We start from the raw sequence: 128,457 nt of genomic DNA, 5'->3' as shown, positions 1-128,457 counted from the left end.
TTTATTTTTATTAACCTTATCGTCACTCATAACATGAGCTTGGACTCCTTGATTGGACCGTTGAAAACCATCCTCCAAATAGTACAATCCTCCACTTTGTTTACCACTGCCAATCCTCTCCTTGGTAAGGGTGTTCTGAAAAATACAGTGAGTAGGAAAGAACAAGGCAACACAATTATGAGATTTGGTTAATTGGCTAATAGAGAGAAGGTTACAATTTAATGATGGAACAAATAAAACATCATGGATAGATAAAGAAGGGGTACAGAGGTACAGTGCCAATACCAACAACTGGAGATGACACACCATTAGTATTAGTAATGACTGATTTGGAACAACTAGAGGAGAAATGGCTAAATTTATAACGATCGCAAGTCATATGATCAGTAGCACCCGTGTCAATTATCCAATCACTATTTCCAGTAAAAGCAATAAGAGCAGAGTTAGATATACCTGACTGGGCAACAAATCCGGTAGCATTGACTAAGTGACTCTTCGAGTTAGAAGACATGACAGCAGAATCGTTATTGGAATGCACAACAACGGAATCATTATTGGTAGGTAATTAGTCTGTCACTATTGGTAGATCAATAGACAAACAATGACCAGAAAAGAAGAAAAACAAAACACCAAAAAAAACTCCGATTCCTATAATAATGGGGTAATATAAAAGTAATCGGAGTTGGCTCTTGATACCATGTCAAAGATGTTTTAATGGATATTTCTGATAATGTTTATTGATGTTTCTAGTAGTATATATACATGAATACAGAGATCTTCCATATCCACACATCTAGAAAAAGATAATACAATTACTAAGATTACAAGATACTTGCTAATACTAAACATAGTAACAAATTGTTACTCTAACAATAAGAACAACACAATTACACGCCCAATCTTTAAACCAATTCACGATAACTACGAATCATTCAAACACAAAATTTGAATCTAAAAAAAAAAAAAAAACCTTCGATTTCAACTAGGAATCCTAAAAACCCAAAAAACCTCCGACTACTATTAACCAAAAACACCATTTTACTTCAAGCTACGAAACCTAAAAATCCAAAAGCCTTTTACAAGTTCCATATATTAAAACTTTTCATAATTAAACTTGTCACACCCTGAATTTTGACAGAATCCGGAAAAAACATTATTTGTTTCCGACTCTTCGATCTCCGAGGTGTGACGCACTCTCCACTTCCAAAAACCCATAAACAGTTTAAATGTGCGGATAATTAAAAACCAATAAAAATTTTAAACTTAAACAAAAGTCATCCTCATTACAAAAATTTACAAATGAAAATGCAAATAACCTTATCTCAACTGAAAATCTATATCACCTCAAAGGAAAACAAAGCCTATCTTGAAATGCGACGCTAACGCAAACCACAAGCAGCAACCAATCTTCTTCAACACTAAACCTGTCAAGACTTATCAACTATGTTCATTTAATTAACACACTCAATAAGCAAACATGCAAATCGGGTCAGCATTATAAAAATACTGGTGTGAGTAGCCATACAATACAAATCATACTAATACATATATGTACCCAATAAATAAGGCAGTTAGTTCCTCCACCGAGGCGCCTTAACTTACAATGACTAACACAACATCCTTACGTATCATAATTAAGGCAGGTAGTTTCTCCACTGAGGCGTCTTAGCTTCCAATAATAAAACAATCATATCGATATGTACATACCACATGTAAGGCAGTTAGTTCCTCCACTGAGGCGCCTTAACTTCCCACTAACCACACAACAAACCATACGCATAATAAATAAGGCATGTAGTTCCTCCATCGAGGCGCCTTAGGTTCTAACTAAACAAATAACCAACCAAGCATATTATATCCGTACCGCATTTTATGCTCAATTACAGAGTGGGTCGTCTCTGCCCAAGTAATTAGTTTGACCCACCCTTCTCCAAAACCATATGCAATCATCTATCTAAAGATATATCATTAACCAATATATTACTATAATTATATTAATTAAGGCTTTCTTTGTGTGTCCCTAAAATCATGTTGTATCTATGTCTTACCTAGTTTCCCTGGCTACTACAATCGCTTCCCAACGCCGAACATGTACATCCACATGCCTCCCTTTACATAATGAACCACTCCGTGTGTAACTACCCTGACTGGGATGTCGCACACCAGGTAACCCTCACACGGAAGCCATTATGTAAGTACTGCCATTATTCGGCATAAAATATCGCGCGTCTCGTTCTATTTTGCGAACGGAATAATCAAACCACTATTCGGCTACGCCAGAAGGGCCATTCAGATTTACTGAAACGCCAGAAGGGCCAATCACATTACTTACGCCCGAAGGTCATTCAGATTCACTGAAATACCAGAAGGGCCAAATCACATGAGTTGTGGTAGCTAGGTTCTAGGATTTTCGTTACGTAATTTATTCAAGTGTCATACATCTATGACTCATAATAATTCCACTATATCACGTGCAGGTCAAATACCTTATTGCACTAAGCCACAATATTTAGAAATATCTCAATATATCTCATAACCATTTTCATTCTTTCATGTGCCAATATATTATTGCACTACGCCATAATTCCATGGGAAATATCCACAAATACTCTACTAGCATCTCACAGATAAAATAATGAAGTGTTTATACATTATTTCTCCACAACTATTGCATTTAATATATATATATATCCCAACATATTATATAATGTCTCAATATCAACGTCAAATCTTAATTAGATAATGACAACCAAATTTATACAAACTTCCACAACATTTTAGCATTTGATTTGTCCATACAATTTACAACATAAAACGTAGCACAATTAAACAGTCCACAGTCCACAATCAAATCCCCAAAAAATATAAAGTCCATGAATCTAAGTCCGTATATAATTTAATACTCATAAAAACATATATATCTAAGTCTTGTTATCAGAATTCCCCTCTGGTTACGTGCCAATATTTATATGCTTTACACACTACTTACGTCAAATCTTAATTAGATAATGACAAACAAGGTTATACAATGTTCGACAATATTTTATTACTACATTTGTCCATATTCTTAAACATGTGAAAAAACTGGAAAAAGTCAATATTCCACAGTCAACGGTCAAAGTCAAAGGTCAACGGTCAAAGTCAAAGTCAACCCATCATGGTCGAAGTCAAACTGTCATTGTCAAAGTCAAACTGTCGTTTCTATGTTCAACAGGTTCATGGTCATAGCCATGGTTCATGGCTAAGGTCATGGTTCGGACCCACTAGCCAAACCCAATCCCCAAACTTTATAAAAAAGTCTAAATGTTGAAAGACCCATTTGGATCTCTATTAAGTCCTATGGACTGGCCCCGAACAATAGTAGAAACTGGCCCAAAAACTAATTGGAAAAGGCCCAAACAAAACAAACTAAAATCGGGCTCCAAAAACCAACTAAGGCCCAAGACCAAATAATAGAACTTTGGCCCAACCCAACTAAAACATTTCGCCCAAGCCCAAACCGACCTACTGTTCATCTTCTCCAACAGTTCTCTCCTCCACCACCACCAAAATCGACCACCACAAAATTCCAATCGCCACCCAAAAATAACCAACCGAAATGGGTTAGGGTGAAAAACCCCAAAACATTAATTAACCAAGAACTCCCAATTTCCAGTTTCGAAATCACTCCCCAAATTATGGATCCGACCGCCATTAATGGTTTCTTGGAGCTTTCAACAGCACTCACACCCCTCACACCCTACACTAGCTACCCATCATCCACAATCCATTCCAACCCAAACGACAACATTTCACCTAATCAAATCTAAAGGGGCGATTTCTCTGGCCGCCATTAACGATTTTACAGAGCTTCAGCCTAACTAGAACAGCCCACTCCTCAATCCCGACGTCCATTCTCTAAACTCCCGACCTCAACCAAAACAAAACAACAATAACACAACAAAACAAAACAACATAATATAAAGGCAGTAAGATTCATGGGCAGGCGCCTCCATGAACGCCTGTTCATAGCTTCAACAGTCCACCCAAATTCCATCCCGACGTCCAACCAACACACCACATACAAAACATAAGAACAGTTCCACTAGAATACAGAGACGACTTCTCTGTCTCGCGCCGCCATTGGCGACTTTTCCGAGTTCCAGTAATACGGACAGTTTCAATAATAACTAAAACAATATACTAATAACTATCCAGTTTAATAAATAACGTGACATGACGAATAATGATGAATAGTAAAACTGTTACCGTATACCGGTGAAGTAGAAAACTAACTACTCACCTGTACTAAAACCCGACGAATCCTTCTAGTCCGAATCGTCGTGCTCCACCCTCCAGCAAACGAGTTTCTAGCTCTGCCTCCATTTTTATTATTTTTTTATTCTCTAAAAACCCTATTCTCTATAACAATGTGATTATATACTTGGGTTTGAAACCCAAGCCCAACACAGACTCGGGCCCAGAAACCAGACCCACATATCCCAAATCCAATCCAACAGATTTTTAAATAAATTAATAAATTAATAACTAAATACATATTTTAAATACGGGCGTTACAGCTATACACATCTCAAAAGAATCTCGTCCTGAGATTCGGAAGTAAAGTTATACGAACAAATAATATTGGTTATTAACTTAGAATCTACACAAGAATGTACGTAGATTAAACTTAAACAAGATAACATTGATATTAATTATTTTTAAATAATTCCAGAATATATGTCCTCATGCCATTACAAAATCTATTATAGTTTAATTGTCCATATTAAAACACATTATTATTGTCACTTAAACGCAAGATAAATATATCATTTCTCATTAACATGCAGTTTCTTGACACGTAGCAATCTCTACGAAAAATAATATCCTACTTAAACTAATCAATAATGTGAGGTAAGTTAATCTCTGCATAAAACATTAGGGAGTTTTCATTATCATGCACCAAAGAAAAATCAGTTGCCTAATACACTTAAAATAAAAATCACTCATGTCATGAATACTACAATAAAATTTTATATTTACTTTAGTCATGCTATCAGAAATATTAAATTTAAAACAACCCTTGAATCCTAATTCAGGAATGCAATTAGGTCAAATACAACACGTATTAAAAAATAATTTTCCATATCCGTCCATCAAAATCATATAGACTGAAACAAAACAATTAAGAATAAATACTCGATATTCATTGCCATTATTATTATTACTAATTATTTTAAACGGTGAAAAGATTCCAAAAATTAATCTCCATATACAATTGACAATTAAAATAAGACTTGCTACAGTATAACACAAATTTAAAAAAAATATAGGATAATATAAACTCACTTTTAATGTATCAGCAACAACAATTTATATCGGCATGAACAAGGTTCAATATATTAATTAAGAACAATTAATCCAATTATGGTTTACGACTACCAATTATCACGACTAGTTTAATTAATCATTAATAACACAGTATTAAGAAAACAACCTACACATGCATGTCTTATTGGTGAAACCATATTATCATCGTATATACACAGTAATGGTTCATCTATATACAATAATATAAAAAATCGTGTATACGCAAGTATACACATCTCAAAAGGAATACACATATATTTTATTTATTATTCGGTCTATTTCTAACTAATCACCTCTAACAGATTAATCTCTTATACTTTAAAACATTATTCATCCATTACAATGTACGAGTGAGGCGAGATAGTTCCTCCAACATCGAGGCAATTAGTTCCTTACTTAGTGTGTCACAAAGTCATCCGTTAATGCAGCACATTCAATATAGATTAAAATATCTATTTGTTTCTTGAATAATAACATAACACTCCAATATAAAGTTCACAGACATGTTGTCGTACTTTATCCATACTCTGATACCAAACTGTCACACCTCGAAGATCGAAGAGTCGAGAACAAATATTGTTTTTTCGAATTCTGTCGAAATTCGGGGTGTGACAAAACTCTTGCAAAACCTTGAATAAGTTTTCATCAACTATCTTCTCTCTATCTCAATCAACACCCAATCTTATTTTTCACTATTCTTTCAAGAAATTGAGATCTATATTAAATTTTGAGTTATTCTTTTCGTATTTTTTGGTTGAGAGATTTCTCCTTGCACAGGGCTGGGAAATGAATTGGTATTGGAAACCATTGTTGAAACGGATGAGCAAATTGAACTCTTAGGAAAAGGTATACTATTCCCTTTGCATTCTTAATAGTCCTAATTTTGAAATTTCATCACCGCCCATTCTTTTGAGTGCACTGCAAACTGGGTGGTAATCTTCTTTATATTTGGCTACAGGTATTTGTAATTGATTAACTTCTTAAGTGGGATCCATAACACCAAATCAAAGTCTCTGCATTGGGTACTCTTTTTCTCCCTTCACCTTGATTAATCGAAACTTTGTTAACTTAAAGATGTCTTAGGGAATTAGAACCCACTTTTTTTTTTTTTTTTTTTTTTTTTGAACAAGCTTGATAAACATGTGATTCTTTTAACCCATTTTGGATTTGAATGATTTAAAATTTAAATATATGCATTTTGATATACTCATGGCTTTTTTTTATTAATCACCAGTTTTTCTTATTCTGTGATAGTCTTTGGGGTTTTGCCAAAAAAGGATCTAAATATTCGGTGTTTATATTGTTGGTCTCTAACTTTCCAACATGACAATGAGGATTCCCATAACATAGTAGATGCTGAAGTTTATACACTAGTTAAAAGAGAAGCTATGCCAAAAAAATATTGAGCTTCCACCAAATAGTTCGTAGAGAGTGAGCCTAGGTGTTTTAGATGTTAAAAATTAGACAATGACTGGAAACACGAGTTTACTTTTGGCTAATCTAATATTTGTTATGTATGCTCAGTTATGGTTCTTCATTTGTGGTTGTTATGTGTTCAATTTATTGTTTCATTGGGTTGGTGTAATCAGTACTTGATATTTGGTGGGTATTCAATTTGTTTTAGTTTTGGTACAAGTTGTGTGTATGATGGAATGGTTTGATGTAAAATACTGAGAACATCCCGAATTTGACAAGCCATCAACAATTTATCTTCTTAGACCCTCACCACGGGCACGTTAAAATATTATTTCAACTCAATGTGAACATTGTGGTTGAGTTAGACAAATATTTGTTAAAACTTTTCGGTTATTTACAAATTTTGGTTTGAAACATCCTCAAAATTATACGATATGGTAAAAGCATGCGAATAATCAATATGGTAAACACCCTCATTTTCAGTATTTTCTTCTCCTTTTTTGCTTCTTTTACTCAAATAAAATGTATTGCTACTGAATTATGTAATCATGGCAACAATTTGAGGATTTCTAACCAATCAATGAGTTCTATTCTGTTTTCTTAGAGTGTGTTTGTTATGATGGAAACACTATGGAAATGAAAGGAAAATAAAATAAGAGTGGTCCACCTTTTCTATAGTTTTTAAGGCTTTTGTTTACTCATGGAAAGGAAATTGACTTTTTCATATGGAAACAAAATCATGGAAATGGAAAAGGTTTTATGTCCTTAGCTAACCCCTGAAAATTTTGTGGAAATGAAAGAAAATAAATAGCTAGGGACTTACTACTAGCAGACCTAACAATACAATTATTAATTTCCATAGCTTTTGCAAACAAACGTGATTATTTCTTTCCCCAGTTTTTACTTTTCTTTCCTCAGTTTACCAAACACATACCATTTAAAATTATTTCCTTTCCATTCCATTCCATAGTGGACCATCCATTTTATTTCCTTTCCTTTCCATGAGTTAAAATTTAACAAACACACCCTTACTCTTCTTTTATTATTCATCTGAGTTATGTATTATGTCTTCATCTCTTGGCTATGCATGAAGTCTCAATTCACCATGCTTTCAACTCTCATTGAGGGTCCAAAGCAACCAGGTAATGATATTGACGTTTATTTGCAGCCGTTGGTTAAAGAACTCCAAGAATTGTGGCGTGATGGGGTGATGGTTAAAGATGCATTCAAAGGTGAAGAGTTCCATATGCGTGCCATTTTATTGTGGACAATCCATGATTTTCCAGCTTATGGGAATATCTCTGGCTGTAGAACTAAGGGAAAATTCACTTGCCCTCCTTGTGGTCCGAAAACTTATTCTATAAGACTTCACCATGGAAGTAAGCATGTGTATATGAGAAGTAGACAGTGGCTTCCATTGAGATCCGAGGCTAGAAATGATACAAGAGAAAGCACCTATGATAAGACAAAGGAAGAAGGTGAGCAATCAATAAGGTTGACTGGAGTTGAAGTTAAGAGAATGACTAAGAGTTTGAAAAATCATCAATTTGGGAAACTCGACAAGAATAAGGAAGGGAATAAAGGAAATTTGTGGTTTTCGAAGCGATCTATCTTCTTTAAGCTCAAGTATTGGAAACACATTCTCGTCCGTCATAACCTTGATGTCATGCATATTGAAAAAAATGTATGTGAAATTCTTCTTGCTTTGATGTTGAATACGAAAGGGAAAACTAAATATAATGTCAATGCACACAAAGATTTAAAGCGCATGAAGAATAAGAAGAAATATTGGGTGACTCAGCTTGGCGGGAAACAGGTTATGCCTCAAGGTATCTTTTGGCTTCGAAAAGAAGAGAAGAAGTTGTTCATCCAAACCTTGCACAATCTTAGTATACCTATTGGGTTTAGTGGTAACTGATCTAATATTGTCAAAAGAGATTCAATGGATTTGAGACAAATGAAGTCACATGACTATCATATTCTAATGCAACATTTGTTGCCGGTATTAATACAACATGCTTATAGAGATGGCAATAGAAAATAAGCTCGAACAATTATTACTACCATTTGTACTTTCTTTAGTGCTTTGTGTTCGAAGAAAGTAGAGATTGAAACACTTGATGTACTGGAAAGGGGGTATGGTCAAGGCATTGTGCGCGCTGGAGAGAATTTGCCCACCATCATTGTTTGTTACTATGATACATCTTCTTATTCACTTAGCTCATGAGGCTCGCCTTTGTGGGCCTATGTTTCTTTAGGTGGATGTATTGTTTTGAAAGGTACGTAGCCTGATTTTTGTTACTTATTTTATTTATTTATTTTCTCATTTTTAAGATTCTATTGCTTTTAAAATACTTTTTTAAGGCACATGAAATATTTCAAGGATTATGTTACCAACAAAGCGCGCCTGGAAGGGTGTATTGCAGAGCGTTACTTGAAGGAGGAGACACTAATGTATTGTGCTAGATATATAGGAGGAGGTGGTCTTTTAGATAAACTTGATAGGATGGCTGAAAATGAACCTGATGGTTTACCAGATTTTTTGGATATTGTAGACGACAACCACACTGCCAATGAGGGTGGGCCACTTGGCCCAAGTGCAAAGTATTTATTGGAAGGTGTGGAGTAAGAACAAGCACGACAATAGGTACTAAGAAGTCATCCCAGTTACGACAGATGGCACACGTAAGTATATCATGTCGTATTAAAGTTGTTAGAAACTCAACACAATCTAAATTATATACATGATCCTAACTGACTTTATTACCTCAAAAATCATTTAGGAAGTACACTAGCTTCATTGAGGACAATAGAACAAGTGCAAGGAGGAGGATTGGGCACACTAGGGTAGCATTGTGTTCTGATGATTTCATCACATGGTTGACAAAACAGCAGGAGTTCCTCGAATCCACTGATGATCACTTCAAGGATTTAGTTAGGGGACCTACACGCTTTGCTACAAAGTACCATAAGTATTGTGTCAATGGGTTTCTCTTCATCACCAAAGACTATTAGAAAAATAAAAGGAACCAAAACAATGGTGTTACCACAAGTTGCCCTACAACTTTCCATTATAGTTCTAAGGATAAAAATCCAATTGATGAAGATGCAGATTACTATGGCGTTCTAACAAACATTGTTCAACTAAATTATCGTGAAGGCTACAAGATTGTTTTGTTCAAGTGTGATTGGGCTAAGTGCACACAACTTGGTGTGAAAGTGGATAAGGAAGCAAAGTTGAGGTTGTTCAACTTATCCAATCAACTCAGTTCGGACCATATATGTGATAAACCATTTATTCTTGCAGAGAAGGCTACTTAGGTTTTCTATTCCCAAGATCCTAAGAATCTTGAATGGCATGTAGTGCTGGAGGTTCCAAGAAAAGTGTATTTTGATGAAGGTGGACCGTGTCTCTAAGAGGAAAGAGTGGTGAATGATTCAGATATAGGGCCTAACAACCTCGACATTTCTATGGTGGATGAACTGATATGCAACGACCCAGACAACATGTTTGAAGTTGTTGAGAGTAGCAGAAAAAGAAAGAGATCTAGAACATAGTCCATTTATATTTTGTGTTGACTTAGTGGTGTGAGTTTTGTGGTATTAAAATTTTGGTAGTTCTTTGATTAAGTGCAACTTTTTGTTTGAATAGGGTATGTCTGTACTTGAATCTTTTTCTTTTCCGGCTGTATTTTTCATGTGTGCATAATAGGCCTTTTATGGAATGCTTTCTCTTGCTACTTAAATAGAAATTTAAATTAAAAATTAACTGATCTTGATCTTTGCACCATGGACATGCATACTTGTTGTATTGTATTACAGCTCTTTGCACATGGACGAGGGACAAACACATAGCAGCTCACATTCACTAAATGATAGCCTTGGTGATGACTTTTAGTTTTCAGTTTTCCGTACCATTGTTTTGATCTTACTAACAAATTTGGTTGATATATGCAGGTGAGACACACATTTCTGGTGCATCAACTTCCTCTTCTAAGGAAACAAGAGGTCCTTCGATAGGTGTTTTGGAGGAGCTGCCCGTAGGCTATGAGAAGGTAATCATTAAGCTTAATGAGTGGGGTCAACCAGATGAGCCCAAAGAAGAGGTTGACCATGTCATCACCAAGCTTGGTCACATTGCTCGCCATGACATCCCAATTCGCTATGATAGCTGGAAACCAGTTCGTTTGCATGAGAGCATCATACCCAAAGCTATTAAAACTTTAGGAAGAATGTATGTGTTTGAAAACATCGATACTATTGACACGGATTGGACAATAAGCAAATTCCAGAAAGCATGGAAGGAGTACAAGCATGAGTTGTTCAAAAAATACGTCAAAGATCAACCTCCTTCCTTTGTGGGAACATCCCAAACAAGGAATTCCTCTGCAAGATTGGCGACAATTTGTGAATAATTGCAATTTCGAGAAATTCAAGGTTAATGGGTTTTCTATTTTATTTCATGGTGATTAGGTGTATGTGTTTTGATATAAATTAAAGTGCACTATTACTAACTTTAACATGTGCAGGCTTCTAGTTTGAGGAACACAAAAAATCGTAAGCAACAAAAAAACTCTTTGTGTCTTAGGAGGAAATCTGCAGCTGTAGCTAAAGTTAAAATGGCAAAGGAGAAAGGGGTCCCTGTGTCATCTATCACTAGATTGGACCAATATATTCACAATCATACAAGAAAGAATGGGGAACACCAAGACCCAGAGCTACCTGTTAGTGTACTGACTTAATAAGACTTGAGATACTAAATTATTTTTAAGATAGTAATTTGAGATATTTTTGTTTATCTGATTTACTAGAAAAAGCTTAATGGCTACACTGCTTTGCACCCGGAGTCACGAGAGACGTCGGTGAATGATGCCTTCACAAAGGTCTCATATTTAATCATAGTTGTTATAATTAATTATTGTTTGACATGATTCTAAGGGTACTAAATCGATTATCCATTAAGTACAGGTTCTTGGGCCAGATAGTAGGGGTTGTTTTCGAGGCTTGGGTGAAGGGGTATGCAAAACATCAGTGAAGAAGATGAAAGTTGTGGCGCAACAAAATTTAGCTTTGAAAGAGATGAACACGAACCTTGTGAAGAGGGTAGATGTGCTTCAGAATACAGTGTTGGAGAATTCAGCTTTGTTGAGAGAATTTATGAGCCAAGGAAGAATGCCTATGACAGATGTTGAATCGCCACGTTCTAGTCACACTTCCTCGGTAATTATTCGAGTTATTTTTTGAAAAACATCTCTTATAAGGAAAGAATGATAACACAATTTAATTTTGTAGGTTGTCAATGAATATATTGGTAAAGAATGTGATCTGCGTGGTGGTTGGCCACTTAGAGTCGTGGCAAGAGGTATCGTGCAAGATATTGATCCTAATACCGAGTTTGGTAACAGGAGATTGGAAGAGGAGAACTTCAAAGTTCATATAAGCGTGGTTTATGACGGAGGTGTTGTACTACCATTGCCTCATGATGATTGGAGATCAAAGCTTGGTGAGGTCACTCAAGGGAGTGTTATCTGGCCCAAAGAACTGCTAATGTTGTAATAATTGGGTCACCTTCTTGAAACACTGCTCATGTAATTAAATATTTTTATTGGCTTTTACCAATGCCAAGTACTAAGTAAACTACTGGCTTTTTGTTATTTCCTTTTGGGTTTTGTGGTTGTAATGTATATTTTTTATGATAAGTTTGCATTGCTGGTCCCAAGCCCAGATAAAGGAGGAGGGAGAAGGATGGCTTGCAGATGTTTTATTTTGCTGGATTCACCTACGTTAACTAAAGTTGCTGGTGCTATTATAGATGTAAGTAATTCTTTTTCTTTCTTCTACGATTTATGCTTGTTTCTATTCATGGCGAGAAACTCATATTTTACTCCATCCTTATAAGTATCCCTTGATTCATGATATAGTCCCATCATTTTCTTGACAACCTTAAGGCTGAGCGTGAACGTGGTATCACCGTTAACATTGCCTTGTGGAAGTTCGAGACAACTAAGTACTCCTGGACATTGTGACTTTATCCTGAGCATGATCAGTGGAACCTCTCAATCTGATTGCGCAGTCTTGAACATTGACTCAACTACTGGTGCTTTTGAAGCTGGATTCTCGAAGGATGGACAAACTCGTGAGCATGCCGAGCTTGCATTCACTTTGGGAGTGAAGCGGTGATCTCTTTGTAACTTTGTAACACGGTATTTTTTTTTTTTTTTTTTTATATTTCCTTTTGTTCATATTACTTTCTTTATACGCAGTTTGATACTTTATTTTAGCAAAATTTTCTGCAAATGCTATCGCAATCAATAAAGAGGCAGGAAACCTGCTAAACTAGTTTCATGATTTAGAACATTTGACCATCCTACTGGTGCTGGGAAGTCGATGTGTTATCAGTTACCGGCTCTTGTTTTGGAGGGAATAACTTTGGCTGTGAGTCCACTTTTAGCTTTGATGGTTGATTAGTTAAGGCAACTCCGATCCCTCCAATGATTCAAGGCACTGTTCTTAGTAGTAATCAGGTGGTTTGCAATTTCTTGTATGTTTTAGTTTCTCTATTTGTATGTGTACTGTCTTACTTTGGTTGTTAATTGTTTTTTTTTGTTTTCAGTCGAGTGAAGAGGCTTCAGAAACAATGAGGTTACTTCTAGAAGGAAATATAAAGGTAGACCAACATAAGATAAGTTTGATTGTTAATTTGTACCCACAGAGTAAGTAATATTGAATTTAAATTTCCTCATTCCCATACCTTTTGTAGTGTTTTCGTTTTCATTTTTTGTTTCTCATTTTTGGTTTTTGTCTACTTAGATACTTTTGCTGGATTCTCAACGATAAAACCCGCTGATTTGGATCAAAAGAGAATCAGTTTCTATTTTATCGATTCCCCCGTCTCACCTTTTCTGCCTTTTAGCTTCGTAATCTCCGTTCCTTTATTAATAAGAAAGATTAATTAGAGATCTTAACTAAACCAGCTGTATCTTCGTAATCTCGCTTATGTACACAGACAGTATCTTCCAATTGAAGGTTTGTCTGCCTTCAATAAAGTTACTGCTGAATTGCTATTAGAGTGACAATCCGTCCTGTTATACATAAGCGAGGTGCAATCATTTCGATATATAATTTTGATTCCTTATTTTCAGGTTGCTACCGTTCAAGGTCTTTCAAGGGCCGGTTCTCTCCGTCTTGCTGCCGCACTTATAGAAAGATACTTCCCTGGTTCCGAAGTGTTGATATCATCTCCAACTTTTCAGGTAATCACAAGAACATTTTCAATGATTCAAGAGTTCCGTGGTCTAAATATCGATATTATGATCCCAAGACAGTTGGTCTAGATTTTAATGGAATGATATCAGACATAAAGGTGATATGATGCAGGGAATGTGGAAAACCCCTACTGAGAGATTTTTCATGTGACTAGGGGGGTTCTGCTCATCTGAGCTTCTCAAGTACATGCATTGTCTTCTCCTTGTACCCATTAATATTCAGTGATCATGCAATAGCATGCACATGGATCAGAAGTAAGTTTTACTACGATATTACCTGATTTGTCATGTAGGAAATTTTCTTCAATTCCTTAATTTGTTATTTGTATGATATACCTGATTTGTCAGAATCATGAACTTAAAAGATCTATTTATCGGTCTTTCACTGCAGGAGGGGAGGGAATTTACAGCGGAGGCATCACACCTTCTTGACATAGGCCTTCTTCCAAATTCAAATTCTCAACTCAAGCAATTGGTTCTGAGACAAGTATGGAATATCTAGTCTATTTTTTTTATTGGTTTGCAAATTGGGGACATTGGGACATTAGACCTCTTGATAGGTGGGAAGGGCATTTTAGTTGCATCAATTGGAAGACTTTTTGGTGTTTCAATGATAGCAGCAATAGGAGTAGGCCTTCTGCTTGCACCTGGCGAGGAATTCACATTATATTTGTAGCTTTTGGAGAGGTTGTTAATCAGGTTTGTTTTTCATGCCTTAGGTACATTTCTTGTAAGTATTATTTCTTACAGTCTGAAAAGAAACGTAAATGCTCATTTGCTCTTTATGGATAATTTCTTCGATGCGAAATTCGTTCAAGTATTGAACGCAGACAAGAGAATGTTACATGCATATGTTTAACATGGCTTTGATTCTTTGCGGCTCACCTTTATAGGCCAGAGTAAGACCTTTATGGAATTTAAAATGGGAGATGAAGATGTTTTTAAGGATCCAAGACACCACTTTTAGTACTCTATTCTAATTGTTGGCTTTGAGTCAACCTCAAAATTGTTGGCGTTGTGTTTGCTATCTTCTTATAATGGGAGGACATGGAGTTTCTGAGATGGAGAGTCTTTCCTTTGCTTTCACTTGTCATATCTTTTTTGCTCTTCTACATCAAAACTTCCTCCAAGGTAACTTTTCTTCTTTATCTTGTGATGTTCCTTTTTTGTTGTTACTATATTGATACTTGTTTCTTAAAAGTTTCTTGCCGTGAATCTTTATGTATGTATGTAGGCCAAGTAGTTTATTTGGTAAAGTTTATTGGAATCATGTTACCACAAAATGAGGTTGAAGCCCGCTAGCACCCACCTGATGAATACCTTGTGTTACATGGGCACTGTGATCTTACGCTTAAAAAGACAATGTAAACAATAATAAAGAAATGCATGTCCTGGTAGCTCTATAACTACCCTCTAAACGCTTAATCAATTTTGTGGAAGATGTTATAATTCAATATTCTTATATTCATGTCATCATTAGTATTTATGTTCCCTAGCATAGAAAGCTCTATTATATAGTATCTCACACATTTTCTTAATTGTGGCATCTGTATGTTGTTTAGGTTACGAACCCAGCAATTGAACCTCTTAGAGAAGGCTTGGTCATGTCCCTTGAAGTTAATGTAGGAAAGCGTGGAAACATCTTGGAGGTTGGGCCTGAGAATGCCTTTCGTGTTTTGTGCAATACTTGTAAATGATAAAGATAGCTTCATATGTTCTATGCAAATCTTATCTACTTCCCTTTTTGTACCAAACTGAATTCTCCATATACTTATATCTGAATTTTACTAAATTAGGTAATCATGTCTGGTCCTATGTTAAATGAAAGGGAACTCGAGTCTTTGATGAAGGACCCCCGTTTGAATCCTCAAATATTGCCGACATTTTTTTATATTCGGAAAGGGGTTGATGGTTCACTGGAAAGAGCTCTACAAAAACTATGTGAATTGGCTGATGATGTTTGATCTTAAATGGTTCACAACTCCTTATCCTCTCCGACCGCCTCGAGGAGCCGGTAAGTGTTAGAAAAATGATTTGCTCAAATCCATTTAAATATGAATGAGTAGTTTGTCTCCCAAGTTACCCCAATTTTAAGATGAAATGAGTTTTTCTTGAAACAAGACATAATGTGAGAAAAACCTTTTCAAAATGATGCATTTGTTTGAAACAGTGTATTATGCGAAAAGGTCGACCTTTTCAAATATGCACCGGGTTTGAAACAAAGATTGTATCATGCCGAAAAGGTGCAACCTTTCAAATAGGCACCGGGTTCAAAACAGGTTATATGTCGAAATGGTGTGTCCTTTCAAACATGTGACTTTTCAAAGAGTTGCTTACTTTTTCCCAAGAGTCACTGTGTTGTTTCGAAAAGGCACCACTCACCTATAAATAGTGGATGAATTTGGAGAGAAAAAGACACCAGATCACACAGAGTTCTGACCTTTCTCTTCTCCCTATGTTCTTAGTCAAATACTATGTTGTATTCGCTGAGTCTATAGAATTGAAGTGCTAGCTTTCTATAGAAGGAAATCCGTTCTATCTTAGGAAATAGTTTCCCATCAACCTTCAAGCACCGTGAGGGGGAAAATCTGTCTTAAGGACATAGTGTATCTACACTAGGCTCGGATTTAATTAAGAAGTACAAGACACTTACAAAACAAAAGGTTTGTATAGTTTGGTAATTGGTAAAGAGTAAGTACAATTAAGTTGTATATTCCTAACAACTTAAGACAGATTTCTATAAAGAGTTCTTCTTCTTTACCGAACAGAATTTGTTTTTGTTTTTGTTTTCTTTTTTGGTTTAAGGAAATAACGAAGATGTGTTTCTATTTTAGAATAGAAATGACAACACCACCAGGTTCTCCTATTCATGCTGTTCCTATTTCATTTGTTAGACCTACTAGTTCGTTGAATGGTATGAACATTTTGGTCCCCGATGATGACATGTTCGTGTAGAAGTGGAACTCAATAACTACGGGTGTATACTAGCAATGGTAGATACTGGTTCAACTCATACGTTAATCTCTGAATATGTATACGAGGCTATTGGATTGAAACTAGCAGAATGTACAAGCTCTATGAGAGGCTTGAACCAAGAAGCTGAACCGGTGAAAGGACTCGCTTTGGAAGTTGACATTAAGATGCAATAACCGGCGAGGAAAGGTAGACGATGGTAGCTCGCTTAGACCATTTTCAAGTCATTCTTGGAATGGACTTCTTGAAAGCAAACAAGGTGGTGGTAATGCCACACTTGGGGGGAATTATGATCCAAGATTCCGAGAATCCTTGCTTCATTCCAGATGTTAGGAATGGAGGGTGCTAAAAGGGCTCTAAAAATATTGTATTATTTGTAAGATGTATGTGTTTTACTATTGCGCCAAAGAGTGTCAATGAAGAAGATTGCTTAAGATATTGTTTTATAAACATACTTGTAAGCAAAATTGAGGTCTTAGAAGTGTTTTCGACACTATATGAATGATATGTGACATTCTTTAAGAAGAAGCCTCACTTGAAAAACATATATCTACATGGTTTTCCAATTTATTGACTTTGTCATGAGAAATTGGAAAAATGTGGGGGATTATGTATCTTCTTGAATTAATCAATTCAAAATTGGAAATTTGTTGAAGCATTACTCAAAAGACATCAAATGTGGTGTTTTACTCTAAGAGAGATGCATAAATTTCTTGGAAATCCTCAAAGCAAACGCGTGCATAGCAAGGTCCACTATATATGGAATCAGAATTCATAGCGTTGGGCCGATCTGGTAGTAAGGCCGAAAGAGACTTCAAATTTCTTAGAGGATATTCCAAACTGGGCTAAACCTCAGCCCCAAGATTGTGTATACACCGTGATGACCAATTTGCTATTGGTAGAGCACGAGTAGCATGTATAACGGAAGTCTCGACATATACGTCGTAGACATAATACCTGGATTAGACAATTGCTCTCAAATGGAGTTATCTCAATCGACTATGTAAGGTCAAAGATAATATTGCGGATCCGCTTTACAAAAGGTTTAACAAGAGAGCAAGTAGAAAGATTATCAAGGGGAATGGGCTTAAAGCTTTTGAGATAATCAACCAAGAGTCATCATAATGGAAAAACCAACCTAGTTGACTAGAGATCCCAAGATCTAGGTTCAATGGGCCAACTGAATTATGTTTGTGACTCAGTTAGCACTGGGGAGTAATATTATACTCTAACCCATTCCTATATAAGACAGTGCATATCCGGCCCAGCGAGAACCGTGGATAAGTCGAAGCTTTTAATGATTTACTATATCTTGGAAAATTATGTTATCCAAGTGGAGTATTGCAGGATATTCTTTATAGAAATCACCTATGTTAGTCCTAGTATGAAATTTTAAAGACAAATGTCTCAAAATCACTATCTCGAAACCAAGAAGTGTTCAAGGCCAAAATGAACACAAACGCGTGAAACCAACAAGATTCGAGAGGCGATGCTGGCGTGAAGATGATTGTCTAGGTTTATACAAACGGTGACAGTTCAAGGACATTAATTGAAGTCTCTTCGATCGTCCATTAAATCCGATCGTCTTTCACTAAGGCAAGTTCAAGGCCTCCCATGCTACTTGACGACGCGGTATCTTTTCATTTGTAAAAGAACGAGAAATCCGATGTTTATGATAGAAGAAGCCAAATTTTCATTCATGTGGGGATTGTTAGAAAAATGATTTGCTCAAATCCATTTAAATATGAATGAATAGTTTGTCTCCCAAGTTACCCCACTTAAGATGAAATGGGTTTTCTTGAAAACAAAGACGCGTAATGTGAGAAAAACCTTTTCAAAATGATGCATTTGTTTGAAACGATGCATTATGCCGAAAAGGTGCGACCTTTCGAAATATGCACTTTGGTTTGAAACAAATGTATCATGCCGAAAAGGTGCAACCTTTTCGAAATAGGCACCGGTTTCAAAATGTATATATCTTAAAATGGTGTGTCCTTTCTCAAACATGTGATTTTTCAAAGAGTTGCTTACTTTTTCCCAAGAGTCACCGTGTTGTTTTGAAAAGGCACCACTCACCTATAAATAGTGGATGAATTTGGAGAGAAAAAAGACACCGGATCACACTGAGTTCCCTTTCCTTTCTCTTCTCCTTTCTTAGTCAAATACTATGTTGTGTTCGCTGAGTCTATAGAATTGAAGTGCTAGCTTTCTATAGAAGGAAATCCGTTCTATCTTGGGAGATAGTTTCCCATCAACCTTCAAACACCGTGAGGGGGAAAATCTGTCTTAAGGACATAGTGTATCTACACTAGGCTCGGATTTAATTAAGAAGTACAAGACAGTTACAAGACAAAAGGTTTGTATAGTTTGGTAATTGGTAAAGAGTAAGTACAATTAAGTTGTATATTCCTAACAGTAAACACCATTATGTCTCTGTATCTTCGGATATTCCACAGTATGTAAATGTTATTTTTACAGTTGATGAAGTATGTCCGTACCCCTCCCAACCACACAAACATTACTACTCATTTGACTATGAACCCTCATATAAAATGTGATTATTTTCTAAGCATCGTTATGGATTCCTAAGTTATCTTTAGTAAATAGTAATTTCATGAGCATTTCATTGAGCCGGTGATATAGCAGTAACATTCTCCTTGTTTTGTTTCAGGAACCAACTCGACCTGCTATCCTAATACTGCTTGCTGTCGGTGATGTTCACCAACATCCAATTCAAAACGGCTTGCGAATATCGGCTTCCATTGTAGCGGAATCTTGCTCGATCTTCAAAGACCCATCGGTTTGTTTGCCCCGATTGGATATGGTGCCGTGTCTTTCCTTCAATCTTTTAAAAGATGACCTAGTTTTAGTTTCTTCTAATATATCTCCATTCCACTTTATTCTCTAGATCTTTCAATTTCACTCACATATCAAAGAAAAGCATTATAATCGGCACCGTGTATCAACTTCATGATCATTCTTAAAAATATTTAATGAATTTATTTCTATGGTATTTTTTTTGTCTTTGTATGTCCACACTTGGCACTTGAAACATGTCGGCAGTGGCGATTAAGCAACAAAACTGTGAATCTAATGTGGAATGGAAAAATGCCTACGGTCACAATTGAACAAGCACAAAGGAACTTTTCTAAGGTCAAAGTGGCTACTGTGTAAGATTAGATGTATATGTTATTATTGATACTCTACTTCGAACAACCATTTGAGGTTTTCAGCAGAAATTCTTGCAAGATTAACTTCTACTATCCAATATAAGTTTCATGAAGATTGCTCTCTTTAAAGTCTTACGATTTGATACAATTTCAGGCGGTAAAATCTGCTCTTCTTAAAATACTTTCAAAAATGGGCATCTCATTACTTTCCAAGTTTGTCTTATGTGCCATTGCAGCTATTTTGACACCCTTCGATGTTCTTCTCTGACAAATTTGTTTTTATTAGTTATTGTGGAGCACAAATATTAGAGAGTTATAGTCTAGGAAGTGACATTGTTGATCTTGCATTCTGTGGAAGTGTATCCAAGATTGGTGGGCTAAGTCTTGATGAGGTACAAAACACAGGAAAGCTGCTCCTTTCAATATCTTATTTCGTGGCATTGTTTTTGTTTTTGGTCTTTACAAAACACCGAAATGTTTATTATCAATAGTTACATTGGCTTTCTTTAGCATGAGATTAGTCTTTTATCATACTAGATGAATTGTTTGTTGAAATTATAAATGTAAACTTGAGAAAAAGTTATTACAACCGTTATGCGAAAAGGTTTGGACAAAAGAAAATTTCCAAAAGAAAGTTGTTATTGACGAGTAATGCCATATAATTGGTCTTACATTATTTGTAACTATTTACTCAACCATTTAACAGATGATGACCCTCAGTAGCTTTACCCTTGACTTCTCAATACTATAACCGATCGAACCCTATCTTTCTTGCGGTTGGCAAGGGAAACCATGTCTTTTGGGTGAAAGCTTTCTCATAGGACACAAACAAAAGACGGAAAAACTTTGGGTTCATCAATTCAGACCTGGCGGTAGCATTTCAAGTTGTTAAGCGTGTTTAGACTTTGGATTTTCTATTGCCATCACACTTAAATCAGCATTCGCTAGAGTTTATGATGCATAGTTTTCCCCAATTGAAAATTTCTTGGCGACTTTACTAACTTTATTACATCCATTTTATGTGGAGTATCTCGGTGACTAATGATTCTTCTTATTTTCCATAGGTGAATACCATGGAAATAATCCCGAAATGTCAAAACTGCTCCATAAAGCAGTTCGCCAAAAGAATGAAAGTGCATTCACAGTTTATCAGCAGCACTTAATTGGCTAACCGACCTGTGAATGTGAGTTATCAAAGCTTCTTGTTTGACTGGCACATCATAGTATTGAGCTTGTTAAAATTCTCCTAAACTTAATTAAGGAATCTTGATAGATATATATATTATCCATTTTCTATGTAGGTTCTTCGAGACCTACTTGAGTTCAAAAGTGACCGGCCTTCAATTCCAGTAGGGAAGGTTGAATCTGCAGCTTCCATTGTTCAACGCTTCTGCACTGGAGGAATGTCACTTGGAGCAATTTCAAGAGAAAATTATGAAGCAATTGCTATTGCAATGAATAGACTAGGTGGAAAATCTAACTCTGGAGAACGTGGTGAGGTGTGTTATTCGTTGCCAGAGATGAGTGTATATTATGGCCAATTCTTAACTGCACTTCCTGCAGAATAGTGGTTAGCATAAATGTTATATCAAAATCTGAACTTCTTAAATCCAGGATCCAATTCGTTGGAGCCCACTTACAGACGTTGTTGACGGATACTCTTCAACACTTCCACATCTTAAGGGCCTTCAGAATGGGGATACCGCGACAAGCGCAATCAAAAAGGTGATGTCACCGAAAGCTGTCTAATGCATCTTCTAGTTCACATGACTCTTTGTCCCTTCTGCATGGATGTTTGTTTCAAATATAGTATTTTGCTTTATTTCTGTCAATCCCAACACATTTGAAGCATCTTATGTTTTTCATTTTTTGTATCAATTCATTGTCTGACCAAAACTTGAGGCATAGTTGTATCATTCAAATGTTAGGTGCCTTCCCTGTGATAAGTTAATTTGTTTTTCTGTTTTTTGGATTGGTACATATAGATATGTATTATATATATAAACAGAGGTTATAGAGCAGTAGGATGAGATATCCTAACATAAAAATACAACAACAAAACAGAGAAAAGAAAAACGCACTAATCATAGCCTAACAAGGATTCCCAAGTACCAACTCTTCTTAAGCCCAGTTATCAAATATATTGTTTTCTCAGGTTGCTTCAGGACGTTTTGGTGTTACCCCAACATTCTTGGTAAATGCCGATCAGTTAGAAATCAAAATCGCTCAAGGTGCAAAGCCTGGGGAAGGCGGCCAGCTTCATGGGAAAAAAGTCAGTGCATATATTGCAAGACTTAGAAATTCCAAACCTGGAGTTCCACTTATATCGCCACCTCCCCACCATGATATTTATTCAATTGAAGATCTTGCTCAATTAATTTATGATCTTCATCAGGTGAGAATTACTTATTCATCTATTTCTTTGTTTTTTCTCTGTGTGATTTTTGTTCATTTTCTTTTGTTCATCTCCTTATTACATTATTTCCCATCAGGGAGTTGTTCAGTTATCATTTCTTTGATGTTCTTTGTATTCTTTTACATGCTAGCTCAAATATATTATTAACTTGTTAACAGGTCAACCCTAGGGCGAAGGTATCTGTTAAGCTTGTAGCAGAAGCTGGAATAGGTATTGTTGCTTCTGGTGTTGCAAAGGGCAACGCGGATATAATACAGGTATTACACGTTGACAATTGTTGATTGGTTATGAGTAACTTTGTGAGTTCTTGCATCCAACTATTTAAGGGAATAATTTAGTCATATTTATGACTTGTGAGGCCTAGTTACCGCCCTAGGTGTTGTCAAGCATGTGCATGAACATCTGAGATTCTTTTTTCAATCGCTGATCCCTTTAATATACATAATCACATATTTATGAGTCTCTAGTAACTCTGGATTTTGCACACATATATTGTTTGTTAGCGTCTTGTTGTTGGTCAGTGACAGACTTTAAGTAATGGAAAACATGTGCAGACACTCATTGAAAATGGACTTATGGAAAGGGTTACTATTGGGTTATATGAGCTAATAGAATTGACCCTTCACATAAGTGGAAATGGCTTTAACATGGTATCGAAGCGGTGTTGATGTCCTAATGGCTTCAACTCAATGGGTGAAGATGAATATGGATTTCGGCTCAGTGGCAATATGATTGCTATATTAATGAATTGACCCTGATTTACACGGATTTGTCACACAAAATAACTGTCCAGTTGGTGTTGCTAGCCAGGTGCTTGAAAATTGCTTTTCTTATTATGTGTTCATGTATTATTTTATTCTTCCTAATATGTGTTCCCTTATTTTCTGCAGAGGGAAGAACTACGTGCCCGTTTCCTTGGGGTGCCTGGTGATCTTGTCAAGTTGTAATATTTTTTTCCAGCACTCCATTGAAGATTTGAAACCTTGATTTTTTTTTTTCATGTTAGATTCTAGATATCGAGAAGCTTCCTAGATTTCCAGTCTCTCATTCAGCACTCCATTGAAGATTTGAAACCTTGATTTTTTTTTTTCATGTTAGATTCTGGATATCGAGAAGCTTCCTAGATTTCCAGTCTCTCATTCTTGAGGGTGGAAGTATCCATGTAGATGGAGAAGGGTAGCTTATTGTTATGTGTAAAAGTACTTGACGTTACATACTTCTTTTTATTGGTATATCAAATTATGTTTCCCTCCATGATCAGTAGGTAGATTTCTATTAGAGGCATATCAAATACATCTCCTAGGAGACGTTACTAGTAATCTTGTGATAGTCAAGTGATCTAGTGGCCCATGTCAGAGATGCAAGCTGGTTAGACATTCAATGGTGGCGTTACTATGTGCTTTAGAGCTGACCAGTCCAAATTTTGAATTTCAGTAGGTTGCTAAACAATTGGTGCTTAGTCATTGCTAGGGTACTAGAGATTACTAGGACTGGTTGCTAGACAGATGGTGTGGTGCTGATTTTTGGTTTCTGAAGGAAGTAATATGTATACTTAGTGAACGACATGTCTTATTCTTGTTTTTTTTTATGAACACATTGTTTCTTTATGAATATATTGGCGTTTATAGCATTTGAGTGGGAACTTGCAAGAATGTAATGTTGGGATAGGGATACCTAAAACAATTATTATAAGAAATATTTTTTTAAAAATAAAGAACTAATACCCAACGGATAAAAACTGTATAGCAGCAAACTACCCGACGGCTAGCAGCTGGCATATCCGATGGCTGGTGACAACTGGTGTAACCGACGGTTCATAACAGCAGAACTATCCAACGGTTTTTAACAGTAGGAATATCTGACGGTTTTTAGCAACAGGAATATCTAACGGTTTTTAATAGCCGGCATATCCGACGGTTATTAACAGCAGGAATGTCCGTTGGCAAAGATCCTCAACCCCGACGGCCTGTTTTGACCAATAAAACCGTCGAAAACTTATGCCGACCGAGCATTTTCCGACGGTCGTGCGGCAATTTTGGTCTGTCGGGTAATACCTTTGGCGACAGTCACTGTCAGTCGGGTAAAGTGACTTCTTTTGTAGTGTAAGGTGAGTGCTCAAGTATTGTGTTAAATTCTAAGAGTCATGGAGAGTTTTGCAATATTGTTTTGTACCTCAGCTATGTTTGAAAAAGCACATGGATGAAAGGACTAGTGTAGAAGCACTCTTTATGCATGCTATCTCTATTTGATTGTAGGTCCTTGGGACCTTTTTCAGAGAGAATGATATAACAACCTTATCTTTTATCATTTTTGCTGTTTTAGGGATGAGTATGGATTATGCATTGGATTTAAGTAGAACAAATTTCTGCATTTTTCGTGTTCAATTGGGTGGAAAGGAATGGCGTGTTGTGGAACAAGAATTAGTGTCAATACCGGCCTCCTAAATTGATGGTTGGAACTTTGAAGTAGGAAGAACTTTAACTAAATACCAATTTCTTTAACCAGCATATTCTTACAAGACACCCGTAACTTTTGGATGTTATGGTTTTAGGGACTATTTGATTTTATTGCTGAAGAATTAGCAAAGTTTGTTGCTATAAAAGGTGACAATATTTTTCATGTTTCACTTGGTAGGCAGAGGGAACTAGATTACATTCAATTTATCCCAATTTCAAATATGAGGAATCAATTGATTTTTTTTTTTTTTTTTTTTTTTTTTTTTTTTTTATTTTTAAATTTTTAAAATTTTCTTATGATGACTATTTTGTATTTCAGGCAATGAAGATGCGAAGTACCTATGTGTGGAGAATACATTTGTTTCCAGGACACTAAATTTGTTTGGTAATTAACATAGCAATTATTATTTTTCTTGCTATAGATATGTTAAATTAAGTGGTAAATTATTATTTTATTGTACTTTTATAGGTTATGGAATGAAGATCTTGATAGCAACACTTATGTAATTACAAATTATATGTTACCTTTTCTATTTCCAATTAGTGATAGTTAACAATTTGTTTGTATTGAATTAAATTGGGTTCTAATTGTTTGTTACGATGTTGCACTTGAGTATGAGTTATGAGTATGTTTTCGTAGTGGTGATTGCAACAACTTGATATTCGTAGTGAACCGAAACGAAAGTGTGAAGCATTATTGAATTGGATTATTGCGCACTAAGACTATCGATATATGTCATGCAGTTCTCTTTCAAAAAAATATAAATATTCTTAGTTGTAGTTGCTTGCTTGCATCACATAAACCACGTACTATTTGTTTGTTTTGATCTTGAATGAAGAATTTTAACATTTGTAATAACTATTCGATGGTATTCATGATTAACCGTTAATAGTGTACTTCTAGAGTTTTCGCTCCCAAAAGCTCTAATAATGATCATAGATTTTACCGATTTCACAATTTTTGTATTTCCCACACGATTCCTCAATTCCGCTTGATGAGGTATTACCATTTAGCATTGTCATTCTTATACATGATTGATTCATTTATTTTAGTAGTTTGCATATTGTCAAGTTGGAACATTTCTCCTAAAGATGCATGTGCTAATGGTGGCAATCTGTTATATATACTATCATTAGTGCACGTGCTCTGCACGTGGATGTTAAAAAAGACTTTCTAAAGGGAATGTGATCATATATAGTTCAGTATTTAAAACTTAAGAAGACCTTTTTTTTATGATTACAAATGTTTTTGATTCCTGATAGGACTAATACTTACTTACACGTGTCCCATTAATGCATTTAATATGGAAATTGTAAAAAAGGGTTTTACGAAAGCTAAGTAGAGTTAGTTAGATAAAAGCCCTCTGTATATGCACGTAACTTATACTAAACCACAGGCTATAAATGGAAAGTAAAAAATAAATTACAATGTTGTCCCCTTGTTCGCCAACGTTTTTTGTTTTGTCTCAACATGTAGTAAGGGTTTTTTATAAATTTTTATTTATTAGAAAATTGATTAGACAATTGGATTATCATATTTTGCAGTGTAATAAACAATTACATTCTAACACTACTTCAAAGCTGATTTTTTTTTTAACAAACATCTACTCGGTAAAAAAAAATGATGGAAGATCACTAAGATATTGGTGTAGCTCAATAAAACTAACTACACCATTTTTTTCATATGATTTTATGGTATTTCTAGATAACCCAAACAAACTGTTTAGCTATATGTGTTCAAATAGTATGTAATAATATATAGATATGGGTACTATCACTATCTTAAATAGTACCTTTGTATAACTCCGAACAACAATCCATTTACCCAATGCCGTCAGATGAGTCTCAAGTTTTCTTCCTATCACAATCCGTTTTCTAAAGGGAATGTGATTATATATAACGTTCATTATTTAAAAGTTAAGAAGACCTTTTTTTTATGAGGATGCATTTTTTGGATTTACTGATAGTAGTAATAATTACTGACATGTGTTGCATTAATGTATTTAAAATGGAAATTAAGAGCAGTGTCTTCTGAGGAAGAAGTAAGTATTTCAATAACAAAACATATTGGCTAAAAATGTAATGACATGGTTTAATATCTTTACTGAATTTAAAACAGTGATATGTTAAACAGTAAATATACATTTGATTAGGTCTAGACACCTAAAGCCACTTTCCATAAAAAAGGAGTAGAACACAAATAATTACATTGCTTAACAGTAAAACTTTTATCTTGCATCTCCAATCTCGTTTTCCTCAATATCAAATCACATTTGGACATGGTTGTTCTTGTTGTTAAAGAAAAAAATAACAAAAGTTAAATAAATTAATCATACGTTAGTTTAATGCCAATTCCAACAATTATGAAGTATAACGAAATAGTATCTTTAAAAAAAAATGCAATAGTATTGTAAAGAATGTATAGAAAATCATACTTAGTTAAATATATATTTAAAAATGATATATATTGTGTGGGAAAAATGACTCAACATGGTAAAGATAACGACTGGGACAAATAAGTCATCTGATTTGTTATTGTTATAATAATTAGTATTATTATGGTTATTTATGAAAATTCTTATTTTCTAACTTACAATGTTTGTTTTTTTTTTTTTTTTTTTTTTTTGTTGTAGTTGGATCTTTTAAATCAGTTAACTATTAAGTAAAAAAAAATTCGAAGGTTATGATGATCTGAAATGGAAATCGTATGAAGAAGACAGTGTAACAGACGAATAATATATTTAAGGTAGAAACGGCATAAAATAAGCGAAAAAATTTTAAGAGAAGAATTACGAGGGGGTTGGTGGTTGGAATCCACGAGATCACGAGAGGTATAAATACTTTTGTGGTTGAGTCGTTTTCTTAAGAAATTAGAGAAGAAAGAGATAAGGTTAATATGTCAAAGTTAGTCCGTGAGTTGGAGAAAGAGGGGCCCATACTTTTTTGTGTAAGTCCGTTGGAAATTTTTAATATATCGTGGACAAAATGAATTTAATTTTTTTAAAGGAAACGCTTTAGATTAATGTGACTTACGTAAATCTGATGGGATGTTGGATAGTAAGGGTGGTCAACCTAATGTATGCTATATATCGACATAATATAATAATATAATTGGATTGTTCATATTCAACTATATTTAATGCGGCGTGTCAAAAATCTTCATTTTCATCCAATGGGCAAAAAAAAAAAATGTTTTTTTTAACAAATGTATTATAAAAAGGCTATCCGAACTTTTCATAGCAGTTATTTCTTTATATGGTTTTTGTGTTAAACTCTTTCTCTTAGGTTGATAAGTTTAACATAAATGGGTGGAGGCTGTTATTCAACATTTGTAGCAACGAAAGTATTTTTAGATAACTTAATTTAAAACTTCATTTGTACAACTCTTTTGTTATTAAATTAGGCACAAAGCTTAATTTAGCTAACAGCAGGAGTAAGTACATCAATAAAGACCACATCATGACATGAGTTAAATTATGTTATTTGTTTTTTAGGTTAATTTTTTTTTCTAGATTTGTCAACTTTGTGAGCAAGAAGGCCACACAGTTCAAATATGTCCTTACCTTAATCGAAGATGTAGGGAAGCAAGTTGCAGAGGTATTATGTATTTGGTTAAGTGTTGGGATCGGTCAGGTAAAGTTGTTGAAATGTGGCTTAAATGTGACTGGGTTGGATGTTTTAGTAAGGAGATGCAATTTACTGCTTCAAACCAACCAATGTTGCCAAATGAAAAGAAAATCACCCATGTTGTCAATTGTGATGTTTGTGGTAATGAGTGTTGTTGTCAGATTGATTATACTATTTAAGTTTTTTTGCGTGTCAGGTGTGATGTTAGTGCTATATGTGTTTTTTTAAGGGCAACGTAAACGTTTATTAAAAGTGTTTATTTGCTTCTGATATAATAATAGATATTACACACAGTATGCAAAGACATAAATTCACACAACGAAAATGTGCCATAACTTCAATATTACACAACTGATACAAATCTTAGAAAAGACAGTTGAGGACCTTTAATTTGAAGCATAATTAGATTACGCTGGCCCAGGCGGACGATTATAACGGGGAGGATGTGGAAGAAAAGTTGTGAAAATAGTGTGAAGTTGTTCTATATGTTGGAGAATTTGTTGTTGAAGGTCTCCTTGGTGCTCGAAAATTTGTCTTTGACTCTCCAAAATTTGTGAGTGGTTTTCTAAGAACTGCGAGTACCTTTCCAGAAATTGTTCCTATTCTTCATCAAAGACTATAATACGTCGCTGTAAATCTGTTAATTGTTCATGCATAAATCCTTGACGTGCATATATTGCCTTGATACACCCGTGAAGAATATGGATCCCTTCCATGGGATCAAGCGTGTTTCGGGGACATTTTCAGCGAAGTAATCTATTTGGATCGGAGGTGAGGGAGGGATTCTCTGACGGTTTGGAGTCATTGAGAAGTTAGGTTTATGATGAGGAGGACTAATGAGATTGGATGAGGAATATAATTATTGTATGAATCAAAATATAAGCGTGCGTGCTTTATAGTAGCAAAAAAATAATTAAATATTAAGACATAATTAAAAATGTGGGGACTCTATAATAATTTTAAGTTGATATGTAGAAGCATAGGTGGGCTCTAAAGAAAAAGTTGAAGTGTCAAGTAGGTAGAGAAGGTTACTTTCATAATCTAGTTTTAAGCCCGTCAAATGTGCGAGCAGGATACTAATTTCTGCGATGGCGTAAGTTATCTCAATCAAGCAATGTGCACATTTTTTTTTTTTTAATTCTAATGTAATGTATTTGCATGTTCAGTTGAGGAAATAACATGTAGATGTCTGCCCATAAATAAAAAAATAGCATTATAGAAAGCTTTAAAAACTAATAGAACGGCCATGATTTTGCTTAAATTACAAAACAAATTTACAGATGGATAAAAAAGTTTGGCCACTATCGATTTGAGCAATTGGCTGTCAAAGCCGCAGAATCGAATAGTAAACAAAACTAACTCTGCAAACTTGACAATAAGGCAAAGGTTTTGCAGCCTTTGGAAGCCATCAACGTTAAAAATCTGGCGGTATGGCCAGTTAGAAAATCTTGCTAAGCGTCTGTCATCGACAATGTTGGAATTATATATTGTGTAGCAGTTCCTGGCAGTAAGTTAATTAAAAAAAAAAACAAAATGCAATTAAAAAAAAACAGAACTAATTGTAAGTGCATTCTTCGTTTTATGTAAATATAATGCATGTGACATGTATCAAACAATTTGAGAACACCATGAGTTACATGTTTGAAGGCATAAAAAAAACAAATGCAAGGGTCTATTGACTTCGACCTTCTTTTAAAGCAGGGAGCTGTTATAGAAGAAAAGCTTGCAATAGTCTCATTGAGGTTGATTTCTTTGTTTTCATTTCTGCATCAAAACAAACATAGCGTATTATTATAATTATTGATAAAAGGGTGTTATACAAAAGATTAACTTATTTTGAAGTAGTAAACAATCCATTATCGAGTAAACTAACTTTAACTAAAGTTTCGAATGCGACCGCGATATAAAATTTTTAAGAAATGTTAAAAAAAATTTAAAAAAAAAAAATAACTTTTGACCAAGTGAAGTTTAAAAACTGTTATTGAATAAGGAGAAAAAGGGTGTTTATAAAAAAAACAATAAAACATAGAAGAAGGAGTTAAATCATGATAAGTTTGACAATACTAAAAAGAAAATTTAAGTATAAAGTGTTTACATCAAGCTAAGTACAATTAAGGCGGTTGTTAACATCCAATAATATATGATTTTCAAACAACTTCGATTGTAAATGTTTTCTTAATCGGTAAACTAAAAAAAAAAAAAACTTATGGAGTTAATGGTTAGGGTGGGATTTTGTTTTTGGAAAAAATTACATATCAAATAACTTTTTGATCGATTTGCAATATTTAGTATTGAAAAGTTTTTAAAAATATATACAACAAATAGACAAAATCAAAAGTTTTTAGTTTATTTTTTTTTTGTAGTAGTAGAGATCAACATAGTAGGTTAAATATTCATGTTGCAAGCAATAATAAGAGGTGTAGGGGTTGGTGTTAGTGTTGCTTCACCTTTTGCTTTTGTTATTATATAGCCACACTTTGAAAACATTTATCTTAATGCCATTTTTCAAACAAAACTGGCTAATGGCAACAACATCACTTTTTTTTGTTTTCCAAGCCAATCTGTTAGCAAACCGCGACCATCATTTTTTTACCAAACCACGTAAATTTTGTTCTAAATCGCTTACTCTTGACACTCCTAGAACCACCACTGATGCAAACTTCTTTGCTCATATGATTACCAGGTTCATCTAACAATCGTTTTTTTATCAACCTTACCCAGACTCAAGAACTTCTGCTGATGAAAATTCCGATGACACCCACAGGCGGCACATTTAAGTGATAAATATCCATTGACAACAGTGGTACTAAGTGAAGGCATATGCATATATTGGCAACAACCATCATTAGCATATCCACCAATTGAAGCAGCATGGTTTTTCATACACTCTTTATAACTCACAGCAGTATGCTTTGGATTTATGGAATTGTTTTTTTTGTTGGACTCGGTTTTTGTTTGCATAAATGAAAGAATTTTAAACTTATCAAATCCTTCCTGCATCATTTATAAAGGAAAAAAAAACTTGTTTTAGTACAGCGAAAAGCTCGTATGATAATGAAATGATATATGGCAAATTTTATAGTTTAGTTTGTATAGTATTTTAAAAGTTATCACATGTTCATACTTGTATGTCTCAATACATGTTTGATATTTTTTAAAAGTCAATCTGATGAAAATGCGTATGTTAGAATGAATTGTTATTGAGGGGCACATGCGTAATGTTTTCACTTATAATTAAAGTAGTTTTTTATTGACTATTTTGTAAACAGTGCTCCCTTTGCCAATGATGCAATCCTTGAGCCTATCGCCATGACTTTTGTATGGGGGTGGGGTTTTAAATGTGGCGGAACAACATTGGAATGCGGGTTTGAAAATGTGTCAGATGATAATTTAGCTAACAGAGGTGGGCCTTATATCATTAAATGTTTTGGTAGTTGGGCCTTATTCAAGATTCAAAGTTATTGTAGTTCGTTTATTGTACTCATTGGATTGAGTCACTTGGTTTGTAAAGGCGAACTACTTAACTCAATCAAGGCGTTTTAGTATATAAAGTTGATTTGTAGATTTTTATTTAATTTATTTAAAACATTATGGTTTGCTTTGTTTTTTTTAGTTTAAAAAATATAGATTCTTTAAAAAGTCCGAGTTTCCTTAGACATACATAAATTAAACTTCTTGTTCTTTAACGGTTTGTGATAGTTTTTTATTTTTTTTTTCTAATATATATATTTTTTTTTTTTATCCGAACAGTCAGTAAAATTTTATATGATGAAATACTATTTCACAATGATGAGTAAGGAGGAGCCAACAAAGAAGGGTCAAAGGAAAAATATAATGGGCCTGATTTTAACGTCAAGGTAATGGAAGGATATATCACGAAAAAAATAAGTTGTTAAAGAATCTTGTTTGTGATCATAATATCGAAAAGAAAGAAAGGGTTGAGTTGAAGGAGGTGTAAAAAGGCTAGGAGCAGGAGGTATGGCAAAACTATAGTTTAAAGCGTTATTTTTTTTATTACTTTTTTTGTTAAATATGCTATATTGGGCTATTTTAAGTTAGTCATGGTAATTGTCTCATGTAAGAGTTATGCAAGGCTTTGTATACATATGATTTTTAAAAGGCGTTTGAAATAACCCTCGGTAGAAAAAAACGTTTAAAAAAAGTAAGAGACAAAAGAGAGAGAGAGAGAGAGAGATGTAAAAACAACTATATAATAGTTTGATGCATTTGTTTTTTTTTTCTGTTATGAAAAAGGCAAAGGGAAAAGCTGCCGAGGAGCATATGAAGCGTAAGGCTATGGAAGAGTCTTCAACACGTTGAGCGATGTACATGCTACTTGGGCTGGGATTGTCTAAGCATTTCAAGTGTCGAAACTAAACAAAGTCGAGGAGCGTCGGTCACTTAGTTTTATAGATGGGGTTGTTTGGGATGAGAACAATGATGATGTCAGTTTGCGAATTACTAATGCTCAAAATGGATTGACTTCTGTAAGTTTTTTTTTTTTTTTTTTTTTTTTTTTTTTTTTAATTTATTGACTTTCTTGTTAGATTTATAAAGTAAAATGTTTTGTATAGGTTCAATTGCTGCTTGATGATGTCGTGCGTCGATTATCAAGAAAAATTTTAACGTCTGAAACGATCGGTTTATTAGTTTAGTGGTGACGATGAATGGTTTGGATTTTGGAACCCATATATGTTGTGAGGAGTGTTAAAAAAGAAACGGCCGGACAACCACAAAGAAGGTTGCAACCCGGTGGTTTGCCGAGGAGAAAAATCGTCATATAGTTGATAGATAGAGAGCTCTAAATAAGTATCATCAACATGTTGAAGAGCTAGAAGAAAATCAGATGGCGCTTAAAAGGTCGGTAGAGGCCCAAGAGTTTGATCTCCGATGGTCGATGGAAATGCGCCTGCGAAGTGAAGCACATATTGACATGTTGGAGACAACGATATGTAGTTTAAAGGAGGAAATTATGCGGCTGCAATTGAGCGCGAAGGATAAGGGGAAGGCGTAATTACATGGTGGTGTGTCGAATAAATCTAAAATTTGGAATTTCCTTGTAATATAATGGAATAAGTTGGGTAATTATGCTTTCTAAAATCGTAGACTTAGGAAGATTTTGAAATCTTTGAGTATGGTTGGCCCGATAAAATTTGGAACAAAAAAAAGATCGATGGAGGCATAATGTAGATAAGCTATATGTTTAATAATATTTAAATTAGTATATTTTATTGATAGGAAGCTCATGTACAAAGGTTGCTAGAGTTGATCCACAACAAAAAGTAAGTTAAAAATAAACATATGTACATAAATATTATTATAACATGCCGAGCTACATGACTTGAGCGAGTAAAATCAAGAGCATTTATTAGATGGACCCTAGCGGGATGGATGGAGGTAGTAGTAGCATTTCGTTCTCCATTTTACAGGCGAGTTGTGAGGAATTAAAGATAAAGACATAACATAGGTGACTCTTCATACATGGGTGTGGGCTGCAAAGGATACCAAAAAAAAGTAGATGTAGTTAAATCTTCTTGGTAACAAAGCGGAGGAAATGAATATTCAAATAATGTCACACAAATGTGTTTGTTGTTTATTTCCGAGTATTATGTGCTTTTCAATTTTTTTTGGCTACTTGTATTTGAGTTGTCCTTGTCGGTTTGAAGCATCTTTTGAACCATTTCGGAAGTTGTGAGCTTATAACCCTATGTTTGTTAAAAATGTAGCATGGTTAAAAGTATTGACAACAATTCTTGTTTAAGAAAAGAAATAATTAATAAATAAAAGCATAACCTCACCGTCTCAACAATGTGACTATCTAAGTCGGTTTCTTGAGGGTAAACTTTGTCGATGGTAAATGATTCAAAAGTGTCCTTAGCACTTTGAAGCCATTGATTTTAACTTGGAATATGAAAAGATCTTCCTTCAATTTTTTTGGGAGTTCTTTGGAAGTACGCCGGGACCATTTTTTGTATTTTGTATAAGACATGTTTCAACTTATAGTCAAAAGATGTATTAATAAATTGTGAATTAACTTGCCTTTTGTATTATGTCCAACTCTTCAACCGACTTCATTAGCAAGGTTTCAACATGTTTGTTGAAAGCGACAAAAGTGGTGATATCGGAAAAATCATTCACACACATTCGAAGTTTATACCTACTTTGAAATAAGAATGTGTTGAAGGATGTTGTCGGATACTTAAAGAGAAAACAGTTCAAAGACGTTAGTTTAATTTCACCCACCTTTTTTCCTGTTTCAATTTTACTTTTGGACCAGGGTTTATAGAGTTACTTTGTGAGATTGTTATCTTACAACGTTTGCAACAATTGTAGAACCAAATAACTTGTATACCTTGTCTACTATGGCAGCACAAGTATAAGCTTGATCCGTTTTGTGATTCATCTCTTCCAAGCTCCTTTAATTTAGCTATGGTAACTCTTCTATTTCTAAGTAGTTCTTCTTGGATAGATTTTCAAAGGGACTCTCAACTTCAAAAATATATGTACCTCGGAAGCTAGTTTGTACCCAAGAAAGAAAAGCGCAGATCATAATGGGAATAGAAAAAAAAAAATGAATTGCATTTGCATAAATATGCATAGTAATTGAAGTTAAAAAATTGCACCCAATGTAACACATATATTAATAGTTCTATATTATAATATAGTGTATGTTATTTTTTTTTCTAATTAATATATATATAATTCACATGTGCATGTATTCCGTAACAACGTCAATTTCCAGGTTGATATAGATTTTTGTTCCGCTAAAGAGATGAAAGTGTAATTTTGCCTACAAAAAATGTAGTAAAACACCTTTTTATTGGATGGAATTCAGTGTAAAATAAATTTGATATTAACCCCGATATTTGATACCAGCATAAATTGTCAATAATATAAATGTATATTTACCTTGATAATCTTTTGCATTCAGTGAAGTGGCTATAATGATCACATTATGCTTTGTAATAATGTCTTACGGAATTGATTTGCCGATATCACCCCCAAAGCAATTGTTATTTGAGTGCCACTAAAAATTTGGAAGAATTCATTAAGTTACAACAATACATTTGATTTGTTAACTAAAGATATCAATGTTTAACTCACTTCTTATCCATGATCATGATCTCTTGTAAAATTTGTTCCTGATTTTTCTTTTTTTGCTTGCCAACTTTTTTAATACACCAATAACATCTACGTGTTGGCGTCAAAGGAACATTAAAACTTCTAGCATTTAATTTCTCTTGTGAAAAGAATGTTTAATCTAATGTGAAAATATAAATTAGAAAAATATTTAAGTTTAAAAGCTGTAATATATTACGATAAAAGAGTTTTTAGTTTAGACCTTTCTTGAAGGTTTTGAAGTCGATGAAACTGAACTTGTGCCTTACAATTTCAGTCACTTCTTCATCAAGCTGCTTCTATTAATGTTTCTGGTTTAAAATGAATCACAAATGGATGAACTACGGACGATAGGTTGTTGCTAACATCACATCAAAGCGTTGAATGAGGTAGATTTTGCCTTCTTCTATCACTTTTCCTTTTGCAAATTTATCAAAGGCTTTAAAGTTTTCCGATGCCAATTTTGCATGTGCATTGAGTTCCTATGGATAAAGAAAAAAAAAAAATATTTCTTTAAAAAATTATCTTAAATCTAATGTGATTGATTACACAGGCATCTAATAGTAAAAGTCTGGCTTAAAACGTCGTTGTTATTCGATTGAATTGACTCCCACATTCTTGTTCACCTTGAACTTTAACTTCCCACTTGTATGTACTTGTGCGGAGATTAGCAAGAAATTGACATGCTTGGGATGCCATTTGATAATGGTTGGTTGGGGAATAAGTTTTCTGAAGTGGTTTTACGGGTTTTCCCTCTAAGAGAAGGTATAACTTTAATGGTGATAAGAACTTTAAAGATAGGGTTGACCAGTTATATAAGTTCTTTGAAGCAACAAAAGTAAGTTAATATTGTTTATATGTCAACGTAATACAACTTAGAGGATTATTAATTCTTAAAAGACAAAGGACATGTTTTTGTATAATGAATCATTGGCTACTTCACGTTAAGCTTTAAATAAGTGTTGTAGATATGCAAATTTAAAGGTTTGGTGGGTTAAGAATGTATTGAATACAGAAATGTTTGATCCCACCATTACTATGCAACCAACCAACTTGTTTTTCAGTTTTTTCTCATCTATACTATTATTGTTGGCTGTTACCATGAATGAGTGGGGGTTGTTGTGTAACTTGTGCATGATAGATTTGATTGACACTAATTTTGTTTGATACTGAGGCAAGCATTATGTAATGTGTGATTGACAGAGATGATGTCCCACAATGTGGCAACTTTTAACAATTCTTTTTGATGGTGACTTGGAAAATGAAGACATTAACTTCATATAATGTAAAATTTACTCCCGCCCGTGATAAGAATCGTGGCTCAAAGGCACTTGGGCCGATTGCTACGATGAAACCAATCTAGTTTTTTTTTTTTTTTTTTTTTTTTTTTTTTCATTTTTTCGTTATCCTCCTAGTCAATGACTCTAATCATAGTTTCATTAAGGGGTGGTTAGCTATCAACCCGATGATGTTTTTTTTTTAATAATAAATTTGTTCTCGAGTAAATGTCAACATCTACATATGGGCTGATGTAAATTTAGGTGTCGTCCGTAATAGCGATTAATGCGGCTAAGAGTTGAATGATCCCACTTGTCACTATACAACCAACCAATTTGATTTATGCAAAGTTTTTTTTCTCCCATACAATCTTTTTAGTTGTCTTTTGGCATGATTTAGCGGGGTTGGTTTGTATCAAGCATGGATGATATATATAGTCCACAATAATTGTGTTTGATATAAAATAACATTATTTAATGTGTTACGCTTAATATCATTTTACGTTGTAGCCATTTTTTATAGTAAGTTGTTTGTAGTTGTCATCAAAATTCAACTATTGTACATTATTGTTGTTATTTAATTTAAGTCCTAATTTAATCAATCAGTAAGGTCGGATTGAATTATCGAACTAATATTTTTTAAGTGACACTAAAAAATTAATAACTAACGGATATTTGTATCTCTTGGTTTTAACAATTAGTCAATTCTAATTTGGTGATGTTAAATTGTGAACATGTATGCGAAAGAAACCTACATTTGAATCACATTGACAAGAATAACATCCATTAAGAGCTATATTAGACTCGATTGGTATTTCAACTCGTAAAGCCGTACTATTTTTAAGACAAATATATAGTCAATATACATTATTGATTTTTTCTTACTTTAAGTCTAATTTAGTATACCGGTCAAAGCGGAGCTCAAATGTCTTAATAAAAATTAATCTTAAATAAAGAAAACAATTAAATGTATAATGGATCTATGTATTTTTTTTCTACCTCGTGTAAACTATTAGTCAATGCTCATTTGGCGATGACAAAAGTTGAACAACGCCGCGAAAAGAACAAATGTGTGCCCCATCAACAAAGCTACTTACGTTAAGATTTAAGTAAGTGTAGCAGATATACAAGTTTAAAGCGATGCCGTTCTAATAAGGTGTTGTCCCAAATTTATTCGATCCAACGATTACTATGCAACAAACCAATTTTATTTTTTCAGTGTTTTTGCTCATCTATACTATTATTGTTGGTTATTTACCATGAATGGCCAGCTCTTTGTGTAACTTATTTGCATGATAGATTTGATTGACACTAATTTTGTTTGATCTGACAAGCATTATGTAATGTGTTATTAGCCGGGGATAATGCCTTACAATGTGGCAACTTATTAACAATTTTTTGTTATCGAGTGGAAAAGTAAGAAATTTACTTCATGTATGTAAAATTGACTCACGCCCGTCGAGAAGAATATGTGGCTCGAGTCGCTGGGCTGTTCTTACGATGCAATCAACTAATTTTTATTTTTATTTTTTCTTTATCCCGCTAGTCAATGACTCTAATCATAGCTGATTAGGGTGGTTAGCTATCAACTGATAATGTTTTTTAATAATAAATTTATTTTCATGTGATGTCGACATCTACATATGGGCTGATGTAAATTTAGGTCTCATCCGTTACTAATCTATGTATGGAAGAGTTAAGTGAACCCATCATTCACTATACAACCAACCAATTTGGTTTTATTCTATTTTTTTTTTTTTTCCCTACAATCTTTTAGTTGTCTTTTGGAATGGGTTAGCGGTTTGGTTTGTATCAATTGTGTATGATATATATAGTTAGACAATAATTTCATTTTAATATAAAATAGCATTATTTAATGTGTTCACACTGATGTACATTTTATGTTGTAGCGACTTTTATAGTTTTTTTTTGTAGTTGGTGTCAAAATTCAACTATTGCACATTATTGTAGTTATTTAATTTAAGTATAATTTAGTCAATCTATAAAGGTCGACCAATTCATCCCGAAGCTACTAATTTTAAATTGATACTAAAAAAAATTTAATAACTAACGGAGCTTTGTATCTTTTAGGGCGTTTTAACTATTAGTAAATTCTAATTTGGTGATGTTAAGTTGTGAACATAACGGAAATAAATCTACATTTTAATCACATTAACAATAATAACATCCATTAAGAGCTATATACTACTACTTTCGACTGAAAGTATTTAACAAATGCCAAAGTCGGTACTATTTTTTAAAACAAATATATAGTCAATATACATTATTATTTTTTTAAAAAATTTAAAATCTAATTTGGTATACATCCAAAGTTAGAGCTTAAATGTCTTAATAAAAAGTAACCTTGAATAAAAAAACAATTGACAAGGAACATGAGTGGTTTGCCAATGATCCTTCAATGTTATGATATTTGGTCTATAAGCGATGGATTTAACCCGTTTGGAATATGGCGAAAAACCAATATAGTATGTGGCAGAATCGGGTTATGCCGTATAATTTACCACCATTGAAGAATGAAAGAACCATTCACCTTCATGTGCTTCATCGATCCCGGGCCTACATCGCACGGGAATGATATCGATGTCTATTTACGACCTTTGATTGATGAACTAAAAGAGTTATGGAATGATGGGGTGGAGGCGTATGATCAAAGGTAGAAAAAAACATTTGGTTGCATCTTTGCGAAAGTGTTATGGACTATAAATGATTTTCCAACACTAGGTAATTTTATGCAGGTTGGATACGCGAAAAAGGAAACTAGCTTGCCCTAATTGTAACAAGGATACGGTTCCATGTATTTAAAGAATGGCGAAAGTTGTGTTATATGGCCAATCGTCGTTTTTCTATGACAAAGGCATCCTTGAGAACTCGTGGCAAACACTTATTTGATGGAAATAGGAGAGCAGGTTGCCACCCTCTGAGTTGTCTAGGGATGAATTGTTATCCGCGGGTGAACTATGTAGAACCTCTTAAATTCGAAAGCCGCCCGCCCTAACAAGAAGAGTCTTGAGATGGAGTTGAATTGGACAAAGAAAACATATTTTTTGAGTTACCGTGTTAGGACACTCTTAAACTCACGACACAACTTGGATGTTATACATGTTGAGAGAAAGAACATCTGTGACAATATAATTGGGGACATTGTTAGATATAGATAGCAAAACAAAAGATTGGTAAAAGCTTCGATTAGATTTGGCGCATTGGGTATAAGAAAAAGAGTTGCATCTAATCCCAAAGGTGATAAGTTTGTAATGCCCGGTATGCTACACATTGTCATCTTGAGAAAAATCTTTTCGCGAGTGGTTGAAGTAGGGTGAAGTTTCGATGGCTATGCATCTAACATTTCTAGATGTGCAAATGCTAAAGATGGTAAGATAGCGGGAATGAAAAGTCATGACGCCATGTGCTCTTGCAACAACTTCTTCCCAATTGCAATCACGTGGTTTTGTGCCCAATGATGTAGCCATTGCATTGGTTGAGTTGGGAATGTTCTTTAAAGAGTTATGTTGCAAGACTTTAAAATTGGAAGTATTAGAGAAAATGGAAAAGGACATTGCGGTGATACTTTGTAAGCTCGAACAAATATTTCCTCCTGCATTCTTTGATGTAATGGTCCATTTGGCTATCCACTTGCCACGTGAGGCGATACTTGGAGGACCAGTGCAGTATAGGTGGATGTATCCTATTGAAAGGTGAGGTTTACGGTTTGTAATTTATTTAATTTGAAATTAGCATGTTCAAGTTTTTATTTACTATATATATATTACATGTGTGTGTTATATGTAAACAGGTATCTACACACGCTAAAACAATATGTTGAAATAAAGAAGCTTGAAGGTTCAATTGATGAAGCATATGTAGACACAATGTCTAATGTCTCGTTTTTGCTCCATGTATCTTCAAGGAGTTGAAACTTCGGTTCAATCGTGAAGAAAGGAAACTATGATGGTGGTAATGAGAATCGGCGGGTTGGATTTCTGTTTTCACCTAAGAATGTTAGGCCTTTGGGAGCCTATACAAGTTCCATTCTTGATCAAAGGACTATGCCAAGGCTCGTTACTATGTGTTGAATAATTATGAAGAAATTTCAACATATTTAGAGTAAGTTTTATTGCATTTAGCTTACCAAGTCTTTTTATCATCATCAACTACTCGAAGGTTATTAAGTTTTATATATATTTGATATGCATGTAGTCAACACATGTGAGCTTGAAATGCAAAGCTCACACAACTTACATGAGAAACAAAAATGTTGTTTCCTAGTTGGTTTCAAAAGCGTGTAAGAATTTCGTATTGCTACTTTTTATACAATGGTTATGAACTTGGATAATATGCTAATTATGTTTTCGAATTTGGTGTACTAATTTTATGAATAGATGCAAGTATTGCGGTGAGAACTCCTCTGAGGCGACAAAGGATGAATTATATTCATTGGCATGTGGGCACGATAAGCGTGTGAAGCGGTATAAGCGGATGCATTGTTAATGGGATTAGGTTTCACACCAAGGATCGAGAAAAAAATCTCCGAACCCAAAAAATAGTGGTGTTGAAGTAAAAGGGAACACCAAAGGAGAAGAGATTGACTTTATGGTGTGTTAATTGATGTTTTTGAGGTTAGTTATCTATTTGGGAATCAAGTTTATCTTTTCAAATGTGATTGGTATGATGTTGGTAATAGAAGGGCGGGGATTCAAGCGGATGGTCACTTTACTAGTATTAATGGCTCCAAGATGTGGTATAAAGAAGACCCGGTTGTCTTAGCCACGCAAGCATGTCAAGTCTTTTCGTCGATGATACCAAATTAGGTGTTGGTTGGAAAGTTGTGCAAAGACAAAGCCTCGAAGCGTGTTTGATGTTCGAGAAAGAAGAAGCGGGTAGTGATGTAGCATATCAACAGGAAGAGCAAGTTGGGTGAATATCGACAATGTCCAACTTGATCAAACTCATGAAGCAAGCAGCCGGGGTTCAAAATGCACCATTCACACCCATCGGCCGTCTAGATAGGGAGGATTTGGACCCAAAGCGAAGTTGATGTAATCGTGGTGTTTGCTATGGAAAGTCATCAAACCGATAACAATTTCATTATTGGACGAGGAAGATGATGAAATAGATGACACATTAATATATATTGTTCGCGAAGAGGAGCATGTCGTATCCGAATGATGATGATCTGGGACATTTTTGAATATTAATGAAAAACTTCATTATCCATTTTGTATGTTGGTATATATATATATATATATATATATATGTCATTCATTCATTAAAGCGTTAAAGCATATTCTATCTAGGGAGGTTGTTTGGATTGCATTACATTAAGTGATAGTTTTGTTGTTGGATCTATTTAGGTGCTAAGTCGGTACATGCTTATATATTAAGAATTGAAACTCTCCATTTTAATGCTATATTAATTTTTTTATATGACTTTTAATGTGCTTTATTATTGTATTTAGATTATGTGCCATTTGATATCAATTGTTTTTTATCAAATTTAAGTTTTGCGTGTATAGCTATGACGTGAGGTGTAACTCGACGAGTGAGAGCCACAACCAATATTTGATAGTGAAGTGAGCACATCAAGTATTGGTAATAAGATTATATTTTGATTTGTTTAATGCATTGGATAGTTCAATAATAAAAGACTAGGCATCTTTTTTTCTTCTTTTTATGAATGTTTTTGTTAACAGCTCCAACTAAGAAAAAAAGAGGCAAGGCTATGAATAAGAAACTCATTTGATTACCAAAGCTATTTCTTGGTCAAAAACCTAGGATAGAGATCCACAAAGATCATGCAAGACACATTGGGAAGGTGGACTTACTCAATTATTGAGGGAGATTGGAGTAGTAAGACTCGACAACATGGACCTCTTACAGGCGAGTGATTGGGATAAAGTGGAAGAGGATGTGAGGACCATGCATTGATCGCATTAAGGTAATAAAGTTTTTATTCTAGTTGCATGGCATATCATATTTGATTCCCTTTGTAACTTTGTAATGCATTTCTTGTAGGACAAGTTTGATGTGGATATGCAACTTCCACATGTGCCATATCGGTTTGGACAAGATATTAGGGTTGAGTTTAAGAGGATATAGGTAGATTTCTTCACTTGCATTTATAAACGTTTTGGAAATGATGCAATGGATTAATTAACAAAATCCTTATAGTGAAGCGTGGTAAAGATAAATGGGATGCTTGATGTGATTGGTTTGAAGGGAAGATTTCAAAGGTATGATAGTTTACTTATTAGTCTCCTTTAAATGGTTATTGTTGGCTCGGTTATTGTTGTGATTGGTTTCATGTGTTTTGAGGAAATTAAGAAAATCTAGAAGAGGATATAATTATTTTTTTGAGGTTGAAGTGGTTGTCCGCTATGTTCCAAGGAAAGGATTGTTCTATTTTTTTATTAATTAGGGAGACCCTTTGTTTTCCTCTTGACTTGAGATTAGGCAATAATGCAGACTCTTTACATTTATCCCATCTTAGTTCAAAGTTGAGTCCAATGAGCCACTGATTATATGATTATATTATTCAAATACAACTTGTAATACAATATTCATTTTACTTCAGAAAATTAGCGAGCAGAATTCAAGTAATCGGCAAAAGCTCTCAACAAACCATTGTGCTGGTTCAAAGTCATTTCTACATTTCTTCGAGGAATTGGTATATTTTTTATTTACATAATTTATGTTGCTTTGGAGTTGTGTACTATTATTTAAAATAAATTATGCGTTTTCAAATATTTTTCAATTGACTCAAACCCAACAAACCGTGGGAAAGATTGAATTCTACCGTCGAACCCACTTTAGTAGTAAGGGATGGACTAGTCCTGTAGCTCAGGAAAATTATGTAAGTTAAATGACTCTTACTTGCTTTTACCATTGCACTTTAATTTCATATATTTATCCCTAGTTTAAACTTACAGAACCGGATGCAACAACTTAAAGTTAGTCCATTAAGGAAAGGTGGTGAGCCAAAGCCCGAGGATGAAATTTTAGAAGTAAGTATTGGGTGTAAGATCTGGATATTGTAAAGGCCTTGGGCATGGTGTCATGCCACCATCAGCTAGAAGGATGAGATCCATTCACTTAGAGGAGGAAGTGCAAAGGAGCAAGATCTTTGAAGAGGAAGTACAAAGGATGAGGGTCGAGGAAGAAAAAATGTAATGACGAGCTCCTTGCTGAAATGGTATCCCAAAGAACTAAATTGGAAGAGGTTTTGGCCGTTCAAGCTAGGATGGAGGCTTGGATGCTCTGATTCAGTGGAGGTTCTCAATGGTGCGAAGTTTGAGAACTTTTAAACAAGTAAGAAATATTGGTATCTTATCTTACATTAATGATGTATTGGTTTTTTTTTTTTTCACACAATTAGGGATATATGATTGACAATTAGGTGTACACATCGAGGCATTGATAATTCCTTGAAAGCTTGGTGTGTCCGAACCTTTAAGGCGTCGAGGATAACCCGATGCCATAGTTCCTTAGATATTGTATGAATTTTTTTATTTTTATTTTAATGAAATTCTTGCTGCCTCTGCATCGACCTTCGCCCCCCTATGCTTCCTTTGCAGCCTCTATACGGTAGTTAGCCCATTCTTGATTGGCATGTGAAAACGGCCGATTCTCCCCGAGGCGAATTACTTGATCGGCGTGGGGAAAGTAGACACGCTTTATCCCTGCGGGATAACCAGTCCCAAAGCTTAGTTATAAAACCCGAAAAGGAGAACAACCATATTCATTTCTCCTTAATTATAATGGAAACAGGCTTCTATATTGATTTTGATTATGTCCTTAGTGCTATATCCATAGTAGTAGAGATGCTATCAATACGTAAAGAACTAAATTTGACATTTTCATGCATATAATTGCAATATTTGGGTCTTATTTTACCTTTTGTGATCATTCTTTAACAGGGTACTAAATTGTCCAAAAAACAGGGTACTAAATTGTTATTTTATGGCATTTGGATAATGCAATAAAACATTGCCCTCCCTCTCAGTATTGGCGTCGGTATAGGAGTAGCATATTTGAACATCTTTTGTAACTTTTAGAACCAATGCAAATCAGGGAACATAGTGAGCTTGTATTACGGTAGAATTTGATCAACCTATCCTACCTTGATTTCCATATCAAGTTTCTAATGCCTTCTTTCATCTTTTCGAGATACATCACAATATATTGATTCTACTTCAAGGTAGGCCCTTGTTGATTAGTTTGTTTTACGTACTACTTAAAAGCCACAATTTGCATGATGTTTGCAATGGGTAGACTTTGGACATTATTTTGGTGTTAGCTCCGGTTTGCACTTCTCACAACATGTTTTGTTTTAACTTTTGATATGTTGAAACACGATTCGACTCTAGGGGTAATCTCTTAATGAACTCACATTTTACTTTCGGGAGAGCTTTTTCATACATCTTTGATCAATTCGAGGAGGAAATGGAAAGGAAAACTTTAGTTTCAATCTTCTTGATGAGTTTTGGTGCCTAGTTATTTAGGAATTTGGATTTTTTTAATGCACTTAATTCTGGACGTCTATGCATGTGTTTCCTTTTCTATTTTATTATAATTATTAACTTGTTGTTGTGTGAAATCTCGTGTGCTCTCACAAGCCATTTTTTTCCCCATTTGTGTGAGTCGGGTCAGTCCTGGGAAATGAGCAACGGCTGTGGTGCTTAATTCCTAGGATATAGCCATTGACAGAAGATGCCCTCTCGGATTTAATTTCTTCATTGAGATTTTTACTTCTTGTTCATAGTGGTTCAAAAAATCTAAATCTTCTACCGTCTGCTTAGTAGTTATATATCATTGCCTATTACAAGTAATGTCGAGAATCGTCGATGTATTGTCATAAGAAGGGCTTCCAACTTGCTTGGAAAGGGCCTTGGGACATCGCAAATTGATCCACCCACTAGCTTAGAGGCGGTAATGAGGTGTGTAACATGCCTTTTATACACTGGTGTATCTGTTCGCTGATACTTGTGTTGTTTTCTTGGTGCATACTGGATATGCAAGAATGTGTCAGAAATCCCACGCCCGATACCTTTACATCCGATCGCCATCATTTGGGCTGTTTTATCCCACACGGGATAACCAGTCCCAAAGCGCTAGTTATAAAACCGAAAAGGAGAACAACCATATTATGTTCTCCTTATAAAACGGGTTGCGACTAGTTCTCACCGAGGAAGCGGTCCACACTGGAGACCAGCGAAAGCCGAAACGCATCGGCATCTAAAATCCACCTATTCTATTGTCTTATGCGGGACATACCGTTCAGCAAGCTCAACACACTTCGATCGAAGCCTAGCCTATAGTATAGAAGTAAGAGGGTGTATATATGGGCATAAGCGACCCGGCGAGGTGGAGCATCCTTTTCGGTTAGCCTCTAGAGTTGGGTGCGTACTTTCGACTTCGATCCGGTGCTGGTCGACCTAACCTTGATGAAGGAGTGGATAACGACCCGGAGAGTTTGAAGTGAGGAGCTAAAGGAGTAACAACTTATTGACTTCAGCCATAGCGGTTTCTACATCCGGCGCATGAGTAGCAAAAAAATGACCTCTGTGCGGTCATGTTTCTCAACTTTGCAATCTCGTGCATCGACTTGGGATTCGTCAGAGCATCACGCTTTTCAATAAAAGCTTGTCTTTGCCTCGCATCGCCTTTCCGCCCCCCTTCGCTTCCTTTTGATCTCTTCAAGAACCGACCATAGCGGTTCGCTGCATCGAAGCGCATCGCGGGGAAATACCGTTCGGCCTTTGGCAAAGGGTGCTTTCACTCTTTCTTTCCCTTTTTAGGCGTGAACTCTAGTTTCAAGTAGGTTTTCTCGGCGTCTATGGGCTGTTGGATAATGCAGATAAAGAACAATTCTAGTCCGAATTAGGACTCGGGGGACACTTGTTACTTGTTAGCTGCAGTACTGAGCGTAGAGAGTTTGTCCGTCAAAAGTGAGAGAGAGAGAGGTGTGAGCTCAAGTTTGTATCTCCTTGCTCGGTGCCCAAAGCGGTTCATACGGGCATATTACGATTCAATTCAACAAGACCGGTTATTGCATCAACGGCAAATCTTGGTTAGAAGGAGGTTTCCATTGATTCGACTATTGATTAACCGACGGTGAACCACCGAGAAAGAGTAAGAGCGGTTTCGATATAACACCAACAACGGTTATTCCTCCAATCGCTTCTTCAATAGCTGCCATTGGTTAGTGTATGCGGTATAATGGATTGGTGATTCAATTGCAAACATAGGACCGGATGAAATAACATCTGTAAGAGCGGCAAGACTCCTTCTTTTCTTGCAAAAGAAAGAGAGCACCGGATAGTGATTCAACCACGCGGTATTGCCAAGAGCGGAAGCATCGATCGTCATTTTCTTCATTCATTCCTATCCACGGCGAGAAAGAACTGGGGATGGAATAGGTGACTTGTTCTCTTCGATAAAGGGCGGTTGTGGGAAAAAAGATATATCTCGTTTAGGGGGACTCGTAAGCTTCCTAAGCAAGCAAGAAGTATAGCAAGCTTCTCACTTCATTCTTCATTCAAGAAAGAAAGCAAAGCTAGTGGTGATTCTCGGGTATGCTCTTCTTTAATAAAGAAAGAACCAATCAAGCGAGTGGTTATTCTCGGTAGTAGGCAAGCAAAGGGATAAGACGGGGAAAGGAAAGAGAAGCGAAGCGGTCCGGCTAATTAATTAGAGTTTTAAGTAAGGCAAGCATGCCAAGAGGCCCGACTCTACTAAGCTAATTCATAAGCTCATTTATGCTATAAAAAAGTAGAACAAGAAAGATGAAGAAAAGCATGCTATGCTATAAGATGAGTTGAGGTATTCACTCCCTTCCCCCAGCAAGCAATAGAAATAGAGTGATTGATTCTCTTGTATGCAAGTTTATAAACAAAATACCTGCTAAAAAAGAGAGCCTACTAAGCTCATGAATAAGCTATAACTAGGGCTAGTTGAGTTGATAAAGTAATCAAGAATCTCAATGCGCTTAGGAATACCTATAAGGGAGAGCGAAGCTTTTTGAGAATTAGGCTAGCTCATTCCACGAGCCGCCATTGGCTAGTTGTTATGATCGGTTGTATTCAATCACCCGAAGTCTGATTAAAGAGTAATCCGTGGTCTTGCTTCCATGAGTCGGATACCTGTAGCGAGACACACAGACGACTTATGAACTGAACCGAGACCTCTTCCCTAGTTATTTTATCTTAAGCGTCTTTCCTTTCTTGGGCTTGAGCAAAGTATTACGGTATGTATATAAACACAAAGCCTTAAGAAAGGGAGTTTAAGTAAGTAGTAATCAAGTATAGAAAGAAAGCCCTCTCTCGGCGAGCAAGCATGCGATGGAGCGGATCGGATGCAACTTCAACAAGCAAGAAAACAATTATCACCAGAAATTGCGTGGCGTATAAGGCGAGAGAATAACACTAGCTTTTGTTCGATACTCATTCAAGCAATAAAGCTCTTTCTAGCAAGCTTATTAATGCAAGCAAGCCACGGCTCATTCATAATATCTTTAATTAGAGTGGTTCTTCTTATCCAATTACCATAAGCTCTAAGCAAGCAAGAGCAAGCACGGAGAGCTCTTTCTCATGCTAGTTCTTTTCTCCGGGATTCCATTCTTTCAACTCTCGGCGGAGCAGGATAGTGAGCGATTCATTCTATAGCTCTTTGGAAAGGCCCGCCTTTTAGAGAGAGAGGTCCCGGCCACGGGGAAGGAAGGGGGCGAGAGTCATTTGGATAACCCCAAAAGACTTTGATCCGGCCCGGAAGGGGGGCTACTAGCTAAGGTTTCCAAGTGTCATCGCTCATGGTGACCTATCCGACAAACAAAAAGATGGAAAGAGCAATGCGTTTACGTGTTCCGAAGTTTGAGGAATGGGAGGTTGAAGCGGATTAGAGAAAATAGATTTCTTTGTAGCTAGTAAGGGCCAGGGGCATATCGTCTATTGGTTGGAAGTGGGATAGCGATGCAAGAGATTTTTATCTTGAGGATAAGAAGTTTGCTACTGTAGGGTTCTATCCCTAAATATGGAATTAGAACCTATTACTTTTATATATCACTTCCTTCTTTTAGTATGTTATCTTCACTTGCTTAATTACATGTTATTTCTCTAAGGGCAGTGTCCTCTCGCCCTATAGTTGATGTGTTGTCAGTTAGCTACGGATGCTGGAGACTTTTAGAATATTCGGTCCATTGAATAGCCCCAAGTTTTTCCTCCTGATGCCTTCGCTTATGGTTTTGGATCAAGCTATGTCATTGTAGACAACTCTGGAATTTGGAGAAAGAGAAAGACGTTATGGGTTAATGGGGCTTCTGCCTTAGCTGCTTGTTAAGATGCAGGGTAAGCTACCTTTGCTTTCGGTAGATCTGGTTAATCAATGGGCTTTGGCCCTGCCTCTCAATCTACTCGAACTCAAAAAGTAACAGCACCTGGATTTTAAGATGACCACAGCCCGCAGGTTATGGATATAAGCAATTTGATTTTGGAAATCGTCGACTATGGCTCCGCGATTATCTGATGCACGACCACCTCGAGAGCAAAGGGCTGCCTGAAGCGCCAATAGGTGTAAGACTAAGTGGAACTCCACAACAACCGCATCGCACGCCCTGCTCAAGTCCAAGCATCGGGGAATGGAACATCGTCCTCCGGTTTGCATTTATCATATCCTTTGTCTCCTACACTTGGCCTTTCAAGCCACCTTACTTTTCGCCAAGGCTATTATGATTTAGTTCCACTAGACGCAGGTTGTGGCTATGAGCAACAATTCGTGTTTGGAAATCTTCCATCTATGGCTTTAAAGTATATGATGCGGACCACCTCACGGAGTGAAGGGCACTGGACTTCCAATGGGGTGTAAATCGCAGTGGAATTCCACAACCGAATCGCCCCGGATGTGAGAGTCGGATATATCCTCTCTTTGTAGTGACTTGAACATGATTTTGCCTTTGCAAGAATGGAGAAACTATCAGTAGATGGACTACCACCAAATGTCTTGAAGAAGTAAGTAGGTGAAGCCATGATTGGCGGTTGGCTTTTAAAGGGAGAATTTTTTGCTAAGAAAGTTGATTTATGTGTTTATAGCTTCTATTATAGAATAGAATACTAATGGAGAACAAAGTATCATTAGTTTAATCAAGGCCATGGTGTTTGGCAAGATCGTCGCATCGGATCTCGGTCATATCACTATTAGTTGTATAATGAGTGTGCGCGAAAAAAAAAAAAAAAATTGCCCTGGCTTAAGCTTATGAATAGTATGATTTTGTTTACGCTGTTTACGCGAGCTCGCGATCGAAAAGAAGAGGAAGACTAGTGCTTCTTTTGAAGGCTAACATCGAACAATGATTTCTTTTAATACGCCGACATGAGATCGACCATCAAGGGCTTTTGTGCTGGGGTGGAGTTGGGAATAATTCAATTGGAACACCACGGAGGGCACGCATGACGAGAAGGTTTTGAAGTGAAAATATACCACACCTCCCTCTTATTTTGTGCTTGAGTTGGAAATGAGCCGCTATGCCCACGACTCTTATTCGAGTCCTTTTATTTTGAGTATCTGAAGCATCCCAGCCCGATATCTTTACATCGACTCGCCATCTGTTGAACCGCTTTTGTAGTTGAGCTTGTTTGCTTGATTTACTTGATGTTTAGCCTTGCTTATTTTATTGTTTCATTGGTGATAACTTTATGACACGCAGTTTTTTAATGGTTTGGCATTTACATGTACAATTTAGTTCAAAATCTATTAGCTTTTGGCTATTTTTGTCTTCTTATTTGATCCGTACCTTCATGAATGTGATCGAAGTTATAACTTTGATAAGTTCTTTCTAAGCTTTTGGCCATGGGCACCAATTTACGATATAGGAGGTGCATAGTTTCACATGCATTGCCAACTTGTGTATATTAGGTTTATTAATGTTTCTAATAAATTTACTAACGCGGATTTTTTTTTTTTTTTAATTTGTTGTGCCGATTGGTCGATTGATTGGTCGAAGTAGTAGAATCAAGAAGAAACTCGAGTGGATCTTTTTTCAAATTAGCATGCTATAGACATTATTTGTGGAATTTTAGTTTTGAATAATTCGTTTAAATTTAGTTGAACGTTGTTAAGATTATGTGAGACGATGTATTTTTTAAAAATAGTTATGTGAATTCTTTAAGATCTTTTGTATTGAATGATTTAGTAATGAAATTCATTTTGTTATGATTTGTGGTGAATTGTTATAGGGTTACCGTGGTTCTATAAAAATTGTTTTGGGCAGGATTATGTAAATGAAAATGTATGTGTATATGTATGAATTGCACCATTTGTAATGCTAAATCGTCCCCAAATAAAGCATGTGCTTTTCTCGAATTTATATCATTCGCGAACAATTTTGGTGTAGCTAAAAGCTTTGATTCTACCGTAACGTAGACACCTTTTGCCACACTTGGTGTGTCGCTAAATTTATGGACGCCTTTTGCCACGCCAAAAATGCCTAAAATTCAAACTTTCCGCGACTGTGGTAGCCAAATATTAAAACTTTCCGCAACAGAATAGTGTAGCAAAAGGTTGCCTTTTTGACGCCTAGTTGTGCAGCTAAAGGTATCACTTTTTTGCAACACCATCCTAGTTGTTACAAGCTCTCTTTATGACGCTTAAGCGTTGCAAATAGTTTGAAATAAATTTGCAATTAATTTAATTTTCATAAATGAAGTAGCAACGGAATTAGTGTATTAGCAACGCCCATAGGTGTCGCAACAAACTAGGAACATTTGCCACGCCACTTTTGGCGTTGCATTTGAGTATTTGAGACGCACTTTTTAGCCACGCCTTTGCAACGCCATCTAGTGCGTTGCGACAGATCTATTGCCACGTTCAAAGGCACTTTTAGCGATGGGGTATGGCGCTGCTAAAACCATGCTCTGTTGTAGTGGAAGTATAAGTCAAGTTGATCCGTCCTACCTTGCTCTCAATGTTCAATCTATGATATTGGAACAACTGCTACCAAAACCTTGAGTAAAAACTTGGGAAATTGGTTGATATTTAAGCATACTAACAACTAAATTTTTAATAAATCTTACAATTGCACTCATAAACATAAAATTGAAGCTCTTCTATATCATAATGTTTGGTAGTGGTCCGTAAGGATGCGAAATATAAGTCTCGACCTATTTTCGTAGATATTTGCAAAAGTATAATCAGATTCTTGGCTTCTTCCATCTCTTTACTTTTGCATATAATTTGTTATTAATGCATTTGTATACGATTGCTACGAACATGGTGCAATCTTAGAAGATGTATATGCAAACATGGTGTGATAATCAGGCATCCAAGAATAGTAAAGCCTAAGCCTTAACATTGGAATAACAAAACATTAACTAATGAACATGAAAGTTCATGTGTCATACATCAGGGTTCAAAAACCATAAGCAAAGCAAGAGCATTATAGACGGATTGATCATAATGATCAATCCCCTATGGAATGCAAGACATTGAAGTGACTAATTCCTGGTAATTTGTGTCTAAGTCTACTGACAATACAAAGAATATGATTTGGCAATACATAAAATACAAACAAAAATGGTGTTTTAACAAAGATGGTCAATAACAACTTTCTTATCGAAGGGATGATACACTCATTTGCAAGGCAAGGGGTAGGATGCAACATGAAAACCAAGTTGCTCTCATAGATAAATCTCCTTTCTGGAGCAAGCAGGTTACATAATTCACTTTGAAATTTTAGGAAAAAAAAAACTAATTTCAAGTCTTATAATCAAGTAATTGGGCTTTTGATTCAAGTGTTACTGCTTCACCCATAAATCCAACCGTATTTACATAAAATGAAGTGGAGTTGAATAGAACATTTTTAAGTCAGTCATGAATAAACCTGTAATATGAGACTCACCTTTAAGAACATTACATGATTGCATCCCGGTTAAGTTTAAAAAACAATATATATTCATGATTCCAAGTGTAGTAACTAAGTGCAGTACTATTGATGAATGTGAGGTTATACAATTAAGCTGCTAAATTTAGAGAAAAATACTAGCCCTAAGATACCTCACCAAAAGCAATGTTAGTTGTGTGGATAATGTCGTACCATATGTCTGTAATGTTTGCACCTTATGTTCCAATAATTCTTACATATATCTCAATTAGCGTTCCCTGGAGTAAGCTGTTGAATTGTTTGGCCTCGCCCATATGTGCGACGTTAGTGTCTGCGTATTCGTATTGCAATCGAAGAAGCTAGGAATACGACCATCAAGATGATTCCTTGATAGGTTATAAGTAATTCAATATCCTCATACTGACCTGTAAGCTCATTTATACTAAGATCAATTACATTATTGGCTAATCTCCAGAGCAAGCGAGCCTGCTAACATACTATTATTGAAATCCAAATTTAACAACTGTTGCAATCTTCCAATCTCTCTAGCAATATCCAATGGAACAAAAGCCAAATACAAATTCTAATTACACAAATCTAACAGCTCTAACATTTTGGATTGGAGGTATACTGCCATATTGACGAAGACATTACTTAGGAGCATTCAACCAATTAAAACACAAAGTCCTTAACCAATGCCATCTTTAATGTTCAATGGTGTCAAGCTTTTACTGAAAATCAATTGAATCAAATAACTAAAAGTGGAGTTGAATTACGAAAACAAATACAATTTCCACACAATTTGAAGTAGAAAACTGAAGGAAACTTCGACGCAATTGAAAATCAAAACACAATTGTTTAACAGATAAGTAAATAACCTCATATTATATAATAAAATTCATATTTATATTTGAAACCCAAAAGAAGCACACTAAAACAGATAAATATTAATAAATAAAAAGATATATGGGTTTGAATATATACCGTCACTGGGTCCTTGGAAATCAATACAAAACTCTTGCACGCCATCGTTGATCATCCCCCCTTGTAGTCACATGTCATCCGATCCTAATCATCAAAAGACAAAGAAAAAGGTCTTAAAAAAACACCAAATAGATGAAGAAAATAAATTAGAAAAGGAGCAAATTGAATAGTTTTTTTTAAATCCATCTCTTCGTATTAGTTTGGAGTCTAAAGACATGAATACACGATGATGATTACTTGGTTATTTTTTGTACCTTTCCATCTGCTTTTGCATTATTTTTTCTTCCTAGTAGAAGGAATGCTTTGGTGGCTCGACAACTGTTGCCGAGAAGGACAAACGGTGGAGATAGATCGGAGGCTCTTTAGGTGTTCTCTTTTTTAATTTAGAAGTTTTTGTATGCTACTATCGCAACAACTTTGACTTAATAAGTAATGACACAATTATTTTGCAAATACTTCCAGTACATTAGCATATGAATCAAGAAGATACAAACAATAGAACACATAAACCAGACTGAAACCTAATAACTTTTAAGAAAAATCTGAATACTACATGAAGTACTCAGTTCTGTAATAAAAATGAAGCTACATATTAAAACATTCCACACACTACCTTCATAAAATAAATTGGTAAGCATTAGTAGCAGAACATATGCACAAACGGTACCCCCACACATAATGTCATGTAGTTATCATGGGTTTTTAACACTTAGATACCAAAAGAAACCACAGTATCAAAACTCAATACAACCTAATTAAGAATTCATCAGCAAAACCATACCCGAAAAAAAAAAAACCCCACACTATAATTTCAAATTCACGTAAGGATATCGCATGTAAATAACAACTCCAATAAAAATTAAGCAACACCAATGAAAACCACACTCTATAGCTAAGATAAAATAGCATACAAACATACCTTTCACAAATAGCAACGAAGTTCTCCTTAGAAGTAATATCGCATTTACTAAACCTCACCTGCCAAACAAACGAACAAAAACACATGAACTTCACATTCTCAAATCTCATGCAGTGAACACAATAGAATCCAAAAACAAAAAGTCGGGAAAAAAAATTGAGGAAAACACTTTCAGATACACCATCATCATGACAAAAAAAAGGAACAATAGGTTATATATATCATATCGTTTTTTGTTTATTATCTTTTTTTTTCCTCTCATCACTTGAATAAAAATGATTAGTGGAATTTTTGTTTGTAGTTTGTCTCATATTTAGAGGTTAGTGAATCCCGTGCTACTTGACTTGAGATAACAAACAATGTACAGAATAAAAAATTGTCATTATATGTACAAATCTATGTGCGTATAAGGAATAATACGCTATGTTCAGAATAATAGGCTATTGGAAACTATTTTTTGATATTTGGTTGGTAAGTACATGGAATTCTATAAGGTGGTTGTAGATGCAGAAGATTATCGTGAGCATTACATAACAAAAATAATTGTTGTTATGTACACAAAGCAGCCAACCACATCACATGTAGCAGACTTATGTACACAAAACCAACCACCTCATCCGAAATCAAAAATCAAATGAATCAGTCCAAAAACATAGTACACTTGCAGAAAACACAAAAAATATGCGAACCAAAACCGCACCTCAATCCCTCAATGAATTTTGCTAACGGGGATATATATGTGAGTTGCTCCCATATACATCAACTCATTTCCACATTTGTTAAGCCCATTATACATCGCCACAAACCTTAGACAACCCAACATTTCAAAGGAAATTAATTCCAGTTACACTTAAGAAGTACGAACCCTACTCGTAGTTGGAAAAAAAAATAGCAGTTGAAACACACAAAACAATCAAAATCATTCAAGAAGGGTAGATACAGTTAAAAGAAGTGCATATCAATGATTTAAGGGTAATGGAGTCATTGTGAATAAGAAATAAGAGAAAATATAGTTGATAAAACAAGAAGAAAAAAAGTTTCTGGTGACCTTAGGTGATATCTACTTTGCACCATGCAGTAAGCAAGACTACCCATAACGGGCTCTCATAGGAACAACAAATAATGTGCTACTGACATTACACACATTTCTATTAGAAGGCTCGCCATAATGAGTCAACGATTTAACATAAGTAATTGGAGTAGGACCTGACGGGAGAATAAAAAATAAGAAAAACGCGACTGAAATAGGAATTCAGCAGCCGAAAAGGAATAGGATAACTGGATCGAAGCCCATTCCCTCTAGTCCTGACAGATTAAACACATTTTTTTGTGACAACTTAGCTTGAGCTATATTAGACACACTATCATTGCACCACTTGATGTTCTCAATAATCAGTGGCAAGAATCTATAATACTACTTTTGGAATAAGTTAAGGCCATTACCAACCTATTTAACATTCATTAAGTTTTCGAATAGAAGAATTAGCATGTTCTTGATACAACTCTTTGCACCTACCACATTCCCAACTCATCACAATCAAATCTATAGTATGCATTTGTGAAAAGGATGGTCACACTCGAGAAAAAATCAAATCTATAAATTAGAATTGAAACGTTGAATGGTACTCTGAGCATAATGAATGACAATTTCATCAATGAAAAAAAAACAGGTAGAAAAAAGAATAGAAATAGGCAACAACTCAAATACAGCCCAAATATATTTTCTAAGGAAAAACCCCATAAAACTTTCAGGGTGACTATCAAAGTAAGACAATGTTATCATTATTTCAAAGTCACTACAACCACCTCAAACTACGACACCGGTTTCTCAAGATTAGATCTCTGATTTTTTTAAATGAGATTTGTGTTCATGTCACCGGTTTATAACAAACAAACATATAATAAATCACAAAGCTAGAATATATATAAGAATAAATGGGCGATAGGAAGTACTTGCATCAGTGACAACGTTTTCTATAGCTTTGCTTTGTTGTGCGTCAGTCCTGCTAAATTCTTGATTTTAAAGTCTAACCATCCTATTGAAAGCAATATACTAACATGGAACATCGCTGAAAATCTACACAAAAGCAAACACAATTAGTAATTATTTCAAATAGATCAAATTTAATATCCAATCCGATAAAGAAAAAAGTAGACAAAGATTGCACATGACCTGTTACATGAAAAACACATGATATCTTTTGTTCTTTGAATGTGTTATAGAAACACCAACCTCAGAGACTTTGAAAAACAAAAATAGCAACCGCGTCACTTGCAAAACTATCAGTTCATTAATAGCCAAATATGATATTCATACAAACCATGGAATATCAAAAGGAGGAGCCAACAAATATCCACAGTTAACAATTCAAATCTTAAGAATCAAATTAAAATCAAGCTAATTGCCTCTCAATCTATTCATTTTCAGAGACAATTTCAGTTTTGAATGACTAAAAAACAAAACCAAGTTAATGGTATGATGTTTGAATAAGTCAGCATGTGAACCCTATATATCAGAAGTTAGAAGAAGAATTTGGGCAGATGAGAATGCTGGTAAAAGAGTACTTATGCAATGCTTAATATCCAGGAAACCATGTATTTTGGTGATACCGAAGAGTATGGGATGTATGAAGAAGGGGATGAAACAATATATAGCTTCAAATATTGTGATGTGAATCTATTCAAGTGATACATTGCTTAATGACCTATCATGAGACCTTTCCAGGTAACAAATGATGAAAATTATAAAGTATAGATGGAAGTGTAGAATGCATAATAGTACAAATTGAGAAAACACACAAAGAAAAACGAAGCAAGAAAGCTATAGTTTAATCAAACCAATTCAGGAAATGGCTTATATAATTGCCTTAGTCGAAACTTCGTTACTGAATACTTGGAAAATCACTTAAAGAATAAATCGCATATGACAAAAGTTAACAAATTTTTAGAAAATAGGGTACATACTACCAAACAAAGTCACGATCTAAATAAACGGATGAAAAAAAAGAGGACACTACTGTAGCATCATATCACAAAGGATATCAGTCGGTACCACTACACTGAAGTAGTCTCCTCTATAATGTCATTCATCTCAGAAATTGTTGGTTGGATCAAAATCACTTAAAGAACAAATCGTGGATGACAGAAGTTAACAAACTTTTAGAAAATAGGGTACATAATACTAAACAAAGTAATGACCAAAAAAAAATAAATGAAAAAAAAAAAACCCCAGAGGGCACTACTGTATAATGAATCAAATCGCAAAGGATATCAATCGGCACTACTGTACTAAAGTAGTTTCTTCTATAATGCCATTTAACTGAGGACACTACTTGCGAGAGCCCATGAAAGTGGTTCAATTGGAGTCAACAAAACCCTAAACCTGACGCTAGTATATATTAATGCAAACAACAGATGATTTTTATATAGAGATGATAGAAGAATAGTGTCACCTTAAGATGCTTCACCCTTATACCGTCGTACTTGTCATGTTGAAGCTAGTTCACAGTGGATGTGACATGGCCTATAAAAATAGAAAAAAAAGATAAGCAACCATAAGATCTAATAATAAATAGGAAAAGTGTGTTATATGTGTATCCTTGTCTTCATTTTAAGATTGACCAACTGCCTACGTATCTATCTCTCAGTTCTGGGTGGAGAGTAGAATAAGGTCTGGCGTAGTTCATGTAAGGGGTATTTATAGCTGGTGAATGTGGAGATCTATCCAACACGTGTACTGACAAACACAAATGTATGGTTGAGATTGAGAAGGAGTATTGGAATGGTGTTGGTAGGAATTCTGTAATGATGATGGAGAGTGGTTACAGTGGTTCGTAATTTGCGGTAATGGAATGTGTAAGTACAACTTTGGCAATGATTGCTTCTAGAAGATAGGCTGTGTCACGGGATAGAACGCTATGCATGAGGATGTGCGAGTTGATATGTTATAGAGCGATCTCGTAGCTCGGGTGTGAGAGCTAATGATGTAGGTCGCTCTGAAGGCAGTTCGGGGAATGAAATCAGAGGTCGGTAGGGTATTTCCGCTATGTTGGACACGTGGTTGATATTCCTGAATGAGAATATCACTCCCTCACACAGCCCCCTCTCAGTAGGTCGTGCTGCACATTGAAGCTATCTGCTGAGAGAAAACAGTGATGCGTGTTGAGCATGAGTAAAGAAGTGAACTGGCGTGAATGGAAATACCCACCGTGCTATGGAGGTTGGTTTGTGGTGTATGACGAACTGATGTGGGGTGAAAGTTGGCATGTGGCTAGCACGTGAGCGAATCTGAGCAGTTGGTGAGGAAAAGGTGTCACTGCTTTTTCCGGAATTTTGAAAAGACATGTCTTTGGTAGACGTGTGTACGTGTTAGGGCTTAGGTTGTAATCATGATGCGTTGGGAACTAGAGGGGCGGTTGTATAAAACAACTTTTGGAGATCTGAAAAGCCATTTTTTGTTTCCTTCCCAGAAATGCAGAGACTAGAACTCTTCAGGTTAGTACTTCCGCCATTGCTGCTGTTCATTTTTCTTCTGTTCTTACTTGTTTCGTTCGGTTGTTAGGTCGGCTTTAGCTTTTCTTGTTTAGGATTTGTAATCACTAAGAAAAAGGAAGATGTCTGATTCTAACGATACTTGATCTGAAGAGATTCGAGAAGTGTCATTGAGTTGTGGGGAAATGGAGGAGGAGAGGGAGGAATCAGTAGGGTTTGAGAGTGAGGATGTGGAAGATGAAGTATGATCTGAATCTGTTGCTGCTGTATTGTAGCTAGTACTTCAGGTCGTGATGAGGGGTCGTCCTCTAGTAGGCTGCCCCCTAGGGTTGTAGATAAACGTGCGACGAAAGTTTTCGCTGATCTAAGGGAAATTTATGGTATCCACAGGGGCGACCTGGAGATACACGAACTGGAAAAGAATGTAAAGGTGTTTAGTGAGAGGTATACACCACCGAACTACAGGATAATAGTCTCATGACCAAAACCGGTATCGGGGTATGAGGATATCGTTTCTCGGTCGACTTTTGAATTTTTGAACTTCTGTTGGAAAGTGCCCTGCCAGTTTGTAGGTAATACCTAGCGGTTGTTAAGGGTGTTTGATATGCTGAATGCGAGTGGTGAATACCGCATTGGGGTCGCTGACATTATTAAGCATTACTCAGTAAAGTGATCTTGCGCTTTTAAATTTAGCTTGCAAATAGCGACAAGAAAATCTAGTGTGTTGGATGGTGTAAGCAATGAGGCTTGGGAGAGGAGGCCATTATTGTTAGTTGGGAACTTCTGTGCCAGAGGATCTGGTTTGCAGACTAGGGTTTGTAATTTTTCGGGTGGGTAGAAGTGTATTGTTCAGTTGTTTTGATGTTTGGATTGTTAATATTGTAACTGACATATAGTTCTCGCGGTTGTTTTTACGCATCTCGTTATAAAGAAGTTTAACCGGGGTGTGATAGAGAAGTTTGTGAAGTTAACTCAAGCTCAGAAATGGGAGAAACTGCCTGAGGTCGCGCATTACTTTGTGGAGTGAGGAGGTCGGGTGGTCAGGGAGAAAAGGAGGAATCATAAGGAAAAAGTTTGGGACCAAACTATGTGTGGATCTTCTAGTGAAGCAACGATGGAGAAGAATAAGAGCGATCTGGTGATGAGGGAGGATAGGAACCGCAACCGCTCTGGTCCTAAGCGACCTGCTGGAGGTGATGGAGCTTCAGGGGTTGGTGGGTCGAGACAGCGATCCTTAAAAGGGAGGGGGTCTAGTAGCTCTCCCTCGAGTTGGAGGAGATCGCCCAGCCTCAAATGGATCATCATTAACTAACGGGCAGTTTGTTGAAGAGAAAAGCCGATGTGGTCGAGCCTAGGGCTAAGCTTGCGCGGCTGGCGGGAGCTCATTGTTGGGGCGCCTGCATCATCGCTCTATTTAGGTTTGGTGGTGAACGAGTTGGAGGTAAAACCACTCGTAGCACCAGGTTGAGGCCTGCACCCGACCTGAGTCTCTTGGATCTGGAGACTTTTGGGGTCGGTCAGAGTCCACCACCAGTACCCCGAGAGCCCAGCTTGTCGGTGAAATTGAAGGTGCCGAGTAAGGTGAGTGGGAAATCTGTTATGGCTGATGATGATTTGGATCGTCAGGTAGTGTATGTGGATGACCAGGGGGTGCAGCGAACTGTGCAACGAACCGATGTGAGCGTCAAGTCAAGTAAGATTACGTCTTGTATGATTGACTACATGTCTATGGATGGCAACCATAAGGAACTGAACTCCAAAGGCCTTGTTGAGAATCTAAGGCGAATGGATCTGGCTCACTGTCTGGTAAGTGACGTTCGAGATCTTGTTCTCTAATTCTTTATTGGAACCTCAGGAATTGATTGTTGTTGTATTTGTGTGCTCATGTAGCTTGTGAGCGGATATCAGAAGCTGAAGGAGATCGCTTAGATATCTTAGTCGGATAGGGAGCCTGTGTCCAAGCTGAAGGAAGAATTAAAGAATGTCCATGAGGCGTATGGCATTGATCGCCAGGAGCTCGAGGACCTGAAGAAAGAACATCAGGACGTTTGTTTGACAAAGATCTTGATGAGCACCGAGTTAGACGAAACAAATTAAGCTGAAGCTTCACGCCGTGAGGGAAGAACTTGATGCTGTGAAGGCAGAGATTGTCAGGGTGACTGGCTATGCCCAACACTGTAAAGACGTCACTTAGCAGGCTACTAAAGCGTACGACACCCTGGAACGGATTTCCTCGAGCTGGAGGCAGAATATAAGGCTTTCAAATAGGAGCATGAACGTGGGGCTTCCAATACACACCAATGTTAAACGTACTGGGAGATGCATGTGATGCTCCTATCTTGCCTGGAACTGCTTTAGAGGTCGTTGAGTCTCAAACTGAAGATGTGCTTGTGGATGTAGATGCTGCTGACGTGCTTGTGGATGTAGATGTTGCTGATCTCGCTATTGTTGCAGGTGATAGGAACGCTGCGGAGGTTGAACTGGATTCCCTGTCTACTGAAAATTTGTCTGTTCTTTCTTGAATTCGTGAGTTGTGAGTGTATCGCCTCATCCCGATCTTTGTATGTCAGTATCCAAGGATATATTAGAGCTAGTTTCCAGGGGTAACCGGGGGCAACCGCGTCTTAGTAGGTTTCTTTTGTTATACTTTGAGCGACCTGGCTTCCCGGATTGTTCTAGGGAGGTCGTGGAATGATGAATGGTGGCTAACCGAGTTGGATTTTTTTAGTAGACTCAGCAGCTCAGCTAGTAAACGAACTGGGGCCTGAGTTTGGTCGAGTAGTTCATCCTTTTGCCTTTATGAAATGTTTGTTTTTGCTTCTTCATTTTTTTTAGCTCCTTGATGGTTTGAATGTGCGATTCTTGATATTGTTGTAATTGTCCGGCTGTGTATGCGATCCTTAGTGAGAGTGGGTGAGGCTACGTAGCTTGTGAGTTTGAGTGAACGTTCTGTGTTTTAACCAATCTGAGTGTTTCAGGTCCAAATAGCAATAAGTATTAAGGTTATATAACCTGGGAGGTCGGGGGGACGTCTTCTGCATATGAAGCGTTCTCCATTTAGCGCATGCGTGGCACGTGTGGGAAAATGAACGGTTGGAGATACAAAATGATAGTTGCCAGGTGGCTTGACGTTTGGCATCTCGATGTAATTATGATGTGCCTTGGGAAGGCACGTTACTTAAACATAAGAAGAACTGTTACTAGAAGTTCAAAGGTATTTGCTCTCCCTCTTCTTCAAGTTGTTCTACAAGATACTTGTCTCTGTTCTTTGCTCGTTGCAGGTAAGTGTCTTTCATTGTTTTTCCTTCCTTTTGAATAAGAGGGCTTTGCTTTTATATTAGTTTGCTGAATGTTGGGTTGTTTGTAAAGTATACGATGGCCAGGCGACGTGGAAGTGTTGCTGACGATGGAGGGGCGAGGGAAACCTCTCCCCTTGTGATATAAGATATTGAGTTCATGCCTCGTCGCCGGTGCGACCATGGCAAACGTAAGGCTGTTGCTTCTGGCTCGAGAAACGCCAAACGGTCCAAGGTAGAGGGTAGCTATACTGCTAGTTCGCGCGAGCGACCTGAAGGTATAGTGTTCAGGTCCTCCAGTCATGGAGATGGTAATGACCTGAACACGGAGGATCGTGGCGTGTTAGGTCGAGGACAAAGTGCTAGCTGGTGAGAGCTCTGTGAGGCGTACTGGCGATCTGGGGAGCGAGTTCTTCTACACTGGGAAGACAGGAAAGAAACGTATGAAAATGGCGAAAGCGATATGAATACCGTCCAATGTACTGAAAATGGTGAAAGCGATATGAAAAAAGCTAAGGAAGAGCTGGAGAGGATGCGAGCTGCATGGGAGGCTGATAAGAAGAAGCTAAAGGTAGTGACGAAAAAGCATCAGGACTCGTTAGATAAGAGGTCAGTTCTGGCCAGTTCCATGATCGACCTGCGGGAGAAGTTGGCTGTAGTGACTGAGTATGTCAAGCATTGTCAAAGCGTTGCACGAAAAGCGTAGGGAGGATATGACTGAGTATGTGAAAAATATGTCATGTTGGAGGAGACATACTTTTAGCTAAAGGAGGAGCAAGATCGTGGGGTTGTGGGTACAACTGCACTTGTCGTACCAAGAGATACGAGTAATGCTCCTTCCACTAGTGTCGCTCCTACTGATAAACACATTATTGCTAATGCTTGACTATGACTGTTGGATTTGTCTTCTTGGAAGTAAGTTATGAACTATTTTGAATGTTTTGGCTATTCTCCTCTTTGTAAGAGAGTTAAACTATAAAACTGGTTTCTTAGGCTTGCCTGGGCAGTTCGCCTTGTTTTACAGTTACATTGCTACATAATGAACTGGTTTTCACGTAAGTGGCAGTTCCATATTTTTAAAAGTTGTACGCATACCGATCTGGATTTCTGGGTAGATCCAGCAGATCAGTAGATTTATGAATTGAGGGTCCTTACATAGTGGCACCAGTTTGGACTCATCTCGTGTTGGTGCCACTATGTAAGGACCCTCTCATGTTGGTGCCAGTTTGGAGTCATCTTGAGTCATTTTCATAACTAGGTCACCGGGTTGAAAGGATCTAGGATTGACTCACTTATTGTACGACTTCTTTAGAGTCTGATGGTAAGATATCACTCTGATGGCAGCTAGGTCGCGGCGTTCTTCTAGTAAGTCGACCTCTCGAGCTAGGACGGAGTCATTCTGCCCAGATTTGACGAGTTCTGATCGAGTCGGGTGATTGTCAGTTCGGTAGGAATAATGGCTTTCGTGCCATATCATAATGAAAATGGTGACTCGCCTGTGCTAGAACGAGCTGTAGTTCGGTGAGCACATAAAATGTTCTCTAACTGATTTGGCCATTGGCTCTTGTTCTTTTCAATCTTTTTCTTCAAATTTTCCAGAATTGCTTTATTGCTAACCTCTGCTTGGCCATTTCTCTGGGCGTACTGGGGAGTGGAAAATGCATGAACGATCTTCCACTTGGCCAGAAACTCCTTGACTATTTTTCCTTTGAACTGGGAACCGTTGTCCATCACCAGTGTGTGTGGCAAGCCAAATCTGGTGATGATGTGTGTCCAGATGAAGTTTGTGACGTGTGACTCTTTAACATGTGCTAAGGGGATTGCTTTGACCCACTTAGTAAAATAATCAGTTGCGGCCAAGACGAACCGAAAATCAGTGCTTTTTTATGGGATGAATGGTCCCATGATATCCAAACCCCACATATAAAATGGCAAAAGGCTGGCAATATTGATTAACTCGCGAGCTGGCTGAATGATATTGTGGCCAAAAATCTGGCATTTGATGCATTTAAGTACGTACTTTTTGGCATCGACCTGCATTCGTGGCCAAAAGTAACCCTGGGGGATCGCTTTGTGAGCCAAGTAGTGACCTCCAGCATGGTTCCCGCATTTGCCCTCATGGATTTATGCAAAACAATTGACCTTATTCTGGGCTTATGCACCTCAAGTGAGGTCTGCCAACAGACTTTCTGAATAGTTTGTTATTGATTAGGCAGTAACAACGTGCCTGATATTGAACTTGTTTGGCTTTGGTATGTTCTTCTGGGATTGTACCATGTTGGATGTACTCTATGATGGGTTGCATCCATGTTTGACTCATCTGACTGTCAGAGAGTGGGCACAGGTCATTGATTTCCAAGATGTGTTCAGTTTAGTAAGCAGGTCGGTCAATTACTTCGATGAGTAATTGTCTAGGGGCGCAGTTCGGTGTTTGAGTAGCCAGATAAGCTAAACTGTTCGCGTGACGGTTCTCGTCACGCAAGAAGTGGTGTATGGTGGCTTTCTTAAAAGAATGAAGTAACTGATAAACAACTTGAAGGTATTTAGAAATGTTTACCTTCATAGGTAGTATACTATTTAGCAATCTGGCGAACAACCAGTTGCGAGTCACTAAAGACTTGAGGTTCCTGTACACCGAGTTGTAGCACCATTCTAAGTCCCATGATTAGTGCCTCGTACTCCACCTTGTTATTAGAGGTCGCGAAGTCGATGCAAACTGATTTCTCCACCATAGTTCCATCTGGGGATACTAAGACGACTCCGATTCCACTTCTTCCGGGATTGTTAGAACCATCCACAAAGAGTGACCAAATGGACTTGTCCTGTTTTTTAATAGATGTGATGTCTGTTTCTGGTTGCCAATTAAGGTCGTCAACGGGAAAATCTGCTAAAAAATATGCAACGACCTGTCCTTTCTGAGAAGTGCACGGGATGAACTCGGTGTGATGTTCCCCGAGCTCTTCTGCCCATATTGCCATGCGAGTTGTCTTGTTTTCTTTAAGAATGATCTTCTTTAATGGGAGGTTGGTGAGTACTTTGATTGGGTGTGCTTGAAAATAAGGCCTGAACTTCCTTGCAGAGTATAGCAATGTTAGTACTGCTATTTCAATGTAAGAGTAGTTCTTTTCAGCTAGTGTTAATGTCTTACTTGTAAAGTAGATCGGCTTCTCTGAGTTGTTGTCCTCCTTGAAGAGAATGAAACTGATAGCAAAGTCTGACACCGCAAGGTAGAGCCCCAACGTTTCACCATCTGTTGGTTTTACTAGAACAGGCGGTGTTGTCAAGTATTCTTTGAGAGTAGAGAACGCTTGGTGGCACTGGTCACTCCATGAGAATTGTTCCCCTTTTTTGAGAAGTTTCAGGAAAGGTCGGCATTTGTCTGACGCCCTTGATATGAATCGGTTGAGTGCTACCACCATTCTTGATAGTTTATGTATTTGCTTATTTGTCTTTGGATTGGGCATTTCCAAGAACGTTCGGATATGGTCTGGATTGGCCTCAATGCCTCGTTGTGATACCTAATACCCAAGAAACTTCCCAGAGGATGCTCCAAAAAGGCATTTTTCGGGATTCAGCTTCATCTGAGTTTGGCGTAATCTAGAGAATGCCTGCTCAAGGTGAGTGAGGTGGTCAACCGCTTTCTTGCTCTTGACCACCATGTCATCGATATAGACTTCCATGGTGTCCCCCAACATATCCTGGAACATGTCAGTGATGAGCCGTTGGTAGGTCGCTCCTACATTCTTGAGGCCGAACGGGAGGACGTTGTAGCAGTAGATTCCCTATTCTGTGATGAATGAGGTTTTCTCTTGATCTTCTTCAGCGAGTGGTATCTGGTTGTACCCACTGTAGGCATCCATAAATGACAAAAGTTCATGGCCACATGTCTGGTCTACAAGTCGGTCGATTCTAGGTAAAGGGAAGCTATCTTTAGGCGTTTCCTGGTTGACATTAGTGAAGTCAACGCAGAGGCAAACTGTGCCATTCTTTTTTGGGACTGCTACTATGTTAGCGATCCAGTCTGGGTAATCAGCCTTCCGGATGAAACCGACTTGCTTGAGTTTGTCGACCTTATCATTGATTACTTTTTGAAATCTCAAGGATAGCTTCCTAGGTCGTTGTCAAACTGGCCTAGCATTAGGGTTGACATTTAACCTATGACATGCAACACTAGGATCTATACCGGGTACATCGATATACGACCAAGCAAAAACATCTTTATTCAATGATAAAAAGTTTACAAGGTGTGCTTTGAGTGTGGGGTCAAGGTTAGCCCCCACATAGACAAACTTGGGTTCATCTTCAGTCCCTAGGTTCACTTGCTCCTTTTCTTCAGTTTGAACTGGTGCTTTAGAGTCCGAAGCGAGCTCCGTGGAGCTGGTTGCGGGTGCTACCTTGTCGATCTGAGGAGTGGAGATCTTGGCCATGGGAGTTGGAGCGACCTCTGTGGTTACGACAACAGGGGTTGATGCGACCTCTGTGGTCATGACAACAGGGGCTGGTGCAACCTCTAGGATCTTGATTGGTGGATCGACTTTTTTGATAAACCCCCCAGCGTTCTACTTTGGTACTTTGGATTTGACCTCAGCGATTAAATCTTTGGCCATCGTGTAGCTGGCAGGCTCGCTCTTAGTGCTGATAGAAAGGCCAGCGGACTTGCTTTCGAGATGATCGGGATTGCGTTGATAAGCCTCGGTGATTCTTTGCGCGAAGCTCCATCATACCCCTAGGGCCAGGAAAAGCGGAGTACCTGATGTAGTATTGATGGTATAGCTTGCATTTGGTGGATCCATCGCCGTCCTATGATGGCATTGTAGGACGAGTGGATGTCTAAAACGCAGAAACGCGTGTTGAAGCTAACTTTGTCCTCCCTGGATCCAACAGAGACTGGGAGTATGATGTCACCAATTGGGTCAGCTCGGGAGCCATTGAACCCATAAAGAGGGGTTATTGGATCTATGAAGACCAATTTGGGTAGGTTCATCTCTTTGATGGTATGATAAAACAAGATGTCACACGAACTACCAAGTCCTGATTCGACGAGGTCTTGGAGGTAGTGCTTGAGCCCCCAACACTCATCGGTCTCATGACATTTTGCTCGGTGGAAGGCATAGTAAGGCTTGCCAGGTCGATCTTTTGGTTGTCGTACGTCAGGTCGGTAATATGCAACTCTCTTGATCTTGTTCAGTATGTAACTGGGAGATCGGGTGAGTGTAGCAAACTCGCGGCTATTGCTTTGTCTGTTTCCAGTCTTTTGTCCTTGCTGTCTGGGTCGCTTTTTTGAAAGTGGGTGATTATTAGAGATCACTGCCACTTCTTGTTATTCTGTTAAGCCATGACGTTTCAGGCTTTCTTGCAATTTGATGTACTTGTCTACTCGAGTGTACAACTCAGACAAAGTTTCTTGACGTTCTTTCATGAGTGATCTGGAGAGCGCTGTGTTGCGCACTCGACAAGCGTTGGAGAATGCCAATGTTGCAAATGACTCTTTGAGACCGCTTTCCATGCCAAGTAGTTCGGTTTTGAACCGACCTAAGAAGGCGTGGATGGTTTCATCTTCGCCGAGTGGGAGCTGAAAAAGTGAATCTAGATCTGCTTTCTTACACCTATTATGGACGTACTGGTTAGCGAATAGGTCGGTGAGATTCTCGAAGTTCTTTATCGAGTTTGGCTCGAGTGAAAAAAACTAATCGAGAGCGTCATCTTGCAGGCTGGCAGGAAACAGGCGACAATGGAGATGATCGAACTCCTGGGCACTATAGAGTGCGAGGCTTTAAATGTAGCGAGCTACGTGTTGACCTAGATACGTGTTGCCATCGTACATTGCGAAGTTTGGTTGGACGAAATCTGGAAGGGAAGGTTTACTGAGTACCTCAGCAGTGAAAGGGGATGCGCGGTATGTCTTTAACATCTTCTGAACGATCTTGGTAGCATCCTTTTTGACTGCGCTCTGGTCTATTCTTTGTGACAGCTCGTTAATCTGTTGATTGACTTCGTTGATATCGTCCTCTGCTAAAGCATCAGGTGGAGTTTGCACGTCCATTTGTGCTTTCAAAGCAACATTCTCCTGCCTGAGGAGGGTGATGTGCTCGTTCATGGCACCTAGTTGACCTGCTAAGCTTTGGATTTGAGCTTTGAGGCTTGCCATGCTTCGTGGGCTTGAGTATTTTTGTTTTTGTAAAGTGGTTTCTCAAGAAATCGAGACCACAGACGGTGCCAATGTAAAGGTGTGATTTAGTTTCACCTAACAAATGTAACTAAGGGGAAAACGGGTTTAGAAATGGGAAAGACCGAGTTCGTTGTTGAGCGACCTGCCTACGTATCTATCTCTCACTTTTGGGGGGAGAGTAGAATCAGGTCTGGCGTAGTTTATGTAGGGGGTATTTATAGTCGGTGAACGTGGAAATCTATCTAACACGTGTACTGACAAACACAAATGTATGGTTGAGATTAAGAAGGAGTGTTGGAATGGTGTTGGTAGGAATTCTGTAATGATGGAGAGTGGTTACAGTGGTTCATAATTTGCGGTAATGGAATGTGTAAGTACAGCTTTAGCAATGATTGCTTCTAGAAGATAGGCTGTGTCATGAAATAGAACGCTCTACGTGAGGATGTGCGAGTTGATATGTTCTAGAGCAATCTCGTAGCTCGGGTGTGAGTGCTAATGATGTAGGTCGCTTTGAAGGCAGTTCGGGAAATGAAGTCAGAAGTCGGTAAAGTATTTCCACTATGTTGGACACGTGCTTGATATTCGTGAATGAGAATATCACTCCCTCACAGTACTTATTAATAAACCGTGGTTGTCACACCATAAATATGCACCACTATATGAACTATTCTGGTGTCTTAATAATCAAATATTTGTGATAATGCCTCATGGAGATTCAATGCTAAATAGTTAACACTTAAATGAAATTGGAAAATGTTTATACTATCCTAATTTCGATCGTAGTAAATCACTATATGTGATAACAAAGTTCTAATCCATGGGCCCAAACACTGGGCTCTATTTGATTAGGCTACCCGCCAACCGACCCAACATTTTAAGTTCCAAAGATTGGGTTTCCCTGGTATCGCAAAATACAGCTTACTGAATATTTGAGGCAGTTGAATTGCTCGGGGATTGCTGAGGCCTGAGGGTACATATCAGAGGGCAAGGGATCGAATTAGAGCCAATTCAAATCGCGCAAATATGATGTGAAAACGACTTGCTTCAAAATGGTCTAATAAACTAACTCCTGCTGTCACACAATTGGAGTTCTCACAGCCATTGCTTGTTGGTAAAGTTGTGGTTTTGATTTTCGAGTGTTCGTACTTTTGTTTATGGTTGGAGGTAATTCGGAACTGAGGTTTTAGAATGTTAAATGAACCTGTTGAAGCATTAATTATCTGATTTGATGACGTGTGGTGGATTCTCCTCCATGTCTGTCTTGTAGTAGTTTCAGACTTTCAGTATGATATGCCTCACTGGAAGAGGTAAACTCGGTTATTCTGTCTCCACTTTTGAGTGGTTGAGAATGCTAAGAACGAACCCAAGTGTTTACACTTCCGCTGTTTTCGTCAATGCATATTATTGTAAACGTGGAAACCGTCAGTATGCCGTACGTTGATGTTGTAAGTTTTTAGAGTAAAGCAGGAATCTGGCATTCCTCCAGATAGCCTTTTGTTCATATATATTGCACTTGCATGGCCGGGAATACAAGTTCGGGTTGCGAATTGCTTCAAACTTGTCAGGAGGCGAAGATGCTCATTATTACCTAGTGGCTAAGATGATGTTGTAGCAGGAGGAAGCTGATAATATTTTGCTGGCTAGCCTCTACGATGCTATTATAGTGTGTTATAGAAGCAGGACACTGATAATATTTCGCAATACATTAGGAAGTACGGAGGGACCCATCTAATCACAGGGATGGCGGTTGATGGCTATGATAGTGGCAATACATTGAAAGCATCGTCTCTCCTTGATGAAATGGAATTCAGTACTTGTGTTATTGTCAGCTCTATCCTCCATTCGTAAATGGTAATTTAAAGTTTTTTTTATAAGTAAATTTTATTCATTTGGTTGCAAAAGGTGGTACAAGTGTGAGAGAGAAGCTCACTTAAAAGGTGCAACCAGTGCACAAGTGCACTAGACACCTCCTAAGACCTCTTAGCAATACTGTTAAAATCTTCCAAAATATAATGTTTTATATACCAAATTGAAATTTAAATTGCAGTTGTTAATCACCAGGTTCTTTCAGGCAACAAACCACCAGCAAGATACCCCAAGGAATGTAATGCAGACCCATGTGATCCCACCCAACAAAAAATGGAAACCACCAACAACCAACTTCTTCAAACTAAACACTGATGCTTCATACATAAAAGACCATATGTTATGCTATGGATATGGAATTAGGATTTCTAATAGTGAGTTTGTTGCCACAACTGAAGATGCAGAAAGTCAAGGAATGCTCCAAGCAATCAAATGGAGCAGACACTTCACTCTAGGGCAACTAGAAGTAGAGACTGACTGTAAAAATATCAGCAGTTTTTTGGAGAAAGGCCAAGGGAACATCTCATGGACTTCTCAAACCTCACTAACTTTATTGTCATTACTAGACAAAATTTGTATTAAGAGGGTCAGTAGATTTGGCTTAGGGACATTCTGCAAGAAGATAGAATGTTTGTAAATAACCATCCTTAAGCAATGTATATATGATGTTGATTATAAAAAAAAAAAGCTCATCAAAAAGATAAATTACGCCCCAGACAAAGTGAGCACAAGTCAGTATGAACAAAAAAATTTGTCTTTTTCAGCCCAAAATGTACTTACAAACTTGCATTTCACTCAAACATTTGACACCTTGAGAGTTAACCGCTCAAAATTTACTCAAATTTGGATATCCCTAACAAAATTCATTCACTGCCACTATAAAAAACATTCTTTGTCTTCTAAATTCTAATTCCTATTGCATTATGAGCCCAAAACAACATCCTCCAATCCAACATCATTATCTCCATTTTCTCAATACATAATATAAATTATTTACTGGAACTCTCAATACAAAAATGGCTCATCTTTTAAATTGCATAGTTACAACAACCTATAGTGTTTGTGCTACAAGTGTTTTGTTTGAGGTTAAGAAACTCCTATACATTAAAACCTCCATAATTTAATAATGCTAAGTTTCTTACTCTCGTTTTATGGGTATAATCATGGTTATCCTCCAATATCTAATATATTCTTGATAGACAATGATGTATGGGCAAGCATCCACCAATCTTACTCTAATTTAATTTGAATAAACCAACTCAACAATACTATGTACTTATTAATAAACCGTGGTAGTCCTTATTAATAAACCGTCGTAGTCACACAATCAATATGTACCACTACATGAAAAATAATCATATATTCGTGATCACGCCCTCACGGAGATTCAATGCCTCTAAATAGTTAGATGTTAGTGTGACCGATAAAAAGAGTTCTGGTCCATGGGCCCAAACACTGGGCTCTATTTCTCTTGTTTCACAAGAAAAGGCCTACTCTATAAATATCACAGTAAACACAACCCACACTCCTTCCTCCAAAACACAATCACTAATTTGCTCACACAAAAAAAAAACCCGAACCTATTTACCAGAGCTAGTTTTGGAGCGAAGAATAATAATAAAAATTTGATGGCGCCTGAACCGGAAGAAGATATTAAAGACGAGAAAAATCCACGTCCTCTAGATGAAGACGATATTGCTCTACTCAAAACCTATGTAAGTTTTTTTTTTTTCTCTTTCCTCAAAACCCTAATTTTGTCCTTATTCGATCTGTTATAAATGTTATTGTTTTTCTCGATCTGTATAGTTGTTGAAATATTAGTGTTTTGTAGTCCAATTAAGGTTCAATTTGTTACAGTTTTATATTCAAAAGTCTAGATTTTATGATGTCAATGTATGTAAACAAAATTTGGATCTTAAAATTATTTAATACTGAGTGTGTCAATTTGTTTGGTATTGTTTTTATGATAGGGTCTTGGACCGTACTCGGCTAGTATTAAGAGAACGGAGAAGGAAGTTAAGGATATGGCTAAGAAGGTCAATGATTTGATTGGTATGTTTTTTTTTTTTTTTTTCCTATTTAATTAAGGTTGTTAAAAGTTAATTCATTGAGTGTGAAATGAAGGTGATTCGTTTGAACAGGAATTAAGGAGTCTGATACTGGTTTAGCTGCTCCGAGTCAATGGGATCTTGTTTCTGATAAGCAAATGATGCAGGAAGAGCAGCCTCTTCAGGTATATGTTTCCTGTTTCAGTGGCAAGTTAATCTTTTTGTACCTAGTTCTTAACTTGTGTATGCTTCTGACCAGGTCGCAAGATGCACAAAGATAATTAACCCGAATACTGAAGACGCCAAATATGTTATTAATGTTAAGCAAATTGCAAAGGTATTTTATGTTTAATTATTAATCATGTGTATGTTAGAAGGAAATTTCTGGGAAACTAAGTGAATTTTTCTTTGATATCTTCAGTTTGTTGTCGGGCTGGGTGACAAAGTCTCTCCAACTGATATTGAGGAGGGCATGCGTGTTGGGTGAGTATATCTTCCATCGGCTTGTCAGAGTACAAAGTTCAGTGGTTTACTTGGTTGGTAGCTAATGGATTTTACTAAACATTTTTTACAATTTAAGATTTGGATAGGTAGTGTTGTAGTTCCCATAAATACAAAAATAAAGTACCAATAACCAAAAGTAATGAAAAGAAAGATTTATTTGACTGATCCAGAATTAGAGCCGCTCAATCAATCTATGTGTCTGCTTCATCTTGAAAGCAGATTGCTGAATGATGGTAAAGAAAGTAAACATGTAGGTTGATATGTCACTGGCTTCATCATTGGTCTGTTAGGTCAGAGACACTAGTGATTGGTCACAAACTTTGAGAACCTTGCCATGCAATGAAGAACTGGGTTCAGCATTTCATCTTTTTCTTAGTAGATTTGGTTCCATCACATAATTTCTACTTTATATCTAGTCTGCCCCCTTTTTTTTTGTTATTATCGTAGTGAAAAGTCTTATTAGGAGCATCCCCCTTGGGCTGTAGGTAGAACTCGATTTCCATTATTTTGTGTCATATCCTAGTCAGCCACAACTTTATGTGCACCCGCACCCACAAATTTCCTTATTAGAAATAAAAAATATGTATGTTATTAAAGCAAAATAAAATCTTGGAGATGTTGATTATTAAGGTGTCTTGTACACTTGACGTCTTTATGTATAATTCTGTTGCGTTAGTTTATCTTCCTGAAACTATTGTAAATATTGCATTTCTTGCTGAATTATATCTTTCATGTTTGTGGTTGCAGGGTTGATCGAAATAAATATCAAATTCAGATTCCATTGCCCCCCAAAATTGACCCAAGTGTAACCATGATGACTGTAGAAGAAAAGCCAGATGTTACTTACAATGATGTTGGTGGGTGTAAAGAGCAGATTGAAAAGATGCGAGAGGTATTAAACAAACTCATTTATCATTTCCTAGCTTCTTGCAGAGCAGTTTCATTTTTGAATTTTTGGCTGGATGTTTTGTACAATACTACATTTGTGCAAGATAAATATTATGTAATATCTATTTTCCCCAATATTTGTAGTCTTATATGTCGGTATTTATTCAATTTATTCAGGTTGTTGAGCTGCCCATGCTTCATCCAGAGAAATTTGTAAGGCTTGGTATTGATCCTCCCAAGGGCGTTTTATGCTATGGTCCCCCTGGGACTGGTAAAACACTTCTAGCTAGAGCTGTAGCCAATAGAACTGATGCCTGTTTCATTCGTGTTATTGGAAGTGAGCTTGTTCAGAAATACGTCGGTGAGGGAGCAAGGATGGTTCGAGAGCTTTTTCAGGTTATATATTTTTCTCAGTTAACTGTTATTTTCCATCAAGTAGTTGGCATATTAGTTATCTGCTTATTTTGGTACTGAACATGGTTAATTAATAATTATCTAACTGATTGGTTGGATTTTCTCAAGATGGCACGTTCAAAGAAGGCTTGCATTGTTTTCTTTGATGAAATTGATGCCATTGGTGGTGCTCGCTTTGATGATGGTGTGGGTGGAGATAACGAGGTTCAACGTACAATGCTTGAAATCGTAAACCAACTCGATGGGTTTGATGCTCGTGGAAATATCAAAGTTCTAATGGCAACAAACAGGTTAGTACCAACGGAACTTGTGTAACAATGTCGGATTCAACTATTTGGATTAGAATAAAATGTTTATGATGTTTGGTAGCCTTTTGAAAGTATCTCTCCAGTTAGTCATGTGGATCTTAGAGTTTAATATAAGTGCACAGTATCAGATTTAGACAACTTTAAGCACATACGATTCATGTACAGGAATTTGTTTTATATGTACCACTTGAGGAATAGAACTATGAACAAGAGTATAAGCAAGGTAATGGAATATAGATGGAATGGAATGACACTTAAACAAATGGGTATAAAGTCACATGTTGATGGTGAAAAGGGAACTGAAGTGTTGAATGGCGAACAGTCAGCTCCGGTAGTTATCATGACAAAAGAATTTCAAAAATAAGAAGAATTTGGATCCTTTGCTTTTTCTTGGGAGGATATCATCCGAGATGTTTAATCACTGTTGTATTTCTGCTTTTCCTTGTTGTCTTTTATTTTTCGGTTCTTAGTAGGATATCTCATCCTATATTGTAATTATATTTTATATAGTTTATATATATATTGATCGTTTACCTCTTCAAAAAAAAAAAAAAAAGTATATGCATATAGCATGAGTAAATTTTTATCCGACTCGGTTTATTTATGTGGTCGGGCGAACTGTCCCATTCATTTGATTCCTGAATGACTTGTTTGTATTTAGAATCTCGAATGTGATCCCTGATGACACCATTAAAAAAATTGCCCTCAAAATTTATCCCCTGTTAGGTTTGTTTGGCGCTGACCAAGACTAATGTTTTATGAGTAACTTTTAAGAAAAATAGTTTGCCAATGAGATCAACTTCCTCCCATAATGAGATACGAGACATACCTTTTGAGGTGTTTGTGTTTCATTGGGAGTCCATAATGAGATGATCGGGCTAAGATCTCTTAGTCACTTTATGTTTTTGCTATTCTTTTCTTTTTCTATGCGTATGTAATGGAGGATATCTCATCCTTATGTATATATCTTTAGTTATATTAATAAAATTATACTTTACTGATCAGAGAAAAAAAAACTTCCTCCCAGAATAATGTACAAGTCTTATCTGAAATTTTTGCCTGAGCAATCTTTTAATGTTATTTGACTGCGTATTAGCATGCATGTTGTTCATCTTACTGATATCCCATTATGTTGTGTTTACCATCTTTTCAGACCTGATACACTTGATCCAGCTCTATTACGTCCTGGACGGCTAGATCGGAAAGTTGAATTTGGATTACCAGATCTAGAGAGCAGAACACAAATATTCAAGATTCATACACGAACAATGAACTGTGAGAGAGACATACGTTTTGAACTTCTCGCTCGTCTCTGCCCCAATTCTACTGGTTAGTTTTTTTTTAAACAGTCTTACAGGCATACTATAGATACTATTCATACAGGCATAGACCTTTAAGTTCTCGAGTGTGTTCATCTGATCGAAAAATAGGGGTTTTCACTCGGTGAAGATATGGGTCTTTATCAAATTGGTCATGATCTGTAAAACTTTGGGGCTTATATTTGAAACATTTCTTTGCCCTGTTTTTGAAAAGAAAAGGCAGCAAGTGTTCTTGTTAAGGACAGTTTTGTTCTAGAGGCTTGTTTGGCCTTTGGAATAGAAATAAAACGAAAGAAAGAAAGAAAGAAAGAAAGCATTACGATATGTTACATGTTTTGATATTAAACACGTCCTCATATAGTTTTCATATAGGCCTACCATAGATTATTAAACATGTTCTCATATAGTTCTCATTGAATGAAGTTGTGACTAATCTGTTTATGTGTATCTAATCAGGAGCTGATATACGAAGTGTGTGCACCGAGGCTGGGATGTATGCTATTCGAGCTCGAAGGAAGACCGTGACCGAAAAAGACTTCCTTGATGCAGTGAATAAGGTCATCAAGGGTTATCAGAAATTTAGTGCAACTCCCAAGTATATGGTGTACAACTAGTTCTACAGCCCTCTGTGAAAGAAGCAGGCTAATTATGTGGTACCCTCAGATGGTGGCCTTGAATTTGCTTGGAAGTCGGTCTTTAATTATTGGCTGCTTTTGTTGTGTGTTATTCAGTACTCTCATTTGGATTGTAGCGTGACTTGGAAACAGATGCCATTTTTCCCAGGATGTAAAATTTGGTGAAAAACAGTTGCACACGGTATCAAACCGATATTGATGAGGAAATTTGTTTTAATTATTTCCCTACTTCATCAGTTTTCTTGTCAAACATAATTATTCTATAGAAGGAACACAGTTCTGATCCAGGTATTTGATTATCGGAAGATCTAGGTATTTGATTATCGGAAAGACCTCTTTCCAAAGTACTTGTATCACAATTAGGGTTGTTTTGGATGGTTTGCAGGGTAGCCCATGTAGGCCCCCAAGCAATCGTTAAGAAAGAGGAATAATAAAAACTATTAAGGGTGCACTGAGTCAACGGCTAAGCTTGCTTTCAAAACGTTAACTAACCTAGTCTCTACGTTAAAATGGTGGCTTTTGTTCAAGATAATTCATAAGTTGTAGCATTTGTTGTCATATTTGTTTTCGTCTTTCAAATGATTGTTATGTACTTTACCTGCTGTAGCATAACAATGTGTTGATTCTAGGTCTACCTGAGTAAAGACAAAATTTCAGAATCCTAATTTTCCTTGCTGTTATGATGCAAAGCCCAAAGTAGTCCACTTAAAAAGTAGTCGCTCCATAAACCCAATTTCGAGATTGTCATCTAAAGAGTTTGCACAGTACAACGCACTTAAAAAGTCAGCTGCTTGTCAATTCTCCACTAAAAATGGGGTGTACAGTAACGGTGGGACAGAATATTCTAAGCTTAAAACTAGTGCTGAAGAAGACAAAAAATACCAAACGTCTCCATTTTCTCTCCATTACAAAATTATTATCTAGAAGAAGATTCTCTTGTTTTTAGTCTTTTCCTTAAGAAGAGAGACATAAACCAAGCAACCTCAAAATAACAAAGAAGAGCTCTTCAAACTTCAAAGTAAGGTAACAACACTCTATATGGAAACTTTCACTCCCAACATTTTTCTTCAAGTTTATGAGCTATTGATAAAAGATGTGTGCTTCCTTATTATTATGAATAATTTGCAGTTATTATGCGAATGACACTTGTGTGATCATCCAACAACTTTTGGAGAGATGGCTGTAATCGGCTCTGTTTCTGCTGTGTATTTGAGCGGGAAAGGAGACTATAGAACTCAATGTCACTCCAAAAGATATTACAAACTTCACAATTTTCTGGCATTTGGAGGGAGTGAAGCCATGGGCCATCAGCTCAAAAGATTAAATTTAAGTGATGGAGGAGTAATGCATAGAAAGGATGCTGGACTTTCAAAGGTGTGGTGCTACTTTTTAAGTTTTTGTTAGTATTTGTATTGATCAAATGTTAATAAATTGCAAATTTCATTGTTCATGCAGATTGTTTGCATGGACTATCCAAGACCGGAACTTGAGAATACTGTTAATTATTTAGAAGCTGCATACTTATCTTCAACCTTTCGTACTTCTTCCCGTCCACAGAAACCACTGCAAGTTGTAATTGCTGGTGCTGGTAAGAGAAGAGATACTCACTCGTTATCTCAACAAATTGACCATGTAGTGCATATGTCCTTATGTTTGTTATGATGACATTTCAATTAAATACAATTATTTATTAAAGATATGTTATGAGATTAAGTTTCTCTTGTTTGTAGGTTTAGCGGGACTATCCACTGCAAAATATCTAGCGGATGCAGGTCATAAACCCATATTGTTGGAAGCAAGAGATGTTTTGGGTGGAAAGGTTGACTCCTTATACCTTGATATCGATTGTGTTTCTCTATTTTCATATACTAAAAGACGTTCTTCCTTTGTGAGTCCAGTTTAGTTTATGTTATGTTCACTCTTGGGTTCGTCATGTAAATATGCGTTGAAGGACAGTACAGTCACTTTTGTTTGTGGAAGTTTGTGTAGTCAGTTTCCATTTGGTTATATATATAATAGTATCTTTACTGTTTCCGATATAGTATTAGTAATAAACTTGATGCACTGTTGAGATCCCTTTAAGTTACTCTTGACTGTTCAAGAATCACAGTTTATCCAAGCAGTTCACGAATCATGTAGCAATTTCTTAGAGGAAATTTTGTTTCCTTTTCCCTTCTTGTGTTATAGACAACAAGGAGGAAGAAAAAGGAGAAGCTTGTGAGAGACATTCTACTTATCCTTTTATCTTTTCTAACCTGACAATTCTTAGGCTTAAATGAGGATTTAATAATAATGGTCCATATTGTAGTACTTAAATTCAGCTTCTACGTTTGTAAATCCTTTGATAGATCTACATTTCTAAAGGAATTCTGTTCTCTTCTTTTAGGTGGCTGCATGGAAAGATGGTGATGGAGACTGGTATGAGACAGGACTTCATATATTTTGTAAGTTAATTATTCTTTCCCATGTAAGAGTGTAAGACGAGTTATTTTGTCATCATTATATCTCAGTAGATACTTTTTTCTTTGAGCTAATTTTGGTGAGAAGTTTCTCTATGCTTAAGTTATATATCTTGAAGTTCCAATTTTATATTCCATTTTTCAATTTGATTTGGTTTTAATACCTTCACCCGCAAACTATACCAGAACCTTAGTGTTTGTAGTATACTACTACTTTAGGAAAAGGAAAGTGCAGTCATTTATAAGATAAACCTTGCATTCTGTATTGAAAATGAAGTTTCTTTTCTAGCTTTTCTTTCTCTCATTTGCAAACATGCTCCATCTTTACATTTTCGTGATATTCATCTTGATGGCCGTGATAGAATTATATGTTTATAACTCTCATTGAGTACACTCCATTGTGCATCAGCCTCATCCTTTTTATTATGTAGATAATGTTATTGAGCAATATATTCATGCTAAATGAAGTCCATGTCTTCCGCTTGAAGTTGGAGCCTACCCAAACGTTCAGAATTTGTTCGGGGAACTTGGCATTAATGATCGGTTGCAATGGAAGGAACACTCTATGATTTTTGCAATGCCAAGCAAACCTGGAGAGTACAGCCGATTTGATTTCCCAGATGTTCTTCCAGCACCCTTAAATGGTATGTAATTGCACTGTATGAGAAGGACTAACTATATTTTCAATCAGTTTCAATCAACTAAATTAGATTTAGGTTTTCAATCAACTAAGTTTGATTTAGGTTTCCCAATCAACAATATATTTATTTATTTTTTTCACAAATAGCATTAATCCTTACGTAACAAACAGAATGTCTTATCCCAGATTTTGAAGATTTTGCATATATCTATCTGTCAGGTTAATGTGTTTTAATACTACTCGATGGGAATGACCACCCGGTGAAGTGCATATAGAATTATAGATGGTATCTTAACCTAGTGGTTATTCACGGCTTCTGATGTCTAAACTCTAATGGAAACTCTTCGAGCAGTTATGCAAAAAGCTGTATTACTTTTATGTATAACTAAAGATATAATCTCAGTACAATTTCTTTCAATTCCATTAGAATTTAATGCCAACAGCACGTCTTGTGTTTGTGAATGATATATGCAACAACACATGAGCTTACCGCATAGAAAACTTTTGAAAAATGTAGCTGTATATTTAAGAACCAAGCTAGCTGGCACATACTTTTACACGACTTTTGATGTCTACTCAGCTGACTATTTGACTTTCATTGCACATATTCAAACACCTCTTTGTAATGTAAAGGCAAATCCATCTTGCTTGTGGTTGGCAGGGATCTGGGCAATCTTAAAGAATAACGAAATGCTGACTTGGCCAGAGAAAGTGCGATTTGCAATTGGACTTTTACCAGCAATGTTGGGTGGCCAGGCGTATGTTGAGGCTCAAGATGGCTTAACTGTTAAAGATTGGATGAGAAAGCAGGTACGGCAGTTAAGGTTGTTCGACATGCTTGATTAATTTTGTAACTAATCTGTTGGAATGATGATGAACATTGGGTGATTTCAGCGTATACCTGATCGAGTGACTGATGAGGTTTTTATTGCCATGTCAAAAGCACTAAACTTCATAAACCCAGATGAACTTTCGATGCAGTGCATTTTGATTGCTTTGAACAGATTCCTCCAGGTACAATTTCAATTTCTTCTTGTCATTATGTTTTGCTTACGTTTTTTTTATACAGTATAGAGTTCTATAGCACTGCTATAAAAACAAAGGAAATATATAAACGGTCATATCAATTATCAGGGTTTCTTACACGTTAGTTTGACACCCCTTTGCTCACTACCATTTGTTATCCCACCTTTCAAGAAAGAGACCAATCTCCCTCAGTAAGGTGTTAAGATACGTAATAACAAGATCAACAAGCATGCCCATTAGTATAAAGTCATGAGAAATCCCAAAATCTGCACGAGTGAAGTCTATAAACAATGTGCAACTTCTGCACCAGTTGAACATTATTTTTTTCACATTGAAAGTATGATTATAGGTGTGTTGCTTTGAGGTGTTGAAAATTATAGTGAGGGGTCTACCTTGAGAAGTCTCCTTTGGAGGATGCATTGTTTAAGTGAAAGTTGTCCAATATGAGGCGAGTAAATTAACTTGTTCCAAATATCCATGGATCTGGGATGTCCAACATATAAAAAATCAATGTTCACTTTTGGACAATGCATTAATGTTTCTCTTCTTCATCTAATATTTTGTATCTTTAATGGGGCGACTTACTGGGTTATTATTTCCAATTGTTTCTGTATGGAAACTCTATAACACTTCTCTTTATGAAAACTTTAATGAAGGAAGAAAACAATGAAAAGGAGTAAGAAATATCATCAACTTAGAATAACAATAATATTTGAAGTCGAAAAGAATGGAAGGGCAATCTAGATTGTTTTCTACCAATGGACTCAGCCGATTTATAATTTTATGAAAGTGATTTTTCTCTATTGTTTGTCACATTGCAATCATATGTGAGCTATATAATCGCCAACCGAAATAAGATTGCTAAGTGGGTGTCAAAATAGTTTAGTGCAAAAATTATACTTAAAACTATTTTTGTTTATATTTGAAAATGTTATATGCCTACATTTGAGTTGCATGAATGATGGTACAAGCGACGGAGTCAAAAGTCAGGTACTGAATGTGAAATTTGCATAAAGCAATTTATAGGATTGTAGGCAAGTACTACTAATTTATAGCGTAAGTAATTATCTGAAGGGAAACAAACCCATTATCTATAGTGTAACTAGAAATTTTAGATTAGGTTGATTATTTGGATATGATAATTGCCAGCACAAGAACTCACATTACTCCGAAATTTCTGACCATGCATAACATAGTACCAATTAACAAAAATGGACTGTGAATTTGTTAACTACATTTAAGTGGGATAGAAATTTCTGATTTGAATAATTATTTGTGGAAATGTTTTAGATAGCCAGGGGATTATATATAGAAAAAGTTAGCCTAATCTGAAATTTCTAAGTGCATTAATTTTTTTTGAAGGGCAAGTGAGGTTTTATAGAGGTCCCCTACCTCTTTCCCATTAATAATAAAAACTGGTTATATCTTGGCATCTTCCTTGCCATTTGCATCATCATATATAATTTTCTTTACATCCTCAGAAAGTGAACTAGGCATTATTTCTATGAAGCTAACTGCTGGAATAGTAAGTGCTAATGCATCAGCTAGCCTATCATTTCTAAGTGCATTATTGATCAAGAGTTTGTTTACGTATCAAATTTATATAGGTCCCTGGTTTCCTTTATCTAAAATCATATTGTTAAATGTGTATAAAAAACCTTTATCTTAAATCATAAGATTGTTATAGGAGTATAAAAAATTATCAATCAATGGAACGTATGTTTCCAGCATGTTATTTACCTTGAAGAAAATTTTAATGGGAAGGAAAGAAGCAGGATTGTCGGACAAGATTTTATGGAGTTTTCAAATCTGATATGTATCAAACACGGTGTGCGCCGCCCTTAACCACCCTTAATGCCATAAGGATTAGAAAGCAAGCTTATCTACTTAAAACATTCTGAACGATTTCATATTATATATTGATATGACAGTCATACATATATCTCTACTATTATTCATATGATTGAAGTGTTGCACTTATGGAACATGAATCTAGGATTTCAGTAGTTCATGCTAATCGAAGACAATTGAGTTTTAGAACATGAGACGAGTTCTTAAAATGCATGAGATACATTAACAGGAAAAGCATGGTTCCAAGATGGCCTTCTTAGATGGTAATCCTCCCGAGAGATTGTGCATGCCAATTGTTGAACATATTCAGTCTTTGGGGGGTGAAGTCCAGCTGAACTCACGAATTCAAAAGATCAATCTGAACAATGATGGAACTGTGAAGTCTCTTACACTAAGTAATGGCAGTGTAATAGAAGGCGATGCCTATGTAATTGCAGCGCCAGGTATGTTGCTTGTGTATTATTTGTATGGGTAGCCCATCTCTTAACCTCTCAACTTAATCTTCCTAGTGTTAATGAACATGATCTATTGTCATCAGTTGATATCTTGAAGCTTCTTCTGCCGGAGGAGTGGAAGGAGATTCCATACTTCAAGAGATTAGACAAACTAGTTGGTGTTCCTGTCATTAACGTTCACATATGGTTAGTTCTGGTTCTTGATCCTTTGGAAGGTAGTCTCATCTAATGCCAATTATTCTATGTAACATGGACACCATATTCTTAAAAAACTCTGTCCAAAACACAAACACGTTATGCATAAGATTTCAAAGGGTTTCTTTAAAAACAGAAAAGACTAAGAACATAATTACAACTCCATGATATGTTACTTTCGTATTAACTTATTTGTAAGGACGCGTTTTATAAGGTCTTGAGCCCGAGAATTAGTAGTGTAACCAAAGAACACTAAAATAGTAGTTTTATTTTTCTTTTTTCTTTTATCTTTTTATTTTTTATGTCTCAGTGTCCTACATCATATAGGTTGCTGTGTAGGACACCATGCGTGCCCCTGTCAGCATATGTGACATGCATTGTAATATGGGATCTTTATACTAAAAGAGCCATAAGAAAAGCTTCATGCACCCGATTACATAGTTTTAATTCCATGGTTAAGTCCATGGACCAAAATATCGACGATATATCCGATATATATTGGTATTTTGGTACACCGATATTGATATTTCCGACATATATCCACCGAATATAGTACCCTTTTTTCCGATATATATCGGAATTTCCGATATAAAAGTTTATATCGCCGATATAATCGATATATCCGATATTTACGATATATATCGTTTGACTTTTTGACCATTTTTTAATATAAATCCGATATTTCCAATATATTTCCGATATATTTCTGATATTATATTTCCGATATATTCGATATTTCCGATATTTTAAATAGTTTGGACTGATCACCAAAAAAATGGATATATCCGATATATCCGATATATATCGGTTTTTGGGTACACCGATATATTCATCGATATCGATATTTTGAACCTTGGTTAAGTCAACACTTACATTTGACTGTACCACATAGACCTCGGACTTATAATTACTTTATCTTATCTTTTCTCAAACCCATTTGTAAGACTTATGTTTCTATAGTCAATTGAAATTTACAAAATATGTTAATCACTGGATTGGAAATGCCTGTGCTGATACAAGTATCTTATTCTGTTGTTGTTCTCACTGTTTCTCCTGTTACTTGCACTGACCTGGTATGCCTTTTTTTTTCCAGGTTTGACAGAAAACTCAAGAACACATACGATCATCTACTTTTCAGCAGGTCTTGGTTCTGTTATTATTCAAATTTGTTCTCCTTTTAAGTTGACTATTTTTTTTTACAGATCATAATTGTCTGTTATTAATTTATCCAGAAGATTCCTTCAAGGGTCTTTTCTTGTGCCATGTATCTAATTGTATGAAACGGTTGTTATTGAAGATGGGCATCCAACTTAAAACCAATTGGTGATAAGTGGAGCAGCCCCAGGATTTATATATTGATTTAGGCTTTAGACACCCAATGTGGGATTATAATCTTAACAGTTGTCAAACATTGAATCACTTGTGTTCTATTCCATAAAAAAAAACAGGGAAACATAACCTCCTAGCCTTTGGTTATATGTTTTGCAAATTATTTAGGTTTAACCAATCGAGCAAAGAACAAAAGAAGAGAATAATATTTAAAAATGATAAGTTGTGTAAGACTGGCACGTTCTGTCATACACTTTTATATATTAGGTATTCAGGCCTCCCTTTACATTAGTAAGAGTAAATATGTTATTCCCAGCTTGATGGCATCTTTTGCAAGAAAGCCTATTAACACCCTTTGTCAATACGTACACAATCTGCTCTGTATTTTGAATAAGATGTTCAAACCTGACCATGTTTCTCCTTCTCCTTGGTGAAACATAGATGTGCCTAGTCCTATGAGACTGTATGTGCATTGCTGCTAGTATATGCCATAGATTTGTACTAATCTTTTTAGTTCTACAACAAAAAAGAAAGGAAAGGTATCTGACATTACATGGTAGGAATCACCTCTGGTAGGAAGATGTCATTTAGGCTTTTCTGACTCATTAGTTAAAAGTTTACCATCATTGTGTTGTGCTAATAATGTGCTGTAATCTCTTGCAGAAGTCCCCTCTTGAGTGTGTATGCTGACATGTCTGTAACTTGTAAGGTAATGATTGGTACATAAAGATCTCCAGATGGTCCACCTTAAGTATATTATTTCACCCCAAGTATATCATATTGACTGTACCACTGTAGATGTTAATTGTGGGATATCAATCTTAACATTATGTTTTCCTTCTACACAAAACGTAAGTGATGTAGGAAAGGAAGAGCCGGTTTATCAATTATGGATTAGTATCTTATTGTTGGTCTTTTTAGGCTTTATATTAGTATAATCTGAAAGTTGATTTATTTAGGAATCAATGTTTCTTGTTTATCAAGTTTGGCTATCTATATAAGGAGGCCATGTTAGCTCTTTTGACTATCCAATTATCAATTTATCAATCAAATATCAAATCTCTCAGAACCCTATATTCCTTCTCCTATAATAATTCTTCAATCTTAATTCTTAGTCTCCTCGTGTTTTATTCAGATCTCCGAACCTCGCTCTTTTAATTCTACACCCTTGTTCCCCATTAGAAAGGAATATTTCCTGAATTTAGTTTGTTTTATTCTTCTTTGGAACAAATGTATCCTTGAATCGAGCACCAAAGATAGACCTAAGACCAATCATAAATAAATGCTCATTGTAACTTGAAACTTCTTCGTCTCATCACCAACCCTATTCCCACTCTCAAAGCTTAAGCATGCATGTCTAAAACAAACATAAATGCATTAACTTTAATACTTTGTTTTGCATATGCTCAGTCCTTTTTATATCGTGCAGGAATATTATGATCCAAATCGCTCCATGCTGGAGTTGGTTTTCGCTCCTGCAGAAGAGTGGATATCATGCAGTGACTCAGATATCATTGAAGCTACCATGAAGGAGCTTGCAAAACTCTTCCCTAATGAAATTGCTGCAGATCAGAGCAAAGCCAAAATTTTGAAGTACCACATTGTTAAAACTCCAAGGTTAGAATTTGAGATTGACATATTCAGATCCTTTCATATATGATATGAGGGAATAGTTTATTGGTATTAGCTAAATAAAAGTTTTCATCCGTCAAATCTAGTTTAGTATCTGGTAAATCTATGAATCAGAAGAATCTGGTAGTTGGAGAAATTATGTTTTTGGTGATGATAACAAATGGGATATGTACTAATTGGTATACATGATTCGCAAGTGTTAGCCATGTGCAGTCTTTAATGTATATGACTAGTAGTTTGTGTCTCCCAGTAAATTAATCAGATCTAAACAAACATGCCTTCACATAATCCATGTACCTTCAGCATGCTATCCACTTCACCTTGCTCTGGCACTTTCCACCATCCCATGCATCTCCAGAGTTGTTCTGGATGCAAACCATATTGTTCTTATATATGTGTGAAAGAGAGGCTAAATCTAATTAAGACTGTACTCTTTTCTCTCTTCTTTTCCATGTTTTTCTTCTTTTCATCTTCTCTTATTCAATACCTACTTGCTTTCCGAATTCCAGCATTATTTTTCTTCTTCTCTGCAATACAAACTTTCTTACCTTCGTGAATGGCTACTTCTCCTTATAGTAGCTTCTTCAGTCGGACCCAGTTGACCCTGCAATTTTGGTTTCCCACTTGAGCTCCTTCCCCATTGCTCGAAACCCAAACCCGTTCTCTTATCTGATTCCTTGTTCTTCTCTCAGAGCATCCCTCTTAAACCTCCTGGTATCTCTTCAGATTGTCACTCTTCCAGTGCCTGCAATACTAACCTATGTCATTCTTCTTCAGCAGTGCCTCCTTCGCTACTTCTAAATATCTCCCGGTGCTCCACCATCATTTTGTTTTCCTTGAGCATCTTGTACATGTATGTAAGAAATGAACTAAAAGGTGGAAGTAAGGTTGCTTAGATTTAATTATGCATCCATAGGTATTTAAGTAGTATTGATATGGTTATCAGGGCTCATTGAAGTATTTTCACATTAAACGATGAGCCATACCTAACACCAATCTGTAATTATAACCATGTGGTAAGGTCAATATGACCCTGAGCCTTGAAAGAATTTCTGCAATTAGCTTGTCATTTCCCCTTAACTATTTTGATGCTGTTTTAGGTCCGTCTACAAAACAGTTCCTGATTGTGAACCATGCCGCCCTTTGCAAAGATCTCCTCTAGAAGGGTTCTATTTGGCTGGCGACTACACAAAACAAAAATATTTGGCTTCTATGGAAGGTGCTGTTTTATCTGGGAAGCTTTGTGCTCAGGCTATCATGCAGGTAACTCGATAGGGAACTCCTTTTGTTGACCAGACTACCAACATACGAAATAATGAATGTGAGATTACAAGAAGAAAGGAAAAAGGAAAAAGGAAAATAGAGAAAAGAAAACTTATATAAAAATGCAGATGCAACTGCTTGTCAAAAGAAAAAGAAAAACAGAAAAACCTAAGAAACTAAAGACCGATCTGGAGGACGACTATTCCAGTTAGGTTGACTCTTAGCCAGTTCACATAAAAAAGAGCCTTTTAGAGGGCTTCTTGTAGCTGGGATAGAATAGGAGAAACACAACATATATTAAGTAGTCATTTACAGGCAATTGACAGATTGTGAGGCTCATGAGCATATTTGATATTTGCAGGACTATGAGACACTCAGTTTGAGGGAACAGGAGAGCAAGAAAGCGGAGGCAACTGTTGCCTAAACAAACTTAGTTTACTTGGACGTAGAAAGGAAGAGAATGCTTAAGAAGTCAATTGGGTGTATGTCAAGGTTGGCTCATCTGTTTTCAACCAAAACAACAGGATATAAACAAAAAGCTCTCAGTTGCCTTCTATCTTAGGGCTCTCTCCATGTAATTGTGTATGTTCATTTGTTCATAATTATTTTCCAACTAGGAAACAAAGAAAGCAAGTTCTTGTATGAGTTTGTCTCGGATTTGAATGGTTTAAACAACGTTAATTGTTTTATGGAAACATTGATATACCTGGCAAATCAGTTTGTAAAAGTCTGTAATTTTGACACCCTTTTTGTTATCTCACAATATTTTTTGAGGACTTATAATTCATGGTATTTTGCAAATATTATTGATAATCATCAATGCAACAAAAGCTCGACTACATCTTCTATAAAGGCAAGAATCAAGGTCACTCTAACTACCAGTCAGAAACCGGAGTTTCGTATCTTTACTCTTGGTAGTATGTATGTGTTCAAAACTTCAACTCGCAGCTTTATAAATGTGGAGCTGGTGATTCGAAGATATAAGTTTGAGATTCACTCCATCACCTGATGGAAACCTTAAAAACTGTACATCTTCCGTTTATTATCGTTTATTATCAATGGATGCGGAACAGTCACACTTCAAGCCGGATGCGGATACCAATTCACAGCTTCAAGCCTAGAATAACTCCCAAAAAATCGATACCAATTCACAGCGTGTCATTAATCTCTAGAATAACTCCCGAAAAATTTCAAGCATTTTTGCCTGGCTTGTAGAAGGCAAATGTCCATTACCTTTAGCATAACCCGAGTTCCTGGGGTATTGGGGCTTCCCTGAGGAAGACAAGGCTTTCACTGCCGCTGAAAAGTGCCTATTAGAAATTTTCTACAAACACCGACCCACATTATAATTATAACTAGATTACTGCAAAGCAGTGGGGAGCGAGCGAAGCTGCAGAGAGACAGACAGACAGGGGGTCAAAGTCCCTACTCCCAAAAACATTCACTCTGCTCACTCGATAATATGGGATGGTGTATATGCATTTTCTCAAACGTCATATGTTTTGGCATCTGAGCTTGTCGACTCTTCATGTGTAAAGCCACAACCATGTGGACGTATGCACAAGAATGTTGGAGATTGGTTACTTATGAATGTGTCAACAGAGTACAACACTACATATTCTGCGTATTATGTTAGAAAAAGGATTGCATTGACTGCTGAAGCTACTCTTATTTGAAAGTTTATTGACATCACATTTTCCACTGAAAGCTTCTTCTTCTAAGTTTCTCATTATGTTCCTTCACTTTTAGGTTGTCAGTAATTACAAAGACTTTGCATTTTCGGATTGTATTTCAGACGCCAAAACATATGAGGTTTGAATGCATAATCATCAAATGGGTCCTCTTCCGAATTGTATTTCAGTACATAATCAACAAATTATGTTGTTTGTTTGAATGCAAAATGGAGTGCATCTTTTATTTTCCCATATTGTGGGCAAACCCCGTAGTTTCCATACACTCTAAATCCGAGGCCTTTCTCCAACACTTCTGTGAAGTGTGACCCCTACTGCCAACAACAGACAAAGGACCGCTTGAATTGTATTTCAGTACATAATCAACAAATTATGTTATTTGTTTGAATGCAAAATGGAGTGCATCTTTTATTTTCCCATATTGTGGGCTTACTCTCATCCGAGGTTTTTAGGGAACACTTCTGTGAAGTGTGAATTTCTACTGCCAACAACAGACAAAGGACAGCCTGACATAACGAAACATAACAAAGAAGATGAATCCATGGGATGCCCAAAGCCCAGATGAGAGGGGCAATAGAGAAAAATCTGGTAATCTAATGCAATTAGATTTTGGGTTACACCCCCCACCCCCACTAGATGAGCCAATTAGGATTTTCCCCCATTAGATGGGAAAATTAGGGTCTCCCCAAGTACACACAAAATAAAAAAATCAACTTGGGTTGACCATGTTTTTTTTGGTATGTAGGGTTAGTGGAGATATAAACTTTAACTAATCATTTAGATGCATGAATCCTGCAAACTGCAGAAAAATTCCGTAAAACAAAATACAGAGTTTCCCGTACAGAGAATAACAGCATGCGCTAGAAGCGTTTAAAACTCAATATTAACATTCGTACATGTATTGATCATGCTGGGCAGTGGAGATATAAACTTTCACTGTATCATTTACATTACAATACTTGGCCTCAACACGGCTCCGTCCCAAACTTCACAGAAATTCCCGTACTGAATAGCTCCTGACAGAGAAGCTTTGCCCCATATGGGAGAAGTCGCTGAGAGTGAAGAGGCGTTCATGCAAGTTGGCAGCAGCTCCATGGGCAAGAAGACAGTCACGCTCCATCTCACCAAACTTGACCCCACCAAACCGCTTCCGATCTGCTACAGGCTGTCGTGTGAGAGGGTGCACAGGTCCAGTGTTCCTGAACTTGACTTTATCCTCTGCCATATGTATCAACCGCTGATAGAATGTTGGCCCGATAAAGATCAATGAGCGCATCATTTCACTATAATGACCACTATAGACCCTCTCGTGTCCCCATCTTGAATAACCGGCTCTGCAATGTCAATTGATGGATTAAATAAACTGTCAAACCCTGTAAGATACAGATCTAGTCTGATGACTGGAACAAAAATTAATTAAAAAAATACCACTTCAACCTAAAGCTTAGGTAAGAAGAACTTGGTCCAAGTGTTACAATGGTCTAATTATGTAAACATTTTTAAAATTGCATGATGCAAATCTGATGCACATAAAAGACATTATCTCGTTCAATATCAATTGATCACACAATATTACCAAGGATCAGCCATATTCAATTTTCTCATTGTGAACATATAATCAGTTATAGTAAGGAAACTTTCTTTAGAAAAACATCCAATTTGCATCCAAGTTGGCGTGGTTCGGCAGCAAAGCAAACACAGCTCAACAGATGGAGAGGAAACATTTGATCCCAAATCATGCGGCAATAGGGGAAACAATCATACTGAATGTCTTAATCCTAAATATTTCCTGTGCAGCTGATCTGTTACATGATCAATTGATGGAGTTGTGAAAGAAGTAGCATATCTCATCAAACCACCACAAGTGATTCCTTTTCCAAAGCCGCCTCAAGCAACTGGCCAGGAGTTTGTCGGGTGGGAAATGCATGTGGATTTATGACAATGTCTGGAACTATCCCCTGATGTGTAAACGGGAAAATCTCTTGAGACTCCAAAAGACCTATAACGCCTTTCTGACGCATGCTTGAAAATTTGTCTCCTACAATTGGTGATCGAACCTGCATCCAAGAATTCAAATATGTAATTTACTACTTTTTGTTCTGTGGAAGAGATTTCTCAAAATCAACCTCAATTTTTTTTCTTCCCCAAACAAGTCAGCTGTCTTATTTTTATTTTTATTTTTTGAAACTGATGTTTGAAGCATGACTGGAAATACTTGTTACATGCAATATAAACCTAAGTAACATGGACACTTCATAATCCGTGCCGCACACACAGATACATGGACACGTTGTGCATACAATTTCAAACTAGTGTTTCTTCTATACCCTAAAAGACTAAGCAAATAATCTCTGAACATAGTTATAGCATCATGAAATGCCACTTTCATAATTATTTACTTGTAAGGAGGTGCTTTGTAAGGTCTTGACCCCAAGAATCAATCATGTAATAACAATAATATTCTTTTTAATTACTTGTCCCCATGTCCTATACGTCATATAGCTCGTTGTGTTGGACATTCCGTATCCTTGTCAGACACCAACATGTGTATCTGAGATTCTGAGTCAATGTGATTTAGATATAAACATATATTCTTTAAACATGCGTATCTCACATGGAAACTTCGCCAAGTAGAATACAGACAAAAACGTTTTGACTTCCACCAATAATGATTAGAAACTGATTCGAAAATTATCATAATCAAACAATCATGTCTGAGAGATAGAGAAGGAAATAGGGGATATACCTGTCGGAGAGAAACAGCCACAAAATTTGTCCCTTCATCATTTGCTGACAAGATAACTTTTTGCACTTTCCCTCTTTCAGTGTGCTTCAGTTTGATGCTGTGATCTGCCCCAGATTCTGCACACTTGCCAATGACTATATCACCACTCTGCAAGTTCGCACCTATAAAGGGAAACCCATCGTCGTCAAGGCTATCAACACGTCCAATCTTGCTAGGCTATCTTATCCTTTGACTTCATCCGTTTAGTTTCAAGTATCTCTTTGTTCTCAACCTCGGCCTTGTAACAACGGATGTGCTCTGTTCGGAACATGCCATGCTCTAACGAAGCTCGATTCATGACTAATGAATCTTCTTGATTGTACCCCTGGTGAACGTTTACAGCCACAATGGCATTCTGTCCATTGTAGATTTCAGACGTTAGATGCACATTTTTCCCTAGGGGATACTTGGGTTTTCCAAGACAATCAGAAATCACTGTTCGGAAAAGAGGTCTTTGGGGATAGTACAGCTAATGAGACAAAGTATCAACTCTAATTTTTGGGTTTGTCGTGGAGAAACCAATTGCTTGCTGGGAGTGCTTCTCAGATTGGTAGAGAGCCCTCCTAGCATGGTCATGGTTGGTAAATAGTATGATACCACAGCTTAGGCCCAAAAGAAAAGATGGATCCAACTCAGTGTGTGTAGACCTTTTCTTCTGAGAAAAGATACTTCACTCCCCATGCAGTTTGACAGTCCTCTTCTTCTTCAATCCCCACAAGCTCTATTACTCCCTCATTCATTAGAGAGTGTATGTTGTAACCTCCTTTCAACAAATTTATCTTCTTCAGATTTTCAACAACCAAAAGGGGTCGCAGGATTCTCCCAGAATCAGTAAATATACGGACCTCCTCATGTTGCTGATCCCTTTTGATTTCGACCTACAGTACCATCACATATTTAGAAATTATGACGTTTCACTATAAATGCATACAGAATACGGAATTATATGGATGGGGAAATTGATTATACTGATTGTGCCATCTCCATCAATTCTACAAGGGACCTTCAATAGCTGGCAGCAAACTGTTCTAGGTAACTTGAATAATTGTATATAAGAATGCCATTCTTCTTCATAGAAAATTAAAAAAACTTAGTTAAAAGATTCATATGGATAACTCCCCCCTTTTCATTTTCGCAATGTTGATAGAGTAAAAAAAGTATAAAAAGATCCTTACATAAAATTAAAATAGTCATTGCCCCTTGGTTTCAGTTTTTAACATTCTTATGCAGGAAATAACATATGGACAAATAATGAAGCACACATCACTTACTATCTATGTTGAAGATCTTGTAATTACAGGCCAGAGGCCACATGGTATATTAAATCCAAGAGCTAAAAGACTGCCTCAAAAACAAGTTTGAGATGAGGATAACATATGCTTAGGAATTAGGCTTGCAAGATCAAAGGAAGGCCCTTACCTTGCAAGATAATTAGCATTAATTATGTTGTCAACATGCGTATGAATGTCCTTGACAACAAGTTTTGAGGTGAAGTATATCAAGCACTCATATATAATTTAACCATTAAAGATTGCAAGATCAAATGGAGGAGTTCGTCTCAAAATTAAACAAGTGTGGTATTTGCTTAAAAGAAGCTCGGGTATTTAGTACAAGAGCAGGGAACTCCTATTTAGCCAATGATAGAAAAACTATTCAGTTATAAGCATAGCGATATTCTCTATGATGTGTCATTATCCATTTTATGGATGCCCTGCAATCTGCACCTCTTGAAGTGAGTTGTGATACATTGGTTTGATCCGGATGGTCACAAGTCACACACACCATGAACTGATGCCAATTGGACTGCATTAATTTAGTATTCATTGTTAGTGGAACTAAGTCACTTCAAGGAGAAAAAGAGGAACAATTGGTGGGAAGTTTAGTGCATGCTAAAACATACAAATAAAAGAAGGTAACAAAAATACACTAGAATAGGTTCACCATCAAATAGACACAACTTAATTGGTACCTTAACATAATTAGTGGAATCCAGTATCTTAAGGAACAAAACACATATAGTTGGTCTGAGGTTTAGCGTATGGATAAACACACAAACAAAAGAAGCGAATACAAAAAACAAAACATCAAGGTAGACTTTGTGAAGGAGTAATACTGCCTAGAGGCTACAGTAAAAGACATTACCTGGGTGGGACTTCCTTGCTGCGACTTTTCCTTTTCAAAGTGTTTACAAGTGAAAGAGAATCCCTGCATACTCCAACCCACTCCCCATTCAGAAAAATCTTATTCTTTCCTTTCAATGACAAAGGAGAAAGATCATCACTCAATTTCTCCATTCCACACACCAATAGTATGCCCAGTAAAGGCTGAATCAAGTTTGAGGAGACAATTCCAGTGATGGCCATATTCTTTACAAGCCCACAGTTGTCTCCATCTGACGTAGAAAGAAAACACAATTTCCCCCAATGAGAAGGGTGCCTGCATCCAGAAAAAAAAAACATTTAATACAGAATAACAATACCAAGATGAATCTAACAGCAAATCAATTAATAAACAGATTAAAAATCAAAGACAGCTACAATCAAAAAAAAAAGACCCATTCATATACAGTTAAGTCTGTTAATGCATGTAGTTGAGCTCAGAGAATGCTTTTTGAGGGCACGTGAAGCAAAGCCAGTGTAAAAACATCAGAATATGTTCCTTCCTTTTACAAAAGATGCTACATCAAATAACATTATTTAACAGGAAAGTAAAATCCAAAACAATCACATTCAAAGTTGGACAAAAAATTTACAAGCATTCAATTTCAATTAAGGTGGATTCTTCAGAACTAGCATAGTGCAGATAGAAATTCATAAAAAAAATGTTTGGGAGGATGAATATAAGGTTACAGACCTAAAAGCAAGATGCGAAAATCTTGATGTGAAACAAAAATCAACTAAAAGTTCAAACTAAAGGTTCCAGTTTCCTATAAATTTTCTAAAAATTCATGACAGGAGCCTTTACGTGTATTACCTACTGATGGCACATGTAAATAATTGTGAGTATGACCTACAATAAGGTGCAACAGTGTTGAAGAGCATTCCAAGGAATTACTGACAATGAAAGTGTCAGATATTCTAAGGACAATGCCTATGCAAAAACAGAATTCTTCAGTACAACAATGGATTGCCAATCAAAAAGGTAGGAAAGGAAACAAGATGTCTAAGATGAATGCAATACTTCTAAGAACCCACAAAATGACAGCTTACAGATGGCATTCAAGTTTGAAATCAGGAAAGCACCCTTTCTTTTTAGCTCAGTAAAGTTGAATTTCATTAACAGTAAATATAAGAATAGGCCGAGGAAGCCTACAAATACAAGAGTAAAAAAAAAACTAAAGCACTTTATTAAAGCTTACGACCACCTAAAGTAAAAAGTGGTAAGTACATAAGTAAATATATGAGAAGAATAAGAAATAACACATCAAAAAGATTTCTAGAAGTTCATGAATGACACTTACGAGAACCTAGCATCTCCGACCTTCCCGGAATACTGGACATGCTGACGTGTTTTCCTCATCACACATTGTTTGCAAGGGATTGGTTCGCAACCACACCATTTATCTTCTCCGAGTATCTGAAATGATGCGACCAAGCTCCAGTTGAAAAGGCCTTCGTAAGACCCTTAGTGATAAGTGAAGCATCAAGATAGTGTGATAAGTGAAGCATCAAGATGTTTAATATGATTTCGCAGCTCCCATTCAAGCAGCTCTCCAGTTAAGTCCAACCTCTTGTTTCTAAAATCATCCTTGTTGTCAGGTTTCCCTTGTCCAGAATACGACTGTAAGAGACGCTTTACCATGTACCCCAAAAACAAAGCCTTTTGTTTAGACCCAGTAAGTGTAGGAAATAAGTACTTGTCCAAACAGTCTTTGGTACTTTCCTTTGGAGGAAATCTTGTTCCCTTAATTAGCTCATCAATCTTTTTGGAAGAATATCCTCCTCTGCGGAAACCTTCATGCTGGTCGTCCGCATAACTGATGGTTGAGAGGAGTAATTTTACAGAGCTCTCATCACTCAGATTGCAGTTAATCATTTCAATGATTTCTTTGTCTGATGGCATACCAAGGGCAAAAAGGAACACCCAGAGAGGAATTGTACACCCCAAAAAGTGCACATTAAGGGCCTTTGTTCTTTGAAGATGTCCACATTCAGAAGCACTCACTTCTTCTATTTTCAAATCAACTCTTAGCCTCCTAATCTCAGTACGATAAGAAATATTCCAGTTTGGTTGATCAACCCAAAGTCTCTTCAAGGAAATCCGTTCTTGTGCAACAAAGGCCTGCAATTGACATCATAGGGAGATTATCACCAAAACATCTAATAAAAACCACACTTCATAAATATAATCACCCGTTCAGTAAAGTAAATTTTCCAAACTACAGTACTACACAAGCCCATTTAGGGATGAAGGATCCTACTTATATTCAGCAACTCCAATTCATGAAACAGTGCATACCACAATCAGTAGGGACCACGGATATGCTGTATGATATTGAGTTAGCTTCCTTTGTCATGACCTAAATATCCAACGCAGTATTGATTTCCTGATAGCAGAAAATCCATCTACTTGGTTTTGACCATCTTATTTTTCATAAATCAAACCACAAAAGAACTTTGTTGACTTTACACATTTATGTGGACCCCAAGAATGTATGTAATAGGGAAAACAAACAGAAAATGAAGCATCAACTATAAGAGGAGTTAATTTTACCTTCCTGCACCCTTGACCACAAAATAGCCTCCATGATCAAATTCACAATCATCCTTCTCCTTTCCATTCATCCAACAAAGGTTTGAACCCACCATTACAGGTATTCGGCCAATCACAACTTCCTTCTTTTCCTTGCTTATACCAACCTTTTGAGTATATGTTTCTTTCCCAGTCTTAAACTTGTCACTAGATTTATTCTCTAGTTTAAAAACCTGATGGATTTTGAAGGAGGAAAAAAAAAACATGATTTAGTTCCAAAAGAAATAATAACAATAAATGGGAGGTAAGTCAAAAACAGAATATATACAGAACACGCTATAACATATCCAACAAACCAATGACAACTAGTAATATGTCACATCCTAAACACCCAAACCTCCATCAATGGGAAATCCATTGGACCCCATCTACAGATCTGTGAAGAAAATGTTGATGAACACAAGCGCAACTAGCAACCCCAAACAACCAGCACTGTTAACCAAAACACAGTATTTGTGTTCATCACCCCCCTTAGTTCAATTTGTTTGTTTATAAACATAATACAATACTTCCTCCAAACAAAGTAAAACGCAAAAAAATTAAGTTTTACCCATTTCCATCCTCTAACAATATTTTTTTAAAGCCTTGTGTCACACGAAGACAATGAACACGAGAAGTGCAACTAGCAACCCCAAACAAACAACACTGCTAACCAAAAGAGAAAAGATGACAACCATCCAAGCTCAAACAACAGCGGCATTACTCCTGTTCATCACCCCCATTACTTAATACTTTATTTATTCACAAAATTATTTACACAATTTTCTCTACATACAAAGTAAAATGCAGAGTTTTTAAGTATACCTCAAAGTCGATTTCGACTTTCATCCTAGAAGAATAAGTCATATGCTGCAACCTTGCATGTCTAGGCAAAAACTTCAAAGCTTTACCACTATCATTACTCCAAAACATAGGTTTCTCCAACTTAACCTTCCCAAACTTCACTTTTGCTCTTCTCCAACCACCATCACCTCCTTTCTTTGAAGGATCATAACCAGGCTCAACATCAATCTCTCCAATATCATCAAAAACTTTCTGCACTCCATTTTCAACAAAATCATTATAAGAGTGAATCTGATGACTTAACAAACCATACTCCTTAAAAAACGACCTTGATGCTTCTCTACACAATTTACTCAACCCCTCTTCAGTAAATGTTACTTCTTCAACTCTTTCATCTTCTAGTTCCATTGCAGTTGAAGTTGAAGCTTTCTCATTTTTTGAATGTTGTCATTTGTCAACCAGTTCCATTATATCATTGTCTGAAAACCCACCTTCTTCTTCTTCACTATCACTCATTTTTACATCTTCTTCAACCTCATTTGTACCCATTACATCATCTTCATCAACACTATTTGTACTCATTGTTGAAAAACAGTCAAAAAGATTGTATTTTTGGACTAAAAACTTAAACTTTAATAAAAATGAGAGAAGCCCAAGAAGAGTGAGAGTGAGAGAAGTGAAAATGGTGATCTGGTGGTTCGGATGTTGTGTAGATATGTTACTTTAAGTGATGGGAGCGGTGGATAATTATTAGACAAGAAATTGGGCTAGAGAGTCTCATTTAAAAAAAAAACAACTTTAAAGCCCTATCCATAATTTTTTTGGGTTTTGGACCCTACATTGTTTTTAGGACCATAAGTGTTTTTTTTATAGAAAATCTTTAGAATCTAAGCTTTTTTGTTTTTGTTTTACTTGTTTTTTATTTTTAATATATTTTATTCATCTTTTTCACACCTCTCCAAAATAACTGTTTTGTAGATAAGATAACTCCCAGAAAAAAGACTTTGCAATAAGATAACTACTTTTAGATAAGATAACTGACATTGAACATTGTAGATTTTGGGTTTGAATAGAATTTTAGAAAATGAACAATTCAACAATTTATTATTGACATTTAAAAGTTAAATTTGACACTAAACATGTTTTCATCATAATGTGCAGAATTATAAACTTATATATTTTAAAATCAAAATTTAAAACGTTATCGAATGTGGACAACTATTAAGCTTCAATCAGAGGTATAGTGCGACACACACGCACACACACAGATTACCTTGTTTACAATAAAACTTGTCAAAAGGAAGTAAAGATCACCCTTGGTTCCTATTCCTCATCTAGGCAGAGACATGCTTTGAGATTGATAGAAAACGAGAGAGAGAGAGAGCAATATATCCTTCACAAATTACTTACAAGAGAAACAAACCATTTTGATTCCAACTTTTGAGGCAATAACTAACAAAGGCACTTTACATAGAATGGTCTGGTCCTAGCTAAGATAATACCTGTGCCGTTGCTCTGTAATGTCATCAACTGAAGGAGTCACGAGAGGAGTAACATATCTAATCAGACCACCAGAAGCAATTCCCTTCCCCAAAGCAGCCTCAAGCAATTGTCCAGGAATTTTCCGGGTGGGAAATGCATGTGGATTTATGACGATATCCGGAACTATTCCTTGATGCGTAAAAGGGAAATTCTCTTGAGACTCCAAAAGACCTATAACTCCCTTCTGACCATGCATGCTTGAAAACTTGTCGCCAACAGATGGTGAGCGTACCTGCAACCATGTATTCATATACTTAATGTACTGTACTCTAGAAGCCAATTCTCTGTATTACTCATAACATTCCCTTCAAAGAACTTGTTGCATTGAATAGAGTCCAATAGGCATATTGCCACCATCAGTCAACCATAGGAAAGAATTTCATTGACTAAATTAACATGTTGGATATATAAACAGATAAAGTATAATGAGATATTGTTTAATAGATGATCCATGGGATAGAGCCATAGAGGCTGAAAGGAGCAAGAGAGAAAACCTGTCTGAGAGAAACAGATGCGAAGTTTGTCCCTCATCGTTTGCTGACAATATGACTCCCTCCTTCTGTGTGCTTCAGTTTAATGCTGTGATCTACCCCAGATTCTGCAGACTTGCCAATGACTATATCACCACTCTGCAAGTTTGCAGATCGTCTAGGCTGTCTACACGTCCAATTTTGATATGCATTGTACCAAATTCTATTTTATCCTTTGACTTGAGCCGTTTAGTTTCAAGTATCTCTTTATTCTTGACCTCAGCCTTGTAACTGTGGAAGTGTTCCCTATTTAAAATACGTAATTATTTATTAATTAATTAAATTAGTTATTCAGGAAATTGGGTATAGATACACAGATGCAAAAAAATTTAAGTTTAGAGGAAATGTCCTTTTTTTTTTTTTTTTTTTCCTCCAAAAAACTAAAATTTGACGATATCGGAACTATTCCCTTGACTTTTACAATTTTGACCTTTTTATTAGTCAAAACTAAAAACCAACTATCAACAACCAAAAAAAAAACTTGACTAAATTAGTTACCAAAAGAATGGTGGATTAATCAAAATAACTAAAATTTATCCGAAATCTACAAAATTCTAATTAAAAGTGAGATGAATTACGGAGAGACTTCAAAACAATGTGGAAAACATCAACTTCAAAGGCGGAAAAATGTATGTTGATTACAACTAATTTCAATGACAGCTTTAACAATTTAAAATATATCTCTTATAATTTTAAATAACATGTTTAATTAATGTAATTCAAATTGAGAAATTGTGAAAAAGACAAATGGTTTTTTATAAGACAATTGTATTATTTGATTCCAGTACATCTTGGAGCAATACACACATTTTCCCTCCTTCTTGTGCTTCAGATGAGTGATCTACCCTCGATTGACACACACTTGCCATGACTATATCAGACATTATATTTTTGTATTATTTATTTGTGGAAGAAATTGGCGTACAAATAAAAGGGTAAAAAGGAGAAATAAAATTTTTAAATCCTTTAATACACCCAAAGTTTGAGTGTTATTTAATTTTGAGTAGAATCAAAAATAATAATATTGGTCTTTCTCTAAACAAAAACACACTAAAGAAATTTGTCTAGAGCCCAATTTCTAGATTATTTATTTAAAAATAGAATTTGGATTGGATTTGGAATCTGTGGACTGATTTTTGGGCCAGGAGAGTCATTTTGGGCTTGGGTTTCAAACCCAAGTATATAATCACATTGTTCTAGAGAATAGGGTTTTGAGAGAAGAAAAATAATAAAAATGGAGGGAGAGCTAGAAACTCGTTTGCTAGAGGGTGGAGAGCGACGATTCAGACGAGGAGGGATTCGTCGAGTTGAGTTTTAATACAGGTGAGTAGCTATTTTTGCTATTTCACCGAATTTATAGTTTCCGTGTACCGGCGTATACTGTTAAAAAATTTCTGCTCATATTTTCGGTTCATTATTTTGTTATTAGCATTCGATCTGTTTTGAAACTCATCATCGTTTCATCTTGTTGATCTGTTATTTTGTCCCTGCTCATCTTGTTGTTAAAATTGGTTAAACTGTATTTTGAAACTCTGTTGAGACTCGGAGATGGACATTGAAGCTGTTAATGGCAGCGCAAGCCAACAACAAGAAATCGTCCCATATTTTGGTTTGAACTCTTTTGGGTTGGTTTTGAACCCGTACTGATGTGGTTAGGATTGAAGATGTTGGGTGGTGGTGGTGAAGTGTTGGGGTATTTGTTGGTTGAAATCGGTGGTTAAAATGTCGGGATGGATATTGGGGGTGGCGGTAAAGCTTGCTTGTTCATCAATGGCGCTTTGTTATGATGTTGGTTGAACTCTTGATGTTTTGTTTTTTTTTATGTGTCGGCTGGAATGGATTGTTTGGTGGTGGTTGTGGGTTGGACAATGGTGCGGCTAAAGCTTGAAACGAGCGTTAATGGCGGCGGGAATTATTTCTAGATCTAGGTTTGATGAAGATGAGGGATTAAGGAGGTGAGATTTTTGGTTTTATTAAAGTTTAAGGGGTTTTTATAGGGATTAAAACCGGTGGGTTAAGGGGGGAGGACGAGTGGTGGCCGGACTTGAGCAGGTGGTGGCTAGTGGTGGTGGTAGCAGGTGAGGAAGAAGACCTAATGGTCGGTTTGGGCTTTGGGCCTAATTTCTTAGTTGGTTTTGGTTGGGCCGACCTTGTTTTGTTTTGGTTGGGCCGATTGTAGTTTGTATTGCTTGGGCCGGTCCATGTTAGGTTAAACTGTTTTTGGGCCGGTTTCAGTTCAAAGTTTTTGGGCCGGTTTAGTTTAAGTTGTATGGGCCAAAACTAATTAGTTTTCTTTGGACCGGTTTCTAATTTTATGTGGGTTGGTCCTTATGACCCCAATTGGGTCAGGTTGAATAATAAGTTGGTTTAGACTTTTGGGGCCGGGTTTTAAAGTTTGGGCTTGGCCAGTTGGGTCCGAACCATTACCTTAGCCATGACATGAACTTTGACTTTAGCCATGAACCATGGCTATGACCATGAACCTGTTGAACATAGAAACGACAGTTTGACTTTGACAATGATAGTTGACTTCGACCATGATAGTTTGACTTCGACCATGACGTGTCGACTTTGACTTTGACCATTGACTGTAGAATGTTGACTTTTTCTAGTTTTTCTCATATTTAAGAATATGGACAAATATAGTAATAAAATATTGTCGAAAATTATATAACGTTGTTTGTCATTATCTAATTAAGATTTGACGTGAGTAGTGTGTAAAGCACTAAAGCATATATATATTGAGCTTTGATTGTGGACTGTAGACTGTTTAATTGTGCTACATTTTATGTTGTAAATTGTATGGACAAATCAAATGCTAAAATGCTGTGGAAGCTTGTATAAATTTGGTAGTCATTATCTAATTAAGATTTGATGTTGATATTGTGACATTATATCATATGTTGGTAATATATATTAAATGCAATAGTTTTGGAGAAATAAATGTATAGACACTCCATTATTTTATCTGTGAGTTGCTAGTAGAGTATTTGTGGTTATTTCTCACGGGATTGTGGCGTAGTGTAATAATATATTGGCACGTGTGTGGCGCCCCGATTTTCCAGACAATTGAATATTCAGATAAAAGAGCTCGATCCAAATATTCAACCCTCTAATAAACCAAGACGTGAGCAGGTTTGACTCACACGAGTCCAAACTAGAACTAAAGTATAAAACCCCCCTTTGAACATCGCGTTCAAAGAAATTTCGACAGAATTTCCTCTGTATTTCTAACATTTCATAAATTTACAACCTGTCCTAGCATGAAAATCAAATAATGCACTTCCATTTATCATATTAAAACCTCAACCGTAAACCCAACTATTAAAGATATTGATTCGTGGCACCGGCTACTTAACCATCTCGACAAATGCCAGTTAAATCAAGTAGCTGCAGCGCCCCAAAACAAATCTCATACCCCGGATCGGTCTTTCACAAGTGAACGCTAATCCATGTCATAGTTTCTAACTAATGGATGCCTCCTAATATGGATTCATTATTTAAGGCAATAAAGAAATACTAAATTATTACAAAACAACTTAAATGACTAAATTTAGGAATAAGAACAACTAAAAGAACCGTCTTAGCTGATCAGAGTACGCTTCACGTTCAATTTTTCCTTAGTGAACACATACGCCCTTTTCCTGTTTTCTGGGAGCCTGTTTGTCCCTGTGAAGATACTCTAACGCTCAACGTTGGATACATAGTCAATATATAATAATACACTTGAAATAAAATTGAAAACAAAAGACAAGGTTACACATACCTTTAGCTGCTTATTACCACTTACCGTTTCCTTATTAAATCCTCGTAAGTGCATCGATTAACATACTCTCAAGAAAAACGTTAGCATTCAATATAATTTCATATATCCATGCACAACACGTCCAATATAATTTAGCCATAATTTATCAATAATAAAACAGATTAAACACTCGACTTCTTTGTACAAGGGGTAGGGGTTTTCCTATGGAAGCGGCTGAGCCGGGTGGCTGCCTACGTACCCTTTTAAGGGATCAAGCCAATCGTAGTTCTCCTAATGAGGTGTAAGGTTCTATGGGAATGGATTAAGCCATTTCCGATGAGGAAGGTGGTATGGGTTCCTCACTCATGTTCTAATTAGGTGACGTCCCCTAATTAACCGATTCTCAACCTTGAATCAAGTATTCTACTGGGGTATGTCCCTTCACTTCTACTCATTCAAGTTTTTCCGAACCCTCACCCACCCGAACAAAATCTCAATACCAATAAAAGAATATTAATCCATACTATCCTAACTAAATATAGTTCGCCGAGTAAATCAACCAATACATTACGCATGGCCTAGCCTTGGCCTAGCGATATAGCATATAAGGGACTTGGATGTTTGCCTAAAAACGGACTAACACGGCTGGTGATGGGCCTAGTGCCCGGTGATATGTTTCGTAGCGACCTTTGCTGCGGCCTTTTTAGCGGTCGACAAGCGGCACGGCCGGCGATAGTTTGTTCGATCTTAATAACTTATATATCTAAACTATATAAAATCTTAATCTGTTACAAACACCGGATACCGCAGAGTGTCATGCTACTTATCGAACTTCACATAAACTTCGAAATTTAGACAAAACAATGAATCGTGCCTCAAACTACCAACCCCGGTTTCAAGGTTTGGACAAACAATCTTTCCAAATAAATTTAAGTAATAAAAGATGAATCCACTCACTTAGTTTACTATTAAACAATGACTTCCATTGCTAAAAGCGATTTAAATGAATCCACATCACATTCTCATAATTGATCGGAATAGTAGTAATCTAATGACCTAAGAATCGACAATTCAAGTAATAATTTTCCAGATCAAAAACACGAAATTCTCTTGAATAGAATCGGCTCTACCTCAATCACATTGAGATCGATCTCATGACAACTAATCAAATCAAAGATCAATCTAAACACAATTCAAATAAACAGATCTAAATTATAGTTTTAAAACATCGAACCTGAGTTGAAGAAATGAAAAAATTGAATCGATGAAGAAGAAGTTTGTTTCCTTCACTTAGTTTATCAAAAAACTCGACGCCTCACAGAATTCCCAAGTTGCCGCCGCTAGTACCCCGAGATCCTCGTCCTTTTTTATTCTTTTAGCCTTCCTCCCCCTTTTTCTAGAAGCCATACGTGGCTTACTTATCCAACAGACCCCTCCCCTCACAATTATAAAAAGAGTCCCAAAAAAAAATTAATAATAATAAAAGCAACTCAAACTTGGTTTAATAGAACAAGCCCAAATAATATAACAGGCCCGATATATAACAACATTTAAGAAGTGGCCCAATAAATAAAAGGTACAACAAGCCCAATATAATAGAAAAGGCCAATATAAAAAAAATAACCATCAATGAACAGCCCATAATCCTCCAAGTCCGTGAATAATATACGTTACTACCCCACCAATGATAAACTTAACCCCGCCAATGACCTAGTAATTAACCGGTTCCATTTTAACGGTAACAACCAATAAATTTGCATTAATTTTGAAATTTACCGCGTCAAACACCCATACCAAAAATTGTAATTACTAGAATATTTAAATAAAACAGATACCAACACTCGTCACCCATATCAGTCTACACCAATTATTCTATAGTAGCACTGAACTAACACGTGAAATGACCAGATTGTCCTTAGGTAAAATTTCTCGGTCATTACAAGATGAAAGAATGAAAGTGGTTATGAGATATAATTGAGATATTTCTAAATATTGTGGCTTAGTGCAATAAGGTAATTGACTTTTGACGTGATATAGTGGAATGATTATGAGTCATAAATGTATTTTTTGAATAAATTATATAATAACGAAAATCCTAGAACTTGACTACCACAACTCATGTGATTTGCCCTGTGTGGGTGTATGTGATATGATTGGCCCTTGTGTAGGTGTATATATATGAGATGTTGATTGACCCATGTGTTGGGCAATGTCAATCGAATAATAATAGTGGCTTGATTATTCCGTTAGCAAAAATAAAGCGAGGCGCGATATTTTATGCCGAATAGTGGCGATACTTGCATAATGGCTTTTCGTGTGAGGGTTACGGTGTGCGGCATCCATTTCGGGGGTAGTTACGCGACCGAGTGGTTCATTATGTAAGGGAGGCATGTGGATGTACATGTTTGGCGTTGGGAAGCGATTGTGGTAGCCAAGGAAACTAGGTAAGACATAGATACGACGTGAATTTTAGGGACACACAAAGAAAGCCTTAATTAATATAATTATGGTAATATGTTGGTTAATGATATATCTTTAGATATATGATTATATATCGCTTTGCTGAAGGGTGGGTCAAACTAATTACTTGGGCAAAGACGATCCACTCTGTAATTGAGCATGAAATGCAGTACGGATATAATATGCTTGGTTGGTTATTTGTTTAGTTAGAACCTAAGGCGCCTCGATGGAGGAACTACATGCCTTATTTATTATAAGTATAGTTTGTTGTGTGGTTAGTGAGAAGTTAAGGCGCCTCAGTGGAGGAACTACTTGTCTTAGTTATTGAACTTAAGGATGTTGTATTAGTCGTGGAAAGTTAAGGCGTCTCGGTGGAGGAACTAACGGCCTTATGGATTGTGTATGTACATGTATAAGTATATGTTGTATTTTAGAGCTACTCACACCAGCATTTTTATAATGCTGACCCGATTTGCATGTTTGCTTATCGGGTGTGTTCATTAAATGAACATAGTTGATAAGTCTTGACAGGTTTAGTGTTGAAGAAGATTGGTTGCTGCTTGTAGATTGCGTTAGCATCGCATTTCAAGATAGGGGCTTTGTTTTCCTTTGAGGTGATATAGATTTTCAGTTGAGATAAGGTTATTTGCATTTTCATTTGTTAATTTTTGTAATGAAGAGGACTTTTGTTAATTCGAAATTTTTATTAGTTTTTAATTATCCGCATATTTAAACTGTTTATGGGTTTTCGGAAGTTGAGATTGCGTCACACCTCGGAGATCGAAGAGTCGGGAACAAATATTGTTTTTCCGTAATTCTGTCGAAATTCGGAGTGTTTCGATTCATTACTAATGAATCTTCTTGATTGTACCCCCTGGTGAACGCTCACAGCCACAATGGCATTCTGTCCATTGTAGATTTCAGGCTTTGCTGGATGAAAATTTTGACCAAGGGTGATAACTAGGTTTTCCAAGACAATCCGAAACCATGATCCGAAAAAGAGGTCTCTGAGGATAATACATCTGATGAGACGCCGTATCAACTCTAATGCTTGGGTTTGTGGTGAAGAAACCAATTGCTTGTTTGGAGTGCTTCCAAGATTGTAAGATAGACCTCTTAGCCTGGCCGGTCATGGTTGGTAAAAGGAATAATACCGCAGCTTAGTCCCAACAGGAAAGATAGATCCAGTTCACAGTGCGTATAGCCTCTATCTTCCGAAAGAAGACACTTGATTGCCCATGCAGTCTGACAGTCCTCTTCTTCTTCAATTCCGACAAGCTCTGTTGGAAATAAGGTTGGATAGACGCCCACCAAGATAAGGATAAACCACTAAGTATAGGACTCTATCCTATCTGATATTAGATGAGTATAGGACTCTATCCTATCAGATATTAGATGAGTATAGGATTCTATCCTATCAGATATTAGATGAGTATATGACTCTATCCTATCTGATATTAGATGAGTATAGGACTCTATCCTATCAGATATTAGATAAGTATATAACTCTATCCTATCGATATTAGATGAGTATAGGACTCTATCCTATCGGATATTAGATGAGTATATAACTCTATCCTATCTCGATATTAGATGAGTATAGGACTCTATCCTATCCAATATTGAGGAGGTGGCAACCCTATAAATAGACCCCCACCTCTCACATATTAATCATCGAACAACAAGAAAAGCTCTCTCTCCTTTAATGGCAGCCTCCAACATTTTCTAAAAGTAGAAGCCAATGAATTTGTGGAGATTCCATAGGTGGTATCCTCCCTAGCCATTGTCAGTTCTTGGTTCTTGGTTAGCGGAAAAAAAGGTTGCTTCCGTTCGTGGTTGGAACTTGACTCAGCAAAAGCCAAAAGTTAAGAAGAAGAAGATCTTGAGTGTGTCAAGAACATCTTCTCCCGTAGATCAAAGCTTGGAACTTCAAATTGAAAGTTTGTGACCAAAGGTCACGATCTTTCATTTCAGCTAGCTATTTTATGCATGTGGTATAACGTAATTGTATATATCATAGGAATCATGCATGAGATATCGATAAAATCCTACATTGGCATCGAGCGGTTTTCCATGGTTTGCATGCTTTTGTTTGCGGTTTTGATCTTGTGATCTACAATTTTTGAAAAAAAAAATTTTTTTTTTTCAAAATATTTTAATTAATTTTTAAATAATTAGGTTGTTTAAAATTAATTAGATATTGCTTAATTTTTTTTTGTAAAATAAATTATTTATGGGAAATAATTAGTGGAAATTTTTTTTTTTCTAGGAAATTTTTTTTTCTTAGAAATTTTTACATGGAAATTTATTTTAGATTATTTCTCTATAAATTTTAGGATTTTTTTCACATGTATTTTTCCACAATTAAAAATTGACATTAGGATGTTTATTTTTACCATGAATAATTATTTGAATCTGGATTTTACTATTGCATGAATATAAAATTGTTTGTTTTTCTATCAACGGTCATATGAAAACTAAGGCACAATGCCTAAGTCACATAGACCCAAACTTGTAGGAAAATCGGAACCGGATCTTGGGAGCGGGCTTCCAAGAAACGCATGACGCTAAGCAATATAGGAGAACTTTCAAAAAAATCTTGTCTTGAAATCGATAAGATAGAGATGCGAGCCACCATCACCGTGAATATACACCAAAGAGCCCCAGTCCTATTCAGGATAGGAATGAGGCTCAACCACTTAAATCTCTCCTACATCGATTATGGGACGATGCTAAGGAACCAAATCCATATGATGTGTCATCAGGGTTTATTTTCCCACCTCACGGGGAAACAGAGGAAGTGGCTAGTAATTTTCAAATGGCTGATAGTGACTGCGAGGATGATGATGACTCCCCTGGGCACCCAGGAAGCTTCTATGTTCATGGTTGACTAGCTCTGTTTAGTTCTACGTTGTTTTTTGAAAGATAGGAAACTCTTTTTTTGTAGAAACAATTTTATGAAATGGAAATTTAAGTAGTAGATTTTTTGCATATTCTATGTTATTGATAGTCAAATGCATTGATTTTATTTAATGGCTAGAATCATGCTAGTAGATTATCATGATCATCTCATATGTGAAAATGTGGATTACTTAGATTTAAATTTAAGAGATGATTCTTATTAAGTAGTATCTTATTTTTGGAATTCAAACTTGATAGAATGGCACCGATGGAAAATCCCCGTTCACGATGCTACGAAAAGGACTTGTTAAACGATAAAATTACGAACTTTGGTCTAGGAAAGTTAGGCTAATTAGCGGAGATAGAAGGTCATTGATGTAATAAGCGGAGACAAGATGCTAGAACCTACATTTGAAGGATTAACACAAGGTTGCTTATCTTCTTTGTACTTAAAAAGTACAATGAGTATACAAGCAAAGATAATGTTGCCGAATTGCCATACTTGGCACCATGAGGAATGACTTCATGATGCGGTATGATGGCCTTGGATCGGCAAAAGAGCTATGGGAAGCAGTAAAAGCGGACCTTGGGGGTGCGACTACTGCACAGCTGAGGAGGCTACAAATGAGCTTTGACAAATTTATCAAGCTGCCCCATACCTCTATGACACAACATTGCACGGTGATGAGAAACATGGTTCTTTGAGTTAGCCAAGCGGGGCCGAGGTCTGTCAAATGAAGCAAACAAATTCAAAGCTGTCATTAGGTCTTTACCTAAAACTTGGGAACAATTTCGTCTTATCTTGGACGATGATGACACAAATATCACAAACTTTGCACAGTGCAAAGGAAATGTGAAGCTTGAGGAACAAAGGCTTCTCAATGAAAAGCCCTTGTTGTTCAAACCTGAAACAAATGATGTCAACTCCAAAAGAGGAAGGCTCCTTGGAACAAGAAAAGTGGAAAAGGAAAGGCAAGGAAAAAGGCCAAGCCTAACCCACAAGCAAAAGAAACCTAGGAAGTCGATAGACATGACTAGTGTTGAATGCTTCCGTTGTCATCGATGGGACACTATGCTAGGGCATGTCCTTCTCCGAGGTGAGTTTTACTTTAAGTAATGTCAATGTGATAAGAAATCTTGTCATCTTTGTCCGATTCATCACAATATTGGATTGTAGATTCAGCGTGACATGACCACTACATAAGTTTAGGGATAGGTCCCTATTTGAAGATTTCGGAAACTTCCACAAGGAACTCCGGAGAGTCCACATGGGAAACCAAAGTGTTAGCGATGTTTTGGGCACAGGCACTTGTAGGTTGGATTTTGCGAGTGGGAGATCCATCCTTATTGAAGAAGTACTCTTTGTACCCTCAATTAGGAGAAATCTTTTATCAGTTTTGAAATTACTTCAAGAATCCTATGTGTTTAATTTTTCCCGAACTTCGCTTGAGATATCTTTAAAATACAGTTTGATAGGTCATGCTTATTTAATGAATTCTTTTATGACATTACACTTAGCACAAACTGAAGTTTTTATGTCTAAAATGGTTGGTTGCCAATTGTGGCATGCTAGACTAGGACATATTGGACACAATAGGATAGACCGCTTAGCAAGGGGGGTTATTAGGTAACTTAACCTCTGTTAAAATGGAAAACTGTGAAAGTTGTCTTCTTTGGAAAAGCCACCAAGAAACCTTTTGGGAAAGCCCAAAGGGCAACTTATCCTTTACAACTTATTCACTCGGACATCCGTGGACAAATGAATGTAATGACAAGGCATGGGGCTTTGTATTTCATTACCTTCACAGGATGACTATACACGTTATGGGACCGTGTACTTGATGTCTCACAAATCGGGCGCCTTGGACTATTTTAAAAAGTACAAGAACTTAGTTGAGAATCAACTTGATAGGACAATAAAGGCCTTAAGAACTGACCCATGGGGCGTGAATATCTTTCCGATGAGTTTAAGGAACTCTGTGAAAAATAAGGGTATAGCTAGACGACTAACTATTCCTTATACCCCTGTGAGAATGGTGTCTCACGAGAGAAGGAATAGAACCTGCTTTGGACATGGTTAGATCTATGATGGCTCGGGCTAACTTGCCTATCTCATTTTGGGGTGATGCATTGTTACTTGGCTGCAAGACATACTTAACCTAGTTCCTTCAAAAGCTGTTGACAAAACACCCTATGAACTATGGTGGTAGACAACCCGTTTTGAACTACCTTAGACCATGGGGTGTGCGGCCTTTGTCACTTCTCAAAATCGAGAATTTGGAAAGTTGAGTGCTCACGGAAAGAAGTGTATCTTTATAAGATCTGATTGAGACTTCTAAGGGGTATGTCTTCCTAGGGGGAGGATACTCAAGGGCATGTCCGCGAGAAATAGAAGCCGCGTAACGTCCGATTCTTAGAGGATCAATACCCAATGAGGGGTGAGGTTGATAAGGATATACAACTTTCTGAAGTTGATAACCTTATAGCTGGCGATGAAAAAAGAAGATGAAACTTTCATCAACCCGATTCTAGTAACAATGGCATTGGTCAAATGATTGATCAATCCCAACCTCGTAAGAGTGTTAGAGGCCATATCCCCAAACGTCGGTTTGAGATTGAAGGGGAGATAAATATGACCAATGCACTTACAGAAATATCGATGAACCTAAAGCGTTCAAGGAGGCTATTTCTGGGTCCAATACAAGTAAGTGGATGGAAGCTATGAAGGAAGAATTGGAGTCGATGAAGAAAAACAAAGTATGGGACTTAGTTGATCTACCTCCAAACAGGAGATCTATTGGGAACAAGTGGGTTCTCAAGATCAAAAGAAAAATGCGGAGGAAGGAACATAGACAAATTCAAAGCTAGGCTTGTTGCAAAAGGTTACACCCAAAAAGAAGGAATAGACTATGAGGACACCTTCTCACCAGTAGTGAGATTTGCCTCCATACGTCTCCTCTTGTCAATGGTTGCCCATTTAGATTTAGAGCTTTACGGATGGATGTCAAAGCTGCTTTTCTCAATGGAGAATTACAAGAGGAAATCTATATGGATCAACCATTTGGTTTTTCAATCAAGGTCGAGGGAACACAAAGTGTGTAAACTGAACAGATCCATATATGGTTTAAAACAGGCCTCTAGACAGTGGAATCTGAGATTCCATGAAGCAATGCTTCAAGACAAATTCAAAATGGTAAATGAGGACCATTGCGTATATGTCAAGACATCTAAAAATGGTTTTGTGATTCTATCTCTATATGTGGATGACATTTTGTTAGCAGGTAACAATAAGGCATTGATAAATTCCACTAAGGAGTGGTTGTCATTAAACTTCAAAATGAAGGACATGGATGAAGCAAGTTATGTCTTAGGAGTTAAAGTAACTTCGTGATCGGCCCAAGCGCTTGTTATCTTTGTCTCGGGGAGACATATATCAAGAAGGTTTTGGAAAGATTCAACATGTGATTGTAAGCAAGTGGATCTCCCAATGAAGTCTAGGAGAGTCTTTGAGTTCTAAAATGTCTCCCAAGAATCCTACTGAAACTCGAGGCTATGAAAAATGTACCATACTCAAGCCAGATCGGAAGCCTTATGTATGCAATGTTGTGTACAAGGCGCCGGACATCTGCTATGCAGGTTGGGTTAGTATCAAGGTTCCAAACAAATCCTCGGGTCGCATTTTGGAAGGCATGTCAAGAAGATAATGAGGTATCTAAAGGCACCGTGGACTACTCACTTGTCTACCAAGGGAAAGATCTTAAAAGTGATTGGGTACTCCGATGCGACCGGGCTGGAGACCTTGATGAGAGGAAGTCAACTTCGGGATATACCTACATAATGAATGGAGGTGCTATATCTGGGAGCAAACAAAAGCAAACTTCCATAGCACTTTCAACTATGGAAGGTGAGTATTGCATGTTGCTCTACGCCACGTAGAGGTCAGTGTGGCTCAGACGATTCATCAAACACTTGTCGGTGTTCTCAAAATTTCTTGAACCGAGTTCACATCACAAAGATGGCATGGCTTGCTCTTGCATATGCTAAAGATCCAAAAGTACCATGGAAGAACCAAGCATATAGAGTTAAAATACCCTCACGTGCGACAAATGATCTTGAAAAAGAAAGTGGTTCTACAACATATATCCCTTGATCGGATGGTTTTGGATCAGTGACCAAACCTATTCAAAGGAACTTTTCCTTGCACATGTAAAAATGATTGGGTTAAAGAGGATGTGATTATGTTAAGAACACTTTGATGGTTTAATGAATAAAAGTGCATTCTTTCGGATCGATTGCATTCTCATTATAACCATTTATCATCTCATATGTATGTCGATAGGGTTGGTTGGTTCCTCACATGAACGATCACTTCCATTTTAAATGATGGGAGTTTAGCTTGACAAGTCACTAAACCTTATAGGAAGGTGGACCTAGTCTTAGGAGTCATGCCCCTTCTTATAATTGGATAAGAAGAAAAGTGCTTCATAGGGAAGATTCTGTCTAAACCTACAAGCGGTTGTTGCCAAGTGGGAGCATAGTATCCTTGGAATTGTCATTAGGGATGACAACACTTGCATGGTATGAGTGGACATACAGATATCTATTGTTGAGTAAACAAATTAGATACTCTTGCCATGACATGTTTTCACACAACATGTGTATAGTTGACCTTTGAGAGCAAGAAAAGAAATATCCCTAAAATTCTTGCTATGTGAGCTCTATTGATATATTTTTGTTTAAAACATATCGAATGGTACCCTCCTTGAACTTTTGACCTTGTCAAAGAAAATAAGAGGACTACTCGTAACTTTGGTTTGCTCCCCACAAGCTCTTACTAAAAATTTATTTGGATGCATCTTTGGGAAGTTGGTAGAACTTCGGCGACAATGACTAACTTCGTGCAAAGGGTAAAAGAAGAAGGGTTTATCACACAATCCTTTGGGATTCTACGGCGCCGCCGGACAATTGATGATAATTGTGAATCATGTGATACGTTTTTGACTTTATGGTGTGGACTCATAGGGATGAGTGCTATTTGTCAAAGTGATGAAACAAAGCAGATCTTGGGGTATACACACACTCTCCGGATATTAGGTTTTGGATTCATCTTCTTTAAGATCACTTTCATGGTAGATCAGTTATGGTCGTGCTTTTCATTGCGACTTTGCTACTTCACGAGATATCATGATACGTGTGCTAGGGTCACACGAACCATTTGCGTGTGAGACACACAAATGGCTAAGCATTCTACTTAAATGCTTCTCTTAGAAACCTTCTTTGAGGGCGTTGTGGAAGTGGGAGATGTTGGAAATAAGGTTGGATAGGCGCCCACCAAGATAAGGATAAATTTCGAGTATAGGGACTCTATCCTATCGATATTAGATGAGTATAGGACTCTATCCTATCGGATATTAGATGAGTATATTATCCTATCGGATATTAGATGAGTATATGACTCTATCCTATCGATATTAGATGAGTATAGGACTCCTATCCCATCGGATATTAGATAAGTATATAACTCTATCCTATCGATATTAGATGAGTATAGGACTCTATCCTATCGAGATATTAGATGAGTATATAACTCTATCCTATCGATATTAGATGAGTATAGGACTCTATCCTATCAATATTGAGAAGGTGGGAACCTCTATAAATAGACCCCCACCTCTCACATATTAATCATCGAACAACAAGAAAAGCTCTCTCTCCTTTAATGGCGAGCCTCCAACATTTTCTAAAGTAGAAGCCCGGTAATTTGTGGAGATTCCATAGGTGGTATCCTCCCCTAGCCATTGTGGGTTCTTGGTTCTTGGTTTAAGTGAAAAAAAAAGGTTGCTTCCGTTAAGTGGTTGGAACTTGACTCAAGCAAAGTTAAGAAGAAGAAGATCTTGAGTGTGTCAAGAACATCTTCTCCTCTTAGATCAAAGCTTGGAACTTCAAATTGAAAATTGTGACCAAAGTGCGATCTTACATTTTCATTGCTATTTTATGCATGTGGTATAACGTAATTGTATATATCATAGGAATCATACATGAGATATCGATAAAATCCTACAAGCTCTAATACTCCCTCATTTAAAAGGGAGTGCATGCTGTAACCTCCTTCAATGAAATTTAACTTCTTCAGATTTTCAACAACCAAAAAGGGTCGCAGAATTCTCCCAGCATCCGAAAATATACGAACCTCCCCTTGCTGATGATCCCATTTTATTTCTACCTACAGGATAACAGGAGAGAATAATAAGTTCAATGGTTATGACTTCTTACTGTCCATCATTTTATGAATACACATAATACTGAATAAGATGGATGGACTAAGTGATTATTTTAAGAGGCCTGCTTACAGATTGTGAAAATAATTTGTGGCAGACACCTTGAATATAGCTGGTGGTAACAAATTATACTCGGTCACTTTGATCACTAATATCTTGAGATGAACTTGAGACAAACGCATAATAGATTCGTAGAAACCTTTGAGGCAAATCTTAGCTGGAATGATCCTGTACTGCCAAGAGTGGCCATTACCTGGCGCGGAATTTTCTTGCTTCGACATTTACTTTTCAAAACCTGTAGAAATGCAGGAGAATCCTTGCAAACTCCAACCCAATCCCCATAGTAGTAAGACCATCCATCAATTTCTCCATTCCACATTCCAATAATTTGTCCAGCAAAGGCTCCCTTAAGTTTGTGGAGACAATTCCAGTGACTGCGAAATTCTTTACAAGCCCACAATTTTCTCCATCTGGGGTAGAGAGAAAACACAGCTTCCCCCAGTGAGAAGGGTGTCTGCATCAGTAAATGTATTAGCTATAAGGATTCACATTATAATAAATCTGAGACACGAACGACTGAAAAGTTTGATCCTTGGAAATATACACTAAAACATTTCCAATCAAAGAGATAGCAAAGGTCACAAAATCTTTACGATGAATATAATACTGTTTTGATGCACAAGGACCTGCAAAAGTACAAATTGCACATCTGTTGTAGTTTAGACTCACAATAGCACCTTTTTAGACAATTAACTATAGCTATAAGTGTTAAGGTCGATAAGAATTGTACGAGACGAATATAAAGCAATAATAAAGTAGTTCATGATTGAGTTTGACACTTACGGGAATCTAGCATTTCCTACAATCCCGGTGTATTTGACATACTGACGTACATTTCTCATCTCAGACATCATTTGCAGGGGATTTGTTCTCTGAAGTGTTACAGCCACACCAGAGATCTTCTGTCTAGAACTTACATGATGCGGCCATGTTCCAGTTGAAAAAGCCCTCGAAAGACCATTTGTGATGATTGAAGCATTGATCTAACGCTCAATCTGCAGCACAGTACGTTCTCCATATAGATCCCTTTGTATGGCCTTTACCTTCCACCTCTCAGTATGCCTAATATGGTTTTGCAGCTCTCAGTCAAGCAGCTCGGCAGCTTAGTCTAACCTCTTGTTTCTAAAATCCTCCCTGTTCCCCAGTTTTCGTTGCCCAGAACACGACTGTAAGAGACATTTTACCATATATCCCAGGAAAAAGGCCTTGTACGGCCACTAAGAGTGGGAAATAAGTGCTTGTCCAAACAGTCTCCGGCACTTTCCAATGGGAAACCACTTTCCTTTGGAGGAAACTTGGTGTTGCTGATCCCATCATTAAGTATTGATTTCTTAACTATTTGGTCTATTTCTAATGCATTTCCTGCTTTGCGGAAACCTTCAAATTTGTTGTCAGCATAACTGATGGTTGATAGGAGCAAATTCACAGAAGTGGCATCATCCAGATTGATATGAATCATTTCACCAATTTCTTTGTCGGATGGCATACCAAGGGCAAAAAGAAACACCCATAAAAGAATTGTGCAATACACGAATTGCACATCAAGGATCTTTTGTCCTTTAAGATGTTCACTTACTGAGGGAGGCACTTCCTCTAGTCTTACAGCAACATTTAGCTTTTTCATCATCTCAGAGTGGAAATATATACAGCAGTTTGGTTTTTCATAAACCCCAAGTCGTTTATGGCATTTCTGTTCTTGTGCAACAAAGATCTGCAATTGACATCACAGGGAGATTATGACCAATCGTCAAATAAGAAGCATATATTATAACAAATCACCCTCAAGAAAAGTTCTGGAGACATCACAATCCCCAAGAAGAGATGAAAGAAATGTAACATCATAAGAGCTTATTTGAAAGCAGTGCAGCAGCTGTATAAGTGTGTTAGCTTCCTTTGTAGCGATATGCATATGTAAATGTAGTTCCAAAATAAAGGGAATGAAAAATTCAGTCTACTGGTCTACTTTAGGCGCTGGTTTGATGACTCTCTAAAATGGAAATACCAGGAAAGGAAACACAAGGTGAAGCATCATTATAAAGAAAAAGCGAGAATCAGACCTTCTCTGCTCCTTCACAAAATAACCCCCATGATAAAATTCACATTCGCCTTTCTCCCTTCCATTCATCCAACAAAGAGTTGATCCCACCATTACAGGTATTTTACCAATCACGACTTCTCTCTTTTCTTAACATACTCTTCACCCTTCCCACCACGTTTCTCTAATACATAAATCTGATAAATTTTGACAAAACAAAAGCAGGTGGAGCACAGTTAAAGACTAATCATTCAACAATATCATGAATGCACAATAAGCAGGAACATGATAGAGTTCCTAAAGAAAATAATATCAGAGCAGTGAACATTTGATTCTACATGAGAACATATATACATATATAGGTCAAGATGCCAATTACATTTCCATCTTTTATCAAACCCTATACCAAATTTTTGAAGACACATCACTTATTATTTAGCAACTTAAACTTAAAAAGGGCCATAAAAAACATCCAAAATTTTCGACATATACTGGGGCACCAACAAACCACCATCAGGGTATGCTGAACATCAGAAGTGCGAGGAGCAACCCCCAAATTAACTGAGAACACTGTCACCAGAAACAGGACGCAATCCCGGCTCAAATGACGGTTCAGTAAATTAACATACAGGACTGCTTCAAAAATAAATTGGCTTCTCTGTTAATCACCCACATTACATATGTAGATTTACCTGAAAGTCGACTTCGATCCTAGAAGAGTAAGTCATACGCTGAAGACGAGCATGATGTGGTAGCATTTTCAATGGCTTGCTACTCTCATTAGACCAAAACACTGGCTTCTCCAGCTTCACTTTTCCAAACTTGACCGTAGCACAACGCCATGCACTGTCTGGTCCACCATTTTGTGACCGATCATAACCAGGTTCTACATCCATAAAACAACTTCTGATTCCCATTTCCAACAAAATCATTATAAGAGTTGATTTGATTACTTAACAAGCCATACTCACTGAAAAACGACCTGGATGCTTCTGCACATAACTTGTTCAAAACCTCTTCTGATGGGAATTTTTGGTGCTCTTGTTCTTGCATGGAAGTTGATGCTTTGCTTTTGTTCTTGGAAGATGTTTCAGCTTTCTCAACGTCTTCTACTACTTCCATTAGAACAGTTTCTTCATCCTCTTCGTCACTAATTACCATATAATCTTCCATGGCCTTAAAATGCATCACTGAAAATGTGATGAAATATAGAAATGGCCAGTACAGTGCCTTAAACTATGAAGAGAAAGAAACACTTTTATTTTAGACTGAAGGAAGAACTACTGAAGAGTGTGGAGTAGACAAAGTGGTTGATGGAAATAAAAAAGAGATGGTGAACAAAATATTTAGTGTACGTAATATACTTCAGATGTTGATCACGGATACTGCTTTGGGTATGTAGGAGAAAATGATGATAGGTAGGTGTGAGTGTGATCGGGTGATGGAAGATTGAGATATGGGATTAGAGCGGTATGTATATCATTTCATACAATTCATCATCAAAGTGTTGATGTGTACGTGTTGGAATACCAACTATTTTGTGGACTCATGACTACCAAATAAATAGTGAGAAGTGAAAACTAGTAATTAGCTAGTTGGAATTATTAGTATCCTGTTAATCTGTTATGCAGTGGGGGCGTGAGCGGAGAGGGAGAGATTGAGAAGGCCTAGAAAGGGAGAAAGAGAAGGACGAAAGAATGAGGATAGACAGACAGAAACCAACCAAATGACTTTTTGCCCGTAGAGCCCCCTATGCCAGAACCTTTGCCTCCGCTCACTTGACTAAAGGAATATCATTGATAGGAACCCAAAACTGACTCTAAAAGTTGAAAAATATCCCCCGTTCCAAGTAGTCAATGCTCAGAAAATCTTACCTTCTACAAAAAATGTTTGGAGCCTTGGTTAGTGTGTGGACCACGACGGCACTGCATACCAAATGTCCACAATCCAAATACACAAAAATATCAACACCCCTTTAAAACAAAAATTCGAAAATCCAGACTTTCTAGTGTTCTCTAACATTATTTAGAGCATTCCCAATGCAGGTGAAAAAGAGGGGAATGTGAAAATTTTCATCTCCTTTTTGTTCAAAACTGAAAAAAAAATGTTCGAAAGAGGTGAACTTCGGATGGGATGTTGGATTCCGTCTAGTGTGTTTTTTTTTTTAAAAATGGGTTTTTTTTTCGGACGAAATGTTTCATTCCGTCTCGCATGATTTTTCGACTTTTTTTCGGTTTTTTTTTTAAATTTCAGACGGGATGTTTCATTCCGTCCGGAGCGTTTTTTCGATTTTTACGTCCAGACGGAATCTAACATCCCGTCCGAGATTAATATTCACCTTTGCATTGGGCACCTTGCTTTTCACCAAAACGGTGATAAGAGGGGGGAAAAACTGCCTACGTGGAGGTGATAAGAGGGGGAAAATATTGACTTGCATTGGGAATGCTCTTAACACATGTTTTCCTCTCGCTTATTCCCATATCTGATTTGTCCAAATCTGTAATAAGAAAGAAAATGTTTATGATATATTTTGTTTTGTTGTATTTTATTTCTACTCGCAATTGTTTTGCAGAGGGTGGGTTAAGGTAATTATTTTGCAGGAAATGACTCACTCTGCGATTAGACCTATGTAAGTGTAAGTGTATAGTAAGTTTAATTTTTGTTTTTTTATTATATGATATAGAGTTAATTAGAAATTAAGGCACCTCGGTAAAGAAACTAAATGCCTTAAAATTATTAGATTGGAAGCTAAAGCGCCTCAGTAGAGAAACTACATGCCTTAATTATGGTACATACAAATGTTATATTATTAGTTGAAAGTTAAGGCGTCTAGCCTCAGTAGAGGAACTAACTGCCTTATTGATTATGTGTATATATGTATGTTGTTTTCCTTTTGAGGTGTAATACATGTTTTAGTTGAGGCAAACATTGTATTTTAAATGTAATTATATCTTGAAGAGTTGTACGTTTAAAGAAGTTTGTAACTTAATCCTATTTGTGAATTTTGAAATGAGATGTTTGGTTTAATGTGAAATAAATATATTAGTTTTAAAATGTATCAAATAATCAAAAAATAATAATAGGTTTTTGGAAGTCGGTTGTGTTTTCACACCTCAGAAATCGAAGAGCCGGGAACAATTATTGTTTTATGATTTTGTCGAAATCGGGTGTGACATGCATGGGGAAGATCAAATTTGGTCCGCAACAAGGATCCAGCAGGGTGCAATGTCCCATTAGGCCCGCTTCTTTTTGCACTACTTTTACATCCGCTAGTGTTGGGTATTCAGTATGCTTGTCATTTAAAGTTACAGGCTAGGCATGATATTTAGATGATGGGACTGTGATTGGTGACACAGATCGAGCAGGTTGCGACAACATTACACATTATCCGAGAAGTAGGCCGTCATTAGGGCTCGTCCTTAATGAAACCAAGACAGAGATCTTTTAGCCATCAGTGAACCCACGATACTCTAACCCTTTTTTTTTCTCTTTTAGTATATCTCGGTTGCATCTTGGGGTCAGATTAATTACTCGGAGGAGGAGTCAGCATGGACACATCCTTTATCTATGGTCTTGTTCGTAAGCGTGTTGAGAAAAGTCTTAAATTGCTGAATACACTAGCTGCTAAGCTGAAAGACCCGTAGTGTGAACTGACACTCTTACGAGCATGTGTAGGGTTACCTAAGTTGATATGCTCTACGTACTTGTCCACCTGTTCACTTTAGGAAATCGAAGCAGTGAGTAAGTTTGACTATGGTCTTCGGTCTGCTATTCATGGCATTGTTGTTTCTGATGGACCTGGTTTCGGTGATCTCTAGTGGCGTCTGTCGACCCTTCCACTTCGTCTTGGTAGTCTCGGTATTTGTTGTGCAGAGGATGTCATCAGATTTTCTTTTGTAGCCTCACGGATTCAGACCGAGGGGGGTCCAAAACCACATTCTTAAATATCATAACACTACGTCTATGGGTGATGTTTTTGACAGCGCTATTATTGAACTGCGTATGCATGCATCTTCCTGATTTTAACCTCTATATTCTAACCTCAGAGGCCGCGCGTCACCCCCAATAAGCCACAGAATGTCTTGGTGGAAGCCTACTACAGTAAGATTATTACAGGACTTGGAGGAAATTTAACTTGTCATATCGTCAGAGAGTTAGGTTGTTATTAGTTGTGTATAGTCTAGACATGTTAAGGACTTTCTCCTTGTTATTCCTATGGACAGTCTTGGATAACGTATGTCGCCGGTTGAGTATCAGGCTATCCTTCGTTACTGTCTTATGATCCCTTTGTATATTGATAGTGATTAATGTCATGTGTATATGAATAGTGTCACACCCCGAATTTCGACAGAATTCGAAAAAACAATATTTGTTCCCGACTCTTCGATCTTCGAGGTGTGACGCACTATCAACTCCCAAAAACACATAAACAGTTTAAATATGCGGATAATTAAAAACCAATAAAAATTTAACTTAAACAAAAGTCCTCTTCATTACAAAAATTTACAAATGAAAATGCAAATAACTTTATCTCAACTGAAAATATATATCACCTCCAAGAAAAACAAGCTTATCTTGAAATGCGACGCTAACGCAAACCACAAGCAGCAACCAATCTTCTTCAACACTAAACCTGTCAAGACTTATCAACTATGTTCATTTAATGAACACACCCGATAAACAAACATGCAAATCGGGTCAAGACATTATAAAAATTTGGTGTGAGTAGCTCTAAAATACAACATATTCTTATACAAATATATACACAATCCATAAGGCGGTTAGTTCCTCCACCGAAGCCTTTTAACTTTCAACGACTAATACAACATCCTTAAGTACAATAATTTAGCAGGGTAGTTCCTCCATCGAGGGCACCTTAACTTCCCACTAACCACACAACAAACTATACGCATAATAAATAAAGCATGTAGTTCCTCAATCGAGGCGCCTTAGGTTCTAACTAAACAAATAACCAACATATTATCATAATTATATTATTTAAGGCTTTATTTGCGTGTCCCTAAAATCACGTCGTATCTATGTCTTACCTAGTTTTCCTGGCTACCACAATCGCTTCCCAACGCCGAATATGTACATCCACATGCCTCCCCTTACATAATGAACCACTCCGTGCGTAACTACCCTGAGCGGGATGCCGCACACCAGGTAACCCTCACACGAAAGTCATTATGTAAGTACGTACTGCCACTATTCGGCATAAAATATCACGCGTCTCGTTCTATTTTGCGAACGGAATAATCAAGCCACTATTCGCTCGCCGAAGAAAGGGCCATTCAGCTTTCTTGAAAGCGCGCCGGAAGGGTCAATCACATTACTTATGCCGAAGGCCATTCAGATTTTGAAGCGCCCGGAAGGGCCAATTAAATTGCACACGCCCACACAGGGCAAATCACATGAGTTGTGGTAGCTAGGTTCTAGGATTTTCGTTACATAATTTATTCAAATGTCATACACTAATGACTCATAATAAATTTCACTATATCACGTGCAGGTCAAATACCTTATTGCACTAAGCCACAATATTTAGAGATATCTCAATATATCTCATAATCATTTTCATTCTTTCACGTGCCAATATATTATTGCACTAAGCTACAATCCCGTGGGCAAATATCCACAAATACTCTACTAATATCTCACAGATAAAATAATGGAGTGTCTATATATTTATATATTTCTCCAAAACTATTGCATTTAATATATATATCCCAACATATTATATAATGTCACAATTGCTTCAAACGTATCGCATACATTTTTATAGCGTTTTAGAATATTATATATCCTAAAGTTTCTATCTCGTTACGTGTCAAAATATACACAATATCAACGTCAAATCTTTCCTAGATACTGACAACCAAATTATACCCTTTTCGACAATATTTTATTACTACATTTGTCCATATTCTTAAATATATGAAAAACTGGAAAAAGTCAACATTCCATGGTCAATAGTCAAATTCAAAGTCAAAGTTAACACATCATTGTCAAAGTCAACACATCAAGGTCGAAGTCAAACTGTCGTTTCCATGTTCAACAGGTTCATGGTCAAAGCCATGGTTCATTGCTAAGGTCAAAGGTGCATGGCTCATGGCGAAGGTCATGGTTCGGACCCAACTAGAAATATCTAAAGGGAACAGATCCACTTAAAACCAAAATGACCCAACCCACAAAATAAAAGAAAACCGGCCCATGATTACAAAAATTAGAACTGGCCCCATCAAGAAATAGAAATTGGCCCAAAAACTTTAATCTGAACTGGCCCAAAACTCAATTGGATTCGACCGAAAAACAAAATCATAGAAACTGGCCCAAGAAAACTAAACTAGAATCCGGCCCAACCAAACAACCCAAGCCCAAGAGAAACCGACCCAGGCCCAAGCCCAACCGGTCATCTTCTTCCTCAGGCTTCTCTTCCACCAGCTGCTCAAGTCCGGCCACCACAACCTCACCTCCTCCTCACATCGGTTTGACTCCCCATCATAAACCAACCAACTTTAACAAAGGTAATAACCTCAAATTCTTAAATTCTTATACTTCATCAAAACTAGATCTAGAATAATTCCCGCCGCCATTAACGCTCTCGAAGCTTCAACTGCACCATTGTCCAGCCCACAACCACCACCAAACAATCCATTCCAGCCGACACATTAAAAAAAAACAAAACATCAAGAGTTCAACCAACATCATAACAGGCGACGCCATTGATGAACAGTGCAAGCTTTACCGCCACCCCCAATATCCATCCCGACATTTTAACCACCGATTTCAACCAACAAATACTCCAACACTTCACCACCACCACCCAACATCTTCAATCCTAACCACATCAGTACGGGTTCAAAACCAACCCAAAAGAGTTCAAACCAAAACGTTTTCTTGCTGTTGGGATTGCGCTGCCATTCACGGGCCCAAACAAGGTTTGACAGTTCCATGTCGATTTTCGAGTTTCAACAGACAATTTAACAAGTTTTATCAACTATAGTTTAACCAGTTTTCACAACTACAGGACGAATAATAATAACAGAATAATGAACCGAAAACATGAGCAGAAATTCTTAACAATAAATTTAGACGTAAACTAGCAAACTAATCTACTCACTTGTATTAAAACTCGACGAATCCTTCATCGTCCGAACCGTCGTGCTCCCACGCTCTAGCAAACAAGCCGCCTCCATTTTTATTATTTTTTTATTCTCTTAAAACCATATTCTCTAGAACAATGTGATTATATACTTGGGTTTGAAACCCAAGCCCAACACAGACTCGGGCCCAGAAACCAGGCCCACATATCCCAAATCCAATCCAACCAATTTTAAATAAATAATTAAATTAATAAATAAATAAATACGTATTTTAAATACGGGCGTTACAAATAGCTACCTTGATGCTTTTAGAGATCATGCATGCAGCACAATGCAAACACGTACGTCCTTTCCAGGGTTTAAATATATGCATGATCATGTACGTACGTGATATTTTATATGATGCATGCGGTCTGGCGTGCTGGTATACAAGTGAAGAAGAAAGCTCCTGTCAACTTCCTCACTAATCCTAGAGAACGTAGATCTACACTTCATCCCGTTTGCATTTGATACATTTGGTTTTTTGGCGCCAGATGCAGTTGAGTTGCTTAGGAGGGTGCAAAAAATGTTAGACATCAATATAATGACAGCTAATTCTCATGAATATGTGTTTATGAGGATTGGGTTTGCTATTCATAAGGGACTAACGTTGCAATTTGTAGCGCGTTTGAATTCTAAATCATTTGTTTGATTTATTTTTTATATAAATAAATATATTTAAAAAAAATTAAAAAAAAATAAATAAACACTTAGTAAACTGACTATTTCTTTTCTCAAATTCTCCCCATCCCGCTTTCCACTCCTCTTTTTTTTATTGTTTTTGACGGTGGACTTAGTTTTCGATCAAATCAAATAAAAAAAAAATGTGGGTTATACATTTTTGTATCTTTATCGGTAGGAGCCACACTTTAGGAACTCGCCTAAGGGCATCTCCAATGGAGGGTGTAAATTGTTTAAAGTGTAAAATTTACACTCTAAATGTCAAAAACATGTTTCCAATGGGGGGTGTAAATCCTAGGTGATAAGCTAATAGCTAATAGAGGGGGTGGGGAATTCCCCATCCGGCTATTAGTTAATAAACATTTCGGACGTCATTTGAAGTAACGTCCCAATTAAAAAGAAATTCGGACGCCACTTTCTGTTTTATTTTTTTAGAATTTAACGTTTTGATGGGTAAAGACCGTCATTTATTGGTTGGCCCAGTTTTAATAAACTTCGGACGTTACTCAAAGTGACGTGCGGTTTATTTTTTTTTGTTAAACCCCTTACGACGGACTTTGACCGTCGGTTTTTCTCAGTTTTTTAATTTTACAAACTCTTAAACTTTGTTGCATTGGATACCATTTTGGATGTGGGAACTATTAATGTGTAAGAGGGGCCATAAAATCCTAATTGCACCTATGTGGCACTTATGTGGAGGTGTATATATACACTCTCCATTGGAGATGCCCTAAGACCTCCCAAAACTCAGGGCCGCCCCTGTGCATATGTTCATTACTTCATTTGTTCATAATTATTTTCAAACTAGGAAACAAAGAAAGCAAGTTCTTTTATAAGTTTGTCTCGGATTTGAATGGTTTAAAAAACGTTAATTGTTTTATCCAAACATTGGTATACCTGGCAAACCAGTATGTAAAAGTCTGTAATTTTGACATGCACCCTTTTTGTTATGTCACAATTTTTTTGAGGACTTATAATTCATAGTATTTTGCAAATATTATTAATTGATAATCATCACATTTTTAATGGAACAAAAGCTCGACTACATCTTCTATGAAGGCAAGAATCAAGGTCACTCTCACTAGTCACTACCAGTCGGAAACCGTTTAGTTCCATATTTTTACTCTTGGTAGTATGTATGTGTTCAAGATTTCAAGTCGCAGCTTTATAAATGTGGAGCTGGTGATTCGAAGATATAATTTTGAGATTCACTCGATCGGTCATCTGTTGGAAACTTAAAATTGTACATCTTCCTAATACGTTTATTATCAATGGGTAGCACAACAGTGCACACTCTAGGATTCGGATAAGTCACCTTCAAGCCTAGACTTGCTCGATACCAATCCACAGCGTGCCGTGTCATTAACCTCTAGAATAACTCCCAAAAAAATTCAAGCATTTTTGCCTGGCTTTAGAGGGCCAACGTCCATTACCGCTATTATTCTGTTACGCTATGTATTGCCACTACTATGTAATGAGGACACTGTTGATTTATATATGCAGTTAAAAGTTGGAAGAAATTTCAGACTGTCACTGTGCTACCAGCCTATCCTACCACACATCTTTTAAAAATAATACCATCTATAATCAAAATTTACCAAGAGAAAACAAAAAAACGCAATTATTCAAACAAAAAACCCAAAGAATATCTTTCTAAAATCTCTGTAAAGAGAGTGCACAGTCATGAAGAACTTTCCTTCCATGTTAGTTATGCGGCAATTAAACTCATGAAATGCAAAAAGTAAGGCGACCAAAAATAAAATAGAGGGAACAAGAATTCCATAAACAAATAAACTCGAGCTAGTCAAGCAACTAAAACTTCAGTTATACAAGCAAGTCAGCAGTTGAATGGATAAAACATATTGATCTTTGTCCATTCTATCATGGGATGCACACAATAGAAAAGCAAGATCATGATCACCCATCCAATATAGAGACCCTGTGAGAATCTAACTAACTAATTAATTTCCCAACAAAGTTTGTGCAAGAAGAGAGAGAGAGAGAGAGAGAGAGAGCATACAATCATCATGTCAACCATGAAGTGTTGGCTCAACGAAAATAGCAGAAGCATGAAGGTCGTAGTCCTCAAACTCAATTGGATATTGTAGTTCGGTAAGCTTATTTTCCAAGTTGTAGACTTCCAGGCGTGGCTTGTCATTGAATTTCTGGATATAGTAGATACAATTTGGCTTGCAACCAGGAAAATATGATGCCGATACAGACACGGTAGTAGTGAACCCAATGAAAAATGCTTGTCCGCATAAGTTGTTTATTTCAGCAGTCGTCCACTTAACAGCAATCTCGTCCCACTGAAAAAGTTCGAATTTAACAGGCGAACCACTAATTGTCCTTCTAAGTTGTAACAAATGTCCAGATGATGATTCTATTATATAAATCATCTTCCCATTATAATCAGCATCAACGGGTGGCGTGACTTTAGACAATCTCGGATGCTGATCAGAAGTCACGTCACAAGCCCAAACTGACCCCAATGAATCAACAATGTAGAACTGGTTTCTATAATAAATGATGTCACAAATCCAATGGATTAATACAGAAGAATCCAAAGTGGTCCAACAACTTGTCCAACAACTTGTTTTTCCAGGTTTACAGAAGGCCAACTTGGTATTTCTATCATAGACTCCCATTACAACAAAGTCAGGAGTAAATGCAGGGTTGGCCGATAAAGCAACTTTAAGAATCATATCCTTCTTTCTACCACTAAACACATCAACTTTGTCAATAAAAGAAGGGAGCTGAATCTTGTTATTAACAGACGAGAATGGATAAAATAGATGGTAGCCAATTCTTATTAAACTACGAGAAGTGGCAATTACTAGTAACCATCCCTGACTTGAACCACAAAAAAGATAATTCTCACAACGTGGTTGTAATCGTAAACTGGTAACTTTTTTCTCACAAATGTCGTGGAAAATGTGTGGTTCAAGATCGAGACCAAGTGAAGTGGAAAACATGAGTAGGGGAGGTTGGTGAGGCAAAAGGTGACGGGTTTCAAGATAAATGGAACGCCATGGGTGAGAAACAGCCCCGAAGCGGATGAACTCTTTGATGCGTACTATTTTCTTAGAAATGACACTTAAAATATCGGTCGGGAGGTCTGACCAACGAACTTGTGTTTGTTTCATTGTCATCTTTTAATCAATCAATCAATCAAAATGAAACAATCAATGATAAAAGACAGGGAATGAATGAAGAGTTATTATATTTATTTATTTATACCTGAATGGGAAATAAGCATGGTCGACGTGAGCAAGGAAAGTAGTCAACAAAAACCCCACCTACCTTTTCTCCTACATTTTCTCTCTTATTACTGATTTGGACAAATAATAAAAGATATGGGAATGACTGAATGAGCGAGAGGAAAGCGTGTCTTAAATAATGATAGAGAACGCTAGAAAGTCCGGAA

General features: G+C 36.7%; 4 protein-coding genes, 2 long non-coding RNA genes and 3 pseudogenes across 12 annotated transcripts; 6 read left to right on the top strand and 3 right to left on the bottom strand.

Moving 5' to 3' along the window:
- The first annotated feature begins 13,041 nt into the window (after nt 1–13,041).
- LOC147479736 (uncharacterized) lies at nt 13,042–14,280 on the top strand. 3 transcript variants are annotated; one of them, XR_015206372.1, is made up of 5 exons: nt 13,042–13,289; nt 13,379–13,432; nt 13,576–13,682; nt 13,908–14,018; nt 14,143–14,280. XR_015206372.1 is itself a non-coding variant. In XM_086580905.1 (5 exons), exons 1-5 carry the CDS (start codon nt 13,257–13,259, stop codon nt 14,179–14,181), a joined length of 390 nt encoding a protein of 129 aa, XP_086437031.1. In that variant the 5' UTR covers nt 13,042–13,256; the 3' UTR covers nt 14,182–14,280. The 3 variants fall into 3 exon arrangements, 2 of the variants coding, with proteins under 2 accessions (XP_086437031.1, XP_086437030.1); XM_086580905.1 differs by having other exon boundaries at nt 13,379–13,478; XM_086580904.1 differs by lacking the exon at nt 14,143–14,280 and having other exon boundaries at nt 13,379–13,478; nt 13,908–14,123.
- Nucleotides 14,281–14,491: 211 nt separating this feature from the next.
- Nucleotides 14,492–15,705, top strand: LOC147479735 (uncharacterized). Its single transcript, XR_015206358.1, has 3 exons — nt 14,492–14,729; nt 14,924–15,161; nt 15,593–15,705. It is a non-coding gene; the product is annotated as an uncharacterized LOC147479735 (long non-coding RNA).
- Nucleotides 15,706–20,363: 4,658 nt separating this feature from the next.
- LOC147479734 (ferredoxin-dependent glutamate synthase, chloroplastic-like) lies at nt 20,364–23,841 on the top strand (annotated as a pseudogene). Its single transcript, XR_015205410.1, has 10 exons — nt 20,364–20,386; nt 20,460–20,565; nt 20,959–21,045; nt 21,238–21,357; nt 21,475–21,672; nt 21,788–21,898; nt 22,329–22,568; nt 22,748–22,846; nt 23,144–23,399; nt 23,480–23,841. The product of XR_015205410.1 is annotated as a ferredoxin-dependent glutamate synthase, chloroplastic-like (transcript).
- A 1,521-nt stretch (nt 23,842–25,362) lies between these two features.
- On the top strand, nt 25,363–25,684 carry LOC147479733 (uncharacterized). The gene is made up of 2 exons (XR_015206357.1): nt 25,363–25,430; nt 25,515–25,684. It is a non-coding gene; the product is annotated as an uncharacterized LOC147479733 (long non-coding RNA).
- A 46,518-nt stretch (nt 25,685–72,202) lies between these two features.
- RPT1A (regulatory particle triple-A 1A) lies at nt 72,203–77,079 on the top strand. The gene is made up of 10 exons (XM_086577188.1): nt 72,203–72,391; nt 72,647–72,728; nt 72,818–72,909; nt 72,984–73,061; nt 73,146–73,207; nt 73,976–74,120; nt 74,294–74,512; nt 74,639–74,820; nt 75,992–76,167; nt 76,614–77,079. The coding sequence occupies exons 1-10, from the start codon at nt 72,305–72,307 to the stop codon at nt 76,769–76,771; spliced, it is 1,281 nt and encodes a 426-aa protein (XP_086433314.1). The 5' UTR covers nt 72,203–72,304; the 3' UTR covers nt 76,772–77,079.
- A 595-nt stretch (nt 77,080–77,674) lies between these two features.
- On the top strand, nt 77,675–88,387 carry PDS3 (phytoene desaturase 3). Of its 2 annotated transcripts, none has more exons than XM_086577187.1 (15): nt 77,675–77,810; nt 77,921–78,166; nt 78,248–78,380; nt 78,523–78,611; nt 79,179–79,236; nt 79,740–79,895; nt 80,553–80,701; nt 80,786–80,905; nt 82,998–83,211; nt 83,307–83,409; nt 84,512–84,559; nt 85,411–85,456; nt 86,177–86,364; nt 87,480–87,642; nt 88,004–88,387. In XM_086577187.1, exons 2-15 carry the CDS (start codon nt 77,969–77,971, stop codon nt 88,064–88,066), a joined length of 1,728 nt encoding a protein of 575 aa, XP_086433313.1. In that variant the 5' UTR covers nt 77,675–77,810; nt 77,921–77,968; the 3' UTR covers nt 88,067–88,387. The 2 variants fall into 2 exon arrangements, with proteins under 2 accessions (XP_086433313.1, XP_086433312.1); XM_086577186.1 differs by having other exon boundaries at nt 77,676–77,815.
- Nucleotides 88,388–90,255: 1,868 nt separating this feature from the next.
- LOC147479730 (DNA-directed RNA polymerases IV and V subunit 2-like) lies at nt 90,256–98,402 on the bottom strand (annotated as a pseudogene). The gene is made up of 8 exons (XR_015205514.1): nt 97,675–98,402; nt 96,833–97,043; nt 95,579–96,401; nt 94,272–94,554; nt 93,143–93,154; nt 92,080–92,996; nt 91,126–91,390; nt 90,256–90,670 (listed from the first exon to the last, which is right to left on the bottom strand). The product of XR_015205514.1 is annotated as a DNA-directed RNA polymerases IV and V subunit 2-like (transcript).
- A 494-nt stretch (nt 98,403–98,896) lies between these two features.
- Nucleotides 98,897–118,377, bottom strand: LOC147479729 (DNA-directed RNA polymerases IV and V subunit 2-like; annotated as a pseudogene). Its single transcript, XR_015205409.1, has 10 exons — nt 118,176–118,377; nt 117,897–118,090; nt 117,227–117,348; nt 115,953–116,880; nt 115,363–115,623; nt 114,893–115,054; nt 106,727–107,208; nt 103,659–103,664; nt 99,690–99,971; nt 98,897–99,427 (listed from the first exon to the last, which is right to left on the bottom strand). The product of XR_015205409.1 is annotated as a DNA-directed RNA polymerases IV and V subunit 2-like (transcript).
- Nucleotides 118,378–127,060: 8,683 nt separating this feature from the next.
- On the bottom strand, nt 127,061–128,182 carry LOC147479728 (F-box protein At2g26160-like). The gene has a single exon (XM_086578483.1). It carries the CDS (start codon nt 128,180–128,182, stop codon nt 127,061–127,063), a length of 1,122 nt encoding a protein of 373 aa, XP_086434609.1.
- Nucleotides 128,183–128,457: the final 275 nt, after the last annotated feature.

Source organism: Coptis chinensis, chromosome 8 (genome assembly GCF_015680905.1).
Source record: "Coptis chinensis isolate HL-2020 chromosome 8, ASM1568090v1, whole genome shotgun sequence".
Lineage (NCBI taxonomy): Eukaryota > Viridiplantae > Streptophyta > Magnoliopsida > Ranunculales > Ranunculaceae > Coptis > Coptis chinensis.
Note: the sequence above shows the minus strand (reverse complement) of the source record. Positions and strands in the feature narration are given on the sequence as shown.

What these genes read in the sequence shown, in the direction of transcription:
- LOC147479736 (XM_086580904.1), top strand. Translation starts at nt 13,257, where the DNA reads ATGATTCAAGGCACTGTTCTTAGTAGTAATCAG. An exon ending in CTGTTCTTAGTAGTAATCAG is followed by an intron (nt 13,290 to 13,378) that starts GTGGTTTGCAAT and finishes TTTTGTTTTCAG; the next exon opens with TCGAGTGAAGAGGCTTCAGA. An exon ending in CTTTTCTGCCTTTTAGCTTC is followed by an intron (nt 13,683 to 13,907) that starts GTAATCTCCGTT and finishes CCTTATTTTCAG; the next exon opens with GTTGCTACCGTTCAAGGTCT.
- RPT1A (XM_086577188.1), top strand. Translation starts at nt 72,305, where the DNA reads ATGGCGCCTGAACCGGAAGAAGATATTAAAGACGAGAAAAATCCACGT. An exon ending in GAGGAGGGCATGCGTGTTGG is followed by an intron (nt 73,208 to 73,975) that starts GTGAGTATATCT and finishes TTGTGGTTGCAG; the next exon opens with GGTTGATCGAAATAAATATC. An exon ending in GTTCTAATGGCAACAAACAG is followed by an intron (nt 74,821 to 75,991) that starts GTTAGTACCAAC and finishes CCATCTTTTCAG; the next exon opens with ACCTGATACACTTGATCCAG.
- PDS3 (XM_086577187.1), top strand. Translation starts at nt 77,969, where the DNA reads ATGGCTGTAATCGGCTCTGTTTCTGCTGTGTATTTGAGCGGGAAAGGA. An exon ending in AAGATTGGATGAGAAAGCAG is followed by an intron (nt 80,702 to 80,785) that starts GTACGGCAGTTA and finishes GGGTGATTTCAG; the next exon opens with CGTATACCTGATCGAGTGAC. An exon ending in CACATTGTTAAAACTCCAAG is followed by an intron (nt 86,365 to 87,479) that starts GTTAGAATTTGA and finishes ATGCTGTTTTAG; the next exon opens with GTCCGTCTACAAAACAGTTC.
- LOC147479728 (XM_086578483.1), bottom strand. Translation starts at nt 128,182, where the DNA reads ATGACAATGAAACAAACACAAGTTCGTTGGTCAGACCTCCCGACCGAT.